Genomic DNA, 144179 nt, shown 5'->3' with positions numbered 1-144179 from the left:
GCGGGTTTAAAATCTGTATGAGGAGGTTGTGGCAGAATTCTTGGCTGTCTCCTATTACTGCTTTAGAAAGAAGGATGTTCAAGCAGTCCATTCTCAGGGCATCTCCTAATGGGCCTCCAATTCACAGGATCCTTCAATTAACACACCAGTGTTTATGTTAAAGCCATAACCAAGCCACTAAGGTCATTTTTAAAAACATTATGCCTATGAAAATTGTAATTAGCACCCCCAAACATGTTCAGTTCACATTCATACAATTTCATCTTTGTTCTCCAAATCTATTCCTGCCCCCTGTTATCATTTCTCTCTCACTATAGACTGAGATAAGAATATGATCCTATATATTCAGGATCCCCATAAAAGCAATAAAAATCAAGTTAAGAAGTTCAGGATATTAATTTCCTCATTAGACCTGTTGTCTAGTTTCTTTTAGACCTCAGGCACCTATGCTAACTTGAAAAGATGTTATAAGGAAAACCCATTTAAATCTGGTTGTGTGCTATTTTGCAAGCATGCATGTTGCATAATTCATATTAATAGTATGTATAGTACTAAAGGAGCGATAGAATGGTACAGTAGAAAGAGCTGTAGTCAGAGGATGTGAATTCAAATCCGACATCTGGTGTTTTCTATTGTGTGACCTTAGACTAATCATTTAGCCCCCCTTGACCTCAGTTTCCTCATCTATAAAATCAGGGGCTAGGATTAGAAGGAAATGGTCTGAGGCTCTTTCTAAATCTAATCCTATGCATGACCTGTATATGTTCTTACGAGAAGATCTTGTGGAATCAGTCAAGAAGATGTCAGTCCTATCTCTGATACCTACTAACCATATGATTATGGGCAAGGCTTCAACCTCTTTAGGTCCCAGGCAATGTCCTAAGTACCAAATGAGTTACTGACCTCTATCAGTAGAGAGGCAGTTTCCACACCAGAAGCTCCCTAAATGAATGAAGCCATAGGCTGAATCCAAAATAATAATAACAATAAATAACAATGAAAACAATGTCCCCATTTAAGTTTTGACGCGAATGTTGTGAAGGAAATACTGTTTTATGTGTATGGAAAGGGAAGTTTAAGGAACTAAGGTTTTGGAGCTAGAGTTTAAAGATCATCAAAGCCAACCCTCTCATTTTACTATGAAGAAACTGAGGCCCAGGGAGGGCAAGTAAAGCATAATAGTATAGTATAGTATAGTACAGTACAGTACAGTACAGTATAGTATAGTGTAGTGTAGAGTGGGGTGGGATGGGGTGGGATAGTATAGTACAGTACAGTATAGTACAGTAGGCCTGTACAAGTCAGAGTAATAGTAGCCATGGATAAAATGGACAGTTGTTCTAGTTGTCCTAATTATCAGAACCACTCCAGATAATGCAAGTAAAAAACAGACTTTATTTTTTTTAAGTCTGAACTATCTAATAGGCAAAGACAACCCCAAATTCTGTGAATAATGGGCAGACATGGCCTTTACTCTAAGGAGAGGAATCTACAACATGACTCTTAGAAATTCTCTTTTTTTAAAAGAACCAAACACATAATGGCAACAAACACATAAGATAAAGATAGAAAAGCAAACAAGCTATCTTCCTATTTCAGTATAAGGACAAGCTGGGGAAAGGTACCATGCACAGCTATCACCACCTACTGGAAACAAAGATAAATGATCCTCTGGGCAGCAAACACACTATAACTGCTCTGGTTCAAATGTTTCCGCACAAAGCAATGAATCGGCATTACCGGGAATACTCTGGTCTTTATTCAGTAAACAAAGGAGCTTACTATAATGAGGTTTAGCTCTAAGCTGCTAAAGATTTACTGGATATAGAAATACTTGGATTGTTTTAAAAATATAACACTAGCAAAACACAAAATACTGTATACCACCAGATTCAAATAATGTGAATCTATTGTAGGTTTGTATAGACACTTTATACATGTATTTGGAATCTTCTGCTTTTGACTAAAAAAAAAATTATTTGAGTTAATGAATGACGAAACATTCATTCAATACTTACTATTATGATAAACAAATTACAATTAAAAAAGCAGAACAGTTCCAGTGATCTCAAGGAACTCACATTCAAGTTGGGAAACACAACCCAGTACGGTGGGTTTCACTGTGGGTAGGAGGAAGGGCCCAGTGGTCCCAAGGTGGATCACATGGTAATACCTAAGGAGCCTAGAGGGTGTGGGGACAAATCTAATGATCAGGTCCTACGGTTTTTCATTTACAGGAAAGATTAGTTAGTGACTCTGTTTACCAAAGCAGTGTGAGCAATAATATTGGCCTGGCAAGGGGAGGTAAGGTGGAAATGGGGGAGACACCAAGTCCAACAACTGTTGGGAAATAGAGAGTGAGCTGAGGGATTGAAGTGGATCATATTCTGGGTTTCCTCTCTCAGGGTTGAGGATGGGAGGGTGGAGGTCAATATCCTTTCAAGAAAAGGGGAGTAAAAATTTGGGGAGAAGAGCTTTCAGAAAGTACAGCCTGCCCCTTGGATGAGATCTGGGCATTGTAAGTAGATGGGTCACCCAGTAACAAATGTATTAAAGGCCAATACTAGACTCAGTACTAATGGGAGATAGGAAGTTTAGATAAGAGAGAGTCCCTGCCCTCAAGGAACTTCCAGTCTAACACACCAACAGACAACTGTAATATTACATGGTAAGTGAAATAAAGAGATTCAAAACTAGGTGTTATATAAGGTAAAAGAGGTAAGGTCACTGTGAATGCGCGAAGACTTTATAGAAGAGGCAATATCTGAGTTAGGTTTAAAAAAAAGTAAAAACTCAACAGATGAAGATGGGCATTATCGGGAGAATAAAGGATAATAAAATATACTTTAAATTATTTAATGTATACTTTATACTTACTTGTTTGAGTGCATGTTGTATCTTTCCAGTAGAATGTAAGGTCCTTAAAGGGAGGGACTGTCTCATTTGACTTTGCATCCCCAGCACGTAACACAGTGCCACATAAATGGCAGGTGCTTTATAAACGTTTATCGAATTAAACAACCTGATAGAAAGTAAAGAGGTGTGTTTGGAGACAAGCGTTGTCTGTCATGCCTGAAGCACAGAGCACACAGAGAAGAGAAATATGAGAAAAGGTTGAAAAGAAAAGGTGATGCCAAGGAAAGGATTCTTTCAGCAGAGGTTCCTTGCCTCATGTCACTAAAATAATTGAGGCCATTCTCTAAGAGCTTTCTCTTCTTTCCTTCTCTTCATCTCACACACCTCTGACACCATCCCCCACCATCTCCTTCTCTTCTGTCCCTGATACCATAACTAACCATAACTTTGCCAAGGCCAAACCCCTTAAGCCCATTGTTATCATTCCTACCCTCTCTAGGCTTCAGTTTTTCACTATCTACCAGTTCCTTCCCTGCTGCCTACAAATGCGTCCAAGTCTCTCCAGAACTTAAAAAAAATCTTCACCAGATCCAACCACCCCTACCATCACAGCCAACCCACATGAAAAAGCTTTGTAGTTGGTACCTACATTGACTCCCCCCTCATCCCCCTTATCTCTTCTAAATCCTATGCAATCTGGCTTCTGATTCTCATCATTCAGCTGAAACTACTTCTTTCCAAAATAACCGGTGATCTCTTAACTGCCAAATCTAATAGCCTCTTCTCAATCCTCAACCTTCTTGACCTCCCTACAGTATTTGACATTGTTGATCATCTCCTAAATACTATCTCTCCCTATGTTTCTATGATTCTCCCTCTATTTATCTGACTGCACCTTCTCAGGCTCTTTTGCTGAGTCTTCATTTAGGTCACACCCACTAACATCTCCAAGGCTACTCTTCTCTCTCTACACAGGACCATGTAGAGAGTTTAAATATTATGTCTTTGCTGATGATTCTCAGATGTATATGTCCAGCCTCTCTCTTGAGCTTCAGTCTCATATCACCAATTGTCTATGCATGATGTTTCTACCTGAATGTCCCAGAGACAGTTGAAAACCAATATGTCCAAAACTGAACTCGTTATATTTCTCCCCAAATCCACCCCTTTCCAAACTTGCCTATTTCTGTCAAAGATGCGATAGGTGATTCTTCCAATCTCCCAAGTTCCTAACCTTGGCATTATTCTCAACTCCTTACTCTCCCTCACTCCATATATCCAAATCTTGTCATATCCTTTTGACAGATAACTACCATTTCTTCAGGCCCACAACACCTTTCACTTAAATTATAGTAAAATCTTCTCATTGAGGAAAGCAGAAAATGGGGGGAAATTTTTACAGTAAGTTTCTCTGATAAAGGCCTCATTTTTCATATATGGAGAGAACCAAGTCAAATTTATTATAATACAATACAATTGATAATGGTCAAAGGAAACAAACAGGCATAGAAGAAATCAAAGTTATTTATACTCACATGAAAAAAATGCTCTGAATCACCATTGATTAGAGAAATTTAAATTAAAACAACTCTGGGTTTTTGACTTCACATCGATCAGAAATGATAAATGCTGGAGGCGATAAGAGAAAATAAGCATGCTAATAAACTGTTGGTAGAGTTGTGAACTGGTCCAACCATTCTGGAGAACAGGAACTATGCCCAAAGGGCTATAAAAACTGTGCATACCCTTTGACACTAGTGGGTCTATATCCCAAAAAGGCTTTTTTCATAGGACCTATATATACAAAAATATTTATAGGAGCTTTTTTTGTAGTGGCAAAGAATTGGAAATTGAGGGGATGCCTTGATGAGGAATGGCTGGACAACTTGTGGTATATGATTATGATGGAATACTTTTTTGCTATAAGAAAAGATGAACAGAATACATTCAGATAGACTTACATGAATTGATAAAAAGTGAAGTAAGAAGAACCAGGAGAACATTACACTCAGTAACAACAATATTGTGCACTGATCAACTGTGATGACTTAGCTATTCCCAGCAATACAAAGATTCAAGACAATTCTGAAGGATCTGTGATGAAAAATGTTATCCACCTTCAGAGAAAGAACTGATGGAATCTGAATGAAGATAGAAGCATACTTTTTATTATTGAAGCATACTTCTTTATTCTTGGGTTTGGGTTTTTTTTTGGTGTTTCTTTCACAGCATGACTAATATGGAAATATGTTTTACATGACTGCAAATGTAAAACATTTTATCAAATTAATTTCTTGCCTTCTTAATGATGGGGGAGGGTTAGAGGAGATGGGAAAGAATTTTGAACTGAAAATCATAAAAATTGAAGGTTAAAAAGTGTTTTTATATATAATTGAGAAAAATATTGATATTTTTTAAAAAGAATCTCCTAATTGTCCTCCTGCCTCAAGTCTCTCACCACTATTGTCAATCTCCTACAAAACTACCAAAGTGATTTTCTATAAGTGCAATATGAACATACCACTCTCTGCCCCCAAACTAATTTTAATTCCAGTGGCATCCTATTGCCTCTAGAATCAAGTATGAACTCATTTCTTCAGCTTTTCAAGTCCATTATAACCTTTCCCCAACATCTTTGTAGCCTCATTGGAAGTTAGATCATTCCCACACTCTGTGAGCTACCCAAACGGGCATTCTCCTTGTTCCTCACACACGACATTCCATCTCGTGTCTCCCTGCCTTTGAACTTCCCCCCATATCTGGAATGGAATCCCTCTCCCCTTTACCTCATAGAACCTCTTCCATCTTATCTAGACATAGTTCAGTTACCACTTTCTACAAGGGTTGCTTAGACCATGCAGGTCTAGGATGAGTATAAAAAAATCTGTCCAATTGTCCCACAAAGAGCCTTTACTTTCTATTGCCTCAGTCAGAAAGACTTTAGCTTAAAGAGGCCACGGTCTTCCACTCCATCTCCAGTCATCCTGATCTACCAATGGGCCCAGAGGGCTCAGAAGGAGAAAGTGAGGCTGGTGACTTTGCACAACCCTCCCTCACTTAAATTCAACTCACAAGTCATGACATCATTTTCCTGATGTCATGGCCCTCTTTGAGAATTAAGGACAAACAAAAACATCAGTCTGCTATGATGGGTTGCCTCTTATTTATTCATCGTGTTTTATTTTTCAAGAAATGTAGAGGAAGGCCACCAGCACGTAGAGTGGATGCCCTATGCAGGATTTACTAGAGAACCTGGATAGGAGCTACAGGGATGGACAGCCAGTTTGTGCTCTGCATCTTTAGAGGGAGTGCAATTTCATCAAAGAAAGATCAAAGTATTATTTTTTTAAAAAACTAAGCCTAGCATATGTTCCAAAACAACACAAAAGGATGTTTTCCTCCCTTTAATCATATACTTCCTAAAAAAGAAAACATTGTCAAAGTGTCTGTTGTTCCCCTTTTGTTCTTGAAGATGACCAGTGATTTCACAGAGGGTGATGTGTTGACTTACAAGTGAACTGGATTAAAGTGAGGCAGAGCAACGCAAAGTCATCAGCCTCATTCTGTCCTCCAGAATCGTAGGAGTCTAGTGTCAAGGATAGGTCAGGACAACTGGCAATGACCCCAGGTGCAGTGGGAGACCTTGACCTTATAAGCTGAGGACTCAATTTGTCTGAGGGAACACCCATTTAGTAATTAAAGACTAGGTAAGAATTGAGGCAAAAGATGACCTAATTTGCCTTCACATAAGAATCAGTTTGGGAGGGGAAGACCCTCAGTTTCTGGCCAGGACTGAAACAATTGCTATTTACCTGACCAAAATTAATAGATGGCAAAAAGAAGGAAAGAATGAATATGGCTTGAGTTCCACTTTTTGCCAAAAAAATCTGGTGTGTGACAAGTGAAATTCAATATAGACCAACAAGGGCAAGTACTTAAAGAAAAAGATTCCGAACTGTATTTTCATGGGATGATAAGCTCTGGATTGATTCAATGTAGAAAAGAGATCTAAGACACCCTAAGGAGGCATTGATTTAAAGGAGTGCTTCAGGGCAACAGTCCTGGGCCTCATCAGGATAGTTAAGTAGAAACAAAAAAGAAAATGTTCTTTTACTCTCGTATAAACCATGATGCATCTACCCTGGAAATCATTCATAAAATTCTCTCCACCAGACCAAGATAGAAGGCACAAAAGGAAGCTCATACCTAAGATGAGCTCACACCAGCTCCTCAGCTTGGCATTGAAGACCTTGCAGTCTGGCTCCAGCCTTCCTTTTCAGACATTTCACACTAATTCCCTTCTATGTTTCAGTCAACATGGCCCACAAGACATTTGAATGAACTCAACATTTCCACTCCTGCCTCCCTATTCATACCTATGATGTGATCATTTAATTAATAAGCATCATTATGGGTCTATTGGATGTCAAGCACTATTAACTTTTGAGGCTACAAAGACAAAAACTATATTAGTATTCTATGGGAGAGCAACATGTACATGAATAATAATTATATGCAAAACATTTGGAGAGTCAAATATTATATTTGGATGAACTAACTAGTAGGCCAGCCCTCAGTCTGACACTTAACTTATTCTCAAATTTAATTTTATTAAGCTGAGTGCTAGAATGATCTAGAGATACATTTGGATATTTCCTTTCTAATTAATAAAATTGCAACTACTTTCTTGCTAGCAAATTAATTAGCTGATCCCTCAGTCCCAGGTCATCAAATATTGTTTACTGGATAGAGAAAACTCCTTTTCCAAAAGTAGTTACTTATATACAATTAACAAATGAAATCAAAATTAAAATGATAGTAACTATTTATAATATTTTGGCTATAAGAAAGTTCATATCTAGTCACCTAAAATCTTCAGTATAACAGTAGATGACCCCTCTTCACTGCCAGAAACTTTCTACTCTATTTGGTGATAATAATAACAATACCAGCTAACATTTATATAATACTTACTATGTGCCAAGAGCTCTGCTAAGCCCTTACAACTATCATTTCATTTGATCATCTTTCAATCCTTTGAGGTAGGTGCCATTATTATCCCCCTTTTACAGATGAGAAAAACAAGGCAAACTGAGACTAAATGACTTTCCCAGGGTTAGTACCTAAGGCTGAATTCGAATTTAGGTCTTTCTGACTACAGGCCCAGGGCTCTATCCACTACAATACGCAGCAAAGCACATACCCTTTGACCCACCTATATACTACTGCTAGACCTATACCCAAAAGAGATCAAAGAGATATGGAAAGGCCTTATAAATACAAAAAATAATGTATTTATGGCAACTCTTTTAGTGGGAGAAAAAAACTATAAATTAAAGGCATGCCCATATATTTAGGAATGGCTAAATAAGTTAAATAGTATTGTGCTGTAAGATATGAGAAAATAGATAATTTCATAGAGACAAGGAACAACTTACATGAACTGTCACAGAGTAAAGTAAGGCACCCTAGAATAATTTATGCTCCAAAATAATATTATAAAAGAGCCAAACAATTTTGAAGACTTTTTATAAAGTGATGAACAACGAAAGGATCAAAACCAGGAGAACAACACTGCCTGGACAAACAACTTTTAAGAGCTATGAGAACTCTGATCAATACAATGGCCAAGAATGACTCCAAAGGAACAATGATGAAACATCTCATCGCAGAGAGATGGCATAGTTAGGGTACAAAATAAGAGACATATGTTTCTGTATAGGGAACGAGGAAATTTGTTTTGTATGGCTATACAATTTGTTACAATGTATTTTTCTTTTCTCAGCAATTTAAAATAGATTGGGGGCTGTTACAGATGAAGGCTTTTCTATTTTTAGTTTTACTTAATTTCTTAATTATTTTATTTTGTTACAAGAGACCTCTCCTGGAGTTGGAGTGGGCCCCAAGGAACAGGAAAAGGGGCACCTGGGCCTTGCCTAACTTCTCAGCCACGTCTTAGAATAGTTTGCATCAAAACAGTTCTTAGAACAGTTGGAGATCCTATCACCCTAACCAATTCCTCAGAGCTTGCAGTCAAAGAACAGAGACAGCTTTCAATCAATCCCCAAGAAGTTTGGGGTTAAAGGATTTTCCTCAGTTTAGCACAAGTGCAGTAACAATACCATCTGCCCAATAGTTACTTATGTGATGACAGAGCCCTCATTACAATCTTATGAATATTATAGTGAAGGAACTCCCCAGAGTCCACAGTCAGGCCTTTGCCTTGTATCCCCAGGGAAAAGTCTCTCTGGGCATGCCTTAGCTGAAACCCCAGACACCTCCCTCGACCACTCCCTAAAGGCCTAGACTTACCCACCTACTTCCCTAATGACTATATAAGCCCTCTGTCCTCACATACCTGCAACCAACCCATCTCCTGATCTGCTTGGTTCCTCTTGATTTCTGTAACAATAAAGCTTCCTTCCAAAACTGAGTCTGGCCAAGTGTTTTATTTAAGACTTGAACCATAAGAGCGCTTCTACATCAAAGTCAGGGTCATCTCTAAATATAAAAACAAAACTTTTATTTTTATGCAAACACTAGCAGCTAGAAGTATGGAAAAAGTTCTTGTTAACATGGCATTCTAATGGAACCCCTACTCATATGCACCTCTCAGAATCCTAGAGCTGGAGTTCTTAACCTGCAGTCCATGAGCTTGCCTTTTAAAAATAATTTGATAACTATATTTCAATACACCTTCCAATGTCATCTTATGATTTTATTTTATGCATTTCAAAATATTTTTTTCTGAGAGACTGCCAAAGGGGTCCAGGACACACACACAAAAGTCAAGAACCTATCCCTAGAAATTAATGCTTTATCTTCAGATTATCTTCAGCTTATTTACTTATGTGACTATTATTTCTATTCAGTAAAATGCAAGTTCTTCTAGGGCACGGTCTATTTTTTATTTTATTTTTGTGTCTTTTGAAAATAGATAAAGAAATCTATTTGGGGACTGACTCCTAGATACAAAGAAATTTTATTGAGATCTAACCTGTTTGCTGTCAAATTTTTGTCTTAGCCCTTTATGCAATAAATGTGTTGTTTCTCTTGCATTGCAAACTCCCAGAGGACAAAGGCATTTTTCATATAATATGGAGAGAAAGGGCAACTTAATCAGTAGTATTTGGTGTCACTAACTTGTCATTATCATCAGGTTCTTTCACCTGGTACAAGGGAGGAGTGTTGGGCTAGTTGTGGTTGTTGGTCACCTGTGAGAGGAATAAGACTCAATTCTTCCTTTACCACCATGAAGTTTGTAAGTTTGTGAAGGAGGAGAAAAGTTACCTTAGGATAAGGGAAGGCCAGGGAAGCAATCACCTCTAAATTATCTGTCCTAATTACTCCCTTCCCCCCTTATAACTCTCATAATGGTTATGACAATACCTAAGCCACTTTATAGGAATCCATCTATTACTTATGAAGACCTGCAAGGTGACACAGAGGGATATGCCTAAGTCTAGACAGGTATATACAATTCAGAAATTGTGTCTTAACTCCATTCCTCTTAGTCCTAGTTGGTTGGTTGTTGTCCTTCATTCTCAAAGAGGACCAAAATGACATCACCATGATAAAGTGAAGTTTCAGTGTGCATGCCTGTGGCCAATCAGACCAATTCAAGCTTGGAATGCTCTACCACAGATTGGGCACAGATAGTCCATGTGAACATTTGGGATGGTTACTCCAAATTTGTACATCCTACATATCCTTTGTGCTGTCTCAATTCTGCTTTGCTCATAGCACACAGTAACTTTTCTGACGTGGGCACGCCATGCTGAGCGGTCCTGTGCCAGTGTCTCCCATGTCACACAATCAAATCCAAAGTTGTTGAGAGAGACCTTGAAAGTGGCCTTGTATCGCTTCTTTTTGCCACCATGTGATCACCTGTCCCATGCAAGTTCTCCATAAAATAGTCTTTTTGGCAAGCATACATTTTGCATTCGAACAATGTGATCAGTCCATTGGAGTTGTGCTCTCTGAAGCATAGTTTGAATGCTAGGAAGTTTAGTTCAAGCAAGGACCCCAGTGTCTAAGATTACCTTATCCTGCCAAGTGATCTTCAGAATCTTCCTAAAACAATTCAAATGGAAGAGAATCAGTTTCCTGGCATGGCACTGGTAGGCTGACCATGTTTCACAGGCATACAACAATGAGATCAGCACAACAGCTCTGTAGACCTTTACACTGAACACTCACATCATTATTTTTAATAATAATTATGTCCACTTCTCACCTGCTGCCCTTCACCTCTGGGGCCCAGACCACAACCAAGTCAGCCTCAGGTTTTTCTTCATTTGGCACCACCCCCTTCAGAGGGCTGTCAATAGTCTTGATGCAAGGGACCTCATCCCTAGGTTCTAGTTGTAGCAGATCCAGAGAATCACTGTACTTAGGAGAGAAAGTTCAGGATGCTTAAGTAGCATGTTGACACAAACTCTTCTGCACTGGCCATTTCAAAAACTTGGTTATGATTCAGACTCTGAAAGAATAGCTACAGGATCCCGACCTGTAAAACAATAAGGGTCAGATTTCTTTGAGGTAGTAACTGTTTTATTTCGTTTTTTAGTTCCAGCAGAAAAATCATCCCATTTTGGATCAAAGTTCCATTGCTGGATGGTGGAGTGAGGGAAGGGATGGATAGATAGTAAACAAGGGGTGCATAAAGAAAATTGTTGGCCAACTGAGAATAGGAGAAAGGGGATTGAAAAGGATTTAAGAGCTGGAAGGAAATTTAGAGGTAGCTAGTCTAATAACCCCACTTTATAGATGAAGAAACTGAGACCCAAACAGGGTAAATAACTTGGTCTCCCATCCAGTGAGGTCTAGACTGGAATCCAAATCAGGGCTTACTTTACTATATTAGAATCCCTTGACTTAAAAGTAATTGTCTTTACTATGGGAAGAACCCTTCTTAGTTGAGTCAACCAATTAGAACTGGGTATAAATGAAACTGGAACACCTCTTTTACACACAAAGCTATCGTAAGGGACTTTGACCCAATCTGAGAAATGTGTATAAAGGAGAGAAGCTCTCTCTGAAGGGAAATTCCAAGGGCCTGGAAGCAGAGGACATGCCCCAAACTGTGTATCCCAGCACACTTCTGAGAAGTAAAGGTAGGAGTGAGCTGTGGTACAGGAAGGACCAAGAAGAGTCGCAGCCATACAGGCCTGTGAAAATGGATGTCTTGCAAAAAGAGCAGACTGTCCCCAAATTCCTTCAGTATCCAAGTTCCCAGTAACCTGAATTTTGCTTCAACTGCAAAAATGCCAGATAAATGTAGTCAGGCGGGGATCTCAACCTCTACTTAAATATTAGGAGTCCTCCCAATTGGAGACTTGGAGAGTAACTGAACTTTTTATCCAAATATAGGGGTGTATTAGCAAGCATACCCAGGATGGCCTCGTAGCACAGGTTCTTTGATCTGCTTTATAAAAGAAAGACAGATTGAAAAGGGTTAACAATCCCCCTTTAACTGTAAGTCATTCACTAGTTCAGAGGAAAGGCTAACACCCTAAATGTGGAGAAAATACAACCAGAGAAACCAGCACAAAGTTTCGACAGCCAGGGCTCTTATTGTCTGAACAACACCTGATGGCTGATGGGAGAGCACAAATCTTTGATTAGTGGGGGGGAGGAGGGAGTTCCTTAACAAAGGTTACTCAGAGACCTGTCCAGGGAATCAAAAGGTCCTTCTCACAGCAAAATACAACCTCCCAGTATATATAACAAAGATTCCTGATTAGCTCAGACCCAGTAGAAACTGAAATTTATGTGACTCAGCACAGCTGTGAATTATCAGGGTTCAAGGGAGATCAATCCTTCAGATGTTTCCAATGAGCCTGAGAAACCGAACCCCAAAAAGAACAAAAATCCCCCTTTGCTTGCTCTTCCAAAGGGTCTTGGACCTCTTTTGTGTCATGGGACCCTTTTTGCAGCAGTCTGATGAAAAATAATAGTTATAATGATCATACAATAACTAGCATTTATGTAGCACTTTACAAATAACAGGAGTATTTACACAGCATTATGAAGCTTGAAAAGCACTTTACAAATATCCCTTTTTATCGGCACAACCACTCTAGAAAATGGGTGGTAACTGTCACCCCCATTTTACATATGCTGAGACTGACCCAAGCAGAGGTTAGGGGACTTGTGAGGTCACAGACTGTCTGACGCAGGATCTGGACTCATGAGTCCCCAAAGTCCCCCCCAGACTTAATAGGAGTTAATTGGGCGCCTGGGGCTGGACCTTAAAGTATTTGGGATAAGGTTCAAACGCAACTGCATACGCCAGCCCAGTCTAGAACTTGTCACTCTCTAGGAACTCTCTGGAAACTGGGAGGAAGCCCTGGAGAGAGCAGACTGGAAAAAAAAAAAGACCACGTGACTAGACGACTACGCTGCCCTTACCTAACATGGACGCGCCTGCTTCCCCAGGCGCCGCCTCCACCCCGCTCTGTGACGCCGGAGGGCGTCATCGCGCCAGCCTTCTCAGCGGCTGCGCCTGGCTCTTCCCCCCTTACACCCGCCCTTCCGCCGGCAGCAGCCTCCTCCTAATTGGCTCCTTCTGACCGTTCGCTCCGTACGAGGCTTCCGGCATCTGCGCAAGCGCCGGGGGCACGGAAGGCAGAAAGGAAGACGACGGAGGCGGCCGCGGCGGAGGAGGGCGGGGGGAGCGGAGGGTCCGGCATTGCGCCTTTGACCAGATCGGGAGGCCGCAAGCGCAGCTGAGCTGACCAGCAGGGGTGAGGTACCTCCGATGCCCCTACCCCACCTCCCCTCTCCCTTTCAGTCTGCCCTGTCCCAGGGGAGCTGTTGGGAACCGTTGGGGCTGCGGCTGCGTCACCGCCACTCCCCCTTAGTCTTCTCTCTCCTCCTTCGGTAAAGGGGGCCAGGAGGCCTCGCAGAGGCCTTAGAGGTCATCTAGTCCAACCCCGCTTTGCTTTTCCGCGGTTCTGGGGGGACGGGGGTAACGACACTTCACCCAAGTTTGACCCTAGGGCCTAGTAGTAGTGGTCGCTGATGCCGTTCTCGTCCCGTTACGGAGGGAGAAATTGAGGCCTAGGGAGGAGGTGAGGAACGCCTGCGGTCTAAGGTCAGACCCCCAGTACGGGCAGAACGTAGGGCCTTCTCGTGGTCCCAGAGTGTAAGCGGGGGTGGGCTGGGGAGGATGTGCAGAGTCACCCGCGCAGGCAGCCGCCCAAACCCCCGAAGGTCCTGGGGAAAAGGAAGGGTTAAGTAAACCCCGAGACGGCCATAGCACTCAGCAGGGGGCCTGGCGCGCGGTGCGGCTCGACCCCCACACCGTGGCGACTCCCCTCATTTTACAAACGAGAAGACGCTCAGGCCGGTAGAAGTAACACGACTTGCCCCAAAACAGATAAAACCCTAAAGGCAAGTCCTGGACTTGAGGGCTCTCTCCCTTTTACCAGGCTGCCCACCCGCATGGGAATAGAGGACTGACCAGGAGCAAAGGACAGGAATGGCCCCCCACCCGCATGGGCGTGTTACTGCTGGCCTCGGGCAGCGGTGCCATTCACCAGACTTCCTGGCCTTCCTCTGTCTGTGGAGGAGTTTACAGTACTGTAGGTGCCTGACCTTGACCTTCTAAGGATGAAATAAACACTTCTGATGTAACCGGGTGAAAACGTTCTGAGCACTTCACTTTCACTGGTGGTGTTCTTGTAATAAGCCCGATGTCATGGTGCTGTCCTAGAATGAAGGACAGACAACCCGGGAGTAGAAAAGGAGCTGGCCCCGTTGGGCCACACAGCCTTCTTCCCTTCCCTCTGTCCACATAGACTGTCATGCCCTTACTTGGGGGTTCTCTGCCCAAAAGGAATATAAATTTTGATCTCTGGAAACTTAAGGACCAACCTTAACCCAAATCACTGTGGCTCTCGTTGATTGGCCAACAATAATAAGTCCCAGGCCAGCCCCTGTTTGGTTTGGGCCCTGATTGGCTCAGAGTGAATGTAAATAGCAGCTGTTTATGTTTTGGCCAGAAACAGTGAGCGTCATCCTCACAGATTAATATTTTTTTTTATTTGACTAGATAAAGAAGCCATTCTTTGCCTTATTTATTGTTTAGCCTTAATCATCGAATGGGCTTTGCCTTAGTCAAACTGAGGCCTGCTAAAGATCTAAGCTTAAAAAGACCAAGGTCCTTCACTGCATCCTGAGCCATCTTCAATTCTGATCTCTATCTGGCCACTAGACCCAAGTGGCTCTGGAGGAGAAAGTGAGGCTGGTGGCTTTGCACAGCCCTCCCTCACTTAAATCCAGTTCACTTGGATGTTGCAGCATCACCTCCCCAATGTTATGTCTTTTTCGAGAAGGAAGAACAAACAACAGTAAGATCTTCCATGTCAGGGACTGTTCTTTTGCTTTGCTTTTTATCCCTTAATACTTTGGACAGTGTGCCTGGCACACAGTAGGAGCTTTATAAATACTTGCTGATTGATCGATTGACTGTGGGGGCAGTTGCTACTACTATTAATAGTTCATGGAAGAAATTGATAATAGAAAGTTGAGGCACCTGGCACCACTTGTCCAGCTGATTATCATCATAAGCCCTGTAGTTATCGAAGCCCTATTTTCCCTGACATCAGGTAATGTACTTCTGATTGGAAAGCACCCTAAGAATCTAACCCGAGCAAAACTGGTAATCTTTAGTGTAAGGGAAAGAAGTTGAAATTCTGAGTAGTTAGGTAAAAGTTCATGGGTTAGACATATGAAACATGTTAAGGATCATGCCTCATGTTGATATATTGTTTGTAAAAGGACATAATGGTTTGTGGGATATCTAAATGAGATTGTTACTGTTTGATACTTATTAATCCTTGCTCATTAAAAGAAAAACCCTGTGATCTTGAGCAAATTATTCAACTTAATTCCTTGAGAAGATGGATAATGCCATATGATGTTGGCATTCCCCCTAGAGGATTGTTAACCAGTTAATCAGAACTATGTCACAAAGGCTAGGTCAGTCTCTTAAGCTACAACCTTATTTTAAAGTAAAATCACCAATCCATGTTTTCATTTGGACCTGAAACCTCTGTTTTAAGGTACCATTTTTTTCTGTGCCTTCCAGTATAATGGTATGTGATTTTTAATGAAAGGCATTCATTATACTGAGTATGACTGTTCCTTGACCCATTTCAAAAAATTTTTGCCTACCATAGGCTAGATAGGTAAGTACTGTGGTTTTATACAAAGAAAGTATAAAATCCTTGTCCATAAACCACTAAAATCTCATTCAATATTAAGTACATAATTAAGCATTCAAACTTTTGCTATCTTTTAGTATTAAATACCACAATTCTGTATGTGGTCAGCATTAGAGAGATTGACATGGCTAGAAAGGTAAGATATGGGACTTGATAAAGGATGTGACTATAATAGCTGACTTCAGTTGTTTTACCATAGAAATTTTAAAACAGCAGCAGCTGTAACAGTTTCATTTCTTCCTCCCAGTGTCTCTATTTCTAATTCCTAGAAGGCAAAAAGGTTGTTTGGTATTTACTTCCCCTCTTTGTTGAGTACTTTCCCTTTTCCCCCTGCACATACGCATGCACGATATTTGCAAAGTGCTTAGCACATAGCAGGCACTTAAATAAATGCCTCCCCCATTCATGCTTAAAAAAACTACATAGTTTTCTTGATTCTCATAATATTATATTTAGCATATGAGGTTAATACCATCTGATATTACAGGGAGGGGAACTGAGGCCCAATAAAGGAGAGTGAGAAATACTTGCCAACTAAGGTCACACAACTACTAAGGAGCAGAAAGCCTGGAGCCTACCCACTTCCTACTCTAGAATTTTAAATGAAAATTTAGAAGTCTAACCTTTCTGAAGTTTTCCACCTTAAAACTTTATCTGCCTAATAGATCTCAATTTTTAAAAGTATTTCAGAAATAATCAGTGAACCTGTTGCAACACCATGCTGGCAGCAAGGTTTGTGTGTCTCCGGACCCTAACCCTACCTTCCAGGACTCTCCACCCACCACTCACAAAGACCTCTCCTGTTCTGAGGAATTCCATTCTGAAGACAAACCAATGGCTCTTGCAATCTAACAGGGTAAGTAAAATTTGCATTTATTTAACATTTTGTAGTACCTTCTTTGAAAATATTATGCACTAAACAAGGAGACAGTAAGAACTCCCAGACCCATGATATCTAGTGCAGAAGCACTTCTGAGACAATAAGAAAGGGTGACTTGCAGCATGCCTGGAGGCACAAGACTTAACCCAGGAACCCCAGAGGTTTATTGCTATGGCATAACAAAATGACTGCTATCTAATATGCAGGCTCTTTCATTCTTTGTTTATATGTGCTTCAAACTTTGTCCCCACAAATCATCCTTTTTCAGTGGTAACATGCTTTCTTTTCACCTGCTCCTCATCCATTTTATTCACTGTTAGATCTGGTGAGTTCTTTAGTTTGCAGTATCACATCTGATAGTCTTTTTCAATTTTATATTTGAAATAAGTGATAATGCCACTACAGTCCAAAAAAGATTTTTTAACCGTGTTTATAAAAACTTCATTAAAAATAAAATACAGTTATAGTTTGTTCTGGGGTCTTGTGAATTAGTAATATATGGGATATTGAAGTTATTGGGCATAGTAATTATTATTAGCTTTTCTTTGTCCTTTATTCAACAAACATTTAAGTGTCATGTTGTGTGCAAAGTGTGGTGCTAAGCAAGACATGATCCTTTTTCTTGTGTGCATACCTACAGTCTAGCTGTATGGATATGGGGGAGAAGGGAGAGTTCAGGGAGGAGGGGGATGGCGTGCAGAATAAGCATTTCTGTAGCACCTACCATGTGCTAGGCACTATGCCTAGTACTTTTCACATATTTCGTTTGATCCTCACAACAACCCTCTGAGGCAAGCAATGTTATTATCTCTCTTTTATAGTTGAGGAAGCCAAGGCAAACAGGTTTAAGTGATTTGTCCGAAATCACGCAGGAAGTGTCTGAGGTCTTCCTGACTTCAGGCCCAGCACTCTATTCATTGCCCCACCGAGTTGTAGATGTCATTTATAGAAGTGTACAAACATCTAGTAACTCAACAGTTGGAGAAGAACTAACAAACAGAAGGGGAGATTGTTTCCAAATGGGAGGATCAGAGGAAGCTTCATGAGTAGCCAACCTTAGAGCCAGAATCTGAAGTTTACATAGGATTTTCAAACAACATAAATGAAGGATGAGAAAGAATAGTGTGGTCAAAGGCACAGTGCTGGTAAAATGTAATATGATGCATAAAAGGTAACAAGAGGTCCATTTGCTAAGAAATGACCATTAGGTGGGGAAAATAAATGGTGGGAAATAAATCTAGAACAGTAAAAGAGGCATTCCCAGGCTTTAGAAGGCTGAGGAGTTTAAAATTTGAAAATTAGTCTAAAGCTATGAAAGATGTTTGAGTAGAGGAATGACATGATGAAATTAACCTGTATACAAGAAAGATCATAGAACTGGAGGTTTTGTCAGTGGGTAGTAGGATGAATGCTGTGGTGCCCTTTGACAGAAACAAAGAAACCAAAGGAGGAAGTTTGGAGGAAAAGCTAGATTCTCTTTTGGTCTTGTTGTTAAACTTCAAGTACTAGCAGCTCATTCAGAGTGCATCTCACGTAGGCAGTTGGAAATGCAGTTCTAAAGCTCAGGAAAGATAAATAGTTATAACTGTTGAATCTGTGACAATGAATAAAATGACTAAAGGAGAGAGTGTATGGAAAAAATTAAAATAGCACCTTGGAGTGTCTAGAACAGGAAGAGGACTGAGGAGTGGTGAAAGAAGCAGAAAAGTTAAAAGAATGGTTTTACACCTCCAGAAAAGTTGGGGGAAACAGCATTTGAAATGGGATGGTTGACATTGTCATTGTTTTGGAAGTTAAGGAGGATGGGGACTGAAAAAATACCTTCACATTTGGTAATAAGGAGGGCATTGATGTTTGAAGAGAAGTTTTAGAAGAATGAAGGTGTCAGAAAGATGAAGATTCAGAATTTGGGGGTATTAACCATACAGATGATTTTTGAATATAGATCTAGGCCAGATCTACTCTTCTACCCAGCTTGCCAGTCCCACATTTTCCTCTGCTTATATTGGATAGCACAGCCTGGATTTCCCAGTGGAAATAATTTAATAAATCCAAACTGAACTCTTGTTTTCTCACAAAACCTACTCTTCCTCTCCCTTATTTCTCTGTTTTACTGCAGCCCTACTTGTCTTTTAGACTCTCCATCCAGAATCTCTTTCCTATTCTCACTTATCCCACAACCCTCTGTCCCATTAGTTACCAAGTCCTCTTCTCTGTATATCTAATGATGCAGTCATATTGTTACCACTTGCCTACTATCCTGGCAGGGTCCTGCATGTTGTGGCTATACCTAGCCTTTCATCCTTCTCACTCTGCTCTCTTTCATGTGAAGTAAAACTGTAGTGCTCCCCATCCCTTGTTCTTACCCTCTTTTCACCTCTCTGCATACCTTTACACTTGTTTTTTCCCACCCCCTGCCAGTGCCCAGAATGGAGTGCCTTTTTCCTCTCCCACTTTCCCCCTCCCAAAATTAACCTCCATGAAGCCTTTTTTTCTCTTCTTCTGTCCCTCAACCTGGAAATAATCTTTTATACCTCAAATTCCACAATAGGGTATGAATCTCTTATTTCTGATTTGCATAAATGTTTTATCTTTCCCGCCAGACCTTAAGCTTCTTGGTGACCTGTGTCTTATTTCATCTTTGTATCCCCAGCTCTTGAACATATTTAAAGATAATCAAGTAGGTACTTGATAAATGTGTGGTGACTTGAATTTCAGATATTTTATGTCAGATATATTATCAAAGTAACTTAAAAGAAAATTCCATCCACACACATTTTACCAGTGTAAAAATACACTTCACAAGCTAGTCAGATTATTTGTAACTCAATTTTTTTTCTTTTTTAAAAATATATCAGGGCTATGCCACCAAATCAAGAATTGGAGTCCGACGTGGAAAAACTGGCCAAGAACTTAAGGAAGCAGCATTTGAACCATCAGCAGAAAGAATATTTAAAAGTAGGCAACAGTCTAAATCTAAGTTTTTTCAATTTTGAAAGTATCATTCATTTTGGTATTCAAGAAGTTAAAAATTCTAGAATTCTATTAACTATTGAATGCAGTAGCCAATTTGGAAGGGAAATGTGGTATACCAGATTTTACTATATGGTTTTAAAGACACTCTCCTAGGAAATAGTGTTTGCATGACTGTCTTCTGTAAGTAAATGATCTTAAAAGAAATCAGCTTGAATATAACTTTTGAACTGAAAACTAAATGTAATTTGCATTGTGGAATGATAGCATTTTGTTATTTCCTGACATTATTGGTATAGCATCAGGTTTTAATTTGCTGAAAGACAAAAGTAGCTTAAACTTTTTATTAAAGAACTTGAACCTTCCCCCTGCCCCTCAGTTATAAAAACTGATTATATAAATTAGCATTCACTTCAGGTAAAATTATATTTAAAACTTACTTGCTTTTTAAGTGAAAGATATAAAATATTATGATCAGACTACTACAAAGGAAATATTAATACTCTTTCCCCTAAGGTAAACTTTCTTCATTAGGATCTTTACTAATACTTGCTGATTCAGATGCTAAGAATCCTTTCTCCTGTCCTCTGCAGTTGATCAGATGGGAAGATGGTTTGTTGCTGGAGGAGCTGCTGTTGGACTTGGAGCACTCTGCTTCTATGGCTTGGGAATGTCAAATGAAATTGGGGCTATTGAAAAAGCAGTGTAAGTAAATCCCCCAATGTATTACTGGCCGTAACTAAGTTTTCTTGTTTTCTCAGTGCACATATCATCAGCCACTTGAGAAATATTTTGCTACCAATTCTATAGAAATAAACATATTAACAAAAGTGGAGCTGCTTCTAGTAGCAACTTTACTGAACTTAACTAACTAAAACTAAGTATGATAAGAACTCAAAATATTAAAATACATGAAGTTAAATCCCCAAAACAGTCTTAGCCATCTGTCATATTTGTTTCTTACAGAATTTGGCCACAGTATGTGAAGGATAGAATTCATGCCACCTATATGTATTTCGCGGGGAGTGTTGGTTTAACAGCATTGTCTGCTTTAGCAGTTAGCCGATCACCTGCTTTAATGACCTTTATGATGAAAGGCTCTTGGTTGGTAAGTTCATTTGCAATTTTATTTTTTAAATCTCTTAAAGGATTTGTTGGAGATAGGGAGAGTTATCAGTTAGAATAACGTAACAGTTTGGAGGAAAATCAATGAAAGGGCAGGTACATAGATGTATCAGGTACCTGAAAAGACATCAAAATCAATTTATAGCATTGAAATTAATTCCTTTCATAAGAATTACCTATGTCTTAAAATTATGTTCATTGTACTCTCAATTTTTTTAAATTCAAGGGTACATCTTAGAAAAATGTATATCCACATTGTAAGTTATTGGCACTTAGAAGATCAGGCTTCATTTATTTTGAGAATTCTCTTGCCTAGAAAAATGTTTTTCTCAAGATAAGTCGTGCCTGATAACTGAGGAATCACTACAATATGACAGTGTCCATTTATAGCATTGTATGAAGAATTGATTTCTAATTAATTTTTGTAGAAAATGACCATATTTCATACAATAGACTACAACAAAATATGTGTTTGGTCTAGCATGTTAATATACTGATATAATTTAATATAATTTAAGGGTATGGGATTCATTGGTGGTTTTCTGGAATAGAAACTCTCTAGCATGTAGATTGGTAACTCATTTGTACCCTGAAGTCTAAAAGAGTTTCCTGAGCCGCTAAGGGATTAAGTGACTTGCCTGACTGTCAGCAACTAATAGGAGCTGAATGGACTGCATGACAATCCCCACATATCCCAGACACTTAACTGTTCTTCCAACTTCTTGCAAAGAATTTCTAAGACTCATGTTGACAGCAGAGGGAGCCATTGCTAAACATATTTAAAGAAAGGTCAAAAATTGAAGAGATAAACCCCATATCTGGATTGAGGTTAGGAGATATAACATTGTCTTCCTTTTTTAAGCCTTAAAGATAAAAGGTAATATTTAGCACTTCTAGGTTTACAAAAACAAATCAAAGCAAAAGGATTTTTTTCCTATTAATACTCTGCATCTTATAGACAATTGGAGCGACTTTTGCAGCCATGATTGGAGCTGGAATGTTGGTTCGGTCAATATCATATGAACGGAGCCCAGGCCTAAAACATCTTGCTTGGATGTTCCATTCTGGTATGTCTTCCATGGTTCAAAAATATATACTTAATTATCTTTGAGTATTGTTCTCTATGGTGCCTTATTAGAGACAAACAACTTGTAGGGAATGTTGTCATCTTAATTTAGAAGCAGTTTGTGATAAGATTAATGTCACTTTACAGGTAAGTAGAGTGTTGATAGAAACAAAATTATCAGTCTTTAAGGTTGCATTTTAGAACTGGACAAAAGGTTAATGAAGACATTATATTTTTTAATCTTTGTGAAAAGGTAACATTTAAATCTGAAAGCCCTAGAGTAGGAAAAGTGTTTATCTTGTCGGACACAAGAACAGTTTCTGTTTTGATTTTAGAGTTAAATATGTTGAGGTACAGAAATGGATGGCTTCTTAAAGCAAAAAGTTTTGGAATTAAAATGCTGTAATCTTCAGGGGTTTTTTTTCCCCTTAAAAACCAAGAGATTGTTTATGTTGAGGTTCTTGAAATTGCTATTGGCTTGCCAGTCAATTAGTTTCTAAAGGTAAGACATCTTCAGCAAGCCTAGTTGTTTTTACTAGTTTTCATAGTAAAGTGTTTTTCAAAATATGTTGCTTCATGGGTTTATAATACTTCCTGACTCTCTTAAGTATAAGTGGACAAAAATCAATATTGAGTGCTTTGTCATGGCATAGAAAGTGACCGCAGATTATCTTAAGCCAACTCTGAGCATTAGCTCAAATTTCACAAGCTCAGAAGACTTGGAGCATGGGCTCACAGACTGTGTCTTCTAGCTGAAGACCAGACTGGCTGAAGTCATAGAAGTTCATCATGAAAAGATTGTCTATTGCAGGATACTTTTAGGGGCCATGACAACACAGAATTGTACTGTCCACATTATTTGAAGGGGTCAAAGGGTATTATGAGTCATGCCAGTTATACAACATAATAGTCCTCATTATGTTATCATTGTATGAATAGCAAGCCTGATTATGATTATAGAATGTTTTCATAATTTTTTATGCAAAATTACTGGGGGATCTAAGAATTTCTTAAATTATTTTTGAAAGTATTTAATATAACCATGCTTTTTCCTTAAGCCTAATATTTCTCATTTTAAAAATTCAAATACTCATTTTAATTTTACATTTTAGAATGGTATTGTAATGCAAAAGCATAATGTAAACTATTCTGGTCTATCAATTCACAGACATTAAATTCATACATTACCTACCTGCTAGGGACACAAAGACAAAAATGAAACATCCTCTGTTTTTATAAGTAAGGAGCTTGCTTTTTTTCACTGAAATATACTTGAACTTGTCAGTCAACCCCAGACTTCTGTGGGGAATTGCAACTATGACAAATCATGAATGACCTATGAGAGACTTACATTCATTGATAGTTTCCTATCTTTAGTGAGAAGAAACATTTTAAGTTAGTCACTATAGTAAACTACACTAAATACTTCTTTTATTTAGTAATGGAAAATGGTCCTAGGAAAATTTTACAAAATTGCTTATACAGGCAGTTTAGTATAGAGATAAATTGTTAGCTCCAGAAGACATCACAATTTGCTTTTGCTCTTTAAAATATCTTTGTCCTTAATTCTTATAATAAGCTTACTTACATATGTCTGACAAAAGAAAAATGTTTTTTTGAAGCTGAAAGTGTAGTCTTCAAATAACGAGTATTATTCTTCCCTAAGGGTCCTGTGATCTAAGTAAGATTATCATTACCTTTCCATTTATTCTATTTTGTCCTTTCAGCTATTGACTTAAGAAATCTGCTGTCATGTTTGACCCTGAACCACTCATTTAAGCTTGCTGTGTTTCAGCTTTGGTATACATTTGTACTGTCATAAGAAATTTGTCTTTGGGATAGCATCTGTTTAAAAGATTAAAGAGAATTTTATTCACCTAGATTGATATTCTCTGTCTTTTACTTTTTTGGTAATGTGTGATATGCATTCTTATAATTTAGGTAGGTCCAAGAATGGTTCTAACAAAAGTGATAATTCACCATGTAGTATAATTTTTTTGAGAATCCATAAGGTTTTGTGCCTATACAACTACTAGCTTTATTCCTAAGTAAAGAAAAATGTCTTGTGTAATTGTTTAAATATATATGTTGGTTTATATCATAAGTATTAGCTAATATTTAAATGCTTTTATTTCCCTAGGTGTCATGGGTACAGTGGTGGCCCCTCTGACTTTGTTGGGTGGCCCTCTGATCCTCAAAGCTTTCTGGTATACAGCAGGCATTGTGGGTGGACTCTCTACTGTAGCCATGTGTGCTCCAAGTGAAAAATTTCTAAACATGGGAGCACCACTGGGAGTGGGCCTGGGTGTTGTTTTTGTTTCTTCTTTGGGTAAGCATGATTACTTTTGATCTATTTATTCTGTACCATGTTTTATAACAAATAACTTGAATAATTTAATTAGGAGGTTGATTATTTTTAGGAGTTATGTAAATACATTTAAATATATTGCATATTAAATGTAATTTTTATTAGTTGACATCCTATGAAATGGGCTTTTAAATGGATATTATCACAGTTGGTCTAAATAAATATTACTACAGAACAAACCCTTTTATTAAGGGAATTTGTTCTGTGAAGTTTGGATTCAGTCAAAGGGCTGCACTCAAGGACCTAGAGGGCCACATGAGGCCTTGAGGCCACAGATTCCCCACCCCTGAAAAGAGGCCTAATAAAGCAGGTGAGGAATAGAGCTTTGTAGCATAATGGAAAGAGTGCTGAGCCCCAATTCTGGCACTGCTACTTGCTGCCTTGACCAAGTCACTTAACCTCACTGGGCCTTTTCAGCACTATCAGAGATCATTTTTCATCTCTAAAAATGAGAGAGTTAGATTAATTGATCTCTGAGGTTTCTTCCAGCTCCAACTTATAAGATTCTATGAATATGGGAATATTTCATGGTTATTACAAAGAGTGGGCAGGTAGGTGGCCCATTGGATAGAGTTCCAGGCCTGGAGTCTGGAAGAGTCCTCTTTCTAAGTTGAAATCTGGCCTGAGATACTTAACTAGCTGTGTGATCCTGGGCAAATTACTTAACCCTGTTAACCTCAGTCCATTATCCTTGTCAAGAAAACCTCAAATTGGGGTCATAGAGAGTCAGACACAACTGAAAAATGATAAACAGCAGCAAAATTACAAAAAGAGCAGCTATTCAATGGGCAAATTTTCCATTTTGATTGCCCTAATTTAATGTAGCAGTCACTTAATTATGTTGCTTAATTTGTAGAGTATTTATTTTCTGGTTTTAGAAATAAACAGAAATGAAAAGTATATGAAAGTTGTAAACTTATATATGCTAAAATTGCTTTTTCCCATTTTGATTTTAGGATCTATGTTTCTACCACCTACCACTGCACTTGGTGCTGGTCTTTATTCTGTGGCAATGTATGGTGGATTAGTTCTTTTTAGCATGTTCCTTCTATATGATACCCAAAAAGTCATCAAGCGTGCAGAAATAATGCCCATGTATGGCACAGAAAGATATGACCCCATTAACTCGTAAGTATTTTCCAGTGTTGGAAAACTGCAGTTTTGTTTTTTGTTTTTTTTTTAACAGTGTTGAATGAAATAATCTTTAAGCTTTTAAGCTTGAAAGAAATATTATATAGTTTGATCTGATTGGCTTCATTTTTAATGGGTTTGAATTACTTTGAAAAACTTGGATTACCACATTGCTACTGGAATTAAACAGTTACATCTATTTTAATTCTTTTCAGAAAACTTTTACTTTTATTTCCAGATTCTCTGCCCCATTCTTTCTCCTACCCATTAAGAGGGCAAGAAAAACAAAACCCAAATACAAATATGTAGTCATGCAGAACGAATGTTTGTGCTTGGCCATATTCAGGGGGAAAATGTAAAGAAAAGTCATTTGCTTCAATCTTCACCCTGAGTCCATCAGTAGTCTCTCTAGGGGTGTTTAACATTTTTCACCATCAGTCTTAGAATTGTGAATTAGGGGCAACTGGGTGGCACAGTGGATAGAGCCCCAGCCCTGGAGTCAGGAGGACTTGAGTTCAAATATGTCCTCAAACACTTAGTAGCTGTAAGTCACTTAACATGGTTGCTTCCAAAAAAAAAGAAAGAAAGAAATAGGGAATCAAGGTCACTAAGTCTTTCCTAGATGATTATCTTTACAATATTGCTGTTCCTATACAAATTGTTCTCCTTCTGCTCTTTTCACTTTGCATCAGTCTTCTCAAGTCTTACTAAAGCCATTCCCTGTGTCATTTCTTTCAACACAGTAGTATTTAGTCACATTCCTCTTCCATGATTTTTTCGTCAGTTGAGAGGCGTCCTCTTAATTTCCAATACTTTGCTACCACAAAAAACGACTATAAATATTTTTGTATGTTTTTTACATTTAGGTCCTTTTCCCTTTTTTTTTTTTTTTTTTTTTTAACCCTCTTTAAGATACAGACCTAGAAGTGGTATTGCTGGGTCAAAGGGTATGCAGTTTTATAGCCTTTTTGATATATTCCAAATTTTTTTCCAGAGTGGTTGAATTAGTCCTCTACCTTGCCAGCAGTTCATTAGTTTACATATTTTTTCCATATCTCTCTCCCCCTCCCCGCCCAGGATTTTTCATTTTCCTTTTCTGTTAAGTTAGCCAATCTGATGGGTGTGAGATAATAGATCAGAGTTGCTTTCCTTTGCATTTCAACTTTATATAATCAAAATTATTCATTTACCTCCTTTGAACCCCCCTCTCTCTCTCTCTGGTCATGAATTCTTCCCCTATTTATAGAACTGATAGGTACTAGATAGACACTCAATTTTATTCTCATTTTTACCTGTAGTAACATAGATGTAACTATATGGCATAATATCATGGTAAAGTCTTTCAGTTTAATAAATAAGTTGTAAGTATTTGCAAAGCATAGAAAGATTTTTAGTTGGCAATATGGTATTTAGGAATGCTAATAGTTGGTAGTAAAGATGCAGATAGCATATTTGAAAATTGTCCAAAGTATATGTAGCAGCTGAAGTTAAAAAGAAAAAAATGTTGGGATAAATTTTTCTTTCAAAAATTCTGAGGTCTGTCTTTTAAGTGGTAGGAATATTGTAATTTGAAGTTGTTCTTCATTAGGTTTTGATGAACTATCAGACATTCTTTTTGCTTCCTTTTAAAATGTGAAATATAGGTTACATTTACTTCTGACACTTCGGTTTTATGGAAACTCTGCAGCAGCAAATTTGATGTTTTTATTTTTCTTCTAAATATAACACTTCAATTAGTGATACGCTCATGGTGCTACTGAAAAAAGTTTCTAGGTGGGGGGCGGTTAAGGGATATCAGTTATATATACAAATGTCAGACTAATGTCTGATAAGTTTTTTGATTGACACAAACCTGATCAATTGATACCTCACAAATTTATTATTTTCAAGGTAGAAAGATATAGTAGAACATCAGACTCATTTGTCCTTTTTTAACACTACCACATTCCAAGCCAAATACAAGATGAAAAGGAAAAGAATTATTCACAGATGCCTACTCGTTTATTAAAGTCATTTTTAGAATTTCATTTTTCATTACAAGTAGTATTATATATGATTGTAATAGTTGCTTCTAGGTAATTTACCAAATGTTTGTCATTAGTACATTATTATCACCTTTTTCTCTTTTAGCATGATGGGAATCTACATGGATACACTAAATATCTTTATGCGAGTAGCCACCATGCTAGCAACTGGGAGCAACAGGAAGAAATGAACTGATTGCATTTTGAACCTTCCAGACTTCGTCAAATATTCTTGCTTGTGTTCTTGGTGTGTATACTTATTAAATCATTTCTTCTACGAGCATTTTGGTTGAAGTCAGAAGTTGAGAGCCACTTCAGCATGGTTAAGATATTCCAGTACAATGTGTTGCTTCAAGTTCTACCCTGAGAATAAATTCAGCACTGCTCTTGCAAATAAGCACATAAACTTTCCAGTTTTCATCTTTGAGTAATTGCTAACGGACAAGAGTCAAACTTTTCAGTTGTGTTACTTTATTTCAACATTCTGTTGGTTGTCCATATTTTTACTTGTTTCATAATGTTATCGAACAAAGACTCTTAATTGCCATCCAAAAAGGAGTCAAGTGTGTACAAGAGAGAGCCCCAGGACTGATGTAGAGGACCTGTCTCTAGTTTTAGATTTAGCTGTAAAAGTTGTGAAGTGATTGCCACTTGCTACCTGGCAATGGATAGGGTTTATCAGGTCTAGTTATTGATGTATAGCTGTCTTTAACCTAATTAGCACCCACCTGATATTTTCAGGTAAAGGATCTATCCTAAAAAGACAGCGAAGTGTCATTGTGACAATACCTTTGGAATATCAGTATAATAACCATATTTCAGGTGTAGGGAAGGTTCTTTGGCAGTCCATCCAATCTCAGAATGTTAACCTTCCCCAAGTATTCCTGTCATAGCTAATGAGTTCTGTTTTTGAATCATCTAGAACTATTTGGAGACATATTTTGCTTTAAACTTAAAGCTTCAAAAAGTATCGAATAGGTTGCCTTTTTCAACCTTGCTGTAGTAAGCATATTGACACATGTAGATGTTGCTTTTTCAACATAGGTCAAAGATTGTGGCTTATCTTTGTCTTTTTTTTTTTTTTTTAAAGATCCTGTTTGTCATTTAGGATATGGAATAATTTTCCTTTCCAGCACTATCAGAGATCAGTGTTACTGTATCCCTTCTTCACTAAATGCTGAGACCAAATTACTTCTGTTGTCATAAAATATCGTTTTTATTCATGTTAATTTTTCCTCCTCAATCCACTATTAATTTAGAAACAGCTTCCTTGTAAGTAAAGCTTGTTAATTTCTGATACGAACAAGTTATTTTTGAAAGTTTTTTAATGAATGAAATTTGAGTCTGTAAAATCATTGCAATGATAAAATTACTATTTCTGGGAAGATGTGTTTTATCACCAGCTATCCAGAAGTAGCTAATCTATCTATTGGAGAGAGATGATGTGCTCATTTCTAAAGTAATAAAGATCTAGCTTGATAGTTGATTGGTCTGTACTTTTTCCAGTAGAACTACACATACCCTAAAGAAAATGTTTTGGGGCTCTTCTTAAAGAAAAAAAAAAGCATAGACATGATGCTGTCAGTTTTATACCATGGAAATTTTAAGTAATTTTCGATTCACAAGAAAGGAAAACTTGAGAGTCCTTACTTTAGTCATGTCCTTACCTTTAAGGTAGTAGTAGTTACTGCCTTAATGCACAAGTAGTAATATAGGATATAATTTTTCATGTAGATGAGAAATAAACATATTTAAAAAGTGACATTTCTAGAAAAATGAAGCAGATTTTCCAATATAAATGTGCTTGGATCAGGGCAAAGTACAGTAGGGCTATTTCCTAGGTACTAAATGTTTCAGTACAGCTTATAGGCAGTATTAGCATCAGTTCTCTTGACTTCCTTATGCCAGTTCATTAGATTCTCAATCCACTTCTGAACAGACTTGTCAGGTTACATTACTTGTATCCCTATTAAATTTCAGGTTATTGGACTGAACCCAACATTCTAACATTGTCAAGACTGTTTTGGATCCTGACTCCAACCCAGTATTTTAGTTCTCTCTTCTAACTGGTAGAGATTAGTTCCTTTTTCTTTGTTTCAATTATGCAATGATCTTTGGTCTTTGTTATTCTTCTACCTTCCAGCCTCTTGACCAAGGTCAGGATTCCCTTTTGCCAGTTCATTTCTTTTTTAAACATGTCACAGTGTTGGGGAACCTGGGGGACAGCGGGTGTTATTAGGAATATTTCATTGTTCACTTTAAGGTGGAGAGATGAAGCATTTTGAAGCTGTTTTTCATCTCCTATGAGGGAACCCAACCTGAATACAAATCCTTGTATTCAGTGACACAAAATAAAAAACAAGCCACATATCCCAGACTCTTTGCAGTGTACTGCAAAATTTTTCCTATTCTGCATTCTTTCTGAGAGCAATATATTCTTAAAAGTATCCCTTGCCTCATTTGCCACCTCTGAGTTTCCAGTCTCTCCGGCCATTCCCGTGAAGGAGTTACTATTTCAAGACATGGAGTTTCACAATAAGAAAAAAATTGTACATACATATTATATACAGTGTAAATTGAAGGGAAAGGCACCAGTATGACCATAACCGCCTATCCCCAAATACCCTTGACAACACACCCAAGTGGTCATCCAACCTCTGATTAAAGACACCCAATGAAAAAATTACTATCTCCTGAGTTGGGCAGTTCATTCCACTTCAGTTGAACTCTTAATTGTTAGGAGGTTTTTCCTTACTCACACCCTCTGATCTTAATTCTACCCTCTAGGGCCATGCAGAACTAAGCAAATCCTTCTTCCATATCATAAGCCCTCTAGATACTTGAAGATGGTTACCATTTGCCTCAAGCCTACACAGATACCTGAAGTTTTCTCCCAGCTAGCTATTGCCAGTTCATTTAATTCAAAATTTCTTAACTCAGGGTCCACAGACCATTAAGGTCAATCTGAGAACAGATTTTGGTCTCCATGGGCTTTATTTTTTTTAATATGAACTTTGAGTATATTTCCTTTGTAATCCTATGCATTTAAAAGCATTGTCCTAAGAAAGGGTCCACCAGGCTACCTCTGCTTTAATTGATTCTCATATGGCAAGTTCTCAGGGCCTTTCAGCATCCTAGTTTCCCTTCTCAGAATACACTCTAGCTTATCAACGTACTTCCTAAAATGTGGCTCTAAGCATTGAACGTGATACTCCAGGTATAATCTGACCAGGGCAAAGAGCACTGCACTTTCTGAACACTGCTTCTAGGAATGAAGCCTAAGATTTAATTTACCTCCACTGGTACCATATCACATGGTAACCTTTGTGTTCATAGTTCACTAAATCCCCAGATAGTAGCATTTATATAGCACTGGTGTACAAAGTGCTTTAAAAATACCTTGTTTGATCTTCCCAATAACCCTATTATTCGCATTTTACAGTTGAGAAACAGACTCAAGAGGTTAGGTGACATGTCTAGAGTCAAATAGCCTGTAAGTGTCGGAAGTAGGATTAACTTGGGTCTTCCTGACTTTTAAGTCAACAGCTCTATCCATGGCTTGACCTATCTTTTCCAGATGAACTGCTTTCCAAATGTGCTTCTCCAGTTTATATTTGTACAACTGGTTTTTTTTTAATAGGTATAAGATTTTTTTCCTATTAAATTCCATTCTATCGTATTTAATTTGGCCCAAAGCTCTCACTTAACAATATCTTTTTCAATTTAACACTTTTCATCCGGCGTGCTTCATAATAACTCTTGCCCCCTTTTTGTTATCTGCTAGTTTCATATACAGGTCATCCTATGCCTTTATCCAAGTCAGTGGCTAAAAATAGAACAACTCAGAGCTTAGCAGAGATCCCTGAGGCACTCCAGTGGAGACTTCTTTCCCAAGTGACATCAAAGCAGCAGGGACTGTTCGTTGCATCTGGTGCCTACGTACTTTGTACAGAGTAGGCATTTAATCAATATATTTTAGATAAGTGAATGGTTTCCCCCCACTCTTGTAACTGAGACATATTACTGCCAGAGTGACACAGAGCAGCTGCCTTTCTAAGGGGGTAATTTTTTTTAACAAGTTTTGTCTTTTGTTTTTTATATCATCAGTTTCCCCCAGTATCTTTCCTTTCCTTTCCCTTCCCGAAGAACTTTCCCATATGACAAATAGTATTTTTTTAAAGAGAAAAATTAAAGAGAAAAAAAGCGCATTGAAAAAGGTCCAAAACCAAGTGCAATGTGCTACTGGTGGCCCTCCCACTTCCACAAAGCGATATGCCAAGTTATTCTTGATCTTTATAATTTTGATGCATTCACTTTATTTTTTTGGTGTGCGGCTGTTCTTTTCATTTACATTGGTGTAGTTACTGTATATATTTTTTTGGCTCTGCTTCACTCTGCATTAGTTCATGTATATCTCCCAGTGCTTCTCTGTATCACATCATTTCTTATAGCCCAGTAATATTTCATTATATTCATGTACCACATTTTGTTTAGCCATTCCCCAGTCAGTATCAACTTGTTTTCAATTCTTTGCTATCATGGGCAGCACTGCTATAAATATTTTAGTGTATATGGAAATTTTCTTCTTATCAGTGGTTTCCTTATGGTATAGGCCCAGTGAAGGACTCCAGATCCAAAGGTATGGAGATTTTAGTCACTTTAGTTAGATGATTCCAAATTACATTCCAACATAGTGATATCATTTTGCATGTAATTGGAGAAAAAAATATTTTCGAAAAAAACCCAAAAAAGTTATGTCATTTTACAGCTCCACTAAGAGTATATAATCACACCCCAGTCCCTACAACATTATTGCCATTTTTGTCATCTTTGCCAATTTGTAATAATAGTAGTAGCAGCTAACACTTATATAGTACTTACCATATCTCAGGCTCTGTGCTAAGTGTTTTACAGTTATTCTTTTAATCCTCACAACAAGCTGGGGAGGTAGGTGCTCTTATTATCATCCCCATTTTACAGATTGGAAAACTGAGGCAAACAGGATTAAGTGACTTGGCCAGGGTACCTCTGATTGTGAGGCTAGATTTGAATTCGTCTTCCTGACTCTAGGCTTAGCACTCTGTCCACTATGCCAACCCAACTGCCCCTTGTGTAGCATATGAGGTAAAACCTGTTGTTTCGATTAGCGTTTTTTTATTAGTGATTTGGAGCATTCTTTCATGTGATTGCAAATACTTTGCAGTTCTTTTGAGAACTGTTTGTTATCTTTTGACCACTTATTGGGAAATGCCTGTAGCTATACACATGCCCATATATATATGTCGGTGTGTGTATGTGTGTGTATGTATGTATATAAATACATATTGTTTATATATAGCAAAGAATTGAAAACCAGGTGGAAACTCATCAGTTGAGGGATAACAAATTGTGATACATGAATGTAAGAGAATATGACTGCTGTAAAAAAAATGGTGTGTGTGATGAATACAGAGAAGCATGGAAAGATCTGAATGAACTGATACAGAGCACGTTTTAAAGTAAGCTCAGCCAAAACATACCACAGTAACTACAGCAGTGGCAATGGAAGAACTGTTACACGCCAAAAAAACCAGAAGTGACTCAAAATTACAAAGATTCAGGAGGACTTGAGTGAAGAGAAGTGAGGACACCTCCAACCAACCCCTTTGTGGAGGTGGGAGGCCCATGGCTGTTATACATCACGTAGGTTTTTGGACTTTTTCTATGTATTGACCGGTTATGCTGATTTTTTTTCCTGTAAAAAATACTTTTTGTTATATGGGATGACTTTCTGGGAAGGGGAGAGGAAGGAAGAGGGATACTTTGGATCATTATGATGTAAGGAAGAGAAGTCATCAATAAAAGTTTATTTGGAAAAATTAGTTCAATATATCTTGGATGCCAAACTCTTATCAAAGAAATTTGATAAAAAAAAATTTTCCATTTGACCATTTCTCTTTTATTAATGCTTTAATGTTGTCTATGCAAAAGCTTTACAGTTTGTCTTTTGTAATTGGCACTGTCCTTTGTTTGGTTAAGAACCCACAGCTGTGAGAAGCACATGATCTGCTCTGAAGTATCTTGTATTTATTTTGAATTCATTATATATTTATTTCTGCATATGCATTTATTTGTTTACATGTTGTCTCCCTTGATAGGGTATAAATTCCTTCAGTGTAGGAATTGTTTGATTTTTTAGTATTCCCAGAATCCAACACAGTGCTTGGCTTAACAGGCTTTTTGATTGATTTATTTATACCTTTCTCCTAAACTTATAAATGAATTCTTTAAACTGGATAATGAGCATTTTATTCCATGCTGAGAGACTGAACATAAAATTCAAGCATTCCTAGCAGATAGCACATAGAGGTGCAAATTTATAATAAAGTGTAAATGACTGCTATCCCAACCTGTCTTGAGCACAGATTTAAATAAGTAAAATTCAGGAAAGACAAGAGGAGCACATGAAAAAGTGGGTGAGTGAAGAAAAGAAAAAGAAACTTGGGTTACATTGATTTTGCAATTTTGTCCAAATCTAGAATTCCTCTTTTTTTGGGGGGGGGGGGAGAAGTCACCTCCCTTTCTTGGACCTTTGTCACATATAAAATGACGCGTTATACAGAAAAATCTTCAAGACACAGCCCATCCCACCCCCAATCCTGTCACCTGTGTTGACACAGAAGCAGAGACAAATGAAAAAGAGGTTTCAGACAGTTTTGTGCCTTGTATAAGTGTGATAACAGGTCTGCCTGAACCAATGTGTTACCTCCCCTCTCCTTGGTGCTAGTGAAAAAAGGAAGGGGGAGTGATGCAAAAGGACTTTCTGAGGCCTCTTCAGCTCTAGTTCTACTTTGTTACCCTTCCCAAGGATATAGTGATCCTTGCTGATAATTCAAATAGGACTCACTATAGTCATAGAGAATTTTTAACATATCTTAGATGGAGTCTCCTTATACCCCCTTACTGGGTGAAGGAGGGGAAGTGAGCCCAAGACAGGTGAAGTGATTTGCTGAGGACAAAAAGTTAGAAAAGAACAGCCGAGCTAGGACTTTTAAAAAAAAGAAGCAGTTTGAATCCTTCATGCAATGGTCTTTACACCAAATCTAGTGCTTTAATTATTTTAATATCATTTATACTTTATTTGAATTTCTTAAAACCAATAATTTGGCTGCAGTTGGGCAGGACCTCACTTCCTACTGTTTGTCAAGTCAGCAAGCATTTATTAAACTCCTACTGTGTGCCACACGGGTAGCTAGGTGGTGCAATGGATAGAGTACCAGTGTCAAATCTCACCTCAGACACTTGACACTCATTAGATGTCTTAACCCCAATTGCCTCATCCTGGGTCATCTCCAGCCATCCTGATGAATATCTGGTCACGATTCAGATGGCTCTGGAGAAGTGAGGCTGGTGACCTGCACAGCCCTCCCTCACTCAAAACAAAGTCAAGTGCAAGTCATGTCATTATTTCTCTGATGGCATGGTCTTCTTTGGCAACGAAGGACGAACACACACACTGTGTGCCAGACACTGTGCAAAGCATTGGGAATACAAAAGAAAGGCAAAAATAGCCCTACCCTCAAGGAGCTCAGTCCATTGGGGGAGACTATGCAAGCTACCATGTACAAAGCAAACAGGATCAATTGGGTCACCACTTTTAGCCAAGTGGAGGGTGGACTGGAGCAGGGAGTGCTGAAGCAAAGAAGACCAACGCCCATTCTGTTGCTGGCATGAGGTGATAAGGGCCTGTGTCAAAAGAGAAGGAAACATGAGAGGTGTTGTGAGTCCTTGGCAATTGTTTGAATATGAATGATGGAGGAGTCACACCTTATTCTCCAGCCTGGGTCAGTCTGACCCAGACTCTAGGAGCTCGGGGATGACATTTGATGCCTCTGTGGAGAGAAAGATGAGTTAGGAGCAGGAATTAAGGGAAACATGCGGGCATTCTTTCCCTCTAATGGGCCACTGGCATTTGTGAAATCCACTTGACAATTAATAGTATGCTTTCTTACAACATTTTTCATATTATGCCCTGTGGTAAGAATAAATTTGTTGCCTTGACATAACTATTTTGTGACTGAATAGATGTTATGTCGTTTTTCTGTAACAAGATAAGAACTTGAGTGGTATAGTTTCATAGTGATGTACATGCCCTCCAAATTTGGAAAATAGCTATGACTCATGTGGTGGCCTCCAGATTTGGTAAACAACTACCAATGACATGTATGTATATCCCCCAAATTTGGCAAACAACAGTTGATGGTGTGTAACCCAAATATGGTGAATAAGCTAATGAGGTTAGCTTTGACTGATAGTTTCCTTCTTAATATCCAACACAATGTCCCTAATACCCGCTTTAACACCTAAGATACTGTCTTGAGTTCAAATTCAATAAATAATTCTGTAAGGGGACCGCAATTAAGGCAAGTTCAGAAAGACCAGATATCTCAATTAATCAAATGAATTTGGTGGTGAGGAATTTTCCTGTAATCTCATCGTGATGTGTATCCGATAAACCTACCAACTCTTTTAAGTGTTTCACTCATCCCATTTCTGTGCACTTCTGGGAGTCCCTGGCATTTCTGGGAAGTGGTTGAACAATCTTGTCTACTTATTTTATGTAAAGAAAACTTAATGTGCTGTAGGGTGTTGTATGTCCTTGTTAACTGATTCACTCTGAGTCATCAGATAGTTAGTTGCTACAGAGTTTTAAAAAATGAAACACATTTTCTCACATGAAACCATGTCCTTGTGAGAAAATGAATAGGAAAAAATCAGGTTATTCATAATCTAATTTACAAATTAATTATGACTCAGATATACCAACTTCTGTATTTTATGAGATTATAAAAAACAAACCTGTTTTCCCAAGTTACATCTCTTAACGATTTTTGTGTTTAGTGTCCACCTGGTTCCATGTATACCCTCATCTTTTACTCAAACGGAGCTAACTTAAATTCAGCCAACGTTTGTGAAGTGCCTACTTTGTGCATAGCACTGTGTTAGGCACTGAAAAGAGATATCAAGTTAAGATACGTTCACTGCTCTCCTGATGCTTACTCCCAGATAAAGGAATAAATAAATAAACATAAACCAGTTACTAAATTTACAGTTCAATGAATCTGAGTCATCTACCTCCATTAGTTCAGACCACAACTCATCCATGACTTCTCACCCTATAAAATTCTTGTCTATATTCTATCATAATTTCACCAAGATAAATGTGTTGATAAGTAACTCAATAGGGTACCCAACTAATTGTATATCAAAATCTGGACAATAGGAGTTTCCATATATTTGGTTTTTGCTTGCATGGAATGTTAGGATAATCTCTGAGTTGTCATGCATTTAATGGCTGGTTGTATAGTGTTTTTAAATAATTATAGCAAAAGCTAAATTTCAACATAATCCCATCCCTAAATGCATCTAAGGGTTTCCACTGAGTCTTTGAATATTTCCAAGGGAGTGTTCCGTGAAAACAACACATTATTTCATGTGAGTCTGTCTGTTTTCCCTTTTCCTTGTTCTCTGTCCAACCTATCTCTTTTTTCCAATCATATGTTTCCTGGTTGAGTTCTTTTATGCCATTTCTTCATTATTGGAAATATATATGTGTCCACCATACATCTCTCCTTTGCCTTTTAGGCAATTAATAATTTTGATTCTTTTAAGATTGTGATGTTCATAATTCGTAGCTATTTAATGTCACTATTATTAATGCTAAAAAGGTGGCTTTGTGTTAAGAAGAAACTTGGGACTATAAATGCCATATAATCTCCCCAGTATAATCCAACCTCCTCCTTCCTCCAGTTCAGTTCTGGGTCCAAATCATTGTCTATCTGAAATATATGTGGTGATGGATGGACTTAACTCAGCAGACTGTCCATCCAGCTTTATGGCAATAGGCACTTTTCATCCATTCAAACAACATTTGTGGATTGTTAAGCAAATCACTTTTGAATGGCCTAGGATCTCATTGACCCAGCCTTCTAGTAAAAGGCTTTGATGCATTCAACACCATGTTATCACACAAAAGCACCTAGAAGAATTTGCCATCTCTATCCTATTCAGATTCTGCACAGGACCTCCTCCATAACAATGGCAAACATCTCCAGTGGACATTTCTTGTTTTTCTTCCTTGCTTGACCTCTTCACCTGGATGGCTGTTAGGCTCCTCACATTCACAATGTCCAAAAGAGAATGCTTCATCCTTCCTAAACCCACTGGTCCTCTCAACTTCTCTATTTCTGTCAGAGGCACTACTATTTTCCTCATTACCCAAGTCCACGGCATAAGAGCCACCTCTGACTTCCTACTCCCAGTCCTCCCGCCCTTGCCCATATCCTTTAGTTGCCAAGGTTGTTTTATTCTTCACCTCTCCTACCCATCCTCTCGTTTCCTCTCAGACCACAACCACTCTATTTCAGGCCCTCATCATCTCCTGGCTGTTTATTGCAATTCCAATTCATCTCCCTGCATTTAGTCTCTCCGTTCTCCAATACATCAGCCACAAAACTGCCAAACATATCTCTAAAGCATGGTTATTCCCTTGTCATTCCCTTGCTCAAGAATTGTGAATGGCCCCTCTAAGACAAAGGATCTAGATGTTGCAAAAGCTGAATTTCAATTAAATGCTAGCTAAAATAAGTAATTTTTCAGATTCCAAGTTCACAGATCTCCTGAAATGTATCCACACACCTCATTGTGGGTCCATGGACCCCAGCTTAAGATCTCCTAAAATAAAAACTGTTATTTAAAGCAATTTATAATGTCTGGTATTTTCCAATTGTTTTGTATCTTCTTTTCTTGGAGACATCTTTAATGCTTTGCTTTCAAAACAGTGTTGCCTACGGCATGTATTTATTATACACAGAAGCCAGCTGAATATTACAAATAGGGTACAGGACTTGGAATTAAGAAGATGGATTCAAATTCTACCTCTTATGAGAGGTGAGCTGTGTGATCACTGGACAAATCACTTTACCTGCTCTAGGTATCTCAAGAATTCCCCAGGAGTTTACCTTCTTTAGTACAATTTTTCCTTCCTCTGAGTCTCAGAATCCAAATGTGGCTCCACTGTCATCAATGATGAAAATCAATATGTTTGCAAAGATGAAAAATGTATTATTTAGGCACAAAGGTGAAAAAAGGACATGGCTTCTGCATTCAAGGTGCTAACAGTTAGAAAGACAGGACAAATATAAATCAGGATGAAATAAGTACACAAGAGATCAGAGAACCATGAGAGATTCAGCAATGGGGAGAATACAACATGGAAGAGATAAGCTCTACCCTGAAAGAAAAGAGAGATTTTACTAGACTAGAGACATGAAGGGAGGCTGTTCCAGTACTGGAGAGCGGAATATGAAAGCAGGATGAGATCAGGCAATGGCTAGCTGGTTGAGAATGTATGAAGGTAATTAGTGTAAAATGAGGCAGGGGACTGATTAGAAGCTATTCCAATAGTCCAGAAGAAAGCTAGGGTTCTGGGAATAGCTGTAAGAAAAATAGGTCAGATGTGAAGATTACTGCACAGATCAAACTGACTAGATTTGGTAAGGAATTAGACATAGGGTGGGATAAAGGAAAGAGGCAAAAACACCTGAGAATTTCCAGCTAAGGTGTCACTGGAAATGGTAGTGCCATCAAGAAAATCAGACAAATTAAGAAGAGGCTGGGATTCTTTTCCCCCAGGGTGGAGAGGAAAGATGATAAAGACAGTCTTTGACAGGTTGTATTAAGGAATCTATCAAAGTAAAATCAACAAGCTTTGAATCACACCCTGCAGACCTGAACAGTAGACTTAAAGGTTCTTACAAAGCTTAAAAGTCTGAGGGCATGTTCCTACTTACCCTGTATCTAAGTTGTGAATAGGTGCCTACTACTTGTATTATTGTGCCAAATGCCTGTGATTGTTGAGTAAAAGGAAAACCAGTAAGTGTTGTCAGCAACCTCCATAAAATGCTCCAGAAGAACAGGAAATGTTTAATTTTCTACCAAACATACCAAATCTCCTTGGATTTTACCTGGATGCTTTACAGAAGTGAAGGGATGGAGAAGGTTGATGTGAAACTGGTCTCATTGTTACAAGTTTTATGTGAACACACCCTTAAGTGGAAAGCCCCCAGAGAACTAATAGCACTCCAAGTCATTCTGGGGCTGGCTGAGGGTGGCAACATTCTAACTCTTGTCAAGGCTTGTGAAATCCCAAAGAACCTTGGTTAATGTGCCTTCAAACCCCTGTTAGAAAACAGCTTTTGGTCACAGCCATGACCTGCTACATCTCAGAATCAAACAAACATCTCTTCTCACTTGGGAATCAAACAAACATCTCTTCTCTCTTAGTTCCCACTGGTAAGATGTTCCTCACTTGACTGTTCAAGAACTAGACACCTGGGGAGTTTGCCTCTGATCCCTGATTCTACATCTTCTCTGGGAGGAAAGGTCTCTAGCTTTACCTGGTCATCTCAAAGAAAGAATTCTGATTTGAGGCAGAGTGCAAAATTTGAGAGCAAAATGGCTTAGTGTATGATAATTGAGCATGGGACTTGTCAGGCAGACAAACGAATTCAGATACTGCTTAGATATTTACCAGTCCATGACCTTAAACAAGTGACCTGACTTCATTCAACTTCAGTTTTATCTGTAAAATGGGAATAATAATACTTACCTCTCAGGGTTGTTATGAACATTAAATTAAATAACACAGACCTTTGCAGACCTTACAGTACAACATAAATACAATTATTATCATTATTACAGAAACATAGTTTAAAATGCCTTGGTCTGGGGGTCAGAGGATCTAGGTTTAAATTTCAGTTTGGCTACTTATTACCTGTGCAACCTGGAGCAAGTCACTTAAATTTAGGGGAGGGGGAGAGTCTTGGTCTCCTATAAAATGTAGGAGTAGGACAGTCTCCAAGGTCCCTTCCAGATCTCAGTCTATTGGTTGGTTGTTGTCTTTCATTCTTCAAGAGGATCAAAATGACATCACTATGCTAGAGTCAGGTTTCATTGTGTCTGACTGTGGCTGATCAGACCAAAATGAGCTCAGAATACTCTACCACAGTTCGGGTGCAGAGAGTCCATGTGAACATTAGGGATGGATCCTCTAAATTTGTGCATCCTGCATTTCCTTCGTGCTGTTTAAATTCTGTTTTGCTCACAGAGCACAGTACCGTCTCTGATGGGGGCACGCCATGCTGAGCGGTCCTGTGCCAATGTTTCCCATGTCACACAATCAATTCCAAAGTTTTTAAGAGAGACCTTGAAGGTGTCCTTGTATCACTTTTTAGCATGATGTTTTCTCAGTTTATGATATGTTATTCAATCCAGTATTCCTCTGGGAATTTCTAAGCTGGTTTTGTTGACTTCTTGAAAACCCCATTCTTCCCCCAATAGCCAGCCAACCAGCGACCTGAGACTATTTCACATGATCCTTGGAAGTGCTGTCCTGGGTTCCTACCTATCCAGGACTACCCTCCAGGACTGCCTTTATAAAGAGGTCATCTATAATCATCTTCCATGATTCCCCTTAGGTCTCCTTCAGAAGCATCCCTTCCTACCCAAGCTAATTCCGCACATCCTCCAGGGCTGTATCCTCAAGCATTCCCCACACTAAAAACTCACTCTCTCTCCCTCCTAACCTTCCAAGTCCACCATAGTCACCAAAATGTGCCCTAACAGAGTGCTAATGATCACAGAGTACATCAATGAAATAGAAAAAACACCTATGGTGGCAGCTACACTAGTTAGGTCTTCAGACCCAAATAAGATGTTGAAATTCGAAACCAAAGGGGAAAAAAAGTAAATTTTGTGTACAAGAAGGTTGATTTATTTCCATTTAGTTTTTGTAAAGTTGCTATATTTTGTTTTTCTAAATAGCCAAAGTGATCACTTTCCATTCCAACTGTGCTGAAACTAACAGAAGTTACTGCTAACGCTTATCCATATTTTGATATGAAATATTTTTAATCTTCTACGAAAGCCAGAGGGTGTTTTTTTCCCCTGGGTAATTTAAGAAGTTGATAGCAGCCTTGGAAATGTTAAAAGCAAATAGAATTATAACACACTTTCTCAGCCTCATCTTTTACTCTTGTTACATAAATGGGATTGGGAAGGGTCTAATTCTCTCTGCTCTAGAAACAAATTTGTCATTTGCTAGTGAACTCCTCATGAGTTAGGCAGTATGGCATAGTCAATAGAATGCTAGACTTAGAGTTGAGACCTGGGTTCAAATTTTACCTCTCATCTGGATCAGCTGGGTACCTCTGGACAAGATTCTTTACCTCTGTGTCTCTGAGGAGATTCTTTAGGATGTATATACTAAATTGAGGGAGGGGATGGAGGAGAGGAGTTTCCTAGAAAAGGGACAGGGACTAAACCTGTGATTTCATTGGGATAGGGAACTCCCAGGTGAGGAAATTCCCTCTACCAATGCAGTGGGAACCTTCCCTATAATTTATAATCAGAGCTTAAGGGTTGTCTATAACCCTGAGACCTTACATGATATGTTGTAAACTACACAGCTAATATGTGTCAGATGACGGACTTGAACCCAAGTCTTCGGAACTTTGAGGCTAGCTCTCCACCTGCTCTGCCATGTTGCTTTTCAGAGGTCTCTATTCTGAGGAAATCACAGATGCTCATGTGTATAGAGGATGACATTCTTCTGGCTCCATGCTAAGAAGGGCCCATTTTGTGTTTCCAATACCCTTTTTACCTCCAGGGTCCAAACATAAAAGTCATAAAGGGAACCACAATTAGAAGAGGAGAGGGTGGGAGATTAGGCTGAAGCTGCCCAACTATCTGGAGATAGATGGAAATTCTGTAGTTTCCTGTAAAAGAAATACAAAGGTTTCCATTCTCAGTGATTATAGGAGTCCAACGGAGTCCATCATTCTGAAGAGTAGTCATTCAAGAAGATTTTTTTAGTAAAACAGTCATCTCCGTCTGACTCAAGCCTTACCCACTGCTCAGTTGTATTAGTCATAAGTAGTTATTGCTACTGTTTCAAGAATTCCAACTAAGTCAATAAGTATAATGAAAACCTATTCTATACAAAACTCTATGTGAAGCCCTGGGGCTAAAAAAATTTTTCAAAGAGTTTGAAATCTAGAAAAGGAAACAAGACTCATACAAGCTAATTCAATTCAACAAACACGCCTTGTGCCAGGTAAGCAGTCAGGCAAGCAGAGTGGAAAGAGAAAGGAAGGGAGCAAAAAGAAAAAGAGAGAAAGCAGAGAAAACAGGGTGCAAAACTCCTCGCTGCAGCTGAACGAAATTAAAATGTAATTGAGAGAGGTTTAACAAAATAACAAAAACACCACACAATATAGATGATGTTCATTTGTGATTTTCTAAATCAATATGCCACCCACAAGGATCCATTTCTATTTGAGTTTGACTTTACTGATGTAGTGAATAGAATGCTGGACCTTGAGTGAAGTGAATTCCTGATTATGTGACTTTAGCCAAGTTATTTGAATTCTCAGTGACCTGAGGATTCTACCCCAAATCCTGTAGCCATCATCCAAGGAAGCAACCTCTGTGGAGATGGTGAGGAGAAGGAGAGGAACCACTTCTTTAGAAAATGCAGCCCCTGCCTCTTCAATAGGAAAAGAAAACTCTCACCACGAGTTCTTAGCATTGTAAAATGGTTAAACATGGCCTTTGCCACTGCACCTCAAGGACCATGGGAACTTTCCTTCTGACTTGCAGCTGAAAACTCTTCTATGGACTATCTCCTCTTATTAGAATGTGAAGTCTTTGAGTCCTCTTCTGTTTGTGTCCTCAGCCCTTAGCACAGGACTTTGTACCTATTAAGTGCTTAATGAATGTTTTCTCATTCATTCTTTTAGGCCTTCCCTAGAATTTGTCTACCAAGTCAAAGTTAATTCAACAAGCATTTATGAAGGACCTACTGTGTTAAGGGCTGAGAATATAAAGAAAGGCAAGAGACTATAAACCCTCAAAGGGCTTATAGTCAAACAGGAGAAAAAGTGAAAAACAAATATATACAGACAAATGCATACAAAATAAATTGGAGATCATCTCAGAGAGAAGCAGTTGGTCCATCTGTGATGTGTCTTCTTTAAGAGAGTCTCCATGCTATTGACAAAATCATAAATCTTTTAGAGTATTTCTGTTTGCACTGATCACTGGGGATACAGGAAAAAAAAATTCCTGCTTTTACAATCTAATGGGGAGAGCTCATGCGATACATGTTATATAATGTGATTTGGGCAAAATATCCAGACCAAGAAATCTAGGGAGATTTTGAAGGAGAGATTGTTTCTGTGTAGGAGTACGACAAGAGAGGGGAGAAAGCCAAATCTGAGCTCCACGAAATAAACATAATATAGGAATTGCTAAAATAACAATAAAGACAAAAATACCAGAGACTCAATTCAACAAGCATTTGGTAAGCACTTATTACATGCTATGTGCCAGGTGATGGGTGTACAAAAACAAAAAAATATAACAATCCCTGACCTTAAGTATCACAGGGCTCTACTAGATATTACTAAGCACCACATAATCAATAACCAAGTGAGTGGGTGAGCACAGTGAATGCTATGAGCTAGTGGAAGGAGAACTCTAGAGAGCCTCTTCTGGCAGAACTGTGATGACATGAAAGGAAAGTGCCTTGGAGAGGCTGGAACATGAACACTCAGTGACTGCTTCTACTTGGCCAAACACATGGTGAGAGAAGGCACTTTGGTTTTAGGAGCATTCAAGAAGGTCTTTCAGCTTTAGCTACTTCCTCTTTTTCATTCTTTGCCTCACTGTTGACTGGGCGCTGATGGATGGTGTTCAGGTATCCATGAAGAGGCTATACTATAAACAGAAGAGCTATGAGACCTTCTTTCCTCACCAAAGTCGTCTTTACACACACACACACACACACACACACACACACACACACACACACACACACACACACACCACATGCACATGACATGGAACCTCCTTGACATTTCCATTTATTCTTTTTCATTGTCAGTTCAGGGAGTAGAGTCTCTGACTTAGTCAGGAGGGTGAGCTACATTAGGTTTGGTGTTGCCACTGGCCCAGCTCAGGGTGTTGCCCAGAGGAACAAGTTGTAATCTTTGAGACCAAACTTCAAGACTCCAACCTAGAAGTAGAACTCACTTGGTACATGAATTTGGTGAAGCCAATGCCATAGAGGAACTGAGCTAAATTGTGAGGTTAGTCCCCTGCAGAGGCCAAGATGACAGAGAGAGGATTGGGTTCCCAGGATGTTAGGAGAAATGTCTATGTTCTTGCTAGAGTTGAAGTAAACCATAGCTTCTCTGTTTGGAGAAGCCAATTGATGTGAAGGGTTGTGAGTCCTAGTCATTGACTTCTCAAAATGGTGGGAACATAGCCAGTGGGGGCTCAAACAGATGTCCCCCAAACTTCTCAGGGTACAGGGGGAGTCATTGCATGCCTGGCCTTGAGAGGACAAAAGCATATTCGTAATAGAGGGATGATGCAGAAAACTGGGGAAATATGGTAATTGTTGTTTTGCCTAAGAGACCACTAGGAGGAAGAAGCAGATAGAAGAGAAAATGGGATAAGGCAATTTTTGCCTTCCTTTTTATCTCTAGTACTTAGTAGTGCAGCCCCTGGCATATAGTCTTATGGTGGTACACTGGGTAGATAGCTAGACTTGAAGTCAAGAAGACTTGACTGCAAATCCTGCCTTAGACAAAGTGTGAACCTGACAAGTCTCTTAATCACAGCCTCAGTTTCCCTCTTCAAAGGCGGGGATAATAACAGCACCTATCTCCCAGGGCTGCTGTGAGGAGCCAGTGAGATAATATATATAAAGTACTTTGCAAACCTGAAAGCTTTATATAAATGCTGGTTATTGGTGTTTAGCAAATGTTTGTTGACTGATTCTGAAGTAAAAGAAACCTGTAAAAGGAGGAAAGGGATCTGGTGGACTTGATTAAAACAAAAGGTGGAGCTTCTAGGAAGGGATGAGGATTGGAAAGTGGCCAAGGGAAGGGATTATAACAGGAACCTAGATAAGGCAATCTAAGAATATATATATATTACATGTTATATAATATATATAATAATAATATAATATAAGAATATAACAGGAATCTAAGAAGAAATATGAAGTTGCACAGAGACCTCAAGGTGGGGTATGACTCTGGGAGAGCTGTCCTGAACCCTCAGGCTTCCTGACTGTTCCTCCAACTTTCACTTCCAATTTTAGACCTGGAGATGTGATGCTGTGAATAGTCCCACGGGGGACAGGGGGGAGGGAGGGAAGTGATAGAAGCTCTTCCCCTGACTCTTGCATTTTGACTCATGCACCCAGCAAAAGCTCAGGAGGAAGCAGCAGGAGGTGAGAGCAGCATTAGTGAATATGCCTCTACAGCTCCTGCTGATGCTCTAGCCATTAAAAGCCCTGCTGTCAAAATCAGCTCAGCCCCAGACTTTTCTCCCAGTAGAAGCTTTAACTATAATAGGCACTCTTTGTGAATGCCCTTTGGCATTCTCGTTAAGCCCATGGATCCCTTCATAGAAGAATGTCTTTAAATCATAAAATAAAACACAGAAGATTACAAAGATTACACTGAAGTACAGATGTAATGTTCTTTTCCCTGAACCTCTGGTTAAAAACCCCTGCATTAGAATAATGAAGAGATGATACCTAGTCTCCTAGGTACCCAATATTATGGGGCACACTTTTCCCAGGTGTGTCAGTAACCTCAGCAGCGCTTAGTAGGTAGAAAGGCCAACCCAGCTAACAAACCCTAACCAGTCTGTTTTGTGTGTTTGTCTAGAATTACTAATGCTTTTTTCTTCATAAGCCCGTAGAATCACAGCAGCTCACCAAACACAGTTCAAGAAATGCTGAAATGGATAATTAATGTCCTTTTCAAGTCTGAAATACAATAATTGTATTAAATTTAATTGTAGGATGAGAGATTTAAAGCTGGATGGGACCACAATGGTCATTCAATCCAATTCCCCAAAGAGGGAATTCAAAGAGGAGAGGACTGAGGCTCACAGAGGTTAATAAGTGACTTGTCTAGGATCACACAGGTGGTAAATGGAAGAATGAAGATCTTATGAGTCCAAATACAATACCTTTACTATGAAGTTCCTTAATGTATTATCAGGACCTCTTAACTTGGGATCTGTGAGTTTTTAAAAAACATTTTGATAAGTCTTATTTCAACTGTCTTTTACCAGGCTACCAAAGGGGTCCAGGACAAAGCAACAAAGATTAACAACCCTTTTACTAGATGATGCTGTCACATTTAGAATTTAAGACACCCAGGTCTCTCATTTTATATTCCATCATTTTCCCCTAATATTTCTTTATTTGCTTCCTATAAATAGCTTTTTTTAACACAATCATTTTTAGATAATTAGGAATTAATTAACTTTCCTTAGTTCAGTAGCTTAACTATCTTAAAATCAACACTTATTTCACACTCCATTTCATCTTTGACAGATTTGCTTTCTTACTCAGTTTTTTTTTTCTTTTTCTCCTAGGAGATTTGTAAGAACAACCCTCTTAACTTTATCATTTTGCATTTTCCATAGTCTTTCCTGCTTCCCATCAACTCTGCCTTTCAGTAATTCCAATTCAATCAACTCTGCTTTCCTCATCATTTTGAGTTGCATGAAAGCATCTTAATCCATGGATTTGTATTCATACCTGCCTTACCTCATCAGCCCTTCATTCCAAAGATTCATAACTGCCTCCCTGAAATATATTTAATGTGTCTTCAATTGATTTATTTATTGACGCTTAATGTGTCAATCCCTATGTGATTTGGGGCAAGTCACTTAACCACCTTGGGATTCAGTTTCCCCTTCTGTAAAATGAGAGGGCTGATTACAAGACTTCTGATTCCAGCTCTATATCTATGACCATAAATTTAGAAGAAGGGTAGATTTGAGAGAGAAGATAATAAGTTCTGTTTGGGCCTGTTGAGTTTGAGATTCTTATAGATCATCCAGGTTAAAATGTCCAATAGACTGTTGGTGATATTGAACCAGAACTCAGGAGAGAGATTAGGGTTAGATGTATAGATCTGAAAATTCCCAATACAGAAATGTTAATTAAACCTATTTAAGCTGATGAGATCACCCAAGAAGATAGATTATAAGTAGATATAGTATCACATATAGTATAGGCATACAACACAAACAGATAAAATTAGTTTATAATCTCCTTGAAGACACAGACTGCCTTTTGCCTATTTTGTATCTCCAGTGCTTAATATAATGCCTGGCACAAGTGCTTAATAAATGTTTACTGATTCATTGATTGATATGGCCTTTTCAGCTTCTCACCAACTCTGCCTTCCAATTTTTCATCAATAGAGTTGCATGAAAGCAAAATAGCTCCTAAATCACACAAAATCAGATAAGTATAGCTACCTTTAAAATATATATATGTATGTATGTATGTACATATATATATATACATATATATATATATATATATAGTTTTAGTTTTCAAGATTTTTATAAGATTTTGAATTCCAAATTTTTTTCCCTCCCTCTCCTCCCCCCTCCCTAAAGCAGTCTGAAATCTGATGTGGGCTATACATGTACAGTTATATTACACATATTTCCACATTAGTCATGTTGTGAAAGAAGAATCAACAAAAGGGAAAAACATGACAAAGAAAAAAAGAGGAGAGAAAATAGTATGCTTTGATCTGCCTTCACACTTTATTAGTTCTTTCTTTGGATGTGTATAACAGCAAGGATCCCAATATACACAGAAGGGCCTGCTGTGCAGGTTCTTAGATCTGCATTTCTAAAAGGGAAACAACTTTTGAGAAGTCAACAATCACTTTAATTAAGCACATGTATCATTCACTTAGTTCAGGGGGAAAAGTCAGCACCCTGAACTTCAGAGAAAACACAAACAGAGAAACAAAGATCAACCAACAGACAGGGCTTCCAACTGTCTGACGGCAAGGAATACATACATCACAGACCAACAAACAGATCCAATTGTCTGACCACACGTACATAGTTAACAGAAAGAGAAGCACCAACATCTGGGTTTTCAAAGCAGGGGTGGGAGTAGGGGCTGCTTAGTGGCTGCCTAAAGTCTCATCTGGCCAAATAAACAATTTCAGTGACTAAGCCCCAAAGTAAAACCTCACCTCCAGAGTATTTATACACTTTTCAGAACCAAAGGGCATCACAACCCTTGAGAACCAATGCCTCATTAGAAAATTAACAAAAGAGGTGGGCCTCCCCTAATTAAGCTTCCTTAATGGGCAGGCCCATTAATGGGTGGGGAAAATCTTTAACTCTCAGAATTACCACTACAGTGTGGATAGCATTTTCATCATGAGTCTTTTGGAATTTTCTTAGATCATTGCATTGCCAAGAAGAGCTAAGTCCATCAAAGTTGGTCATCACATAATGTTGCTGTTAATGTGCACAATGTACTTATTGATAGCTTTAATATATAAAAGTATATGTTAGAGTGTTACAAAACAAAGTGTTATGTGATATCTAAGAGAAAAGGTCATTACCAACCAGAGTATCAATGGAGGCTTCTTAGAAAAGGTAGCATTTGGGACTCTCAAAGATGAGTAAGAAGTTTCAGCAGACGAAAATAGGGAGGGCAAGTATTTCTAAAATAACCTGAGCAAAACAAAGGCAGGAAGTTGAAAATTATCCAGTTTTGCTGTCATATTGAATGAGTGGAAAGAAATAATCCAAGAATGAGTGGTACTGAGTTGTAGAGGACCTTGAAAGCCAGGGAGAAGAATCTAAACTTTACTAGGTATGTTATGTAACAAGGAGCCAATGAAGAATGATATGAGCTGATCCATGCATAAGAAAGATTATTCTGGTACGATCTGGAAGATGTAGAGAGTGAAGCAGGAAGACCTCTTCTCAAAAAAGCAATTGCAATTGTCCAAGCAGATGGTAATAAAGGCCTATTCCAGGGTGGGTAGAAAAACAGAGAGGAAGAAGCAGGTGTAAAAGGTATTGCAGAGGTGAAATTGAGAGGGCCTAATACATTATTGACTCTAAGAGTGGAGGGAGAAAAAAGATTAATCTGAGATTATAAACATGGGAGACAGTATATGTATGACCCGACTACAGTTAAAAGTAGTAAGTGAAGTTTTAGACAATTTTAACTGGAGGTGTAAGTGGAACATTCACTAGAAATGTTATGTAGCTAGTTGGAGAGGTAAGTTGGAAGCTGAGAAGAGAGGTCAGGTATGGTTATATAAATTTGAGATTCACCTACAAAGATGTGGTAGTTGAAGTGGAGGGATCAAATGAGATTGCCAAGGGAGAGAACATAGAAAAAGCCTTGGAGAATACCCATTTTAAGAGGTTAAGAAGAGAATAAGAGCCAGTCAAATCAAGAAGAGTAGCTAGAAAGGTTAGCTTTCTAACCAGGAAGTATGGTGTCTCTGAAGCTAAAGGAAGAGAAAGTATTCAGTAGGAAGGGAGAGTTAATCGAAAGCTATGGTTAGAAATTCTAGTATGGATCTCAGAAGTCAGGACTCCAGAAAAATTTTACAATTATCCACATACATGGTTGAAGCCATGGGAATGGATGAGCTCACCAAGGAAGATGGTATAGAGAAAAGAAAAGCAGTTCAGTTACAGAGCTTTGGGCAATGTTTGTATTAAGCAAATAAAAAACGGGTAACCAACAGACATAGAAAAGAGATAGAGATGATCAAAGAGATAAGAGGAAGAAGCAAGTGTGGTACTGCAGAAACCAAGGGAAGACACATAGGCTATAGACAGATAATTAGTAAAAAAAATAATCTGCCCCAGAGCAGGTCAATGTCCATCTGGCAGCTGAAGATTTATTCTCTCATTTTGCTGCGTCATTTCAGTGACTTTCAATTTTTCCTGACCCCATTTGGGGTTTTCTTAGCAAAGATACTGCAGTGTCTTAGTGGCTGCCTAAAGTCTCATCTTAGATGGACTGGAGAGGCAGAAGCAGGCAAAATCGCTAACCTGAAGTATGCGAAGGGCTATCACATGGAAGAAACATTAGACCTTCTCTTTGGCCTAAGGGCAGAACCAGCCTCAGTAGGTGGAAGTGGCAAAAAGGCTTATTATTGATGCCAGGAGAATCTTCCTATCAATAAGAACTGCACAGAAGTGAAATGAGTAACCTAGAGAGGTGGGGGGCGCCCCCTCCTTGGAAATCTCCAGGCAGAGGTTGAGCCCGCTGTATTCACATAGCTATTTACATATTAAATGTATGCTCCTTGAAAGCAAGGACTGGGTTTGTTGGGTTTTTTTTTTTGGGGGGGGGGGGGGGTTCTTTTTTACTTTCTTTTTTTCTTTCTCATTCTTTCTTTCCTTCCTTTTTCCTTTTTCCTTTCTATCCCTAGCAATTATCACAGTACCTGGAGAATAGAAAGTTCTTCATAAAGTCTTGTGGATTGACTGACTGACTTTGTCTCATATGTGTTATAGCAGGGATTCCTTTAGAAATGAGTTGAACTAGATTCTGACATCACTCAAGTCCCGTCCAACTCACAAATTCTGTGATTCTGTGAATTGTCCATTGGATCCCCCATAGGAAGCTCACTCTACTACGCTGTATACTCCAAGGCCATTTTACTTCAAGGACTCTATGAAGTGCTGGTCAAAAACAGGCCCAACTGTTAGTTAGAATCTAGTGTTTCATTTTTTTTTAAGACCTTGTTGTAAGAATTTATTATCCTTTCCATAACTCTTTGTATCTCTTTATCTAACCATCTAGGTCATAAGAAAGAGAAGCTACATTTGCTTAGCTAGAATTGATACTAAAGTTCAACCCAGAGACAGTAAATGTCACCAGGCAGAAATGACCACCTTTATACCTCAGGTTTGTCCTTGGCTGTGGCCTACTCCCAAGACAGGCATTTCCTGACATCCTGAGCCAGTTTACCCTGGAGGCCTCTGAAATATATGTGCATAAAATGGACCAGTCTTTCCCTTATTCAGCTGGCACTTTCTCTCTTGGGAGGAGTTAAATTTCTCCTTAGGGAAAATACAAAGGGCACCTCCACACCCATACTAAGATACACAAGGTCTGCTGGTATTTAAAGGCTGACAAATTTAGACTCCTGATCCAGACTGCTGCACAGACTGAGAGCACCTGATACCACCAGCATGAAATTCTTCACCCTCTCCAGCCTGCTGTATATCCTGTTTCTATGTTTGTTGATCTCTACAGTAGGTATGGCCTTACTTTGGGAAAGTGGGTGGCAAGGTTTGATTTCTTTTGCAGCTTGGCCTTTTTGGGCAAAGGCATAACTGGGGAAGGACAAATGGAGCTTTATCCCATGGCACCGAATTTACTTTGGCAGTAGAGGCTGCTGCCAAAGTTAAGGCACTAATAGCATTTGTAGCCTTCAAGAATAATTAGTTGAAATAGAAAGCTATCAGATGGTGGGTGGTGGTCTTTGAGAGCAGGGATTGTCATTTGTCTCTTTTTGTAACTCTAATGCTTAAGATTGTCACCGATACATAGTAGGTACATAATAAGTATTTATTAATTGATTAATTGAGATGAGCTCCTTTTTCATCTGACTCTGTACTTCCTCACCTTCTGCCAGCCCTACCACCATCTCTCCCTCTATACTAGCCTTCCTAGCAATGGATAGAATGCCGGTATGTCCCATCTTCTCCCCATTCTCTGGCCCCCTGATGGCAGTGTCCCTTAGACTGAACCAGTTCAACACTATACCACTTATCTGAAAGTAAATCTCATGCAATTTGAGTCTAGTGTGATTCATGGTCTTTAGTCTAAGTGCAAAAATTCCCTGTTATAGTTATAAGCTCAGGATCAGGGATGGGGAACCAGCTACTTCAAAGCCACATGTGGTCTTCTAGGTCCTTGGGTACAGCCTTTTGACTAAGTCCAGTTATTATAGAACAATCCTTTTATTAAGGGGACATGTTCTGTGAATTTGGATTTAGTCAAAGAGCCACTTGAGGACCTAGAGGGCCACCAAGGTCCCAGGTTTCCCATCCCTGAAAGAGATTTACAGAGGCAAGCACACAAGTAGGGTAGGCTTTGAGCCTGGTTGGGGTGCTTTAGGAGAGTCATAGCAATGTTAATGCAATCTTCTGAAACTTCTGAGTATCCACGAAGCACCACTTAAGCTTTTCCTAAGCAATATTACAAACTTCCACGGACAAAAAAGTTTGGGAAGACAGTAAGGGGACCATAAGAAATTGTCTGATTTGTCCAAGGTAAAGGCACTGCTTCTAGACTCTGGGGATCTTTTGAGAATGGAATATATTTGGAGCTCTGGCTATAGAGACTGAATTCTCATATCTTCCCTTGACTTAAAGAGGTAGATATCTGGATTGCAAGGTTTCTCACCAGTCTAATCTCCAGATTGAGCCTTTTTCAACCTGGGATGAATGATAAGTTGTCAAGAAGGTTTTGTTTGTTCATTTGTTTTTGATTTTGTCCAGGTTTGTGACATCATTGTTATAGGGGACTTCAGGTAAGGAAACTCCCTCTACCAATGAAGATTGGCAGTGGGTTATCTGAAAGACTTTTCTGAGGCACCAAGAGGTTAGATGACCTACCCAGAGTCATAAAGGCAGGTCATTCTGATCCTGAGATCAGCTCTTTTGCCATCATACCAATCTGCTATCTAGAAAATGTCGACTTTTATTCAAAGTCTGTGAAATTCAGTCTTATAAATATCAGAGTATATTGTATGTGCAGAAACTCCAAGCTTGTCTGTACACAGAATGAATGGGCTTCTTTTCCTCTCCATTCCTTGGAAAGGAAATGAAAACGAAAATATGTTTGATTCCTAGCTCATTGCCTTAGGTGAGAGGTAAGGTGTGTATGTTTGAGAGCTAACAATTTGTCATGAGGAGCCAAGGGAAGAGGACAACGTAGTAAACTCAGTGGAAAACTCAGATTTTGCTAAATTTATTCTTTAATGCTCAAGGAAGCAAGGAGGAATGGACGAGGGAAGAAGAGAAATTTAATTCCAGGTCCCTGAGAATTTTCATTGTCAACAAGTGAGAACTTCTCTAAACCTTCCAACAAGAGATGGCCGACAGCCTGCCTACATGACTACCCCAGCCCACTCTCCCTTCTCTGAGCTAGAAAGCATATACAAGCCCTACCTTTCATTGACTACTTAATTATATGCCATTATAGTTATTTAAATTTTAATGCTTCATCTCTCCAAATGGATGGCAAGCTCCTCACAATCTGGGACCTGATGTAATGGAGATAATGTATTGGACAGAATTCTGGACTTGAAGGCAGAATAATTTGGTTCAAATTTTGCCTTAGACGCTTATGAGCTATGTAACATTGGGAAAGTGATTTAATCTGTCTAAGCTGAGGTCTCAAACTCAATGCTTAGAATTTGCAATTTCACTATCTGCTTTCATTCAACATGAGCACATGTACTTGTGTGTGTACATAGGTGTAACAGTCATATTACAACACACTGGAAATGTTTCTGTTTTTGTTTCCACAGGGACAAAGAGACTTAGACACCAGAAAGGTCATACCTGCTGCCATAAAGGTTCAAACCATGTGCTCAAGAGTTTGAAAGGTAAACAATTCATCCTCTTCCTTTAGGGCTGCCAAAAGTCTAGTATAGGCATTTTCAGGACCTCTGAACTCATCATTTTGATTGAGAGGAAAAGGTGCAGAGGAATCTTTCACAGCTTCAAAGTCTCCCCTTTGGGTTTAGGAAGGTACAACTTCATTCCCTCCTTCAAACCCTATAGTCCTCAGAGGAGGAGGGAGGGGCTAGAATAAGGAGAGGTATAGTACTAAAATCATTAGATTTACTCATCAGAAGTCACTTAACATCTTGGTTTCAGTCTGAAGAGTCCATGAACTTGGTTGAGATAGAGATAAGACAGCTAGAAAAAGACATATTGATGTGGATAAATTTCAGTATCATTGGTTTTCTTTTAACCTTATGTATTTTGTTTTATGCATTTAAAAACATCACTCTGAGAAGGCTGTCAAAGGGATGTGTAACACAAAAAATGGTTAAGAACAGACTTGTAATCTTGTCCTTTTGCATCTCAGCTGTGGAGTAGCTGGAAGAAATAAAAAGTCCTTTCTAAAGAAGCTATTCAGAGTTTTCAGTTAGGAATTGTAGAGTCAAGATAGATTGATAAAATAAGGAATTTAGAGATTATAGGGAAACAGAAAATGAGATAAGATTATCCCAGCATCTTGGTGCTGGATTTTTTCACTTCCCACTTCTTTCTCACTCACTCCCAGTCCTTCCCCATTTCCAAGTTCACCAAAGTGCTGACTAGAAGTAAAGTCTAGTGGGAGCCTGGGGTAAAAATAACTGAGTCTTACGCTGGTCACTAAACTGAAGTGTGAGCCATCTGAGAAGGGTGGAGAGGAGGTGAATGACAAAGATGCAATTTCCATCCATACCTGCATTAACCTATGAATCTGTTCTTCTCCCAAGAGGAATTCAGAGGAGAATGGAGAGCAAAGTCTTTCACCTGTTAGCAGGTTTATTAAAGACCTAGAGAAGGAAGTGATTATGAGGTCCTTAGATGCTTAGAGATTCCTTCAATTGGATTCAGAAAAAAATATATATTTTATATATATATTTGTCTTGTGTCTAATATATACAATGGGACAGCTAGGTGACACAGTGAATAAAGTGCTGGACCTGGAGTCAAGAAGACTCATCTTCTTGAGTTCAAATCCTGTCTCAGACACTTACTAGCTGTGTGACCCTGAACAAGTCACTTAACCCTCTTCCCAACAGTTTCCTCATCTATAAGGTGGAGAAGGAAACGTTAAACCACTTTAGTGCCTTTGCCAAGAAAGCCCCAAATGGGGTCACAAAGAACTGGATATGATTGAAACAACTCAACAACTACAACTAGTTTATATAAAGATTACATGATGTTTGTATATATGTACAGACATACAATGCACAGTATACATATATTTTTTTTAAGTTTATAAAGTCAATGAAAGACAGCCATGTTTGTTATCATAGCGCAATAATTTTGTTGATGATAACGTGCCTTAAAGGAAGCTAGGGGGTTCCAAGAGGCAGAGATGAGAAGAGAGAGCATTCCGGACATGGGGGATAGTCAACTTGAAAGCACAGAGATAGGGGATATATAGAGAGAGAACAGCAAGTAAACCAGTTTGGCTGCAACATATATGTTAGTAAAGTAATATGGAAGCAGCTGGAAAAGAAAGATTGGAGATACAGTGTGATGGACTTTAAATACTAAACAGAGGAGTTGGTATTTGTCCTAGAAACAATGGGGAACCACCAAAGTTCTTTGAGCTAGGTCAGACCTGTGTTTTTCGTCTTGGCACGTAACGTATAAACCTGCAAACCTTTCAAAATGTGTTTTCTTAAGACATGAGATTTCCTACCACCTTCTGTTATCCACTAATAAAACAAAATTTTCACTTCACTGTAATGGGGCTGGGGATACTGTCACCCATGTGTTGGTAGTGTTTGATTTTGTAAACATATGTCTGACTTGGACTAATTTAATCAAAATCTCTCTCCCTCTTTCCTTCTCCCCACCTCTCCTCTTTTTTCTCCTTCTCCTCTTTTTCCTCTCTCTCTCTGTCTCTCTTTCTCTCTCTCACTCTCTCCCTTCTCTGATTTTCTTCCTCCTCTCTCTTTCCCTCTATTAACCTTCTCTCTCTCTGTACATCTTTTTCTCCCCTGTTTCTCTCTGCTTCTGTCATCACCTCTGTTCCTACCCTCACCTTTTCTTGATCCATCATTCTTCCCACACCCAATCCTTCCTCTCTTATTCTCAGGGAGAAGTTCAAAAATGGGACCACTCCCCAAATTTTGTAAAGGCAAAGTCAGTTCTCTTTGTAAGAGGATCCCTGGGGCACTTCCTCAGATATAAAACACAAGAACAGGAGACCACGGGAGAAAGCAAATACCAAGAGATCTTCTCTGACCTGCGAGTTAACAATGCTGGTCTTCAGTTTCAACCTGAAGCCCCCTTACTCTTCAAAGGAGATTCATCCCTCTCCAAGCTGCATTGTGCTGACAAAGATCATTCGTGGATGATCCCCTGCACCCAACTCACTAAAGGACAAACTGACACCTCATTCAGTCATTGAGTTTTTCAGACTTAATCACCCTTTGACCAGTTGTATTTGTTTATTCTGTCCAGGGAACACTTGAGACTGGAAGTTTCTATAGCTTTCTGTGCCAAGAATACACAGGTCATAGTATCTCTGCCCGTAGTATCTATAACATCACTTCTTAACTGATTATGTCCTTCTGTTCTTTAAACTGTAAGTTTGTCATAGTAAGGCTGTAACTAATGAACCAATAACAGGATTGACACTCTTGTGTGACTCTTGTGTGCTAAATCCCCAAAGAACAAGTACAAAGACTTCCATTACTGGGCATGTGCTATAGAACAGAATCAGAACTCACCTTATAACCAACCATGTTTGATTTTACTTCCCTTATACAGAGTTGTGCAATTTGAGGGCTGGCTGGTTCAGGTCCTGGGAAGGGGACTGTAATCTGAAGTTTGCAAAACAGTGGAATAAAGCTCTGTGTTTAGCACTCTGCCACTAACAAGATGTGTGACATTGGACTGGTCACGTGGGTTTCATCTATAAAATGAAGGATTTTGATTTGGTCTTTTGGGTCTCATTTAGTGTTAAAGATGATTGATTTCAAGTCTCAAAGACAGAATTACAAAATCCTGAGATTCCAAGGCACTTGAAAAGTCACTTTTATCCAAAGGAAGGACTCCTTGGGAAGAGAATTCCATAGCTTCTTTGTATAATATATTCCAACATCTAATAACTGTCAGCGTAAATTTCATCTTTATGTCCTACTGTATCTTTGAACAATAAAGATGTTTTCCAATTGATAAATTAATCAAAAGCATTTATTAAGAATTTGCTGTGTGTCAGGCACCATACAAACACTGAGGATACAGAGAAAAACAGTCCCTTCCCAAAAGGAATTTGTCATTTAATGGAAGAGGCAACATATAAATAAGAATACAAAGAGAGTAGATGGATGGTAGAGAGGAAACCACTAGAATCTAGAAGAACCAGGAAAGACCTTCTCCAGATTTCTATCCTCCAAAAATAAGAGAAAGTTAGGCAGAGAAGAAAGAAAGGGAAAAGAAAGAGAGAGGGGGAGAAGAGAAATAGAGAGAGAAGGAATACGGAGGAGAAGGAAATCAGTGCTGGGTCCTAGGGAGATAGTCTGACCAAAGAATAAGACTCCAACCTCAACTCTTATCTCCTCCAGCAACTCTTAAAGATTCAAAGTTACAGGACAGTGATCTCTGCAAGGGCGAGTGGAGTTTCCCCAACACCATGAAATCACACATCTGGATCAGTCCTCCCCTCTCCCCTACCCCCGAAAGAAAAATCCTCTCTCAAGAGGTGTAACTGGAAATCCCTAGGGCTTGTACGCTTCTAATGGCAGAAGATTCCCCTGCTCCACCCTCTCTATCCTCGCCCTGCCCTCCCTTCCTCTCCACCCTGCCCTGCCCAAATTTGCAAACCAAGTACTGGGAGGAAAAGCATTTCCTCATTAATTCCACAAAACAAACTAGATAAAGCTACACAATTGCTAGGCAGCCAACAGTAAGTATTTATGACATTCCAGTAAATATATACAAGATTGGCTGTGGAGTCGTATACTAAGAGATATCAGAAGTGGAAGAGAACATAAAAGAAGTAAAAGATTAGATGTGAGAAACCTTCCAGGAAGGAGAATTGTGAATGACCACTGTTATTTGGAGTTGGGGGTAGGGATGGGGATACTTTGAATCAAAAGCAGGGATGAGCTCCTCCTATTGTATCTGGAATGTCTAGTTGTCACTCTAACCTTTTGGAGTGGTTCGATGATACAAAAGGGTTGCCTTTCCTTTAAATCTCCTCAGAGGTCTTGGGGACAGATTCTTAGCCCAGCCTTAAGGACTTCTTTAAAGTGACCCAAACCAAAGGGAGGATTATGAAGCAATATGGGGTGAGGGAATGGGACAACAGGAGCTCTTGCTTTTTAAACCACTAAAGCTTCAAACTGTACTAAGACTTTTGGATCACTTTGTAGAGTTGCTCATTAGCATATGGACCACCACTGGTCTCACACAAAGAATACAGAAGGGCATGCACTTCCACCTAATGGGACACCAACCATTATTGGTTCAGTTTTGGGAAATGCAATGGCTCACATATCTACAGCTATAGCAATGGGGCCTGTCTTAACTATAACCCAGTTTAGAGCATATTAAGGTTGTTAAGGGCAGTACAGATTTTATAATGAGATTGACAGAGAGAGCTGGAGACTTTTAGGGCTTTTTTAAATTAACAAATGCTGTATAAGACAGGCATATCCCTATATAATCGGAGAGAAAAAGAAGATTGTAGATGAGGTTCTGAATCTATATTACATACTTCTTTTTACATACATGCTTTTCTTTTTAAGTATATGATAAATTCAGCATGTTACTTTTTGAAGCAGTCCAGCTACTCTGTTTCCTACTGACTCCTCTTGTTCTCTTCTGTATATTTTAAATGCCTCAGTGACCTCTTTATTACTTTTTTCTTTTTTTTATTTCCACAATGATAATCTTATCACCAACCTACCTTCAACACTCAATTGGAATAAAGACAAGCAAGAATTTAAAACTTTTTATATGTTCCAGGAAACTATCCAATGAACCTCAAATTATGAGAGTATGAGCATTTGGTGAGGCTACTTCCAAAAGTACCTGATGATGTAGAAGATGGGAAAGGGAGGGGAAGGTCTTCATTTCAGTGCATTTGAAGGCATTCCGAAATTGTTTCCTGTATGATTACTCAATTCTGGAGAAATACCTTTTGATTGACTACTGAGCCAGAACCAATTACGTCTACAAAAGAGACTGGCCAGATCAGTCTCTCATTCCTGGTGGTGCTCAAGACCAAGATTTCTGTAAGCCTCCAGGAGGGAAGAGATAGAGCTAGTGGCCAATTCTTCCCCACCCACACCAACACATAGCCATGAGCATGGTGTGGCTGTCTGTCACTGCTATGTCAATTCCTTCCTAATTTTAGGAGAACTGATGAGCTTTGGGATGTTAGAATAGTGAGTTACCAGAGGTTCAAGAATTGGAGTCCATATCAGTTTTCTTAAAGTCGAGCCAAAGGCTTGATCACTATGGTATGGACTGTCCTAAGACCTGACCTGGGGGATCCAGGTCAACAACGAATAGACCTGGGATCAAGAAAGCAGCTCTGCACAACAGACTCAGCTCTGGCATAGAAGATAACTGCAAGAGGAATTCCAAAACGTTTTTTGAACATTAATGGTCTTTTTGGAGTAAGTATTTGGTCTTCCAAGGTGATTACTTTGAAAAAGGCAACAATGAAAGTGGCATAGATGACAGACTCAGGAAAACCTGGGTTCAGATTCCCCCTTGGACACTTACTGGTTATGTGACTTAGGGCAAGTCACTTAACTTCTCTTGGTTTCATCATTTGTAAAATGAGGAAATTGGCCTGTATGATCAGATGAACTGCTTATAGGAAGCTAAGTGGTATGGTGGATAAAGCACCAGACCTGGGGTCAGGAAAACATGAATTCCAATCTGGCCTCAGACACTTACCAGCTGTGTAAGCCTGGGCTAACCTCTGTTTGCCCTCAGTTTCCCTAGCTGTAAACTGGGGGTAATAATAGCACTTATTTCCTAGAGTTGTTTTGAGGATCAAATAGAATTGCAATTGTAAAGCACTTAGTATAGTTTCTGTCACAGTGCTATATAAATGTTATCATCATTATTGATATTATTACATGTAAGTTCCAGAATATTTGTTAAAAAGACATTCTTGGTATTTAATACACTCCTTCTAAATGTGAAGTCATAAGGCTTTATCAAGTCAAAGAAATCAGATCTGAGATTGAGATCTTGTTGAATTCACAATGTCCTAACTTTTTCCCAGTCAGGCCTACTTTCAGACCACGTCATGTTTTCACCTCATCTGACACAAAATGAATTTTATAGGCTGTTGCACCCAACCAGAGTCTTGATCTTTTCAAATCAATTCAACCCTTTGCTCATCTCAAGTTGTCCAACTCAATCCAATCCAAGATAATCTGAAGAAAAAACATCCCCACCCTTTGTCTGATTCAACACATTATTGCTTGATTAACATTCTTGCAGGTTGCCATCAAATACAATTTTATTTGTCTCCTGTCCATATAGTAATTTCTCCCGGAACCCAAAATGTCATAAAACCACAAATGATGTGGGTGTAACTACCTCTTAATCTAGTTCTTCATAGTAATAGGGAAGAAGGGATTGATGTTTTACTGAGTTAGCTCCAATTATGTTCATCTGTCATTCAAAAATCTTTAGTGGTTCCTTATTGCCTACAGGATGAAGTAAAAACTTCTTCATTTATTTTTCCAGCTTTATCTCCCACTGTGTTGACTACTAGAATCTATGAAAAATGAAAAGAACTGGATGAAAATCTCCAATACATTGGATAGATCCTCTACAGAGGAATTATGGGAAGATGTTATCAGGAATTAGCTTAAAAACTTAAAGGAATAGTCAGTGCTCATGGCTAAACCATGCCCAAATCATAAAGTTTATAGTTTTAATGACTTACCAATAAAAAATAAAACTACCAATGAGATACTTTATAAAACTCAATAAAACAATAATATTCATTTGGAGAAACAAAAAAATCTAGACTAGTGAAAGAAATAATGAAGAAAAAAAGGGAAAAAGGAAGAACTTCTAGACTTCAAACTATATCATGAAACAACCATTAACAAAATTGTGTGATATTGGCTAACAAAAATAGAAAAGTAGAACATTGAAATACACTAGGCAGGGTAGAATTAAAAAAAAAATACAGTTTGACACCCTAGTATTCCCTAGACCTGAAAATATAAATTACTTAGAAAAGAAATCCCTGCTTGATAAAAAAAAATTGGAGGAAAGTGAAAAAATATCTACTCACCTCAAGAAAGAGGTGACAAACTCAGGTTATAAACTGAAACATAGATTTATTGGAAAGGGCCAACACTGGGAATTGGTTTTGTTGACTATGCATATTAGTTACAAAAGATTTGGGTTTTTTTTAGGGGTGGGACATGGAATGGGAAGGAGAAGTGAGAGGGAGAAAAATATATTTTTGCCAATTAAAAAAATGCATTTTATTTTTTAAAAATTGTTGAGCAAACTGAAAACCAGTCTGGCAGAAATTACACTTAGAACAACATCTTACATCATCTTCTGCAATAAACTCAAAATGGATGTTCAACCTGAATGTTAAAGTTTATGATATAAAACTTTAGAAGAGAAACAGATCATATACCTTTCACAGTGATGGGTGGAAGATGAATTCTTAGCCAAACAAGGGATAGAGAGTTACACAAAATAAAAGTGATAGTTTTAATTACATGAAATTTTAAAACTTCTGCACACACACACACAAAACAAAACCCGATGCCTCTGGAATAAGAAGGGAAATGGCCAAAAGTGAAAAAATATTTCTAGCAAATTTCTCAGGAAATGGGTTTGGTATCTAGGATATATAGATAGGACTAGTAGTCTCCCCCTGGATCTGCACTGGACCCAAAAGTTTGAGCCATAGAAACCTTGGATCAAGGATTGCAGGTGGGATGTTGCCACCACCTAGACTGGCCTGGAGAAATCAGGTTGTTCAAGACTTGAGCCCAAGGTAAGATTTTAGACTTGGAACTAAGACTATATAAGAACTGAGCTAAGCTGTTTAAATATGTGTCATTATACCTTTTGAAGTTGATATTCTTTTGAAAAAGTGGATCCAATTGTTAGTAGTTAAGTGGAACTGGATTGTAGGGAATTCATCCCCTGTACTTGGAGAATACCTTTGATGGGAGCTGGAACCATTTGCAGAGGGCCTGGATGCACCAACCCCCTTAAGGAAGACAGAGAACACTGGACGAGGGATGAAATGTAACAAACCTTGCCTATAGCAGTGAGGGCCATGGATGGTAGTCAGTGTTACACAGAAAAAGATGGGAAGACATCATGAATGAGTGCAGAGTGAAGTAAGCCAAACCACAAAAAAATGCGTAAAACGATTACAACATATAAATGGAAAGATCAACCACAAAACAATCAAAAGTGAGTGGTACAAAATCATAATGAACATTCCATCTCTCAGTTCCTAGCATTTTCACCGTCTGTCTCTCAAGCCCAGAACCCCTTCCTTCCTCATCTCTGCCTCATGGCTTCCTTCAAGCTTCAGCCAAAGCATCAGGGATTGTAAGAAGCTTTCCCAGTCCTCCTTAATCCTGACACCTCTATGATGGTCCTGCCTACCAATTTTTCCCATACAGAGCTTAATTTGTACATAACTGTGGACATCTTGTCTCCCACTGGACTGTGGACTCCTTGAGAATAAAAGCTATTTTTTTGCCTTTCTTTATACCCCTAGTGATTAACAAAGTTCCTGGAACATAGAGTAGCTTAATAAATATTAGTTGACTTTATTGATTGGTTTTTATCGTTTTTCTCTCCTTCCTTTTTTTCTGTTTTAAAAAAATATTCTTTGCTATCTAGTTTGGCTCTCTGGGAAGGGATCCTGGGAGTAAGTAGGCAATGTAAAAACACAAGATATCAATAAACATTTTTAAAGGAAAAAACAAAGTGAAATGATGAAGATAGGGGGATTGAATTACTTTGATTCAAATTGCCCCCTAGACCCATAGGTCAGCCAACCTGCCCCCTCTGCATTAGCTACTACATACCCTTCACCCCTTACAGGTAAAATTTCTGAATGACCAATGAAGAAGTAAGGATTGGCTTTGGAGCACACAACCACCATTTCGAGCAAACCCTCTCTGTCGGTATCTTGGCTCACACTTGAATATATGAGTAAAGTGACATCAAGTATTAATAGGGCCTTGTCTACTGCAGATCTATTTTAAAATCAACTGATAGTTGTGTGTGTATACCACCAATGCATATATATACTTAGATCTGAAGTGTTATCAGATTAAACTAGGAAGGATTCAGGAAGGTCTTGAAGTTTACACAGTAATTTTCATTTAGTGCACAGCCAGCGCAGCTGTCAGAAATTCATCAGACTAAAAACAGTTGCAATATGACCTGGAAATGAACTGAGATTGTATCTCCTGGATGGAGGGAGAAGGACCCCAAGGACAGAAAGTGGTGTTTGTCACACCTACCAGACTTCATCTCTTCCCATTGCAGGTGTGAGATATGGAGTACCGCCTAAGCAATTCACACTCTGAGGGTGCTAGATGTGCTGGCAAGAGCAAATGAGATTTCTCAAGTTGCAGACAGACCCTTTCTGCATCTAGCTCACTGATAAACTTAGCTTGAGCTCCAGTGACTGAGTGTTGTCATATTTAAAGTTTGATATAAATGACGCAGAACTGTAATCAGCAGCAATCTCCCTTGAGACTAAGGATAAATCCTCATAATATATGGAGGTTATACATTTTAGATAATAATAGAATTGTATTTTACATTAGAACTGTCTTATATACTATATTACAATGTTATATATTACAATAAAATTATATATTATAATATTTTATAATTAAAAATCTAGAGGCTTAGATTGTCTTCAATTGTATGATAGAAAGTAAGTTAAGGGAATTGAGCTCATTCATCTTCACCTGGTGAAGAGAAATCTTAGCATACAGATTAATTGATCTAGGAAATGAAGAGAGCTCCTGGCTCCAAATAAAGAGACCTGGGTCCAAATTCATCTTCTTATGAAAGAATGAGTGAATGAGCATTTATTAATCTCTCACTATGTTCCAGGCACGTTGCTAAATGATGGGAACACACATTCAAAATTAAAACAGTTCCTGCCTTGAGAGAATTTACATTCTGATGAGGGTGGCCAGGGAAGGGATTTGGGGTTTAGGGAGTCATAGGGATAGTCACTGCATTGCGATCATATTCCTATTTCATGGGCTTGTAACAAGGCTTCACATGAAATAATACAACATGATAGATTTAGAACTTGAAGGGACCTTAAGGATTATTGAGCCCAAATCCCATATTTTATAGATGAAGAAACTGAGGCCCCAACAGGTTAAAGTATTTGCCTGAGATCACACAGGACCTTGAATTCAAAGGCAGAATCTCTGACTAGAGCTACTCTAATGCACCACTCAGCCTCCCAGGAAAGCATCTTAGAAACTGAAAAACTCCATATAGATATAAGAAAATGCTTTTGTGTTCGTCAATATTCAGGACCAAACAAAATCCAGAGGAGGTAAACACAGAGTAAAGGATTTAGATAAGTTCTATGGAAGAATTTACAAAGATAAAGAAACTGACAAAATCAGTTGTGACTATTCTAGGAGCTGCAGTAAATAAATAGGTAGTCAGGAAATATTGTTGACTGGATAATTGGTTGACTAAGACTTTATTGAATACAGAGTGGATTACCAAGCAAAGACCAGAGCCTGGCTCCCCCTAATGGTTTCTTGTGGCCACCACCTTTCCTTTACACCGGGATCCTTTCCCCCTCCATTCTCCAAATCCACCTAACTCACACACCCTCCCCCCACCAGCTCCAGATATAGGGCAACGACTTGTTCCATCCCTTGCTTGCATCTCAGGTTGGGTTATTGTTGTTATTATTGCTGTGTATATTTTAAGGATTTAATTACTAATCCTTCCAGGGAAACACAGGATCACAGATTTATCCCTGAAAGGGGCCTTGGAGGTCATTAAGAACAGATCAATCAATCAATAAACATTTATTGAATGACTACTGTATTCCAGTCACTGTGCTGGATGCACAGATGATTGAGGTCCAGAGAGGGTAACTAATTTTCTCCAGATGATACAGGCTGAATTGGGATTTTAATCCAGTCCCATAAGATCATAAATCTAGCACTCTTGCCACTATGACACACCCACCTCCTTTTCAGGATTTAAAGTAGAAGCAAAGGCATATTGAAGCCCAGCTGATGGAGCTATAAATTAGTCCAGTAATTGAGAAAAGCAATTTCAAAATACATCCCCAAAGTCACTAAATTGTGCCCTGTGACCCAGTAATAGCATTATCAGGCCTATACCCCAAAGAGATGAAAGAAAGACAAAAAGTTCATCTGTATACAAAGATATTTAGAGCAGTCCTTTTTACAGGGACAAAAACCTGGAAAATAAGGAGATGCCTGTCTATGATCTGGGACATGAAGGAACAAATTATGGTATATGAACATCATAGAATACTAATGTGCTGTAAGAAATGAAGGAAAGATGGTTTCAGAGAGACCTGAGATTTCTATGAACTGATGAAGAGTGAAATGAGCAGAGCTGTGTTTGTCCTTCGTTGCCGAAGACCTTGCCATCAGAAAAATGATGATATGACTTGCACGTGACTTTGTTTTGAGTGAGGCAGGGCTGTGCAATTAGGAAAACAATATATACTATAACTTTGATATTGTTTTTAAAAATTCTGAAAAACATAAGACTTATAATCAACGTAGTGATCAGTTATGATTCTAGAGGACTGATGAAGAAGGCTGCCGATTTCATGATAGAGAAATTATGGAAAAATTCATAGAATAAGAAACACATTTTTGGATATGGGAATTAAGTTTGTTTGACTGTATTTATATGATACTGAGGTTATGTATTTCTTTTTCTTTTTTTCAGTGAGTGAAGATAAGTGAGAGGAAGAAAAATAAATGCTTAATAACTGAAAAAATTTTACTTTATTAATTTTTAAAGATTATTAAAATATCTTGTTTTTCCTCAGTTATACATAAAGACAATTTTAATGTTCATTTTTTTAAAAATTTGAGTTCCAAATTTCCTCTTTCCCTCCCTTGCCTCCCCCTCCCTGAGACATTAAGCAATTTGATATAGGTTATAAATGTTCAATCAAAACATTTATTTTTTAAAATGAAAGTACTTTATGAATGTTTGCTGAATTGAGCTGAATTGTATATACTGCTGGGAGTTGCTCTTGAGCCAAAGAAATGAATCAGTTTGGGGTTTCATATTTTAATTTATTCCTAATACAGTCAGAGATTCAAAACCATCAGAAAACATCCAGGTTTAGACATAAGCAAGGAAAAAGACATTCTTATAATAAAATAGGAGCAAAGAGTTTTGGCAGCTAATCCTGGTCTTCTAAATAAATGTGCTAGGATCTAGAATAGGAGTTCTCAATATTTTTTGTGTCATGAACCCCTTTGGCAGCAATGGACTCCTTTTCAGAATATATATATGTATACACACACATACATATATGTATACATATGTGCATGTGTGTGTGTAAAAATACATCAGATTACAAAAGAAATCAATTACACTAAAATGAAGATGTCATTTTTTCCCCTTTCAAGTTATGATCCCAGGTTAAGAACTCCTGATCTAAGATTTTATCTCCCTTGAATTCCCACCATTTTTTTCCTGATCTCATTTCTCAGAGTCATCAAACCTAGTCCTTTCTTGTCTGAATGTTAAGATCTCATTCTAGCATTTCTAGTTGAAATAGATTCTGTTTGACTAGGCTGATGGGTAGGTGTTTCATCTCTTCTAGGATCTACTTCCCCACCCTTAGCTCTCATTGTCAGCATAAAACAAAAAAAGAAAGAGTTCAGAAATAGCAGAAAAAGCAGTGGACTTTAGAATCAAAAGACCTGGGTTCCAGCTCTGGTTACACCACTTCCCTGCTACGGGGAGGGCATTTGCCATTTCTGAGCCTCAGATTCTTTATCTATGAAATGGCAAGTTGGACTAGATTAATGTTTCTCAAGCTTTTTTGTCTCAGGACCCCTTTATACTCTTAAAAAATTGTTGAGGACCCACAGAAATACAAAACAACTCCTCCCAAAAACAAAATGTTTTTTGTTTATGTGGGTTATATCTAGCAATATTTACTGTATTCAAAATTAAAATGCCTTTATATTGTTATGAAATTGTTTTGACTTTGAGGCCTCCCTGAAAGAGTGTCAAGATCCCTGAGGGTCTCTGGACCACATTTTGAGAACCACTGAAGAAGATGATCTGTAAGATCCCTCCCAGGCTATACTTCTGTAAAACTGATAATGCCAGCATTTCCACTGGAGCATTTGGAAATACCAGGTAGTAGGAAGAGAACGATTGTATGAGTGGATTGGTAGTAGGTAGAAATTGGCTTTGTCAATAAGAAAATATGGTGGCAAAAATATTTAAGGAGCCATTGGAGTGAGTGGTGGGGATAAGCTTGATAGAGGCAAAGAGGCATAGTAGAGTTCAACAGCTGTGACAATGGTTTCAGTAGAGATTCTCAACCTTTTTTTCACAGCAAATAATAAGTGGTGAGATGAGGACACATGTGACTCCTGAGACAGGAGTCTCAGGCAGACATAAACAATTGTAAGTGTAAGTTCTATAAAATCCATAGCAAACCTGGGCAAAACTCATTGCACACTCCAAGAAATAGTTATCTTGGGTCTCCTCTCCATTTGTCATCATTGTGGTATGTTCAGGTGTTTAGGGGTGTTTCTGTCAGTCTAGGACATACTGTGTGAATTGGTAGTGAGTACACATACAACATGTACAGGTATGTGGAGAAAGAGATAATGAAATTGAAATCAGATGTAAGTTCTGCCTAGCTGAATCATCACCCCAAAACTGGATCCAGATCCCCTTCCCTAGACCAGTAGCTGTGGGCAGTCACAACTCATGCTAGCTAGCATGTAGTACATAGGAGCCAGGCTTACAGCAGTCACTTTCTTCTTTGAGATCCTCCCTTAGTCTTTAGGTCATCCAACAAGGACTCAGAAGCTGCCTTTTTCACCTTAAAAATGGATGGCTCTGGGTTTATTTGAAGTTCTGCCCTCACTAGCTTTCTGAATGAAAAATAATATTACTCTTAAAATAGTCACCAGTATAAAACATCTTAAGGTTCACAAAAGTATTTTACATATAGTATATCATTTGATCCTAATAATAACCCTATGAGTTAGGTACTATTATTATTTTATAGACTTGGGGTTGAGAGATTAAGTGACAGCCCGGGATCACACAGCCAAATAAATATCTGAGGCAGGATTTGAACTCAACTCATCCTGACTCTAAGACCCATTCCCCAGTTTGGTCTCCAAAAATTCCTCCCCAAGACTTCAGGGCTCCTTTGCTGCTCTCTTCCAACTTCCTGGAGAATCCAGTGACTGATTCAAGGAACTTCTCCACCTCACTTTGACCTGTATTCTTTGTCCTGGTTAATTTTCCAGAAGCAAATTGATGTCAAATACAATTCTTGATCCTGTTCTTTAGGTGACATTTTGGCTTTTCCACCTACTGTCTATCCCCATTCCTCTCTAGGATTCATGTGACCCAGTTCCAAGAGGACTTTCATTTTTGTTTAGTTATATCTGATTCTTCATTGAGCCCATTTAGGGTTTTCTCGGTTAAGATGCTGGATGAGTTGTCATTTCCTTCTCTACCTCATTTTACAGATGAGGAAATTGAAGCAAATAGGGTTAAGGTCACATAGCTAGTAAGTGTCTGAGGCCAGATTTGAACTCAAGTTCTTCTGACTCCAGGCCTCAGTGCCCCAAGAGAGCGAAAAATCAAAGAGGGCTAAGACATCTTATTCTTTCCTGTGTCTGACCTCTCCATGCTCCTCACAACTGGGTCTTTCCAAACTAAAATTTCTCTACAGTTGAAAATTTTCCACCATTACCTGCCTCCATCTTAGTCTTCCATATCCTTCCTCCCCAATTAAGTTCCTATTTCTAGGATTCCTCTGACTTCCTGTTCACTGATTAGGCTGAGATAACAGATACATCCTGAGGCCAATAAACGTTTCATACCTTTTTATGGGCCTGCCAATCCTCCCACTTCCCCATTTTCTTAGATGTTTGCATCAACATGCCTCTTCTCCCTTCCCTGTGGAGTAGTTTACTTAAATTCTCTTTAAATACAGGTGTTCAAAAGAATGACACTTTACACAAGAAAACAGTAAAAAAAAAAAATCAGCCCAGAAATTAAAATGAGGTTATCACACTACCAAAGCCCTGGGGGATTTTGACCCTGAATTTGTTATTATTATGTATTCCATTCAAGCTAAGACCAGATGGAGTTAGGTTATGCCCTGGATTTGCTTGGGCTGCACTTTCTCAAAGGCAATAGATTAAAGATATCTTGTTTACCTCACATCCCCAGTTAAATTCACCTAAGACAAAAAAGGTCCTTGTAGTATATAATCAAAAAGTTGGAAGGGGTAATTCAGTCCAATTTCTCAATCAAACTGCTCTTCAGCATACTTGGTTACCTTCCTCTATTTAAACATTCACAGTACAGTAAAGAGTGTGAGACCAGGGTTTACTGTTCCTATGACCTTGGGTAAGTCATTTCATGATTCTGGGGCTTGTGGTCTCAGCTCTAAACTTTATGACCATGTAAATTTCCAATGACAGGGAACTCACTACTTTGATAAGTATACCATTCCATTTTGAGATGACTCTAATAGTTTCTTACGCTGAACTGAAATCTGCCTTACTCCCAACTCATCTCACTCTCTGGAGTTCTCCACCTCCTCACCAGTTGCCTTGTTCATGCCAACATTCTTCTACCCTGGGGCCTGCTCTACTGATTGGTGAATACCTGACCTGATTTGATATTTTGAAAAGGTCCCCAGACATGCTCACTTTCTTCCCAGCTTAGCTCACTCTCAGAACTGATCCACCTCTTCATGAATTCTTCTTCTTGGGTACACTCCTCTCACCCTTCCCTTGCCAGTTCACCTTAATGTTTTTCTTCCCTTGGAATATAAGTTCCTTGGGAGTAAGGGACAATCTTGTTTTTGTACTTGTATCCACAGCACTTAGTACAGTGCTTGGCACATAGAAAGCATTTCATAAAGTCTTTATCTCTACCTACCTATCTATTTATATATCATCTATCTTCTATCCATCCATGCATCCATCTCTCTACCTAACATACATCCATCTATCATCTATATATCTGTCTGTCTTTCTATCTCACTTTCTGCCATTTGACCCCAGAAGAAGTTAGTTTGCATCTGCTCTGAGTTAGGAGGAAAACATGAAGAGAATCATGTTGGGAATCTGGGTGTAGAAGAGAATACTATGCAAGGAACCTGAAAATACAGCCTTAAATCAGATTGTAAAGGGTGTTAAGTGTCAAGTGTCAAGATTTATATGTTATTCTAGAGGCACTAGGGTGCCACCAAAGATTGTTTAGAAGGGGGAGTGGCATGATCAGACTTGCATAATAGAAAGATTATTTTGGCTATTATTTGGATGACTGAGAAGAGGCAATGAACAAAGTTGCTTGATTAGGTCAGTTCCCTATCTTAATCCAAGTCAAAACTTTCTTTGGCTACCCACCTCCCAATCAATCTTGAGTGAGGCTGGGGGAGGGTAGATATATGGCACAATAGGCAGCTAAGTAGTGTAGTGGAATAGAGTGCAAAGCCTGAAGTTAGAAAGACTCATCTTCCTGAGTTCAAATCTTGACCTCAGACATGTACTAGCTGTGTGACCTTGGGCAAGTCACTTAACCCTGTTTGCCTCAGTTTCCTGATCTGTAAAATGAGCTGGAGAAGGAAATGGAAAACCACTCCAGTATTTTTGCCAAGCAAATGCCAAAAGAGGCCATGAAGAGTCAGACACAACTGAAAAAACTTAATTACAACAACAACAAAGTCAATCTTGACCATCAGTGTTGTTGGTTTTGCTCTTGTGTGACAACAGAACTTTTGGGGGTAGGTCAGGGAGCTCAATGGGAAATAGATAATTGAATTCTTATCTAGGATTCTTCTTTAACACAAAGCATGGCTCCCCTAACTTCTTACTCTGCTCCTTAGCAGGTGCTACATTTCATCATAGCTTGTTGAGTTGAATTAGGGTCTTCAGCACCCAGGAGAGCTCCACTCTGAAACCTCAAAGTCCACACTATAATCGATGGTTTTCTCATTTCAAATGGCTACTCTTCAAACTAGTAGTTCCAATGTTTCGGTTTCTTATTCAGCAAGCCCATCAGCAAATTCTTCCCTGCAGGAGTACAGGGAACTCCAGCCTCTGAAGCCACATGACAATAGCAAAGTGTTCTAAAGGCAGAGAAGAAGAGGGTGAGATTTTTAAAAGCAACATGGGGGGTGGGGAGGAAAGATATCTTCTCTTTTGTTACCTTGCCTTTCTGATTGTTGAGCTCAACTCAGTAGGTGTGAAGACTGGCAGATTCATTAGACGGGCTGAGCCTCCACAAACACACTTAGTCCCAGGAGAGTGGGGTGGATTCCTCCCAAGTTCTCTCCACTCAGAAACGAGTCCCTGGGCTCCTTGCACAGTAATTGGTCTTAATTAGGTTGTGGGAAGGAGCTTCTTTAAATTCCGCAGAAAATAAGACGTGTCATCCTCTTAACATCTTAACATCTGTTCCTCTCGCCCTCTGCTGCCTTCCCCCTCCTTCCCTCTCTCACAATTGGCCATGTTAGGGCACTGAAGGACACGCTTCCATCCCTTCCAGAGGCCCATCCTTGCCTAACCAGTGCTAAGGAGCCCAGACTCCAGAGCAATGAAACATGGCCAGCACTTCCCTTGTATCCTTGGTCCTGGGACTGGTGCAGGTTTGCTTGGGTGAGTACTGTCTATTTCCGAGGCTCTCAGAAGAACTCCTGTAAGGAGGAATCCTTCCTCATTGGGTACTGGGGGTGTCAGGAAATTTGGTAGTATCAACATGAATAGGGCATGTTTGCTTTATTTTCACAGACAACATATCTGGGTGATTTCATTTCAGATGGGTCTTTGACTATGCTTAACTTGATGACTAATGGCTGTCTTTTGCTTTGTTTTGTTTGACTTTTTTTTTTAATGATGTCTCACAGCAAGTAAGTGGTCATTTCCTTCTGGTTCCTTGCTCTTTTGGTAGATATAACTTCCAAACAGTTAACAGTAAAAGAGGTTCTTTTCCCTGGCTTTTTTGCCACATATATTCAGTGCATTCCTGTGCCTGTGTTTCTGTGGATATTCATGCCCTTAGAGTGTCTGTGTCTGTGTTATTGGTGAGAACGGGCCATAATAGCTGTGCTAGAAACAGAACTTTTGGTATTTTTGAAGTCTGTTTCAGTGTCAATGTGGGTTAGTGGAAAGGGTAGCTGGCCTGGGCATTGGGATACCTGGGTTCTAATCCCAGCACATACTTTAGGTTGTTGCGTGACTTTTGACATCATTGCACCTGGTTTTCTCATCGTATGATAAGTATGTTGACCTAGAACAGGGGGTCTTAATCTAGGGTGAATATGGATTTTTAAAAATAATTTGATAAACATACTTGGTATGTATTTATACCAAAGTATATTTGGTTTCCTTTGCAATCTGAGTATTTTATTTTATTGATTTAAAAATATTTTTCTGAGGAGTCCAGAGACTTTACCAGACTGCCTCAAAGGGATCCATGACACATAGAAAAGGTTAAGAACTCTCATAATGGAAGATCTCTAAGGTTCCTTTTAGTTCTAATATTCAGTAGTGATGGAGTCTCTGCATACCTAGTTACTGTGAAACTCCAGTGTTCTTATTGTCAGATCTAGCTGGGGACAAGGTGTAGGGGTGTGGTGTTAGAGATCCCTTTCTGAAAGGGTTACAAGTTCATTAGTGTCACTGAGTATATTATGAGCTAAAAGAATTCCCCCAGGAATTGGTCAGAGCACAGGGCTGGGTTAGAGAAAACCAATTCCATTGGGGCTGAGGTGCAAAGAACTCCTTTGTGTTTTGTTGTTTTCCAGCCCAGGCGAATTTTGCTCCTTATTTCTTCGACAATGGAGCCAGCAGCACGAATGGAAATATGGCCCTTTTCAGTCTTTCTGAGGACACCCCTGTGGGTCAGTATGATGACATGATGGTTACAGTGTAATAACTGTCATTTATGCTCTTCTCTTTTACACTCTTGGGATCCAAATGGCCTAATGGCTCATAATTAGCCTGAGGAGAATGTATTTAGAAAAGAGCTGCTACTGTGTGCATTGAGCCATTTTCTTCCTCAATACTCATTCTCACCAACCCTACCTTATACCAACCAGAAATCACATGTGTATTCAGGGAAGGGATAAAGACATATGATGTAAAAACTAGTGGTCCTTTGGCCTAGTTAGCTGTCTTGCATTTTAGCAATTGCCAAATGCCTCCAATGGCCTGAGGCACTGAGGGAATATGAAGAGTCTCAGAGGAAGATGGACTAGTGAATGGAATTCAATTCAACAAATGCTTATAAAGTGCCTACTATGTACCAGGTACTACGCTAGGCGGTGGGGATGCAAAGGTAAAAACAAACAAACAAAAAGAAACACCTGATCCTGCCCTCAAGGACCTGAAAGTCCACATGAGGGACGTGGCATGTACAGAGAAGTAAAAATCAAGTGGTTTGAGAAGGATTTGAGCATTAACAATTGAAAGGATCAGGCAGAGGTGTCACCTTAACTGAGCAGAGAGTGTGGCATTTTGGAAAGTGTACAGTCCTGCCAATCAGAAGACCTGAGATTTAATCCTACTTCAGTCACTTACTAGCTACATGACCACCCATAGACAAGTCACTTAAAGTTTTAGAGCCTCAGTTTCCTCATCTGTTAAATGGGGATAGTAACATTGCAATACCTACCTTATAAGATTGTTTCAAGGAAAGTGCTTTGTAAATCTTAAAGTACTAGAAAAATGTGTTATTATTAAAGGATGGTAAGAATGCAGAATTTGTTTGATAGGCAAAGGACTGAACACCCAGCTATGACAGAAAGAAGCTTACCACTTAACATCTTCCCTCCATCATGAATTGTTGGAGAAGGGAGCAGAAATAATAGGAACTGGGTCCTTCATGTTGGAGGATGACAGAAAGGAGTAGCAGGGGCCCTTGCCATCATAGCTGCCATGATAAAAACCAGTGAAATACTGGTTTATTCTGGTTCCCAGGATGTGTGCTAATGTTAAATATTCCTTTGGTAGTTTTCCTAGGAAGTAACATCTTACTTTGCGACCTTCAAGCAAACCTCTCTTTGCTCGTTGAGGGTCTCTGGAAAACTGTTATATGGGGTTAGTCTTCTTGTCATCTTGTTCTTCCCACTCTCAGTGTGGGGGCAGGTGCCAACTGTTTCACTCCACTGTCCCCACCCCTTCCCTCTCACCCCCCAGAACACCTTTGCCAGAACGAGTGTCTATTCTACATTTATTTATACGTGCTCCTATTGGCATCCTCCCCCAACTCCTTTAGAATAGAAGTTCCTTTAGGGCATGGACTATTTCAACTTTTTCTAATCTTACTGCCAGATTAGATGATGGGCAGGAAGCAGACAGGTAATGAATGTTTGCTGATTGATTTACTGAAAACCGCAGTCAACAAATATTTATTGAATAACTGTTATGTCTAAGCCTTGTAGGCCACTGTGGGTGGGGAAGAGTCTGACGATGTGGAAAGAGGCAGTAGCAATGATAATGAACATTTTTATATCTCTTTAAGGTTTATAAAACCCTCCTTACAGCATTAGAAGACAATGCCAGTTTCAGAGCTGAGATCACTTGAGCTCAAATTCTAGCTGTGTCTTCCTGGGTTGATGTTTGGCAAGTCTCTTAAATTATCTGAGTCTTGGTTTCATCTGCATAATGAAAGGATTGGACAAGATGGTTTATTCCAGTTCAATTCTATAAACCCAAAGATGTAGATGGCACAAGTATTATTATCCCTTTTTATAGAGAAGGAAATCGAGGGTCAAGGAAATGATATTACTTGCTCAAGATCACACAGTTATTAAATGGCAGTCAGGATGCCAACCTAACTCTCCCAACTCCAATGGTTTTTCCATTATGCCACAATTGCCAAATATAAGACAAAATGTTTGCCGCCTAGGAGCTTGGAATTTGGAGACTGGACTAAAATACATGGAAAGTTGATGAGAAGTATACGACAACATTACCACAAGGTGGTCTATCTATGTCAAATGCCAAATAAATGACTGTAGTCATTAAGTTCTACAGAGTTAAGAGGCAGGGAACCAAAGGAGTCAGAGAATGCTTGATGCCTCCATCAAGGTGGGACTCAAACTGAGCCTTGAAGGATGGAGGGGACTTGGATACACAGAAGAGTAGGGAAAGTGTGTTTGAGGAACGGTGAAGGAATAGGTATTTATTTATTTATTTACATTCTGTTGTATTCTCTCCCTCAATAAAATGTTAATTTCTGGAGGGTAGATACTATATAATTTTTGCCTTTGTATCTCTACCTGAGTAGGTACTCAATAAATGTTGGTTGAATTGGATAAAATTCAATGAAAAGGAATGAATATTTAATGATGGGATTCCAAATAGTCTAGCTCCCAGAGAGGAGAAATAATTTCAAGCAGAAGTCTCTCCTGGTCCATTAAGTCATAACACGTAGATGGCTGCCTTCCCTACTTATATGTAAGGTCAACTCAGGTCCAGCCTCTCTTTCCTAAGAAGAAACTTTCTCCTCAGATGCCTATAATTTTAAAGTTAGTCTGTTAAAAATTCTCTTTAAATGTCAGTATAAAGTAATTAGTGTAGAAAAGCATGGTGTCAAAGTAAAGGAGACAGCCTTGAGGCTGAGATACTGGGTTCAAGTCTTGGCTCTGCCACATTGACTTCCTGTAAGTGTTGTACAGGGCAAGTTACTTAACCTTCCACTTCTCCAGGCATCTCTAGGACTTTAAGCTGAAAAGAAACTTCCAACCTGAGTTATGAGAGGGAGCTTCCTCTCTAGGGAGTTTCTTATGAAATGAAATCGCAAGTTAACCCCTGTTCTTCTTCCTATAAGAAAGTTCTAAACTTATTCCCAAGATGAATGGAATGACTTAGCAATTAATCAGATCATTGCTTTCCTGTTAGTGTAGACATATAAGACTTCTCTTGCATGTTCACAGAGCCTGACTAATAATACTGATCTTGAAGTAATTTTAGTTAGCAAGTAACAAATAGATAGGATTACTGTAGGTATGCCAGAACCATTGCTAATGAGAAGCCTGAGAAATGCCTGCCTCTCTTTTATGGAGGGATAATTTCAGCATCTCTTCATAAACCTGTTACCGGGATGGAAAGACAGATTTGGATTCTACTTCCAACTGGAGTGAGGAGTGAGGGACAGGTTAGAATAGAGTTCATGGAGGATATTACCCTTGATTGGGGGCTTGAAGAAAAAGGAGTATTCCAACAGGTGAAAATGAGAAAGGAGTATATTCCAAGCCAAGAATATCATCTGAAAAAAGGAGATTAGGCAGGAAAGTGCCAGGTGAAATGAGAATAGTCAATGGTCCATTTTGACAAGAACATAGAGTGTGGGAAAGGCAGTAGAATGAGATAAGTCTAGGCTGGTAGGATGGAGGTGAGTGGTGAAAGGCCCTGAAGATCAAACTGAGAAGTTTGTATTTTTTTCTATGGGCAATAGAGTATATGAAATATTATAAGCAGAAAGATGATATGAGCCAACGGAAGTGGATAGAACACTGGACCTGGAGTCAGGAAGACCTGTATTCAAATTCTGATTCGGACATTAACTAACTGTGTGACCTTGGGCCACAGTCCCCATTTATGAAATAAAGGAGTTAGGCTAGATGACTTTTAAGGTTCCTTCCAGCTCCAAATCTATGATCCTGACATATGGGCTTCCTCCCTCTCAACCCAGCCTATGGCTTCCTGAGAAAGGACCATATCTGGGAGTTGGAGAGTTAACTTCTGAGGATATTGGCTCTTTGCCGATGACTGCAATGGCAAGGACAATGCTATGCCTCAAAATCCCTGAGACTTTGAGGAAGGAATGTTCCTAATTCTTCTCAGCAGTGAGAGAAGGAAGCCCTTGTGAGTTTGCGAGGAGACACAGATATATTTGTTTCCTTTAATTACTGAAAGAAGAGTTTTAATTGACCTTTCTCTCCATATTGGAAAATGTTAGGAAACGTGTTGCTGATATATGTACTAAGGGAGATAAATTCACAAACTGTCCTTGTAAATCCGGTAAAAATAGCTCCTGTTTGGTACAGGGAAAAAAATCACAGGTCCCCAAGGTTCCCTGAGAGTGTGGGTTCATGGCAGGGTTGTGCTGGTAAATGTTTAACAACCAGCTTTGGGCAGGGAAAGGTATACCCAAAATACAATTTTCAATTTAGTCTGCATTATTAACATTTTCTAAATCACTTTCTTAAGTCTAGGTGATCAGCAAAATGCTAAGTCAAGTACTGATCTATAGCATTTACCAATGTCCAAGATACAAGTGTTCACACTGAAGATTTAACAATTGGTTCTCTTGAGCCCTGACAAGTTGGCTCAGAACACCAATAGTTTATTGAGAGAAACCAGGGTTGGAAATCAGAGAGATCTCTCTGACCTAGGGCAAGTTCTTCAACCTCTCACTTTGATCAGCTTTAAAATGAGTTTATAGTCAATGCTGACTGTACAGTTACCCCATCACTGTTTAAAGATGAGAGAAACAAAGTCTAGTAATGGTTCTTAAAGATAGAAAAAAAGAGTTGGATCTGAGGGGATGGAAAAGTGTTAATTGGACATTCTGAGATTTTAACTATACTGCTGTTAGAAAGGGAATGAAGTGAAAGCACTCAAGGACATGGAAGTCAGGAAGTCCTTGGTTCACAGCCTGCCTTGGATTCATATTAAGTATACAAACAGTTGCCTGTCTCCAAAACACACTAATTATGGAACTCTGAGTAAGTCAAATAATCTCTGGGGGTCCCTCGAAGACTCTATATTGCAGAACAGGTGCTACTCTACATTGGAAGAGAGAATTTCTTCTCGAAGAATTCCCTGTACCAATGAAATCATGCGTCTATTAAAAAATTTAAATAATATTAATTATTTTAAATTAACATTTAAGGGCTCACAAATTAAGTACTTTAATAAGCTCGACAGCAAGATTTTGTCTGTATCAAGTGAATTATTTGTGAAATGAATCAAGATTATTTGAAAATATATGTGTAATATGTACATTTGGTTATGTTATTGGTAGAAATCATTATTATTTAGTTAGTAGAAAGAATTCTTATGGAAGAAAATCCTTCTACCAATACAGATCATCCATATTTTGCAATTTGTAGTCTTGGGGATTTTCCTGTGGGCAGTGAGAGAAAAAAACAAGTGACTTGCTCAGAGTCACGTAGCCAGCACACATCAGAGGTCAGACTCAAACCCTAGGTCTTCCTGACTCCTGAGGCCAGATCTCTATCTATTAGACCTCACTGGGACAGAGTAGGTCCTTAATAAATTATTGTTGACTGGACTTGACTTGAAAAGCATCTAATCCTGATGTTGGAAAGAACCTTGGAGGTTATTTAGCCTATGTCCCTCCCTATTTTCTGCTATATAAGTAAGCTACACTTCTGGACATAGGTAAGTCTATTCTCTTGAGAAATAAGTGATTCATTCCAGCCCTATTAGACTATAAATTACAAATTATGCACACATGTATGTACATATATTCATTTATATATTCATGTATAAAATACATACCTGAATATTTTGTGTATATGTATGTATATGTGTATGTACATGTGTATACATATATAATATATTTATATGAATGTTTTATACACACACTAAAAGGACATTGGCATTTCTGGGTTGGCTGACTGGACCACAACAAAATAGGGTCAAGACAATGCAGCATAGTGGAAGGAGAAGCTGGAATCAGTTGCTCTTTCTTCAACCCCAGTTCAGTCATTTACTAAATGGGTGATCTTGGGTTAAATCACCTTCTCTCCTCTTTGCCTCAGTCTCCTCATCTATAGGATGAGCACACTGGGCATAATGATCTCTCAGGTCCCTTTTCACTCTAAGTGACTGTGAATCTAGGGCACAGAGAGGCTGGTCACCAAAAACCATCTAGCACCCTCAACCCCCTTGTTCAATATTTCACTTTTTATGTGAATTCGCACAATCTCTTATTCTAGACAGTAAAAGGCAAGCATATGCCTGCTGTCTATTCAAGTAGCAATTTCTTCTTCTTTTTTCCTTTTACAGGGAAATTTGATTTTTTTTAGAAGAGATTGAGCCAAGCAGCCTCAGAAACATTGTAAAGTGGAAATTTCTTCTGTGCTTTCTCCACTTCCTGCACCTCAGCTCACCCTTTGCCTTCTAACTCTTCTTTCGGTGCTTTTGTGCTCCCTCATCAACTCATCTAGCAAATCTTGCTTTCAGAATACCTAATATTAGTCATTCATACCATAATAAGAATGTTACTCTCCCTAGGAATTTGCAATTGAAAGAGTAGGATGAAACTGTTCATATTTATATAGCAATTGCGGTTCCCTCACCACCATCCCTATGAGCTACATGGTGAAAGTATTATAATTCCTAGTTTACAGAGAAGAAAACTGAGGTTCAGAAGTGAAATGTTATGCTCATGGACTTAGATCCATGTCAAGGAGCCAGATTCACTTATTTCCCAGAAAGATTCGTTTACCCTTGTCCAAAAGTCTAGTTTGTTTAGGGGTGTAGTTGGGATTTGAACCAAAATTTTCTGACCCATGTCAAGCATTCATTCCACAAGTCCTTTTGGAAGGAATTTCAAGCATCAGATATTTTAGGTGAGGGATAAGGGAGGGAGCTTTAAAGAAATTCAGAAGGTTCTTTCTGCTATCTCCAGCATATCCAACATTTCCCCCATTCAATTCCTGCCCTCAGTGTTTCCTCTGCCTGACATAACCCTTCCCATATCTATAGCTCCATCCATCAAAGTCCTATCCATCTATCAAGATTTAGCTGCCTCCTTCATGCTTCTCTTCCGTGATCCTCCCTCCTGGAAGTTATTCCTTCTTCCTCCAGACTACTAGATATTATATACCTTATTAGTCTTTTAGACTTTCACATTGTACAGTAGTTAATTCCCTATTAGATTGCAAATATCTTAAGGGAAGGGACTTTGTCTTATTCTTTTTATCTTCCATGCCCACCAATGTCCTCAAATTATTTTTTTAACAAATCCCTGAACCACATCCCATAGGCAGCCATACAATATTCCTACAGCTAGTGCTATGGTTGGGGATAATCTTCTTGTTTCTTGCTTTTCTCTGTTTGGGTTCTGCTTCCCTTCCCTCTCCCACCCCATATATCCCTATTGAGTTGAATGTGTCTCAGATGAGAACCCAGGAGTAGAACCACAGTGCAAAAAGGAACTCATTGACCTACCTCATTAATCTTTTTGTGGCAACCAAGGGAGAAATCAAAAGTAACTTAGCTCCTGGACAGTTTCCCATTCTCTGGTCACCTGGGGTCAGGTTCCATTGGCTCCAGGTATTTGTATATTTAGGGGAAAAGGAATGCAGTCCATGCAAAACCTCCCTACTAGGAAATGGAATAAAGTACTCAGTGATTCTATCACTACCAACTCCTTTAAAAACCCGTGCAAGAGGAAATATTAGTATGAAATATTTGTAGGGTGTTCAGATAGTCCAAACTTAGTAGCTTTGGTCTGATGAAGTTCACTAGGTGACTCTAAGATTTATCTTTTTTCAACATTCAGAACCTCTTATATTTACTTCTGCATTCCAGGGAGCTGGAACAATCACTTATTTCCCAAGAGGATGGATTTACTTAGCTCCAAAACAATAGCATGCACCTATATGGCAGGAGATAGCAATGACCTCCAAGGTCTTTCCCAACCTCAATGCTAGATGCTTTTCAAGTCAAGTCTAGTCAGTGATAACTTATTAACTTCTTATTGCCAGTCAGGCATAATAGATAGAGATCTGGTCTCAGGACTCAGGAAGACCTAGGGTTTAAGTCTGGCCTCTGACACATGCTGCTACATGACTCGGAACTAGTCATTTTTTTCTCTCTGTGCTCACAGGAAAATCCCCAAGACTATAATTTAAAAGTAGAGGATGATCTGTATTGATAGAGGGGTTTTCTTCACGAAGAATTCCTTCCACCGTTTAACCTAATGAGTCTGAACCAAATATCATATGTGTGTGTATATATATATATATATATGTATTCTCAAATAATCTTGATTTATTTCACAATTAATTTAATATGGACAAAATCTTCCTATCTACCTTGTTAAAGTACCTAATTTGTAAACCCAGAAATGTTACCTTAAATCATTAATATTATTATTAATCATCAATATTGTTTCAAAAATATCTTAATAAGGCCCACAATTTCATTGATGCAGAGAACTTCTGGAGAAAAAATTCCCTCTTCCAATGTAGAGTAGCGCCTGTCCTGCACATATAGTCTGCTAGGATTTCCTAGGGGTCCTCAGAGATTACTGGACTTGCCAGGGTCCCACAAACAGTATGAGTCAGAGGCAGGATCTGAATGCAAATTTTCCCAACTCCAAGGCTGCAGTTCTATTATGCCATCCTGCATCTCTTATAGTAACAATAATAATCACTATCATCATCTTCATAGTTATCATTATTAATTAAATAATTACAAAATCAGTCAAGCAAAAAGTATGAGAATGAATTACAAGCCTATTCTTTTCAACTTTTCAGGCTCTCATGTATACACACTGAATGGAACTGACCCAGAAGGAGACTTTGTCACCTATGGCATTAGCTTTGAGTCCAGTTCAAGAAATTTCTTTTCCATTGATCCAAACTTTGGAAATATCACACTGATTGAAGAGTTGGACAGAGAGGTATGGTCAAGCCCATGGTATCCATCTGTATTAAGAACACATAAAAGATCTGTTTCCTAATTGAAACATGAGTTTGATGGAATACTAAAGCCTGTGCAGATAGGTCCCACCTTAAGCAAACCATTGTATAAAAACTGTGATTTGCCACACCAGAGATATGCCATGATCAGGGTTCCATAAGGATGCTTGCTTACATTCTTTCCCTTTTGCCCTCTCTCTCTCTGCTTCCTATGTTTCAGGAAGCCAATGCTACAGAAATTTAGGACTGTGACCTACAACCTGGCCTGATTGTTCTAGGACCTTTCTGACAGTGTTGCTGGGTCATCTGTGTTCTATGACTTACAAAGAAATCTTTACAACAAAACCAACTGCAATTTGGGGGTCCTTCCTTCTCCCTGCCTAACTTTTAAAAAGTCTCTGTAAAGTGTGAAATCTTTCCCCATATCTGAATTAAGGGATGATGCACTGATAAGGATGAATGGTGTGTATCTCTGTAGTAAAAAAAAGAGCTCTTTACTTTGCAGAAGTAGTTCTTTAAGTCTTCCTAAGAAGAGGCAGTTCTTTAGTTCATTTAAAATTAGGTTTGTTACAAAACTTTATGCTTGATTTTTTAGGAACACTTCTATTGCATAAAGTGAGATGAGGAGGGTCACAGCTGGAAAAAAACTTTTGAAGTGTTGATCTCTGCCTAATAAAAACAATACTACAGATAAGATCCCAACTGTACTATCAGTAGAAAGAGAATTGTTTTTAAAGTCAGAGGAGCTGAGTCAAACTCTGCCTCTGATGAGTGATGTTATCATGGTATGTGAGATGCGATGTGGTATAGTGGAAAGGGCCCTGGACATGTAGTCAAGAAGACCTGGGTTCAAATTCCTTCTTTAGATACTTAATAACTGTCTAATCCTAGGAAAGTCACTTAACCTCTGTCTGCCTTAGTTTCCTGATCTGTAGAATGAGAGTTGGACTCCATGACCTCCAAGATCCCTTCCATCTGGAATTCTATTATACTATGATAAGTCTTTTAATTACTCTAGGGCTCAGTTTCCTCAACTGTGAAATTAGGGAGTAGAACTGAAGAGTCCCTGAGGTCCTTTTCAGCTTAAGGTCTTTACTTCTGCAAATATTCTAAGCCTCCAAGACATACCTCACATGGTTTCCCTGGTAGAGAGTGAATTTATTGTTCAACAGCTAGAATGTCAGGTAGGGGAAAGATCTACACTCTTTACAGAGATCTTTTCCGGTTAGGCAGGGGAGAAGAGGGATCCCAAGAGCAGGCAGTTTTATTGTAAAGATTTCTCTGGATATCACAGAACACAGATGACCCAGCAACACTGTCAGAAAGCCCCTATCACAGTCAGGCTGGCTTATAAATCACAGGCCTAAATTTCTGTAGCACTGTTTTCCAGAAACATAGGGAAGGGAAAAGGAGGGGGAAAGTGAAACAATGTAAGCCAGAATCATAAGGAACCTTGATCATGACATATCTCTTACTGTAGCCCTATAGGTACATTGAATAGCTCTGAAGCTACCCAAAAAAGATATTCCCTTACTCAAGACAGCACCTTCAGAAGAGGAGCCTGGGTTTCCCTAAGAAGAGCTTACCACTCTACCCTTCAAGCCTGACCTGTTTAAGGTCCCACACATTCGAAATCCCTTTAGTGTCATCAAGTGTCAAGTGGAGGTTTTGGCTTCAAAAGTCCTAGGCTTCAGGAATGATTGTGATACCTCTCAGCCTCTTTTCTTTTTTCTGATTTCTTCTCTTCTTTCTTTCTTTCTTTCTTTCTTTCTTTCTTTCTTTCTTTCTTTCTTTCTTTCTTTCTTTCTTTCTTTTTTGCAGAGAGAAGATGAGATTGAAGCCATCATCAGCATCTCTGATGGCCTGAATAAAGTGAGTACTGAGGGTCTGAAGAGTCAAGCAATCAAAAACAAGCCTGTCTGACACTCTGTAGGCTGCCCATAATTCACACCCAGCTGAGACAGAGCTGCAGACATTTCAATTGGCCTCAGGAGGACTTTTGGTCCATTTGGAGAAAGTTGCCAGAGTCACGAAATTCCCTCCACTGGAAAAAATCTATGAAATCCAAATGGAATTTTGACGTAGGCAGATTAGTCACTTCTCATAGAAAAGCAGACTCTGTGGCAATTGTGCCAAGCAGCCTGGCATGGGTTACACTCTTACAGTCTTTTCCATATCAAGATGAATTCCTGATCACCAGAAATACCTTCTGTCCAGGATTTTAATGTGAACAATACCTCAATTACTGAAACATAACATAACTAAGATCATAGGACAATCATCTGTACTATTAATGTGACCGCCATGAAAGCTGATTCTTAACAGAAAATAATTCATGTAGACAGTTTGCATTGTCCAGGTGGTTCCTTTGGTCATTGCCCCCTCCATATCTGATTCAAGACATGAACCCATCTATGGTTAACCCTATGACATTAAAGATGTAGATTGGAGAGTTATTTAATTTTTTTTTTAGTTTTTGTTGATTTTTTTATTTTTATCTCATCTTCAAGTCCTAGTTAAAATTCCAACTTCTATAGGAGGTCCTTCCATTCTCCATTAGTTGTGGTGCCTTCCCTCTGTTAATTATCTCCAATTTATTTGTCTATGATATGTATGCACACACATAGCTATATATGTGGTCTCTCTCTCATTAGACTGTGAACTCTTTGGGAGCAAACACCATCTTTCCACTTTCTTTGTATCTTCAATGCTTAACTCAGAGGTTCCCAAACTTATTTGGCCTACCACATCCTTTTCTAAAAAAAAATACTCAGTGCCCTCCTGGAAATCCATTTTCTTTAATTCTTTACCAGTTTTTTTTTTCATTGCATCATTTTAAAATACATATTTTAATGATACATGTTAAATTTAATCATTTACTATAAATTTGTGGGGTTTTTCCTACATTGAAATTTTAATGATGCACTATTGTATCATGTAACCATCATATTGTAAATACATCATTATACACACATATTCCTGCCAATGCATGCTGGACTTCCCAACAATGCACAATATGCTCACCTGATACATTTGCTTGTGAAGATCTATCTACTGACTTGACTACTGATAGGTTATAAACTTGCATTTTCTGTGGTTATTTGGAAAATAATATAATTACCAAGACTTTAACTCTGTTACACAACAGATGAAACATGTGTGAATGGTTCTATTTAATTCACTTTGCATCCATTCATTTGTCTCCCCAGGCTTTTCTGAATTCTTCATATTCCTCTTTCTTTTGGTGTAATAATGGACCACTATGTTAATGTACCCTGATTTGTTTAGTCATTTTCCAACCAACAGTCATCTACTTTATGGAGATCTTTGTTTAACATTCAGAGTGTAGGTGGTCCAATAACACACAAGCTCTAGAGAGCCTGACAGATTGGGAGAGCAGTTTTCAGCAGTATTCTTCCACGTTTGCAGATAAGCACAGTCATAAGTGCTGAGCAAATGACTCCTGCATGGTATTAATGGCATCAAAATTAAGGGTATAGGCAGGACTTTAGAAATTAGTTTCATATGGATCAGGTAATTAGTTAAAACTGTTAACAAGATTTCATCTTCAACAGAATGGACATGGTTTGGGGCATCAGAAAACAGGCAAAGCATAAGTGCCTTCAATAAGACAGAACTTTATTGCTGTGAAAAGATTCCAGAAAGCATTGCAGTATACATATCATACACAAAACATTAGGGATCTAAAAAGGGATAAAATCACCACATTGCACCCCAGCGCCTCCAGCATGTATGCATTACACCCCACTCTAGAATCTCTGACTATGTAGCTTTCCCCATGTAAATACCACTTATACAGTAAGTAAGCCCCATGCCCCCAGTTTTGCTCTGGGCCTAAATGAAAACCCAAACCATCCATTAGTGGTTATTTCTGTGTCAGTCTGACAATGTATGGATCCTCATTCCATGTTCTCTCTGCCATTCCAGGTGGCAGAGAAAGTCCTGATTCTGGTGACTGATGCCAATGATGAAGCCCCCCAGTTTATCAACACCCCCTACATCATCCTTGTCCCTGAGGTGAGTAACATTTCACCCAAAGAGAAAATCAAGCAGTTGAGTAAAGGGACATGCATATACTACCCTTGGGCTTTGGCTTTAAAGGGGCCTTGGGGTTTAAATGGGTTGGGGAATGACTTTGGAGCAAGCAAAGTATGAAGGTTGAAAGATTCCCTCATTCTTTTCCCTTGACAGCTTCTTCCTATCCTTTGCTCATTTCATTCTCATTCTAAGTTCCTCACTCATTCCCTTGTGGGCATTTCTCTTGTCACTTTCCATCTCCTTTCTTCCTTCTTTTTCTTTCTTCTCATTCCTCTGCAGTGTAGTCATCTATTATAGACGAATGCTTCCATACACACTGGGCCTCCTTATCTGCCTAAGACCTCTCACTTCAGACTCCCTGCTCTTTCACTCCCTCTTTAGTCCTCTCTTTTCTCTGTGTCTAGGGGAGGGGGGGGGGAGGGGGAAAGCATCTATGCTATGGTACTAAGGCTCCAGTGAGATTCTGTGACCCCTCCCACAGGACACACCTGCAGGGAGGAGCATCTTTAAGGTTCAAGCTGTGGACAAAGATACTGGATCTGGAGGAAGCATCACCTATTTTCTACAGGTAGGATCCTGGGGCTGGGTCAGAGCATTGGGCTTGGTCCATTTCTTTGCCTCCAACTCTAATTCTCTCCAGGTAGAGGGTTCTTATTTCCAATATTAACAAAAATTCCAAAACCATCCTTAGATGTACAAGAGAAAATTATGTGCCCCTGTAGGCAAGGATGGAAGTCCACATTACAAGTCATTCAAGGGGAAGGGAAAGGAACACACATTTATTAAGCACCTAGTACTATGTGCCAGGAACTGTGCTAAGCTGCTTTACAAATAGTATCTTACTTGATCTTCACAGCTCTGTGAGGTAAATATTATTGTTATCCATATTTTACAGGTAACTGAGTCAGACAGAAGTAAACAGAGGAAACTGAGTCAAATATAGTCAAAGCAACTTGCCCAGGATCATACAGCTAACTGAGTTGGAATTCAGGTCTTCTTGACTCCAATTCCAGTAGTCTATCTACTGTAACCCTAATCACTTCTTAAGGTAACCCAAGAACTACTGAACTAGTCATCAAGAAGACCTGGATTTTGGTCCTATCTCTGGCACAGACCAGGAAGTTACAACTTCGCTGGGCTTTGATTTAAAAGGATGTCATGATGTGAAAGGCTATGAGTATAGGAGTCTAACAACCAAAATACTTTAGACTTGACCTTGTATTTAGAGACTGTGTGGTAGGGTGGCTTGAAAACCATCTTAGATGCTCTTTACTTGAGCTGGTCTCAAGTCCTGCATCTGACACATACTGGCTGAGTCACCCTGGGCAAGTCACTTAACTTCTCAATGCTCTAGGTAACTCAGAGCCCAGAGAAGGTTCCAACCTCTATTGGTAGAAGAAGTTTTCTCATCTATGAATTTCCTCTGTTAGTGAAATCACCACTCTATTCCCCATCCCTATAGCTACTAAATGCCCAATCCCACACTGTGATTTCACCCAAACAATTCATCTGTAACTTAAAATCTTAGAGATTTGCCTGCCTGGGGATGGGCTGTCAGAGATTTAAAAAAAAAAAAAAAGAGGCATCCTTGTAGTAAGGAGTACTCAGCAAAGGTTTTTGGGATGGGTGGAACTTTACCTAGACTGAAAATTAGATGGGAGTCAAATAGCCTAGGGAGATGAGCAAGGAGATTTAGGGCACTGGAAATGATGTGAGCCAAGGAATGGAGGTGAGGGTGTGCCCCTAGCATGTTCCAGGAAATTAGACAAGAAGTTAGCTTGTTCGAGAATTCCCCTTACCCAAGTTAGATCTGTTCCAAGTAGTTCCCATATTCCCCTAAAGCCCTAACCTCACCTCTTTTTCTATATTCTTAATCCCCCTGGAAGAGTCATTATGAAACTTTTTCTCAAAGCCAAATCTGGAGGAACAAATCATCCTGTATCCAGAAGTAATTCTGTGAAAGGAAAGGAGGAGTTGAAGAATCTGGGCCCAAGCTGGTCTGGACATACTTCTAATGCATCCAGAACTACACCTTCCTTCCTTGTTAAAGATAGAGCACTTTCTTGCTTTTCTCTCTATCTCATACCCATAGTCCATGAGCTTAATTAGGACAAAACAAAACATTGTGTGAACACCTTCATGGCTGCTACCCTTGCAGAAATCACCAACCCGTTCACACTGCATGAAGTTATGGAGCGTTTTTTACTTTAATCTCTTACAGCATCAATGACTCTCCTCTACCCCTTCTTCCAAAGAGCATTCCACTCCCATTCTGATTCTAAGCCTTGGTGCCATCCAGGATTAAGTTTATACCTAGCCATAGGAGGTTAATACTTACATGAAATCATTTGAGGTGCACTGAAAACCCTCCCATTCCCAATTCTGCCCCCAAATTATCTGTCTCATTGACTTACCACAGAGCCTGAAATTCCCACTATTAATTTCATTCCTTTGGATTTGCCCAGCCCTCAACGGTATGAAAATAGCTTACTTGGTAGGGTTAGTATACTAACTCATCAGCAACCATTAACAGATTAGCAAAGAGCTGGAGGAAGCCCTAAAGCAGAGTGACTCAGGATGGGTAAGTATAAGGGAAAGTCCCAACTGGGTCTGTGCTGCTGTCAGGTCAAGAGAAGGTTGTGATCAGCTAACAGGGCAGGACTATGGTCATCTGCTTAGCTTTGTAGTACTCCACAACTATTCCCTCCAACACCCTAAAAAAAATTCTCTTCAAAATAGACCACTCTCTTCTCTGATCCCAGACACAGCATGATGATTCCTGTCTGTGTGCCAAATTATCCTCCTTTTTGTCAAATTCTAGGTCAACTTTCAAGGTCCAGCTTAAGTACTCCTTTCTTGATAAAATTTTCTGTGACTTCAAACTATGTTGATGATAATATCATAGAGTGTTAAAGCTGCAGGTACCACCAACTCCTTCATTTCTGAGATGAGGACACGGAAGCCCAGAAAGAGGGACTTTAAGGGATCTTTAGCTTTCAGGATCTGAACTAGACCCCTGGTCAACTGATTCCCAACCTAGGGCTCTTTCTAATGCATATAGAATCTTCGAATCCTATAATCAGGACCTCCGAGGTCTTCTCAAACCTCAGCCAAAGCAGGACTCTCATCCATGACCTCTATGACAAATGGTCACCCAATCTCTCCTCAAGAAATTCAGTGATGGAGCAATTTTCATCTCCCAAAGAAATTGATTCCACTGTTAGGCAGCTATAATTATTCAAAAGCTTCCTCCCACCCCCCTTTCATTGAATAGACATCTGTTTGTTTGTAACTTTGAATTTTTGGCTCCCAACAGAACAAGCCCAAATCCTTTTCAGCATAGCAAAACTTCATAAATTTGAGGACAGTTATGGAAACCCCTTTCCTGAACTCCTATTGAATTAAAGTAACACTTCACTCATAAAAGTGCATTTCAGTCTCAAAGTTGTCTCTTCTGATCCTGACAACAGCCTTGAGAGGTAGACAGAGATGAAAGAATGGAAATGATCAAGTCCAACCCCTTGATTTTAATTAAAATTATTAGATGATGAGACTTAAACTATTAAACATATTTCAAGTGATTTTCCCAAGGTCACACAAAGTTAGAGGCACTATCAGTACTCAAATGCAAGTCGCCTAACTCCAGATCGGGACTTTTCCCACTATAGTGGGATGGCATACCTCTTCAGGGCCACACAGATTATCATTGATCAAATGAGATAATATTTGCAAAGCTTTTATACAATCTAGTATGTAATAGGTGCTTAATAAATGTGTGTTCCTTGAACATAGACCCTTAATTTAGAATTCGAAGAGAACCTAGCAAAGATCTGTTCCAGCCCCTTAATTTTATAGATGAGGAAATAGAGGTCCAAAGAGAATGGAAGAAAGGAAGGAAGGAAGGAAGGAAGGAAGGAAGGAAGGAAGGAAGGAAGGAAGGAAGGAAGGAAGGAAGGAAAAAAGGAGGGAAACAGGGATGGAAGGAGGGAGAGAAACAGAGATGGAAAGAAGGAAAGAAAGAAGGAAGGAAGGAGGGAGGGAGGGAAGGAAGGGAGAAACGAAAGAAGGAGGGAAGGAAGGAAAGGAGGGAGGGAGGAAGAAAAAAAGTACCTATTGTGTACCAAACATTGTGCTAAGCACTTCATAAATATTATCTCATTTAATCTTCGCAACAACCCTGGGCATTAGGTGCTATTATTATTGCCATTTTATAGATGAGGAAACTGAGCCAGACAGAGGTTAAGTGATTTGTACAGAACCACACAGCTAGTAAGTTTCAGAATCTGGATTTGAACTCAGGTCTTAGTTTCAAGTTTGCTTTTCTATATGCACTGCACCACTTAGCTGTCTCTAGGATGCCAACATTCTATGCTTCTTCTTCTATTAATTATTCCTTTTTCACTCCTTTTGAATTAACCATGACTCCTTAAGGTAAACTATGAACAACCTGAGGGCAGATCATTACATTTAGCATAATGCTGAGCACATAGTATGTGCTAATAAATAATTGTAGATTAACCGGCACGTTGAATCTTACCTTAAATTCATACTGCACAAGCCTACCCAGAGCCATAACTAGCCATGGGTGAATAAGGTTTTGTCCCAGGGCCATGACATGATTTCAGTCTCCATTCACCATTACCCACTTGACAAATAACCTAACCACCTGCAGGCCACAACCCCAAGTCCTGTAGCCTTGGTATCCTCCTTGCTAATGCTTCCTCCCCAACTGGCTCCTCTCCCTAGAAGAATGCAAACACTGTCCAGTCATGCCTTGTGTTCCCACTGCTTGCCTGCTGCCCACCCTCCTGCCTTGACTGTTTTGGGTTTCGGGTGAAAATCTATCCAGTTCTGCCTCTAAGACCTTTCTTTGCCTTAGCCTTTTGAGATGGGTTTGGGTAGGCTTTTCTCTGTCAGTCATCAAGAGAAAACACTAAAAAGGGAATTATTTGGAATGCTGTATCTGAGAGAATTGGGGGAAAATGAAAAAAGAAAGGAAGATGAAACCACCTCTTCCCAATTGCTTGTGGAAAACTCTAATCTGCCCAGCTCTGTTACACTCAGTAATCCCTGCTCAGCAGTCAGAGCCATTTGGCAATCAGGGGCCTGGAGAGAGGGATGAGGGCAGGGACAGAAGTGGGTCAGAGCCCTGTAGTTCAGTGCAGATTAAAGGTAATCCCTTAGATGAGCGGAAAGCCAGGACAGAGGCTTTGCACACCAAGGAAAAGCAATTTAAAGGTACAGGCCAATGTGAGCCTCTGCTGTATTTTAGTCTCAGCCTCTACTGTATTTTAGACATTGTAGGGGAACCATAACAAAGAATCTGGAAATAAAAAGCAACCACAACAACATCGAAGACTCTAAGCAGCCAAAACAAACATCACAAAGTTTTTACAAGAAAGTTTGACTCAGGAAAACCCATCCATCCCTCATTCAGAACCTTTTTCCTTTTATACAATTTGAACACCTATTAATCTGGCTTCCCAACCCATGTAGCAAATAAAAAGGATGCCTGCAGGCATCTAACAGCAGGAAGAAGAAAAAGTTAAAAGGTCAGGGGTTGGGTGGGAGTATAGCATAAAAGGATGTCACATCTCCAGTTTGCTGCTCTGTAAAATAAGGAGATTGGACTGAGTCAGTCATTCCCAACCTTTCCAGTATAAGGATGGGTTTTCACTTTCAAGAAATGTTATGGATTCTGCAGATGATAGTATTATTTGTATCTGTTGATTGGGTACAAAGAGAAGCACTTTCAAATGAACACTTTTTGATTAATTTGTACATTATTCATCATTGTAGCATCCACAAATATTTGAAAAATAGTGGATAGAGCCCTGGGCCTAGAGTTGGGAAGACCTGAGTTCAGAACTGGCTTCAGACCTTTAGCTGTGTAACCCTGTGCAAGTCATTTAACCCTGTTTGCCTCAGTTTCCTCGTCTGAGGTGCAGAAGGACATGGCAAACCATTCCAGTATCTCTGCCAAGAAAATTCCCAAAGGGGTCACAAAGAGTCAGACATGACTGAACAACAACAAAGCATGTATAGTGAAAGGGCTATACTCCTAACTGGCAGACCCAAGTCTCAGATCTTGAGGTATGAGGTATGAGGAAACTGAAGGTAGGCGTGTCTGCCAAGACAAAGAAAAAAGAGCATGACAGGAGAAGAGCCAAGGGGCCAAGGGATGAAGGTGACCCATGATTAGACCCGGAAATTTGGTGATAAGGAACACAGATAGTAGAAGGAAGGAGCATGGAGTAATAGCACTAGGCTAGGGGCCCAGGCATTTCTCCTTCTTGATCACTGGGATAGTCCTGAGCACCCTCAGCTGGACACATGCTGGAGTTCTCAACTAGATCCTTGTGGAAACCCAGGTCTTGCATGGGACTTTTCCTCACTCACTGCTCTAACCTTGGCAAGTGCAGGGGGTGTAGGTCCCCTCTGCTCTTCTCTGTACCAGTGAATACAAGCAGAGGGGTCTCCATAGCAGGTGACTAACCCTGGTCACTTAGGTGGTACAGTGGATAGAGTGCTAGGCTAAGAGTCAAGGAGATCTGAGTTCCAATCCTGCCTCAGACACTTTAACAGGCTGTGTTCCAGTCTATGCTAGCCTGGTAGCCTGGTAGACAAGAAAAGACTCCAGTTTCTTAGGGGCTTGCAAAGACATTGTGGTAGAGATTTAAACTTGGGAGTCAAGAAGACCTGAGTTCAAATCTTTACAGCAACACTTACTGTTCTAGCTATATATCTTAAATTCTATCCTGATTTGACTCAGTTCCTTCATCTGTGTAGTGAAAGGGTTGGACAGGCTAGAATACTTGAACTTCAGTGTTAGGAAGACCTGGGTTTGACTCCCATCTAAGACGTTTACTGACTAACCCTTTGAGAGCCTTATTTGACCTCTCTGAGCCTCAGTTTCCTCAAAATGAGGAGGTTGAAATTGGTGTCCCATAAGGTCCTTTTTAGTTTCAGATCCCAAGATCATGTGCCCTGGTGAATCTAGCCCAGGGGCATTCTATGTCCTCTTTCTCTGTCCTTCCATTATAGTGCCAACACTATTTCTTCCCCTCCCTGCCCCCACCCCCTTAAGCCATTAACTTCTCTATTCTTCCTATATTATTTTGGCAGCTGAAGTTTGGTAGGGATACCCTCCCCTCCCTCTTCAACTTTCTCTGAAATTTTGTGGGTGGCCCCTGACCCCAGAAAATGGTCCAATAGCTTGTTATCTGAGAGCTTGGCTATAACCCCTGCCCCAAATATTTGCATGAGATATTTAGTTGGGAAAAAAGGCATATTTATCTACATATAGATTCAAATATATGCCTATCTATTTTATGTATAAATTACACATATGTGGTGTCCCAGAAGTCTTAGCGATATTTTAAGAACCGTTCAATGGACATTGCACCTGAGTCAAGACGCCTTGTGTTTAAACCCAGTCTGAGACATTTACTAGCTGTGTGACCCTGGTCAAATCGATTGACCTCTTATTGCTTTGGTTTCCTTATCTGTAAAATGGAGAAAATAATAGCACCTACCTTCCACTGTTGTTGTGAGGACTAAATAAGATAAAGTTTGTAAAGAATTTTGCAAACCTTAAAAAATCATATAAATGCTAGCTATTAATATTATCATTACTTATCTATTCATAGACTTTTTAGTGAGGTCCATAGATGGGAAGTTATTCAACTAGATGACCTCTGAGCTACCTTCTAGTTCTCAGATTGTGAGGAGAGGGGAACAAAAATTATATTTAAAAAAAAACAGACATGAGAATTCATATTTCCCCACAGTCTGGGACCATTTCATGTAGGAACAAATAGATCTACATACCTCAGTGGACTATGCGTCCATATCTGTATTTAAGATAGTATATTAATGGCCTGACTCATCAAGAAAACAGTAAATCTTGTCATGTTCTCTGTTTCACCTGGCAAGGGAGTATGTGTGATACATTTTAGAAAAATAGTTACAGTATTTCAAAAGGGCCATGATTTTATCAGCATAATATGGATCACATATTCTCTGTGCCCTATTTTGGTTAGAGTATAAATAAAATTACTTAAAATGTTTCAAAGATGTGGCCTTTAAATGAGGGGAAGCTTTTAGCTGCCTAAAAAATATAGATCACCAGAATGACAGAAGGGATAAGAAAAGAGTGCCAGATTTGAATTCAGAAGACCTGGGTTCAAATCTCATCACAGCTACTTGCCACCTCTGGGGACGTCAGTTTCCTTACCTGTAAAATGAGAGGACTGGTATAAATCAGAGGTGTCAAACTCACAACCTGAGAGTTCAGTGGAAAAACTTCTGAGTGTGGCCAGAACCAAATTAAAATGCAATTGGAAAATATTTAACAAAATAAAATAAAAATACAGTGCAACATAGATAATGTTAATTTGTGTTTTTCTACGTCAATATGTAGTCCATTTTCTATTTGAATTTGATACTATTGGTCTAGATCATTTCTAAGGGTTCTTTTATCTGAAAACCTACAACCTATGAGGTTATTAGATACATGAGATCTTACTGTGCTTACCTGGTTCCTACTTTCCAAGAGTTTACTGTCTACTTAGAGAGATAGGACTAGGGTGACAAGCATATCATGGCTGGATTTGGAATGAGAGGAACCAGATTCAAATCTACTCTGTCAGATACTACCTGGTTGACTTTGAGCAGTGGTTTGACCTTGGGTGTTTACTTGGCCTCAGTTTCCACAACTATAAAATGAGAAGGTAACAATAGATGGCCTTGAGGGTCACTTCCAGCTCTAAATCTGTGAGCCAAAGAGTAGAAGACTATGGGATCTCTATTCTGTAAGAGATCAGAAAGGGAAGATCACCAAAGCCTAGGAAAGATTTATTCGTGGGAAGAACAGTCAGGTTGCATCACCAGCCCACTGATTTTAGCATCTGTCTTTCTTCAACAAGACTTTGCTGAAGGGGAAATGCTTGCCTGGCACCAAGAGAAAAAAAAAGAAATTTTGGTCTCTCATTTAGTCATCACTGCTGACAGGGTACAATGGGTGTTGTTTGCTGAATTGTGAAAACCAACAGAAATAGCTGGTGGAATGGACACTATTTATGGCTCTTTATCAAGCTTCAACTGTTCCTCTCTGCTCTGGTTAGGACCTAGGAAAAGAAGTCCATCCAGAAGTGGAGTATCATAGCCCTAGGTGGCTACAGTTCTACAGATTAGTCCCAGTTAAACTAGTAGCTACCTGTGTGACCTTGCGCAAGTTACTCAACTTCTCTTGACCCAAATTTTCTCATCTGTAAAACAGAACTAGATAGATTATAGTTATAGATTAAGAACTGGAACCAATCTTCTAGATCAGAGGTGTCAGACACTGCCTAAACTGCATAAGCTCTACATTACCTGAGTAACCAGAAAACAGATTAAAATAGAATTGGAAGATATCTAATAAAATAAATAAAAATACAATAAAATATAGATGTTAATATGTGGTTTTCTTATTCAATATGGGAGCTTTGTATTGATTTAATGACCCCTGTTTCTATTTGGTCTCTACCCTCAGACAGCTAAAAATCAAGCTGGGGAGTTAAAGTCAATGTATAAGAAAAGTTAATAAGCAAAAATAGACAGTTGATGATAAGTACCATAGGAGTTCAGAAACAGAAAAGAACTTTGGGCTGGAGTGATCAGGGAATTCTGCATGTAGGAGATGGAACTATAACAGTTAATGGTTCCTGCCTACCCTAGGAGGAAATGGGCTCTGGGGAATGTGATGTCATCTATTGTACTTTAGAGCATACTGTCTAGATAAAAGGGCCCTTTTAGTTCTAACATACTCTTATTTTATAAAGAAGGTATCTGAAGTTATAAATTAGGATCAATCAATAAGCATTTATTAAGCTCCCATTATATACCAGGATCATAGGATCATAGGCTTAAGCTAGAAGGAATTTTAGAGGCTGCTGAGTCTACTCCATCCCTTCATTTTTGAAGTGAGAAAACAGAGGCCTTGAAAAGTGAAATGACTTGCCCAAGGTCATACAGGTATTAACTAGCAGAAATAGTATTTGATCTGGGTCATCTTTTTCTAAATCCAACACCCTTTCTGCTGGTTCCCAAGCATATTTCTTCTTGAACAATCCACACTGAGGTCAACATGTACATGTCTTCCCAAGAGGAAACATGATGGGGACTTCGCAGGTTTGAGTGTCCTTTCTTTTAGCTCTATCTGGTCCTCCTGGAAGGGAGGTGAGAGACCCTAAGATGTTGACTTAGGAACTAGGAACATGGTTTAAGCTTCAGACTATAGTCTTCCCCTCTGCCCATTCCTTCTTACAGAACCTCCATGCCAACAAGTTTGCAATAGACCGGCACAGTGGAGTGCTACGCATTAGAGCTGGAGCCAAACTGGACTACGAGAAATCAAGGACTCATTTTATCACTGTCGTGGCCAAGGTAATACTGGGACTTTCTTTGGAAATCTGGGGTGACAGATCTGGGGACCTAGAGGGCAGAGCAATCTCTGTCAATGGTAAGCACACCTGCGTCTTAAAGGGGGCAGGTTCTTCCTGGGATGGGAAGAGAGGAAAAAGATCAAGATTTTAAAGGACGGACATTATGGATTGAGGGAGCTACTATAGCTCTTCTCTTAGCTAAATATTTTTTCCTCATTCAGAATAAAGGAAATTCATTGAGAGATATAGTGGAATGCATATTGGCTCTGGAGTCTGACTCTAATTACATTCATGACCTTGTCCAAGTCACTTATCTATCCTCTTTGGGGACCAGTTTTCTGGTGTGTAAAAGGAGGACAATGAACAAAATGACCTCTGAGATGCCTTCCAGCTCCAGATATTCTGATCTTTCCTGTTCCCTTTGCTGAAACCAAAGATGGGGAGATCTAAGACAAGCATAATATAGAGATAAGTGCTAAAATTGAGAGTCAGTGAACCTGAGCCAAATCCTATCTCTGTATATCTGTATATCACCTGTATAACCATTAGCAAGTCATAAACTCTTCAGCCCAGTTAATTTACAAGCAAAGTCATTTAACAAAATAATATAGGAAATTAGCAATAAAATGTTTCCCCCATAAACTTGGGGCACACTCTCACAAATATACAGGCCATCAGTAGAAAGAGTGGGCACATCTGCACAGGTCAATAGAAAGGACAATGGATTTAGAAATAGAGGACACTGATCAAAGACCATTTTTGCCAGTTAATACCTGTATTATTCCAGACTCACTGGCTTGGTTCAGTCTCTTCCAAGCAGGTTACAGCTCCCTGATGGTTTCATGGCTTTGTTGCTAGACAATGCCCCACTGGCCCCATAGCTCACTGCTAGGTGTGGCTCTACTGGCCACAATGTCATGGGGTTTCTCTCCCAGTTTCTAGCTTCAACTGCTGAGGGGTTACTCCTTCCTCTAAGATAGTGTTATCAAACTCAAATAGAAATAGAGGCTACTAAATCATGCATAAGGATCCCTGCAGGCTATAAAGTGACTTAGAATACTACATGTTAACATTATCTATGTTCTATTCTATTTTTATTTATTTCATTAAATATTTCCTAGTTATATTTTAATCTCCTTCTGGCCATTCTGAAATACTGTAAAATAGCAAGTTTAACACCTCTATTCTAATAGAAAGAGTAGGTTCAGTTATCCCTCTTTTAACTTAAAGCTACATTTCTTCCAGAAAGATAAGCCTCCAACATACCCAGTTATCATACTCAGGAAAAACCCTTACACAGAATGAAGGAAGTTCAGGAGATACAAGCTGGACGATTCTGAAACTATCATATTTGTTTTATTATGTACATTTTTAAAAAACTAAACAATCATAGTTTTATGTATAACACTTTTTTCCATTTTTCTTTGTATATGGAAATGATAGTGGTTGTTAATATTTACCGATGTAATAATATTGAAAATAATGTTTAAAAGACTATTAGCTGCTTTTTCTCCCATATAAAGAGAGCCTGTCAGTCACTGGTCCTGGAATCACAGAGCAGGAGGAGATCTTGAAGGCCTTTGGAATGAGCCTTTTGTTTTACAAAACAGTAACTGGACAGAGACTCAGAGAAGTTAAGTGGACTTGCCTGAACTCACATAAGTAATGAGCATCAGAGGCAGAATTTAAACTCAGGTCCTCTGACTCCAGACTCCATACCAGACTGTATCTCTTACGCTCTGGAAGGGTCTGCTTTCAGACTGCAAGTTCTTGAAGTTTCTGCCAAGTTGGGACCTGAGGAGGTATTGTATGCCTGTCATTCGTTGTACAACCAGTATAGCTAAGACAGAGTGGTTCATCACCAGGTTGGCTAAATGGGATGAAAGCTTCAGCCACAATTATCCTTGAAGACTGTCTGCTAAGTCATAGAAGAGTTGTGATCTGCGTTGGTGGAGGGAGGACTCTGCAATGTATTTATACATCTTTGTAGTAAGGCTCCAGTTGGGTCATTGATTTGGAGCCTCCAAGGAACTTTAGAGTTGTTGTCTTGTCCAATTCCCTCTTTTTACAGGTGTGAAAACAAGTCCAGGAAAGTCGAGTGACTTTCTTAAGGTTACATAAATTGTAAGCACCAGGGGTGAGATTTGAACCCAGGTCCTTTGACTCCAAACCCAGTACTTTTTCTATGGTATCACATTGTGTCTCTTGCCCTTTCCTCTTTCTTACCCATCACATACTCCACATATTCCTCCTTGACGCTACCTGTTTAATGTCAATATTCTCTTGGGGATTAAGTTTGGTTGTGAATGAGGTAACACCATAATCTCCAAAGAATCCAAATCATAGAGGACCCAAATAACTAAGACACAGGTATTAGTGTACATAGGGAGGGTGCAACATGCTACCACCTCTGCCTTATTCTTAAGAAGTGACGTAAGGGATATCTTCCAAGAAATGTACTGACTAAAAAACAGATGTCAGTCAGTTATGGAGCAGAAGCAAAGGATAAAAGGGGCAGCCCATCCAAGGGCTAAAATGATACACTTAGAATCAGAAGGGAAAAAACTATTCTAGAAGATGTCTAGTATGACAGGTATATATGAGATAATGTTGCTGACAGAGGGTTACACACATTGAAGATTACTGATCACTGAATTACTGGATTCTAACTTATCCATATGCTTTCACTAATGCATATTTTCTTTCCACACCCTCCTCAACTAAACAAAGCCCTGCCGTTCCTCAAGACCCAACTTATACCACCTCCATGAAGTCTCCTCTGGCTGCTCCAGCTCTTGCTAATATCTGCCCCACTCTCCCGATTTCTCAGCATTTATAGGCTATATCACACAATTAAATGCTTAACTATGTACCATGATGCTTTTTCTTTCATTCTTTCTTTCTTTCTTTCTTTGCTAATTGTCTCATGGTGGAAATCAGCTGCCTAACAAAAATATTAAGTCTGCTTGAGTCTGGAACAATTTCAATTCTTGTCTCTTCCTTCAGGATGGTGGAGGGAAGCTCCGAGGAGATTATGTAATGTTCTCAGCCACTACTACTATCACCATCAATGTGGATGATGCCCAGGACACAGGCCCCATCTTTGTTGGCACACCATATTATGGCTATGTCTATGAGGATTCCCGTCCGGTGAGTAAGACTATCTTTAGAAGGGATACCTGACAGGTAAAATGGGTAACAAATCCAGGTTTGTCTTTATTTCTCTTTTAAGCCTCTTTGGCCACTCATATAGGCAGTTAAGACACTCATCATATCTTTTGAATAACTATACCCTCTACTGTATTGTGGCCAAACTGCATCCTATTCTTATAATCTTCCTGGATGTTGGTTTGATTCTGTGAATAGGGCACAGGATTGGGTGTCTGAAGACGTGAGTACTAGTCTTGGTTTGCTATTACTCAGTTATGTGGGTAATAACAATTAACCCTAGTTAAGTCACTTTCTCTGAGCTTAGCATCTTATTTCATGAAATGAGGGTGCTGAGTTAGATTCGCTATATAGTACTTTCTAATTCTATAATTCTATGATTATTCCAACAAACTCTATTTTATTCCTCATCCTCCCAAGATCCTGTTTAGTGCAAAAAACAATGAATGGTAAATAGTTCTTAAAGAGAAAAAAAATGAATAGGAGGAAGGAATGGAAGGAAAAGAAAAAGGGAAGGGAAAGAAAGAAAAGGAAAGGAAAAGAAAAAGGAAAAGAAAGGAGAGGAGAGGGGAGGGGAGGGGAGGGGAGGGGAGGGGAGGGGAGGGGAGGGGAGGGGAGGGGAGGGGAGGGGAGGGGAGGGGAGGAGAGGAGAGGAGAGGAGAGGAGAGGAGAGGAGAGGAGAGGAGAGGAGAGGAGAGGAGAGGAGAGGAAAGGAAAGGAAAGGAAAGGAAAGGAAAGGAAAGGAAAGGAAAGGAAAGGAAAGGAAAGGAAAGGAAAGGAAAGGAAAGGAAAGGAAAGGAAAGGAAAGGAAAGGAAAGGAAAGGAAAGGAAAGGAAAGGAAAGGAAAGGAAAGGAAAGGAAAGGAAAGGAAAGGAAAGGAAATGGATCGGAGAAAAGAAAGAGAAAGAAATTGAATATATTTAGCCTAGAGAAAAACCTAGGAATAATTGAAGGGTTTCCATGCAGAACCTTTCATGCAGAAGGGCTAGATGATTTTTGGATGATTAGACTGATCGGACTCAGAATGCAGAAGCAGGTCAAAGAGTGAAAGTTACAAAGAAGCTGATTTTGGTTCAATATAAAGAAATCTCTGTAACAATTAGAGTTGCCTCAAACTGTAATGTTCTACTTCAGAAATGTCCTGGTCCAGGAGCTATTCAATAAGAGGATGGACTTTTTAGGAATTTTGTAAAGAAATCCATGCTTCAGGTTAAGGTCAGAAGGGAACATGAGTTCCTATCAAACTGAGATTCTACAATTCTATGACAATGAATGAGTAAGAGGAGTCAAAGATTATTCCATTGTTGCAATGACAGAAAAGAATTTTATGGTAAGTGGTGAGCAAGATAAAAGTCAATATTCCATGCATATTGACTATGACCAAGAACAAGTGATCAGGCTTTTTCTTCTCTTAAATAGGAATGCTCTGGAAATGCCTGTTCAGGGCTAATGTGTATTGTGGAATTCAGGAATCTCTCCTGTCTTTTCATCATGTAGCTGCTGTCTATTTTCTTCCAGGGTTCAGAGATCCTGACAGTGGTTGCCGTAGATGGGGATCGGGGTAACCCTAACATGGTCCTCTACAGCCTTGTGAATGGTGAGCTCTGGTGGATGTTTGAAGAAAGGATCCCTGGCTAACTGGTCTTCCTACCTTTGATTCATAAACTCTTTGGGTCCCACTTTTCCATTTATAGAACTGATATACAAGATGATAAGGACAAAGACCACACTATTCTATGAAGCATAAAACTACTCAAAATATTTATTTCCAAATATTTTTATTCTCAATCCTATATAAAAATAACAAAAGGCTACTTCATAATCAACAAGCATTTATTGAGTGCTTATTATATGACAGGCTCTGTACTAAGGGCTGGGGATACAAAGGCAAAAATTGGTCCCTGCCTTTGAATAGCTTACATTCTAGTCTATGTTCACAAGTAGGCACATATACCCATATACACACCCAAAGATTCCTCTTATACTGACATTGTAACACTCATACTTTCATACATAGCACATGAACCTTACACACACACACACAAAACTTGTGTCCCCAAATTCTTCTCCCTATACTCACACAAACACATAAATTATATTCCCTCTTCCCCACCCCCAATCACATACCATCCACTTCTCATCTAGGCCTTTATCCAGGATCAGGCCAAGAGTCAGGAACATAAAAACTACCAGTGATAAGCAATAGCTCAAGAAGGAAGTCAGTCACCCAGACTATAAACACCAGTCGGACAGTTAGAATCAAACTACTGAGCACCGACCCCAAGGGTTAAAAAAAATCGGTTGATAGATTCTAACTTTGAATTCCCAAAGTTCTCCTGCTGCAAGGTGTTCCACAGAAATGGAACCTGTTCATGGGTTCCACAGAAAGTTTGGTCTATTTGGAGGCCATTCCTCATAAATAGCAAAAATGATGTGGAGAGTTACTCCAAGGCAGCCAGCTGACTGCAGAGTATCACAATCAACACTCCCATACATACATACAACACACACACACACACACACATATACACAATCACATATGCTCTTTTCATACACACACATTTTCCTCACAAGGAAGAAGATGATGATAATATAGATACCCTGAACACCATGATTTCTACCTTCACCCTTATGTCTGGGGGCTTTTATCTAGGTTTGTTTGGTTGGTTTTGGGGTTGGGGTTTTTTTAATCTACAAGCAGCCTCATAAAGCAAAAGATGCTAAAGATCTATAGTAAGTATTATAAATCTGAGCCATGCACACAAGTATAGGCATTGTCATGTTATAAAACCTTAAGCCTACAGGAGATGAGCCTGTAGGTATGGGACCATGGAGTCCCATCCTGATGAGAGTACTTGAGTTTATTGTTCTAGCATCTGCTTCCCCTTGTGGCCCTATAGGAACTGTAGTTCATCTTGTTTTGAAACAGGGAGTGATGAAGCCTTCAGGATCAATGAAACCACAGGAAGCATCTCTGTCACAGTGTCCCCCAGCCAGCTCAAGAAAGAGGTGTATGAGCTGAGAGTACAGGTAAGAACTGAAAGAGGCTCTCTACACACCTATTGCTCACTTAATTTGAATTTCTGTTTATGGGCCAGAGTACAGGTTCTGATGACCATAAGGAACTTGAAGAAGGGTTGACTTTGTAGAAAGGTGGAATGATTCATTATTTGTCTACCTTGGGGAGCATAGAACATTCCTCCAACCTATCGCAAATACATGAAATTCTACCGCTAGAGATTCTTTCCTTTGGGTGCTGTTGATTTGGGGGATAATATTAAGTATCTAATTCTCCAAAGCAAATATGTTTAATAATGGCTCCTATTTATATAGTCTTTGCTAAAGAGGTCATAACAAAACTGTGAAGAGGCAGAATTTATACTCCTTGTACAGATAAGAAAATTGAGACTGAGAGAGAAGGAAGTCATTTTTCTACTGTTTACACGGCTATTCAACCTTGTCTCCATTTACATGTTAACCTCTACCCCAGCTAGAAACCAGCAGAGAAAAGGCTCTTTCCATTAGACCACTAACAGTTGACTTTCCCCTTAATCAGGAGGGACTGGGAAAACCGAAGGGAACTGGACCCTTGGGGGGAAACCAGAAAGGAAGAGAGGGCACAAGGAAGGGTCTCTTGGGGGCACTGAAGGCAAGTTTAACTAGGGTCATAATTCTGCCAAGCACCAACCTTTGTTCAGGGATCTGGGAGGGACACACCTTTTACAGGAATGGGTGGGGAACAGCCGCAGGGAGTCCCGTCCTTATGTGTTGCCTACCTAGTATAATATTACAGGGTTCCCATGACTACCAGAATGTCTGGCCCCCTCTCAATAGCCTGGCTTTGGGGGCAGCAATCCAACATACATGGACTTACCTCTGTGCCTTCATATCCCTGTTTCCCAGAAGCTCCCTAAAATCTTTCCCCTTAAATCCCCCCAACCTTTGATATTAATATCTGCTATCAAGAAAGAATCTTGTTCCCTGAGATGTAAATGACTGATGAAACCCAAACTATTACCCTTCCAGAGGAGATCTGTGTTTTACCATGGGAATGGAAAGAACTAAAAGAGAGATATTTAAATTCCTATTATAGCCTAGAATTTCTGATATTAGTTAGTTATGTGGGCAAGAATTTTTGTTGGGGTTTTTTGAGGGGGAGATGGGTTTTCTGGGTTTTATTAAAAATCATATATATACCAGTGTCTACTCTGCCTGTATATAAAACCAATCAGAGAACTCTGCATGTATGTTTGTGTATTTGGGGATAGGAGGAGGGTTATTGGGAGAGAAGCATTTGTGTGGCTGATAATATCATAGATATAAGTGATTTTCCCAAGGTCAAACAGCTAGGCAGAGTCAGAACTCACACTCAAGTCTTCTGACTACAAATTTAGAACTGTCTCCACTACCACAAACTCTATCCCGGTGTTTGTGGGTGACTGCATATCCAGAGATCTGGAGTAATTCATTCCAAACATATGAATAATATATATTAAGTTCTTACTGTGTGTTAGATACTTTGCTAAGCCCTAAGGATACAATTAAGAGGAGTGACAGTATTTGTCCTCAAGGAAACTGTGGTTTAATAGAAGAAGCCAACATATATAGGAAAGTGGTGACTAGGAAAGGGAGTTTGGGTCTACTAAGTCACAGGGATGATGAGTTGGTATTTAGGGCAGTCAAATACCACATCCTTTCCAGAAGTAATGCTACTATACTATTGATTTAATTAGAGCAAGGTAGGAGAGGAAGTCATAAGAGCTGGGAAACAGATGGCTAGACAGCTGGATGGCATGTGAGATGAAGCACAATCTGATGTCTGGGGTCACCTAGCTCCAGTGGGGCCAGTGCACTAGCCATAGTGGGCTAATTGGGCTAGTTTATATAACCCTTAGTTACCCATCAACTAGGCTTGGTCAAACAGAGAAAGTTCTGAGCGATTTAACTTCTTCAGGTACTGAGACAATAGATTCTGGAGATCCAAAATGCAGAAGTTTGGGTCCAGAGGCCCCGGCCTGGCATGGAGGGAGAGAAAAGCAGCAGAAGGTGGAAAGCTAGATGACTGGATGGAATGTGAAGATGAAGCATATGTATTTTTATTTGTTTATGCGTGTGAGTGTGTATGTGTGTATGCAAGTTGAAGGTCTGTAGTGAACTAGACCTAGCTCTGTAGCCCTGAACCCCCAATATTCCCTCATATAGGTGTCAGAGGTCAGTTCCAGAGGGACCTTGGCAGCTCAGGCTTCAACTACTGTGACCATCAGGGTAGTTGACCTCAACAATCATCCTCCAACGTTCTATGGGGAGAATGGACTCCAAAATATGTTTGAGCTGACAATGTACGAGCATCCATCTGAGGGAGAGATTCTTCGGGGCCTCAAGATCACAGTCAATGACTCTGATCAGGTAGGTCAGAGCACTCTGTCCTCTGGGAGAAATGTGTGGCTGTGGGGGAATCCTAGGTGGCCACTACCTATGTGAGGGGAGGAGAGGTTTGAGGTGGTATACAGAGGGGGGAAGCTGGGCCATCCAATTTCTTTCTATGTTAACTAAGTATTCCTACTAAACACTAAGCCTCAGTTTCCACATCCTTAAAATGATGTGGTTCATCTATATTGCCACTAAGGTCCCCTCCAGAGCTGATATTCAAAGAAATGTATGAAATGTAGTCTTTAAAAACAAGTTGAGGAGCCAATAAGTTCATAGTTTTTGTTGTATTCATCCCCTCTCCCCAACTTTCACTCCTACCCTCTGTCCTCTTGCTCATACTACCTTTCCTTTTCTATCTTTCTTTTCCAGGGAGCAAATGCCAAGTTCAACCTGAGGCTTGTAGGGGCTGGAGGCATCTTTCGGGTAGTTCCCCAGACCGTCTTGAATGAAGCACAGGTCACTATCATCGTGGAAAACTCAGCTGCCATTGACTTTGAGAAGTTCAAGTTGTTAACCTTCAAGGTACCATGAAAGTTTCCAGGTCCTGGCCATTGGAGCTAGAGGGAACTTGGTCAATCAAGAAGGAAAGAGTCAGGCTGAGGGACAGCCCTTCCTTTCTTTTCTCAGTACAACATAGCAGGTCTCATTCACTGAGTCCTGATGCCCCATTCCTGCCTGATTTGTCCAGAGCTAGACAAGTGCCCCGTGATCCACATCTCTCCTGAGTCTCCTCATCTATCCTTTTTATGCGCTCAAGGGCTGGCAACATGTCACAGCTGAAATGTCATTTCTTCATTTCCTTCCAAGGGGATGACATGTAGCAACTCCCTTCAGAAAAAGGGAAACAGAGTCATGGTAACTACTGCTAAAATTCTTCCTCTGTTACCCAGTAAGTATTGCTCTGTTTCAGAAATCTTCCTGCTGTGTGAAGGAATCAGAGAACCTGAGTTCAAATCCAGACTCCACTGCTTACTAACTGTGAAAACAACAAGAAAATCACTTCACTATGTTTGGCCTTTGTTTCCAGATTTGTGAAACAAGGGAGTTGAACTAGAAGGGTCCCTTCTGGCCCTAAACCCCGTAACTCCGAGATAGAATGCTCCCTCGGACTTTAGGTTACCCGGGAAGCAAAATGATAGGAGGGGAAAAGCAGCAGGATGGGGGCAAGGTGACCTTTGGGTGTTATCAGCTAATGCTTCAATGTCAGCCCCATAGCAGCAATTAAATAGCCAGTTTGTCCAGCAAAGACTGCTAGAACGCAATATTAAAGAATCACCTAGGAAGGGTCAGGACCCCTAGGGAAAGAAATGGATGCTATTAACAGAGGTAGAAAGGCAAAATAGATAAGCCTCTCCAACTTCCTGATTTGCCTAGAGCTGGTCTGACTGTTACTTAGAGTCATCTACCATGCCATCTTATGTTTACATGCCTTAGGTTATCGACCCTTATACAAAGTGTATCCAGGGGCTCTCTGCCTCGGCAGCATCAAGGCCAAGTTGGTTCTATGCCTGCCTCAAGCTTCCTTCCCAGGAGGTGTTTGTCATTTGGTAGCATTGCCTGAATGCCCCCCAACTTCCCTCCTCTTCCCTTGCCAGCTTCTGGCTGTGGAAGTGAACACTCCCGAGAAATTCAGCTCTACAGCCGACATCGTGATCCACCTCCTGGACACCAATGACAATGTCCCTAAGTTTTCCTCTGACTACTACATCGCTCGGATCCCAGAGAATTCTCCAGGAGGGTCTAATGTGGTGGCTGTCACAGTGAGTTGGGTTGATAAACCTGAGGAAACTAGAGCATGAAGGGAGCAGAAAGTTGAGATTCTTGTAGTAAATTGATGGCAGAGATGAAGAATTTGTCTTCAAGAGTGGGGAGGCGATAAAGTGGGAAGGGTCTGGGATTCAGTGTTTCTCAGGAGCTTGGCTTCTCCATCCAAGACTGCATCTAAGAAACTGCGTTGGGGCTTTAGAAGATATTGTGCTGAGGTATAACTACTGGAGGCTTTCTCATAGCTATTTCCTGCTAAGACTTGCAGGTGTCACAAAAGGAAAGCAAAGGATGCTTGAGTTAGGAAATGTGAAGAGGAAATATCTTCACAGCCACCATCAGCCCCTATGTGGAGAGCCATGTGTTTCCTCCTTTTCCTGGCTTCCTAGTTGTAGCCTTGTATATTTGTCAGCATCTTTTCTTCCCTCAGCTAGTCCAGGCACTGTCCTTTAGCTTAAAGAAAAACGAAGTCTTGAGGGATCTGCCTCAAAACTCTAGAAGGGCTCTGACTAACAGGTGATAGATAACTCAAGATAGAGAGTCGAGAGAAACTCTGAAGGTTTTCTGCCCAGATTTTTCCCCTTATTCTTCCTATCAGTGAAGTTTGCCTTTCTAAATGTCATGGTGGGAAAAATGGGGATGGGGGTAAGGGAGCATTATAAAATTATCCTTCTTGTGGGATCAAGAGATCCTGGAATTGAATCCAAAGCCACAGACAGGTCCCCAATGGAGGAGATCATATCTTCCTTTCTCCCAGCCTGCTTTTTATTCTGCTCAGATCCTAAGTCTACTGGTCTCACTGATATCTGAGATCTTTGGGGAGGAAAACCACTGGTGTCAGGTCAATTTCACCATATGAAGAGATTCCAAAATCTTCTTGCAAGGCAGTGGAGAGGATGTCCAAGTAGCAAGTGTGAAAAAGCTAAGACGTTAACATTTCTATGGAGAGGTTTACTATGGGTGTGACACAAAAACAAAGGAAGGAAGGAAGAAAGAAAGAAAGAAAGAAAGAAAGAAAGAAAGAAAGAAAGAAAGAAAGAAAGAAAGAAAGAAAGAAGGAAGGAAGGAAGGAAGGAAGGAAGGAAGGAAGGAAGGAAGGAAGGAAGGAAGGAAGGAAGGAAGGGAGGAAGGAAGGAAGGAAGGAAGAAAGGAAGGAAAGAAAGAAAGAAAGAAAGAAAGAAAGAAAGAAAGAGAAAGAAAGAAAGAAAGAAAGAAAGAAAGAAAGAAAGAAAGAAAGAAGGAAAGAAAGAAAGAAGGAAAGAAGGAAAGAGAAAGGAAGGAAGGGAGAGAAAGTGAAAGAAAGAAAGAAATAGAAAGGAAGGAAGGAAGAAAGAAAAAGAAAAGATCTTGGTGTCTACTGACATCCAATGGCCACTTATCAGGACTGGTATAATGGGAATGAATGAAAGAATTCTGGGCAAAGCTTGAGCTAGATGACTCTTCTTTATCTCAAATCTGGCATTTCTATGAGTCTGAACTCTCTCTAACTCACTTTTCTAGGCAATGGATCCAGACTCGGGACTATGGGGTGAAGTCAAATACTCAATTTATGGGACAGGAGCAGAGCTGTAAGTATCACTGCAGACCTGGACACACAATCCAGAAGATTTATCTCAGTGTCTTGTGGCATCACCGTGATGGAAGCAAGTGGGGGAGCTGGTATAGGAAGGGTTAGTGACCTGGCATAAGCTGTGAGGAGTTGGAAAGGAAAGGAACACAGGGTGGGAGAGAGTAGAGAGGTATGTAGAAGAAAAGAAGGATGATCAATTATATTTACATTACAATTCAGGGTTTATAATTTAGGACATGTTCTCCTCGCAATCCTGTGAGATGAATAGTACAAATAATATTATTCCCATTTTATAGATTTAAAAACTGAGACCCAGAAAGAAGTTCTCTACCCATGACTAGTAAAATAGTGAGTGTAATGAGACCTGAATCCATAGCCTCTGACCCCCAGATCTAAACCTTTTTTCCAAAACTAGAAGAACTCTCTAGAGACCAGTCTTGATAAGACTTCCAGATATATGGGAAAGCAGAAACTGTCTTCCTTGTGCTTCAAAAACCTTTCTGTGAAGACAGACCAGGAGTTGCTTCCTCCTCTCACACAGCAATTAAAAGCAGGGAGAGCAGTCAGACAGAAACCAAAAGCTTAACAAACCATATAATTAAACATCTGCTGCCTAAACAATTTATTCTGGCTTCTACCCTTCTAAAAGTGCTTCATTTCTAAATATAAATAAATTCTTGGGCTTCCAAGAGAAGTCTGGCAGTGCCTGATTAGAATTTCCTATATTCTCGAGCTTGGGACAAGAAGGAAGCAAGCATTTTAAATAAGCATTACGGGAGCTATGCTAAGAACTTCACAAATATTATCTCATTTGATCCTTCCAACAATCCTGGGAAGTAAGTGCTATTATTATCTCCTATTTACACTTAGGGAAACTGAGGCAGACAGGGGTTAAATGACTTGCCTTAGGTCACATAGCTAATAAGTGTCTGAGGTTGAGTTTAAAGTCAGTTTTTCCTGACTCCAGGCCCAGTGCTCTATCCACTTTGCAAACAGAATGAAGGAAAGACTATCTCAGACATTTGGTTGCCCCTGTCCAGCAGTCAATGGCTAAGCCCACAGTACCATTTAAAAAGATGGGACCCTTTGCCTGGATTATGAATCCACCCTCCTCATTCACACCATATCCTGCTGTTGCTTTGCTACTATTTAGTGCATTTATTTTATATGGGTGGCTGCTCTCATATGAGGAAAACAGAGATAAAGACTCCTCCCATTCAGCCCTGTGCCATGAGTCCTTCTCAAAGGAAAATCCTGAATAGTCACCAAGGGCTATGGTATGAGAAATGAGGAGCATTTGAGGCAGCTAGGTGGCACAGGGGATAGAGTGCTGAACTTGGAGTCAAGAAGATCCAAGTTTAAATCCAGCCTCAGACACTTACTGACTGTGTGACCCTAGGCAAGTCATTTAACTTTGCTCAGTCTCAGTTTCCCCATCTGTAAAATGGGGATAATAGTTGTACTGTATAACTGTACAACTATTACCATTACAGAGTTGGCCACTGGTATATTTACTAGCTGTGTGACCTCAGGCAAGCCACTCCAGTATCTTTGCCAAGAAAACCCCCATGGGGTCATGAAGAGTAGGACACAGCTGAAACAACTGAACAACAACAAAAGAACAGGAGAAAAGAAGCTGACGTGGTGGTAGTACCTGAGGTTTAGGTTAGCAGAAGGAGCACCTTCCTGGAAAGGCAAAGGAATATTCTCCTCCAGGGAATCATAAAAACAGGAGCAAGATATATCTTTCTCTCAGAGGGATGACGTAGATGGCTCTTCTCAGATAGGTGGCACAGTGGACTGAGTGCCAGTCCTGGGGTCAGGAAGACTTGAATTAAATCCAGCCTCAGACACTTACTAGCTGTGAAACTTTGGGCAAGTTGTTTAATGCCTACCTCAGTTTCCTCAACAGTAAAATGGGAGTAATAACAGCACCTACCTACCAGGATTGTTAGGAAGACCAAATGAGACAATATTAAAAGGTGCTCAACACAGTATTTGGCACACAGTAGGCCCTTAATAAATACTTATTTCCTTCTTTATCCTTGAGGTCAGACGCCAGACTTTGCTTATTTTTGTATCTTGCCCAGTGTCTAGCAATCTGTACAAACTAGGCACTTAAATAATCTTTGCTGAAAGAATGAATGAAAGACCTCTGAAGTCAAGATGTCACATCCCAAACAAGCCTGGGATGTAGAGGAAAGGGGGAACAGTGGGGATGCAGTTCTCAGAGGGCCTTTTGACTCCTATTGAGAGTTTTTATCTGATTCATTACCCAGACAAAGGGGAAAGGCACGGAGCAGAGGACTTGATGGGCTAGTCAACCAGACCTCTTACCATAGGCTAATGGTACTTAGATCCAGAAAGGACATTAAAGATTATCTAATCTAATCCTTTCATTTTATAGATGAGAAAATAATATTCTGAAAGGAGAAAGCTCACACAGCTAATAAGTGACTAATAAGTAACTTCCCAAGAACCATGGAATCTATAAGGAAGAGAATTAGGATACAAGATTCCCTAAATTGAAAAAAAAAGTCCAGAAACAGAGAAGGCAAGAAGCAGGTCAAGGTCAGGACCAGGGTTAAATACAAATCCAATAGGTCAGATGCTGCCATGATGGAGGCACTGACAGGTCCTTCCCAGCTCTCTCCAGAAGAATTAAGCCTAATTCACTGACTGTCTTAGTTGTCTAGAAGACCCTTGAGCACCTGTGAGGTAGCAATTGATCTTCTGTCTGTATACAGGGACTCAGAGCCTGATACCCCTCCAGAGGACAGGGACCGTATAGCCTAGATTTGAAGTTAGAAAACCTAGGTTTGAATTACAGCTCTGTCCTTACTAGCTATGTGACCTTGGGCAAATAAGACAATCACCCTCTCAGGGTCTCAGTTTCTTCCTATGTAAAATGAAAAGCATAAATTATATGCTCTCTAAAATGACTTCCAGTTCTAAATCCTATGATCTAGCAGGGTCATTGATTCAGCATCTTTTTACAGCACAGCCATAGAATTTTAAAGCTGAAAGAGGCTTTAACTACTGTCTCCCTGATTTGACAGGGAAAGAAAACCAGAGAGCTTGTAACCTAAAACCACACAGCTGTAATCATACCACCTTGTCTTGAACACTTTCAGAGCCAGAGAACACAACACTTTGTAAGAAAACCTCTACCACTGCTCTGAATTTATTAGTACTCACTCATCCTGAGGCAAAATCTACCTCCCTGTAACTTCCTTCCATTGTCCTAATTCTCCTCTCTGGAGCAGATACCTTTTGCACAAGACTGGGTTGTTTGTTTGTTTTTAGATACTTGAAGTCATCACATCCCTGTAAGTCTTCTCCTTGCCAGGCTAAATATCCCCAGTGCCCTTGCCCATTTGTCATGTCATGGTTTTCCCTCCATCAATTCTGATCACCTTCTTTTGGGTATACTCATTTACCAATGATGCTCCATCAAAAATTTGAATCCCAGGACTGATTGTAGTATTATAGATATGGCCTGGGCTAGGTGGAGTCCAGTGAATCTATTGTACTTCTCTTAATGGAAGGTTGTTGGTTTTTTTTCCTCCAACCTGGAATTTCATGGATCTGGGAGACTTCCAATGAGAAAATCCCTTCTGCCCATACAGATGGGCACCTGCTCTGTAACACTCAATAAGGCAGTCAATGAGTACTTATTGGGCACTTAACTGAAGCAGGAACTGCAGTATAAAATCTTAGGGACTTGCCTGAGACACTGACAGGTCAAATGATTTACCTAGGGTCACACAGCCTGGAATCAGAAGCAAAACATGAACATGCGTTTTGTGATTCTGAAACTGTTCTCTTTCTACTGTCCCAAGATGCCTCATAAGGTTCTATTACACAAACACACACACACACACTTTTTTAAGTGACACAAGCGCATTAAGAAAATGAGTGTGATATTGTTTAAGGTCTATTACAGCCTGTACCTTCCTGATAATTTTTCAAACTAACCTCCTCTCCATTAAAGGAGAACTAGAGACCCAAATTACATTGTATATATCGTATATATGCGTAGTTATTTGCATATCATTTTGCCCATTAGAATAGGAGCTCATTTAAGCAAAGACCTTGTTTTGCTTTCCTTTGTATCCCTGGCATTTTAGCACAGTACCTGGAACACAGTCAAGTATTAAAACCACTTATTGATTAACCAATGGATTGACAGGCTCCATTAGTTTTCCCATGGGTAAGAAGTTGTTTGTGAAGCTTACCTGGCTGATGATCTAGAGAATTCAAGTCTGGGGGGCGTTAAACAACTTGCTAACACAGAGAATCATATTCCAACAGAAAGGGAAATATTAATGTTTCTTTTTTAATTAATTTTTAGTTTAAAACATTCACTTCCATAAGATTTGGAGGTTTAAATTTTTGCCCCCTACCTCCCCTACGCCAAGAAAGATGTACAATCTAAAACAAAACAAATGAAAAAAGAGCGAAAAGTATGCTTCAATCTGCATTCAGATGCCATAGTTCTTTCTCTGGATAAGAATAACATTTTCCATCATGAGTCTTTTGGTGTTGTCTTAGTTCCTTGTATTTCAAGAAACATTAATGTTTCAACCGCTCTGTCCCCCTGGAGAAGCTTGAGAAGAATGTGCGTTGACTATCTGAGAAGATTGGACTGATCTATATGTCAATTTCTTGCCTTGTTGGTTCCTGATCTATATGAATCTATATGTGTCATCTGACCTTTCCAGATTCCTGATCCACCCATCTACAGGAATCATCTATACTCAGCCTTGGGCTGCCCTGGATGCTGAAGTCACCTCCAAGTACAACTTCTATGTGAAGGCAGAAGACACAGAGGGCAAATACAGCATTGCTGAAGTGTTCGTCACAGTACTTGATGTCAATGACCACTCGCCAGAGTTTGATGAAAACATTCAGGAGAAGACAATGGTCCTAGGAACCCCAGTAAAAATTGAGGTGGGTTGCTAAGTTGGCCTTTTAGGGGACACTATCATTCCCTAAATGCTCTGAACAGACTATGCCATGCAAACCATTTTCAACAGGGGAAATAAGAAAATCATAAAATCAGATTATTAAAAATTAAAGGGCACCTAGAAGACCAGCTATTCCAATCTTTACATATCTTCTTTATTGGCTTCTGAAATATATATACATATATATATGTATATATATAAGCATTTATTGTCTTTCTTCTTCATTGTACCTCCCTTCAACTGAACAATTTTTTTTAAAGTAAACTATCACAATAAATATGCATCGTCCAGCAAAAAAAATTCCCACTTTGGTCACATCCAGAAATGTATGTCTCATCCTGCATTTAAGTCCATCACTTCTCTGGCAGGAAGTGGGTGGCATGATTCAGCTTTAATACTCTGCACTCATGATTCATGATTGCATCGATCAGTTCTATAGTCTTTCAAAGTTGTTTTTCTCTTTAATGTTGTTATTGTGTAAATTATTCTCCTACTTCTTGTCACTTCACACTACATCACTGGTTCATAGAAGAATTCCCATTTCCTATAAAACTGTACATTTTGTCATATCTTATGACAGAAATAATAATCCATTATACTCCCATATCATAATTTTAGCCATTCCTAAATCAGTAGGCACCTACTTAGTTTACAATTCAGGACTACTATAAAAAGAGCTGCTATAAATATTTGTGGTCATATGGAGCCTTATCCTCCTTCTTTGCTCTCTCTGGTATATAGACTTAGGAGTGCTATAGATGGGTCAAGGTTATGCACAGTTCAGTTGGGGGCACAAATGACAAATTGCTTTCCATAATCTAATGCTTGTGTCTTACACCTGAGAAAACTAAAACATGACTTGCTCAAGGTCATATAGCAAGTTAATGGTAGAGGTAAACTAGAACCTGAGCTGCTGGACACTCAGTCCAATGCTATTTCTACTATGCCACATTGTCTCAAATCCAGTCCTCTACATTTGCTTGGCTTCTCTACGTCCAAAAGCTTTCGTGAAATTCCCCTGGGGTCTCAGCTGATTCTATAGAATAAGAGTTGACAGACTAACAACTAGGACATGTCATCTATTGGGGAAAAACAAACTCAGACTGTCAGATCCATCATACTTTGAGGGACTTCTTAAGCTCTTCAATTGCATTCAAAGACGTCTATAACGAAAAGGAAATTTTGTCATTTCTAACATGCCAACTTTGGAACTAAAAAGCTTACTTCTCTGTCAACACCCCTATTTTGTCATTTATAAATAATCACAGCCTTATAGGTAATTACTTTGTATTTTAGTAGAATGATCCAAGACATGAGGTTCTCTCTAGATCCTCCAAAAAAAAACAATTTTAATTCATTTTGATTACAAAAATAAATAAAGAGCACTTGAGTAGAGAGTGATTACTGTCATGAAAGCAAAAACCGTTGCTAGATTCCACACATACACACACACACAAACACACATGTACTCATGCAAATACACACATATACACTGTCATCTAAGACATGAAATCACTCAAAGGCTATGTCCTCCATAGGAATTATAACACAAACTGCCTTCCCCACATAAGTAAAAAACTACTTTTTAAACACCAGGACCTGCCCTTGGAAGAAATGAGAAATAGGTGAAATGAAGAAGTCTTTGAACCTCTCTCCCATTTTCCTTTCTGTTCCCTTGCTTTTTTTTCTGCTTCCTAGCTCTCTCATTCCCATTACCAGGTATTCAATGCCTACACACTGTCCAAAGCCCTTCACTGTAGTCACTCATCCAAGCCTCCCCTCTCTCTAAAGCACTCCATGATGCAAAATATTTTCAGTTCCGCAGTGCAGCTGTTCTCACCCAGCTATTAGGGAGAAATCAATCTGACTATACTCATTTATACTAAATCATAATTACCCTTTATCCTTCCAGGGTTAACTTCATGTTGACTCTAAGGAATCTCTAATTGATGGAATTACATGCCACTTTTTTTAATGAAAAAAATTAATAAACAGCAAGTCTTTATTCATGGAGAGATGATCTCCCTAGAATCTCTTAAATTGCAAAACGTAAACCATTAACATGTAAATCCAGCCCTGTTGAGTGCTTACTCTGTGCTCCTCTACCTTCCACAGACCAAAGAAGTCCATCATTTGTGTTTCATCTGGCCCCCTTACAGGAGCATTGCTTAGAGAATATTTGAGTTCCCAAAATCTGATTCCATCTTTCCTCATGTGCAGGCTACAGATCACGATGCAGAGGAGCCAAACAACATCGTAGACTATTCCATCATGCAGGCAGAACCTGCCAATGTGTTTGACATCAATGAAAGCACGGGGGAGATCAGGTTGAAAGCCTTTGTTCACTCACTGGACATCATCCACAACATCACCAAAAACAGAGACTGCGTCTGGTCTGTGCTGGTGCAGGCCAAGGACCGGGGCTCCCCATCCTTCAGCACCACAGCTGTGCTAAAGATTGACATCCTGGATGAGGTAAGATGGGCAGGCCAAAAGGAGCAAGAAAGATGACTGGGGAGTAGAAGGGAAACTCAAAACCATCTCACTCATAGATGTGTGGTGAAGTACAGGCCTCCAATTCTGATATCCAGTGGGTATAAGCCTGCCTCCATCCTCATTCCCAAATCTAAACAATTGCCCAGACCTCCCTTTTTATGGCCCTCCTCCCTGTGGGCAGTTGAGCAAGCCACGTATTCTTTTGTCATTAGCATACTATATACAAGTGATGTTTATAGTTTGCTCCTTGTGGAAATCAAACTCATATTCCACCCCCCAAGCCAGTGCCCTTCTCTCTAGAGTCTGGTTTTATCTACAAAAGGGAAAACAAGGGAATTTCAGTGCTACATCCCATCCCATTTCCTGTAGCCCATCTTGAACCCAAAAACCAGTCTTTAGAATCCTAAATCAGATCTTACATTACAGAAGTTACAAGACTCCTGCCTGAACCCCAAGTGGATGGAGGCAGTGTAATACAAGGGAGAAGAACTCCAGGTTTAGAGAAAAAAGGGCTGTACTCTAGACCTGATTCTACCCCTTACTAGCTTTTTGACTATGACTAAGTTATTGGTGTTCTATGAATTTCAGTTCCTTTGCCTATAAAATATGGATATTAGTATTTGTACTACCTTCTCCATAAGGTTGTTGTGATACTCAAATGTGTCATGTCATATGACATTTGATTTCTGAGGACCTGAGTTTGAATCTCACCATCTCTACTGCTACTCACTAACCTGGGCAAGACTCCTGGCCTCAGTTTCTTCACCTATAAAATAGAGAATTGTAATAGATTCTAAAAGGGCAACTAAATGGCTCTGTGGTTAAATTACCAGGCCTGGTGTCAGGAAATCTGTCCTCAGACACTAACTAGCTATGTGACCTTGGGCAAGTCACTTAAACTTGTTTGCCCCACTTTCCTCATCTATAAAATGAGCTAGAGAAGGAAATGGCAAACCTCCAGTATCTTTCCAAGAAAATCCTAAATGGGGTTATAAAGAGTTGATACAACTGAAAAATGACTAGACAAGGACTAGATTCTAAAATCCCTGCCAGCTCTAAATCCTATGATCTTCAAAACACATGGTGAATATTAACCAGGTTTTGAGATTAGAAAGATAGAAGAACAAAAGAGCAAGTTGGTCAAGGGTAAAGAAAACATCACCAAAATGGCTGACCAAGGGTCAGAACTGGGTAGGGATGGAAAGGAAACCAAAACAGAGGTGATGAAATAGGAGGAAATGGAAGCATCCAAAGAGTAGAATTCATGATGAAGTACAATTAAAGGATGGAAACTGAATCTTTGAGTTCAATGATATAAGGAACTCCCAGGCAAGGAAAATCCTTGTGCCAGTTCATGCTGGCTATTTTCTCTGCCATCTCTAGTCTTGGTGAGTTGCCCAGAGAGTAAGACATTCAATGACTTGCTCAGACTCACAGTGTCAGAAGCAGACCTTAAACTCCAGTTTTCTTGGCTGTGAGACTGGGTTCCATCCACTACACTATGCTGTGTATTATACAAACACATACACATATATATGTGTGCATATATGTATACACATATACACATCCTACATGTGCACATATGTGTATATATGTATATGTGTGTGGTATAGAGATACATAGAGATAACTTGCTTTAGGCTGTAAAGCTCCATTTAAATGTCAGCAATTATTAGCTTCCCTTAAAGAAAGATTGGTTTCTAGTACTCTGTCTATCCAGCTACAACTGGATTGTTTCTTCATGTATTTCCAAGTTAATTCAAAACTAAGCCAAAGCTCTTTCTTTTCTCTTAATGAAAAGAAATTAAGAATTTCTTTTCATGAATGGGAAAGTTCATTTCATTAAGGGCAGAGTTCGTTATTAATGTGTCTAACCATGCCTTCAGCCTAAGGCAAAGCTTAACATACAATCCTAAATCATGTTCTGATTTCTTTGCTGTGGTCTGAACAGGGTGCTGGAGTTAGTGAAATTTTTTTATTTCAGCACAAGCTAACTGAATGGCTCCAGCAAAGATCAAAGTGCTTGCTTCTCAACAGTCATCATTTATTGAGCTTTTACTGTGCATGAGCACAGTGTTAGGCACTGGGAAAGCAACTGTGCTCAAGAGATAGTCTCTGCCTTCTAGGATCAAATAGCATAAGAGGAGAAATAGAACACATATGTACAAAGGTAAATAACAATATACTCACATAAAGAAAGAGGGGAAATGAGATTTAGAGGATAGAGAGCCAGCATCAAAGCCTGAATAACTTGGATTCAAGTCCCATTTCTAATCCATACTGGTGTGTGACCCTGAACAAGTCACCTGACCTCTCAATTCTCTAACTGTCTCTCTAAGACTGCCTTGAGATAGGAGTTTCACACTTGTCACTTCCTTCTAGCAGACAAATCACAGGTCCTGTTCATATCCCTATAAGCAGATAAGCAGTAGAGTTTTATGGAAAGAAATCTTTGATTTGGAACCAGGAAGCCTGGGCTCAGTTCCTGGCTATGTAATGGTAATGAAATCATTTTACATCTCTAAGTTTCAGCTTCTTTATTTCTAAAGTGGAAATAATATTTGAACTATCCATAGCATGTATATAAATGTGTGTATATCCATCCCGTCTGACTCTCTCTGCCATTGTCAAGAATCTAGGCAAGTGAAACTGCTACAGCTTCCTTAGGTGGAGGTAACCTTCTGTATACTGTGCTCTATTTATACTCCTTGACAGACCCTGAATAGAGGGCCCATGGCTGCGTTTCTGATGCAAACTAAAGACAACCCCATGAAAGCCATAGGTGTTCTGGCTGGAGTCATCGCCATCATGGTGATCATGACCGTCTTCATCTCCTCTGCCATGTTCTGGCGCAACAAGAAATCCAACAAGATTTTACCAGTCCGACGGGTGATCCGAAAGAGGCCAAGCCCACCATCCCGCTCTGTCAGGGCAGAGTGGCTCAAATTCAAGAGATCTCATGCAGGAGACAAGTTTGCCGTCAAAGATGAACTACCCAATAAGAACCACAACAACAACCTGATGCTTACTCCACCTCCCACTGCACCAGCCCTTCCTCCTCCACCCATCGCTATCCCCAAGATCAGTACCACAGAGTGGACAGTGCCCACAGTCTCAGGCTCACTGACTCCCAAGCATACTAGTAAGCTGATGAAGCAAAAGGCCTTGGACAGACCTGTCCAGTCAGCCCTCGTTTCTGAGCTCAAGAAGAAGTTTGAAAAGAAGGCTGCAGATAACAAGCCTTATGTCTGAGAAATATACTGTGACCACTCTCAGGCCTGTCACCCCACTATCCTTGTCCCTGACAACTTAGAATCAGTTGAAAGCAATTCAGATGGTACAGTCACTCACTTTTTTGTACAAGTATTTACTGCTCATTTGCATGGATTCTCTGCCAATCTCCTTTTCCGTTTTGCAGTGGGAATCATTTCTTCAGTGACCTAGAATATAGGTGCTAATCACTAGATCTTAGTCTGACCATATGCACTTACTTCTCTCCCCTAAAACTTTACCAAATGTCCCACTGCAAACAAAGTGTTCATTTGCTGACTGGTGTTCAAGTTGCCATCAAATGGGGCTTCCTAGGTCTCCTTGTTCTTACTCCCATCCCTGGAAAAAACATAAGTTCATTTGGACATTAATTCTGAGCAGCCTGACCCAAAAGATGCCCAGTTTATGAACAGGATTCCTGCCAGATGTGGGGAGACATCTATAATGTGATGCCAGCTAAGACTGTTATCACCAAATTAGCCTCCAAATAGATAAGAGGAGGTGGAGAAGATAGTAATGGTGTTCATTCTTGACCCAAGTAAAGCAACTTCAAACAAAATCTTTTGAAAGTTGTTAGGAAAATAGACACAAAGGGAGGTCAAAAGTGAGCTGAAAATGTTCAGTAAACCATACAGTTAAAGGAGAAGGGGGAAGTATGTTGTCTGGGTCTTTAAGGTGATAGATTGAGAGATTATGCTTTCATTCTCTGTACCTTCAGGGTTTGGAACAGAGAAAACATCAACTGAATTTTCCCGTTGGTGGAAGCAGATACTTAAATGTCCAAGCCTACTAGGGGAATGGCATGTTAATCCCTGGGGATGGTCCAGGAACTACAAATGTTGCCCAAGTTCAAATTCATCCCACAAGTATTCCAAGCATTTCCTCTCTCCATGGAACTGTCCTGGGGTGGTAGCTTGTAAAGAGGTAGCAAGGTGTAGTAGAAACAACATTGGACTAAGCCTTTAGGTGACCTGGGTTCTAGTCCTGATTCTGCTAAAATTCTGATGAATGTTCTTGATTCTGCCATGTGACCCTGGGCAAATCACTTAACAGCTTGTGTTTCAATGAACTTAGTAAAAGAGGTCAGTAATTTCTGCCCAGCCTAACTCACAGAATTGTGAGGATCGAGTGAGTTACAAATGAATGGGAACGTGCTTTGAAAGCCACAAGGCGTTCTGCAAATATAAGGTGACAAAACTAGTGGTCTGAGATTTAAAAGGCCTGTCTTTGAACCCTGGGTCTGTTACTAGCTATGTTACCCTAAGCAAGGTAGTTTTCCTCTGAACCTCAGTTTTCTCATCTGTAAAATAGGAATACACCTTGCATTACCTATTTCATAGGGTTGTTGTGAGGAAAGTGCTTTGTAAACCTGAAAGTATCATAGAAATGAGAACAATCATTACTAATAAGACATAAGTTGTCCCACAAAGTATTAGGTGTCTCTTGCCTCTCATGAGAGCTGCAGTCACAATGTTTATGTGAAGTCAATTTTTTTTTCTCAATAAGTTCACTTTTATACAACAACCCTGCTGCTCAGCCTGTCACTTATGTCAGTGTTATACAAGGGAACAGCCAGGGAAGCAGCAGAAATTTTAGAAATAAGAAATCAAGCGACAAAATAGTCCTATTAGACATTCTTCCTCCGTTGCTTTCAGATGGCTGTATTCATAGAATCAAAGAATATTGGAGGCCGAATGGACCTTACAAGTCATCTAGCTCAATAGCTTTATTCTATTTGTGAGGAAATTGAGGCCTAGAGATATGAAATGACTATTCTGAGTCACATAAGATTAGTTAATGGCAGATCCAACATAAAAATTCAGATCTCTTGCATCTTGACTTTTTCCACAACATTATATATAAAACTCCACTTGGGCATATATTTTAAGGGTTTGACAATCCTTCCCTAAGAGATCAGGAAGGAGGGTAAGTATATCCTATATAGATGGGACCTGTTTTCAGCAAGTCCACTCTAAAGAAAGCCAGGAATACATAAAAAGAGAAATGGAGGACAATTGCTCGCTTACTTTGAGTAAGCACCTACTCCATTTCAGATGATTTGAAATTTTTAAAATTTGACTTACACATAACTTTTCTTTGGGCAAATGTGTTCATACAATGTGTTCCATAAACAACCTGAAGCCCAGATATGTCACATGATCCCTAGGCTCCATATTGGGTTTTTCTTCAAATGCATGGCTCTGCCATTATTTAAGGTCAAGAATTATAGCTAACAATTTGGGAACAGAGGAAAGGTCAACAAATCAAATGAAGCCAACCAGAAGGATAGGGTGAAAGTCCAACAAATATTAGGATGGGGTAGTTTTGTTCTATACCATGAATGCTTGGGGACTTATTTATATTGAACATTATCATTCCTACCAGTTGTATTGTATTTCATTTTTTGTAATTATGAATAAAGCCCTTTAAACTAAAGCCATGTTTTTACCATATGTAGCATCTAACCTCTACCATCATTCTTTCACTCATCCTCTGTCTCAGAAGACAATGAGGCAATAAAAGAAAATGCCTGAAGTTTAATAAGCAAAGAGAAACAAAAGAAGGAGGTGAAAAATTGTTGAAAATTGTATGTCTTCCTAGGCAGCCTGGCAGTATAGTGGGTAGATTATTGACTTAGAGTCAGAAGGAACTAACATTTATTAGCTCTATGACCCTGGGCAAATCTTTCAACCCCGGTTTCTTCATCTTTAAGGGGATAATAATGAAGTCTACTCTACAAGGTTGTTATGAGGATGAAATGAAAAAATATATTTAAAGTGCTTTGTAAGCCTTATAGCACTACAGAAATTCAATGTATCATTACTACGATTTATGAACTTGTCACAGATAATATCTGAGAATAACTTTTGTTAACATTTTGCTTCCTACCCCCACCCCAAAATCTGATTCTTATTAATTCAAGAAGTTAAGCAAGTTGAAAGGAAAGAAATGTTTCTATAATGCTTACTATGCATCAGGCACTGCGCTAAGTATTTTACAAATATTATCTCCCTTAATCCTCGTAACAACCCTGGGAGGCAGTTTTTCAGTTGAGAAAACTAAGGCAGAGATAAAGTGACTTGCCCAGGGTCACACAACTATTAAGCATCTAAGGCTGGATTTTGACTCAGGTCTTCCTGATTCTAGGCATAGTGCTCTATCCACTGCATCATCTCCAAAAAGAAGGGGGAAGAGAATATGCATTTATATAGCATTATGTACCAGATCCTCAAAACAACCCTAGCTGCTATAATTATCCCCATTTTAGAGTCGAAGAAACTGAAGTTAAATGGAATGCCCATGGTCAAACAGCTAGTAAGTGTCTGAGGTCATACTTCAACTCAGGTCTCCAAGACTGGGATCAGTATTCTATGCACTGCTCCCCCTAGTGGCCAAAAAGTGTAGGAAACCCAAGCCCAGATTCACTCCTGAGTCTCAGTGACTCTACAGGTTGTCTAGGTAGCCAGTTATGGGAGCTACTTACAAAAGCCGTGAACAAGAATGAGGATCTTTCTTCTCACAAGTATGGTGGTGAAGGGGAATTTTGAAGTGATTAGTAGAGAGGAGGTTTTGCTGCATTTCTGCCAGTGTCAAGTAACAACAATGTTTATACAAAGTATAGGTTGGTTCCCCCACTAGAGGAGAAGGTAAAAAAGCTAGAGGAATGTTGTGATGTGGTCCCTGTTCTTAGAAAATATCATGTTTCTTGAAGGGACATGGAATGCAAGGAATACTCTTGGGCGGCGGAACAGGGGAAGAAGAAAATAGGAAAAATACCAAGGTGAGAGAGAAGGAAGGAAAAAGGAGGGATGGATGGAAGGAAGGGAAGAAGGGAGGAGGGAGGAAGGGAGGGAAAGAGAAAGGGAGGAAGGAAGGAAGGAAGGAAGGAAGGAAGGAAGGAAGGAAGGAAGGAAGGAAGGAAGGAAGGAAGGAAGGAAGGAAGGAAGGAAGGAAAGAAGGAAGGAAGGAAAGGGAGATGGAGGGAAGAAAAGAAAGAGGGAGAGAGAGAGGAAAAGAAGGAAGGAAGGATTTTTTAAGTGCCTTCTATATGCCAAGACTTGTGCTAAGTACTGCACAAAGATTATCTTATTTGATCACCACAACGACCCTAAGAGGGAGGTGTTATTAGAGGTGATGCAGAGAAGAAGGGGAGAACCATCATCACACATCTGGAGCAATGTTATAGGTATGAGGTTTTCTGAGAGGTGGTCAGACTGTCCTCTCTGAAGAAACAACTTCTTGTGTTCCAAGGAATTATGCTGTAGATCCACAAGTAACATCACAAAAGAGGTTATCCAGTGACGGGCAGAGGGAAAAAAGAGCCTATTAGTGGTGGTTGGTTGTTCTCTACCTTTGTGTATTCACAGACAAAAATGTTACAGACCGTTCAGACAGAAGGACTTAGAATTTGAGTTTAGGAAACTAATGGTAATCTTGGCATCAAAGTAGGCTATCATAGCGATGAGGGACTTGAACTGTCCGAGCATTTGCCATCACCCTCTCTTTCTGACAACAGCAGAGCAGCTAATAATTTCTTAGACTGCCTTAATAATAATTATAGTCTTCAAAAAGTTTTTTAAAAGAGAAAGTCAGTCAACAAAAATTCATTAAGCATTTACTACATGCCAGGTATAGGACTAAGTGATCAACATACAAAGAAAGGCAAAAAAACAATCCCTTCACTCAAGAAACAACCTTTAAATAACTGGATACATAATACGCACATATGTATATGTATACATGAAAAATAGAAGGAAAGTCACTAACAGTTGGGGAAGACTGAGGAGGAAGAACATTCCAGGCATGGACAGCCACCTCAAAGACAAAGAGATAGGAAATAAAGAGTTCTATTAAAGAGGCTGAGTATGGCGACATAGCTGGATTATAGAGTACATAGAAAGAAGTAAGGTGTAAAAGAATGGAAAAACAGAAAGGGGAAGGGTTGAAGAGCTTTAAAGGCCAAATGGGGGACTTTTGACTTGCTCCTGGAGGGAATAGGAAGCCCCTAGCATTTACTGGAATTTTCATGGTCAGACCCCCACTTTAGAAAAATCACTTTAGCAGCTGAGTGAAGCAGGAATTATAATAGGAAATGACGAGGTAGGAAGAACAATTAAAAGACTATTACAATGGCCCAGTCAAGATGTGATGAGAGACTGAATTAGGATGGGGGCTGTGTGAGCAGAAAGAAGGGAACATATATGAGAGATGTCATAGAGGCAGAAATGATATGTTTGGTGAATGAGAGCGAAGAGAAAAGGATGACGTCAAGCTTGCAAGTCTGGATAAGTGGGTGACTGAGTGGAGGTGCCCTCATCAGTAATCGGGAATTGCAAGAGGATGTGGAGAAAACATTAAGGAGTTCTGTTTTGTATATCTCAAAATCTCCCTTAATTCTCGTGCCTTCACTCTAGATTATCTCCAGCTTAGCCTGCATGTGTCTTATACGTACATAGCTGTTTGCACGTTTTCTCCTCCATTAGAATAGGAGCTCCCTAAGAGCAGAAACTGTCTTTTGCCTTTCTTTGTATCCCTAGTATTTAGTACATTTGGTACATAGTAGGTATTTAGCAAATGTTTCTTGACTGGCTGACTGATAGCTGAGGTGCCTATACCACATCCAATTCAAGATGTTCAACAGGTAGTTGGTGACACAAGAGGTGTGGCTAGATGCTAGTTCATCTCAAAAAAATCTTAAAGTTCTATTGAACCATAGACTCAATAAGAGTCAACAAAAATGAGATGGCATCCAAAAAAGCTACTCAGACTCAAATTAGAGGCATAGTGCCAAAAAAGGAAGTGATGGTCATTGCACATCTAGAACAAATGAGCTCTAAAGTCCCTTAAGCCCTAAATCTATGACTCAGAGGTCCTATTCTGTTCGGTCTGGCTACTACATTTTACCAAGGATATTAAATTGGAACAGAATTGTGAGAGGACTGGAAAACTTGTGATTAAAGGACTGGTTGGACAAGTTAGGGATATTTCATAACCTATTCTACTTAGATGTCAGCAAAGTGTTTAACAATGTCCTTCATGTTTCACGCTATAAGCCAACTAGGTAGCACAATGAATAGAGAGCCAGACTTGGATACCTGAGTTCAAATCATTTACTAGCTATGTGATCCTGGGCAAGTCACTTAACTTTGTTTACCTCAGTTTCCATGTCGGCAAAATGAGCTAGAGAAAGAAATGTCAAACCATTCCAGTACCTTTGCCAAGAAAACCCCAAATGGAGTCATGGAGAGTCTGACATGGTTGAACAATTCATGCTATACTTCTAGGCAAGGTAGCAAGATAATAACATAAATGATAGCACAGTTAGGAGAATCTGAACTGATTGAAAGATTGGGAACAAAGAATATGGGCAACATACGTGAACAAACATATGGGCAATGTCAACTTGAAGTGAGATCTTCAGTGCTCCAGTGATCTGTCCTTGACTTTGTACAACTCAACATTTTTACAGATACCTTAGATGACATTGCCCCACATAAGTGAGGAAAACCTGTCAAATTTGCAGATGACGCAGAGCTTAGAGGAATAACTGTGTTGGATGACAAAGTCTAGATCCAAAAAGAATATAGAATGATGGACTGAACTGAAGTTAAATGTGTAACAAAGGTTAGATTGCTCTATGGAGCAAGAATGGGGATGGATTTGCAGGGAAAATCACCCCCCACCCAGACCACATCTAGGGCCATATATGTTCAATGCTGAAGAACTTGGCACTTTGGCATAATGCTGCATTCTGTTATTATCCTGATGGCAGCAAGGGGAGGATAGGTCAAAAGAAGATAAGTTACTAAGTCTTGAAGACCTGTCTGTTCAATAGGTTTTTAACCAAAGAGACAACTTCCATACTCACTTTCTTCTCCTGTATGTGTGACTTGAATCTCTAACAGCTCTCCTTTGAGCTTCCTATGAGAGGAAGGGATGGGGTTTGTTGTTCCCCCTTTACCCCTACCCCCATTAGTAAAGGTAGCTGTTCACATATAGCAGCTAGATCACATGGATGGCCTAGATAAGTCTGAGACTCTCCCTCAAGTCTATGACTGCCTCTTCTGGTTTGTATTCCTTCTCCTAAGCACAAGTGAATAGTGATCTGAGATGGATATTTCCACCCTGGGAGATAACCTGGTCAATTTAAGAGGTTGGGAAGTCCTGCATCACTCAATAGAAGCTGATTAGAAACAAGTTTTCTGTAACTGTGCCCTTCCCAAAGGAGATCATCAACAGAACCAAGTTCTCAGTGTTCGTCTCATGGACATGACGTGGTCCATCAGCCATATTGTCAGGGAGTTTGAATCCCAGAACTTTTACTCACTAATCTCTGTGACTTTAGTCAACATTACATTACAGAGGAGATAAGAAAGATCCCCAGAGAAGTTTGTAATATCACTTCACTATTTCTTTACCAATTGTTCTAATACTGCTAAATATTTCATTTGAAAAAATTTAAGTTATTTGTCCTGACTATCATTGAATTTAGATGATCCTAGAGGTTGCCAAATATCTGAGACAGAAGCTTGAGCAGATTGAGGTACACTAATCAACCAAATTACTCTCTCCATGGAACCCAGGAATCCATGGTAATTCCAGAGTAAGTGAAAAATGAGGTACAGCTTTGAGTGCAAACCAGGAATTTCTGATTTTTCTTGTAATGAAATATCCTATCTTATTTTAAGTATCATTACTCAATGTGGGATTTTAGATCTGGGAATTTTTCTCATTGAGTCATTGCTTTCCAGATTCAGGTATCTTGAAAATGAAGTTAAAATATTAGTATGGCAAATTTCTTTGGACTCATGCCTGTAACACTTGATTTCCAAAAACTTCATAAATAACAGGTGGGTGTGGCATGTGATGACAATCTGGGGGTTTTAGTCACTACTAGCTCAATGAATCAACTAAGTAATAGGCAGCCAAAAAAGCTAGCGCTTTCCTAGGTTTCATTAAGAGGGGCATAGTGGCTGTAATGATAGTTTTGCTATGTTCTGCCCAGATCAGACCACACCTAAAGTACATTATTCAGTTCAGGGCATCCTATTTTTAAAGTAATTTTTGATACATTTTGTTTTAGTATAATACCTATGTCTCTTAAGGTATCACTCCCTCCCCTCCTCCCAGATATAATAAAGAACAAAAAGGGGAAAGGAGGGGAAGTTCAGCAGAACCAACCAACATATAAAAAAGTCTGATGGCATATGGAGTGTTTCACATATTTATTACCCATCTCTTCAAAGAAGTAGGAGGAGAGACCTCATATTACTTCTTTGGTGTCAAGCTTGGTCACTGTAATTTTTCAGGATTCAGCTTTATTTGATTATTTTTCTATTTACGCTATGTATAATTTTTCTCATTCTACTTTACTTTGTATCAATTCATGTAAGTCTTCCTATGCTTCTCTGTATTCATCATATTCATCATTTCTTATAGACTAACAATGTTCTATGATGGTCATATACCCAAGTTTATTTAGCTGCTCTCTACTTGATGGTTATCAATTCTGTTTCTAGTTCTTTACTATTACCAAAAGTACTATTATAAGCTTTTTCATATTGCTGGGATATTTCTTTTTGTTATATGCTTCCATACAGAAGCTGAGTAACTACTTCTTGATTGGTTAAAGGCATTAGGGAGGGTTAGAAGTGGGGGATCATGTTCAAGTGTGGGTTAAACTGGTTGATCTCTAAGGTCTTGCCAACTCTGAGATTCCTTATTTGCCCCTGTAAACATCTGGTTCTTAGAACACAGCCAAGTCTATCACAGATCTCTTTAGGTGAGGCATCATCCATAGCCTGGGCCCTCTGGGACTTCAACAAATTTCTGTCCAAAAGAATGCAAATATTATCCCTTCTTATCACAACACGCAACCATGATTATCATACTGAACCCTGCAAACATAGAACTACAGATAAAATAACAAGCACAGCCAGAGACACGAGAGTACAAAACAAGAGATTTCCATAATTAGACAAATCCACTTTGCAAACCTAACCTTGGGAATACAATCTCTTAATCTCGGAAAGCGAACACTAGCCAATTAAATATTTATATTTAAGTATCCATGGTGTGATTTGCATTGGAAAACAAACGTAGTGAGAGAGCCAAGCCCAGAGGCTCACACGCTCTCTCTGACAACCGAGATCTGAAGAGATAATAATACTTGGGAACTGGCTCTTGTAGTGAAGTCAGGAGGTAACAGTGGAAATTCTATTTTAGTTCATTTCTCTCACACAAAATCATCATGTCTAACCCCAACACAAGGAGGATGAACAAAAAGAACTCCCAGTCTACCAGGGGTCAAACACCACATAACCGTCAACAACCAAGGAAGGTGAGGTGATTCAAAGTGCATGGTAAAAACAATCAGAGAGTCTTGTACTCTGGTAGGAAATAATTCATAGATTTTTGGCTTATGTTACTGGCTCTTTGGTTGCTATTTCTTCCTTGATATTTTACCTGCAATTCAGGAAGCTGCTGTGACATATGGCTATGTGAGGAAAACAGCTAGATTTGCCACAGCTGTGGTTAACTGAGTAAAATACAATAATGTATTTACAGTACAGTAATGCTTCTAAAAAACATATTGAAAATGAAGCATTGTGTTAAGGAGAGGGTATCCATTGGAAAGTGGCAGATATTAAAAATAGTATCTGTAAAACATTAAAAATAGGTTAACAGGGCACGACCATGAAATGTATCCTCTGACTCCCTGAGGATGGATGTAGCCTCTGCCCCTTTGCTAAAGGGCATGTGCTATCCAATGGCTCATGGTTGGTAGGTCAGAATTGGCTCCTGTGGTAGGGCAATGCTATGTCGAAAATAAGTGATAACTGAATTGTCCAGGGCTTCCAGGGAGAAGGGGAGAGAGATGGGGGAGGAGAGAGATCCTCTTCCACCCTCACTGAAAGTCCAAGACAGAACTTGCTTTGGTTGAGTTCCCACAAACAGATCTCTGAAAAAGAAAAAGGGGCTATTCTCTTTGCTCCTTTATCAAGCCCACTGAAGAGGTAAGGCATCATGACTCAGCAGCTAATCATCTTTGACAGTAGCTCCTTCTGACAGTAGCCAAGTGACCAAACAGGTAGGAACCTGTGATTGTGCATGTTTCTACCAAGGGGGCAGAGCCTGTGACTGTGCTTGTAGCAGAATACATGCTCCTGGACTTGTCACTGTTACAAAAAAACAACACATTGAAATAAAAGACAACAAGAATGCTAATCTTAGATATCAATTTCTATCCCTCCCCCACCTCACACACACACACACACACACACACACACACACACACACACACACACACACACACACACACACTAGTTCCTCATTCAGCATTATACAAATAAGTTTACAAAAGCCCAGAGAGCACAAATGAATAGCCCAAGACTGCAAAAGCTAATATGGAGCTGTGACTTAAACCCAGGTCCCCCAACTCTCAGGCCAGCATTATCTTCACTATGTAACTTGCATCAAAGATTCTCACAGGATACAAAAGGCTCAGGTAGACTTTAAGGGATTTATCACTTTTCTGCCTTATTTCCCCATCCCAGACAATCTGGGAACTGCATTATCTGACACCAGCTAGAGCAGAGTCACCCACTCCTTGCAAGCACTTGGCTTACAGGGTTTAAGAATGAATGTTAGTTTATAGATCAAAACAAATATGATTTGTGGAGGTCATGGAAAATAACAATCGTAAAGGTTCTAGAATGATTAAATAAATTATGGTCTCTGACTATCGTGGAATATTATTGTGCTATAAGTATAAGTCACAAATACAAAGGATTTCAAAGAAATACGGGAAGACACATTTGGTGGTGCTGGGTAAAGAAAGCAAAGTCAAAAGGACAACATATAGTTTTAAATACAGCTTAATTAATTAAGTTGATAAAGGAAATCAATTAAGGAAATGATAAATCTATGTTAATCACACAGAAAGATGTTCAAAAAAGGTTATAGAAATCAGCAGTGGTTTAGCTACTGCTATGTTAAAGATATCCTGCAGATCTTTCATTTTCATCCTGGTTTCACCAATTTTTTTTAGGCGTATATGAGGTGTTCAGGAGGACTAATACCACTGGTGTGAGGACCTACCAAGCCATTTTAAGAACTGCTTATTTTCCATCTTTGGTGCCCACCTCACCCAATTCTCACCTGTAGCTGCAAGAAGATGGGTAGCTGTGGCTACACTCTCTTAGCCAAAAGGTTAAACCAAGTTGAGAGTAACCCACAGACCTCAAACCCACTTGTGAATTAGGGGGATGTCTACCCTAAGCATGTGAAGACATCCCCCAATGTAAAGGGGGGAGAAGAACAATTTATTCTAATGGCCATGAAGGCAGATGCAGCAGGCATTGTAGAATTGTTTAGAGCTTGGCCAGACATTGAAGACACCAAAGTCATGTGGGTCAGAAAATTCCAATCTGTAACAAAAGTTAGTGGGAAGTCCAAGAATGATCCATCAATTTATTAGGGAGTCTGAGGGCCCCTAATTAATTGGGTCCAAGAATTTCCAGATAATCAGGGTCTCCTCCCTTTGGGTGCTAGCTATTTTCATATACTTGAAAGAGCACTAAAAATAGAAGGAGGCATTACAATTCACTGATTGGTCAATTCCAGAAGTGGGGAAGTCTTATGGCTAGCTAAGAGAAATGTCCATCAATCATAACCACTTTGTCACCAGATCTTTCTTCCACAAGTCATCAACTCCAGATTATCTCAGCAGGGACTTTCCAAAGCTCATTTCAATATTTCAGGGCCTGCCACAGTCATAAGACTCCAGTGTTTGACCAACAATATCCTAGGGTCCAAGGAAGTTGTGGTTTTGAAGCAAATGACCCAAGGGGAGTGGACAGTAGTGATTCGTAGGGGTGAGGAGGTATTATAACAGCAAATGAACCTTATTATAGCATGTTATGGGGCAGGGGAAGGAAGGGGGAGGTTAGCACAGAAATCATATTTCTAACTAACAATACAAAACTAGCTGATAAATTTAGTAATATAATCATCAATACATGGTGGAGTACTCATTCATAACTCTTATTCTAACTGCATTAACATATATAACTAACTTAAACTTTATCCTATTCTGCCTAATTCACTAATACAATCACTGATACCCATCAAATCATAATGAACTGAATAAATGCTGATTAATTTGAGTAGGGGGTATCAAAATTGTCGTCATGGATATCTAATACATCATGAGCCACCATCAGTCATCTTGACTTTTGTCATGCCGCTGGACTTGCATGACTTTGTACAACTCTGCCTGACTTAAATTCAATTCATGCACAAATCAAGACATCACCCTGTGATGTCATTTGCTCTAATCCTAAATCTTTACCTAACAATAGTCTGCAAACACATATGCCATCATTTCCATTCTTTTTTTTCTTTATCTGGTTTGTTTTCCTTCCTTTTTTCTACTGCTCTTGTGTCTCTATTAGAGACTTTTTAAAGTTGTCAACTGAAATTAAAATTTACAAAAAGAAAAAAATAAGGATCTAGTTGTCTGTGAACAATCCTTCCCCAAGGTCTGTATAGTCTTAGGCAATTATTGTCTTGGCAGACTCTGGAGTAAGTATTGCCCCTAGTGTGAATCCCCAGAAAATGTCTCCTATTGAGACTTTCTCTGTTTACTGTTCTCTGTAGCTTCTGGAATGGGGTGGGATTTTTACTTCCCGTCATCACTTCCTGTTTCAAATTCACCACTGTGGATATAAGAAAAGCCTCATGGAGAAGGTCTTATTTGAGAAGAGCTTTGGCCAGAGAAGGACTTCTCTATGGGAGGAACCTCTGAACCATACCATGTGTTAAGGGGAATAATCAATTCAATAAACATTTGTTAAGCATTTACTATGAGCCAAACACTATGCTAAATGTTTGGGACACAAATAAGCAAAACAAAGATAGATCCTGCCCTCAAGGAGCTTATAATTAATGGAAAAAGAAAATATACAAATAGAAATTGGAAAGGGGATACCTGCTCTGGGGCATGTGTTCCATGAAGTTGAAACCAAGCAGAGGTACAGATGGAAAGTGAGGTGAGCTAAAAATCCCAATCCTGCTTTCTGTAAAGGAAAGTTTTGGACTGGTTTGATGTTCTACCCTCCAGCCCTCCATTCAGAGGGGAGAAGAGGCTGAAGGTGGTGAGAATGTGTCATTTCCAAGACTGATCAGAATATCCTGGGAGAAGGAGCATCTTGTTCTGTGGAAAGGCATGTTGGACCCAGGTTGTAAAGGGCATTAAATACCAGAGCAATCTGTGTTTGATCCTAGAGGAAATAGAGAACTACCAGAATTTATTGAACAGGAAAATGACATGGTCAGATCTGTGCTTTAGAAATAGCACTTTGGCAGGTGCATGGGGAAGTAATAGAGAAGAGAGAGAGAGACTTGAGGCAGGGACTTACCTTACAAGATGTCACAGAAGCCTAGATTGAAAACTGAGAGGAACTTCAGAGGTTATCTATTGCAGGCCTCTCATGTTATCAGTGAGAAACTGAGATAAAGGTTAAACTATATTGCCCAAGGATACATAGGTAGAAAGAAGAGTATGGATCTGAATCCAGGTCCTCTGTACCATGCTTACTGTAAGGATCCAGTGAGATAAAACATGAAAAATGCTTTGTAAACCTTAAAGCTATAACTTACATAACTTAATAGTGATGTCAGTTTCAACTTTTTTTATAATACATGTTCTATATTTGAATTTGTCACATGGTAAGTGTAGATCCACCACACACATCTCTTCAGTTGCCTCTGCCCCTCTGATTAGACTCTCCAACTGGAGGGCAGGGCCAAGGGCTTCAGGATCTATATTTAAAGATAGGGCTCGGCACAGTTGCCACCCATTTCCCAGCAACTACACTGCTTTTGGACTTTGGGACACTCCATTCTCTTCCCCTATTAGATTGTAAGCTCCTTGATGTTAGAATCTGTCTTTATTCTTATTTGGTTTTTTATCCCCAGAGTTTCGCACACAGGGCCTTGCACATAGTAGGGGCTTAACAAATGTTTGTTGACCGATTGAGTTGCCAATAGAATTTATATTTGTGGAAATGTTTTATTTCAAGGTAGGGATCAGGCCTGTGGTACTTCCTATCTGTGTGTGTTTGTATGCATACAGATACATGTATAAATTATATATATTTATATGTATGTACATGCTTACTTATTGTATATGTATGCATGTAAATATACATATACACATATAGATATATTAGCCTCCAAAGGCTCTCTTAGAAAGTGTGCTGGACACCCCAAACACTGATCACCAGGACCCTGAAGTCTGACATCCAGCAAAACCTGACGCACCCTCCCTGCCAGTCAACAAGCATTTATTAAGGCTTAGATGAGTGTCAAGGGCACTACTAAGCCCTAGGAATACAAATAAAAACTGAAAGACAGTCTTTGCCCTCTAGGAGCTTACATTCTCAGGCGAGAAAAACAAAAAAGACAAGGGGGGAGAGAGAGACTGAATGCTTCCCAACAAGGAAATATAGCATGGTAAAGAAAGTCCTGTGAAGACGAGTCAGTAGTGCAACCTGCAGAGGAAGGTTGACCTGGACCTTCTGCATGTGGCTGCCTTCCTTCTTTCCATCTCTTTGTGAAGAGAGGAGAGGCAGCATGAAAACTGCCCAGTAGCCATGGCAGCTACAAATAGTATTGAGAGGGAGGAAAGGATGAAGAAAAGGTAGGAGGGAGGGAGGGGTAGGGGAGAAGGAGGAGGAGAAGAAGAAGAAAAGGAGGAGGAGAAAAGGAGAGAAAGGGAAGGGAAGGGAAGGGAAAGGAAGGGAAGGGGGAAGGAAAGAAGGAAGGGAAAGGGGAAGGAAGGAAGGAAGAGAAGAAAAGAGAAGAGGCATATATATTTAAACATGTTTACAGACACATATGACTGAGTATGTACCCATGTGACTACGTGCATTGTGCAGCAGCTTGGTATGTCAGAACAAGCAATGTACTTGGAGTCAAAAGTTCTGGATTGAAATCCTGGCTCTGTCATTCACCACACTATAACCATGGGTAAGCCCCTTTACCTCTCTGAGCCTCAATTTCCACAACTATAAAATGAGATGGTTAGACCATATGATCTCCATGGTACCTTCCAGCTGTAAATCCTACACATATAAAAATAAGTTTTTGAGCATCCATGAATAATGAAGACATTTTCACTATCAAATATTCTCCTTAAAAGGCAAAAATGTAATAAATATACAAATGCAAACCATTGATTGTATACAGTCTTTATTGAATCCTTAATAAGGAAATATATTCTTGAAAAAGTAAGCACAAATGTAGATATGCAAGTCTCTAAGTCTAGGTAAATATACATTTACATGGACATCATCAATGGGTGTCTTATCTGTAATTATGTTCAGCTCACTAATTCACATGTGACTAGTACATGACTATATTTTTATGTACATTTTATGTAAGAAAATAGTATCTTATGTGTATTTCATACTTATTCTGTGTATGTATACAGAAATATATATGTTCATATCCACATAAATATAGATTAACTTTAAGATTTTGAAGATTAATTTTTAAGACTAACTTTAGACCAATTTCATATATGAAAAACAAGAACTGAGAAATTGAATAGAAACATGAAATGTTCAGAGGCCACATGATCCTTCCATATCTGAACAAGAATCCTTTCCACAGCATTCCCAATAAGTAGTCATCCAGCCTTTGCTCAAACACTTCCACGGAAGGAGGAACCTCCTACTTCCCAAGACAGCCCACCCTCTATGAGATGGCTCTAGCTAGAAGAAAGTATCTCCTTATATCAAAGTCGAAACCTGCCTCTCAGCACCTCCCAGCCTTGCTCCTAGTTCTGCTCTCTGTGATCAAACAAAACAAATGTATCCTTCCGCATGACAGCCCTTGAAATACTTGAAGAAAGCCAACATGTCACTACTAAGTCTTCTCTTTCACAAGCTAAGCCTCCCCATTTCTTTCAAACAATATTAGCATGATCTAAAAGCCTTTTGTCATCCTGGATGTTGTTTTCTGAATGTTCTTCAATTTATCAATATCCTTTCTCAAACACAGCTCTTAGGACTGAATATGATAGTCCAGATGTGGTCTGATGAGAGTACAGCAAAATCATCACCTTCTAAATTCTGTTCTTGATGCAAGGTAAGATTGAATGAGCTTTTGGGGCTGCCACGTGACACTGCTGACTCTGATTTTGTGGGCTACTATTCATAAATTAGAGTTATGCTTATAATTTTATCACCAAATAGAAATATCTATAGATGTGTTTAAATTAAGATTTTTTAAAGATCACATCTCTATCTCACCAAGACTGGAAGTACAGAGGCCATCACTTGACCTAATCCATCACCAGAGCTTTGATCTTTCATTTCCAACCTGGGCTGGTCTACATCTCCTTAGGCAACATGGTGGCCTACCACTCTCAGGGGCTCATCATATTAATATTAAACTTGTTATGTTTTTCCAATCAGCTTAACCCTCTGCAGCTCAAAACTATGACCTTAACAGATCCACCAATCTCCCTCCCTAATGACAGGGATTACAGCCATATACCATCACATGTGGCAAATATAAGTCATCATTACCTGTCATGGATAGGTGTGCCTGAATTCCATAATTATTGCCACCACCTTCTGATTCCTTCAGTCACCATTTTTATTTTTAATACTAAAATTGATAAGCATCAACAAAAACATTTGGATAAACAAGATAAAAAGTGATCATATTTTAAAAAAATGTAAGCTCCAAAATATTCACAACCTTAACATGCATACATTTGCTTTAACAAAATAAGGTCTTTACTTGTGTTTCCCCTTCTGAACTTTTTATTCTGTGATTTTTTTCTTGGGCTTTTGGTACTCTTTCTACTATGGCTTTTGCATCGTTTCAGTGTGTATGTGATCGTTCAGATTGTGCTTTCTTCATCCTATATCACTTAATATGGGTGTCTTCATATTTCTTGTTCTTCACACTGTCACTCATAATGGTCAGTGAACAAACATGGCATAACAAAATTCCATCATGCTCATGTACCTCACTTTGTCCAGCAACTTGCTAACATTATACCTATGGCCTTTTTTCTTTTTTAAAACATATATATATACATATATATCTTAAATAATGCTATTATTAATATTTTGGTACAAATAAGTCTTATTGTGAGTGATATTCTAACTCATTAGGGAATGGCACTCAGGTAGCTTATATCACAGACAGGTCTGCTGCCTTCTGGACTAATAAAGAGGATACTGTTACCTACTTTATTGTAAAAGACAGACAATGAGTGGACCCCAATGGAGAATTTATGAGGAAGAATAGATGAGTCACTTAGGATGAGTTTGTGGTGGTGGGAGTGCTCCCATCAATGATATCTCAGAGGCATTGTTGTATCAACAATATTCCTGAAAATGCTTAGATTATAGTTAGAAGATGGACCATGCTCACCTTCTGGGGATTCAGCAATAGCCCCAGGCCAAAAGGGGACCATAGGGTAGACAGGAATATGACTTTCACTTCCCCAGTCCTGGTAGTTTGACTAATAAGATTCAAGTCAACCTACCATGGAGTTGTTCTAGCTATAAAAGATGAACACTATTTTGACTCTCTGTTTGGGATCTGTTGGATGCTCCCTCCTTCCCATTGTTCCACCTCTGATCCTCTCTGATCTCCCCAAGACAGAGGCTTTCTTCAATGCCAGTTGCCAGGTTGCTGAACATGATATCCCTGCCCTCGATGACAGTGCTGGGGCATTTTGATCCATTCCTTCTCTGAGGACAGTGGCCCAAACAGTGGCTCAGACAACTAAGATGAGCCTCTGAGGCACAGACATACATGCCTACAGGCACTGCCAAGACCAGAGCACATACCACAACAATGATGTGGATGATCTTCTCCCGCCTCTCTAGCTCACTGATGTCATTGCCCGTTACAAAGACAATGCATTGATCCTTGCGGGGTGGCTGACTCTCTAGACTGATGCATGCCTCATATTTTGTGGCTGGAAGCAGGTCATTCACCCAATAGGTGTTAATCCCAGGGCCAATAGAGACAATTTCTTTCTTGATAGCTTCATATATTCCAAAGTAGAGTGTGAACCAGGTCTCTGAAGGGTTATCTGTTACTGCATACCACTCCAGCACAATCCCATAAATAGTTTGCTTGGTAATCCTCATGTAAATGTAGGAATGCTCCACCAAAGAGGAAGAGGACACAACCTGAGGAGGCTGAACATGAAGGGAGATGGGAATAGAGCTGCTGCCCATGGAGTTGGTGGCCACACAGGTGTAGTTGCCACTGTCTGTCAGATGGGCTGAAGGTATCACCAACTCAGACTGAATAGAGTCTTCCCCAATAGGAAAGGTAGATACTGGGGATAAAAAAAAAACCATTATTCTTTAAGTCAAAACTTTGAACACAAACTTCATTGCTAGGGTACAGTGATGCCCCAAACTCAACCCATCCTAATGATTATAGGAAATTGCAGTAGGTTATGATATATGGTGCTATTTTTTAAATGCTATATCACCCAGTTGGATGTCACTTTTTGAGATGCTAGGAAAAGTATAGGGACTACCTTTACTAACCAAAGAACTGGGCCTGATTCCTATAAATATTTCAAAAGCCTGAAGATCTGAACATATTTAACCAGATTTTTCCAAAGAACACTCCATGGTGAAGCAAGAATTCCTGTATTGTAGAATTCTTTATCAGAATTCTTAAAATATTTATTTTTCTTCCAAATTCAGCTCAGATGCCACCTTCTACCTCACAAAGTCTTTCTAGATCCATTCAACTGGCTACCAGTTCCTTTCCCACTCCAAAATTACCTTTTATTCATGTTGTATATATTTTATCAATACTTATATGAATACATGTTGTCTCTCCTTGTAACTTCTTGAGAGCAGGAACTGTAGAAGTATGCTGGAACCAGGTCTAACCAGCTTTTCCAGAGCTCCATTGTTAAATTTTCAGTGTGAGCATTTACAGCTCCAAAATCATATACAAATCAAGGCTTCATATACTTTTTTTTTCATTGTCTAGACTTTAGAAAATAATAATGATGCAGATAATTTTTTTAATATATGCGTACTTTTTTTCCCTAGAGAGTCTCGGGTGTTAAACATTTACCAGCACACCCTGTACTGCTCTATCAATATTACTTGAGCTCAGCAAGAGTACAATATAAGGATCAAGTAATGAAGTCATCACCAGATTGAAGGCCTTGTAAATGCAGGCTAATAATAACAACAACTGGTATTTATTTTGTATTTAAGGTTTGCAAAGTGCTTTACATCCATCATCTCATGTGAACCTCAAAATGTCTATAAGGGACCCTTTTTTTCTATGGACAATGAATAAATGCTTGTTAGTTGATTGATACACAAGCCTGAGATAAGGCTCTACCTGCTAAAATGAGAATGTAAAGTGAGAAAAATCAAGTATCAATATGTTTCCAACCATCCAGATATCTGGCATTATATAAACCCAACAAAGAGTACTGATTGAATTTTGCAGATTTCACTCAGATGTTCTAGATGCTATACAGGAACAGACTAAGGATATACTGTTTCTTGATCTATTGAGTATGTAGGGATGAAAAATTACGTGCACAAATTTGTCAAATCAATAACAGAGGTCACAATATTCTGGACAGGAGCCCATGAAGACTAGGAAATAGCTCTGGCTTTGCATGAAACCTGTCGTTTTCTGTGTGTAACGATATGTATATGGTATATCAAATGAAATCTTGTGTGTGTTTGTACATGTGTGGGGGGAATATATCATATATTTACATATATGCCCTAATAGATATTTTTGTGCATCCATTCAATATTATCAATGCCAATGAAACATATTCTGAAGTTTTGAAAACATTATATGAGAAGAAATAAGGGACAAGGAAGAAGGAAAGAGGAAAAGAATCAGAGGAGGACAAAGAGGAAAAGAAAAAAAGCAGAAAGGGAAGGAAAAGATACAAATTTATATATAAGCTCCAAAGATGTTGCAAAATGCAGTACTTTATATTGGTCGTAGGGCATGGGAGGCATTGGCAAAGGACTGCCCAGCATGGCATACTTGCATCAAGGAAGGTGCTATGCTCAATGAGCAAAGCAGAATTGAAGTAGTTCAAACAAAACATGAGATGCACAGATTTAGAGAATTCATCCCAAATGTTCACAAGGACTATTTGTGTCCTACCTGTGGCAGACATTCCAAGCTCATATTCATCTGACTGTTCACAGTCAGACACATTGTAACCTGGCTCTAACACAGTAATGTCATTTTGGTCCTGTTCAAGAATGAAGGACAACAACCAACCAACCATGTACTGCATGTAATCTTTACATTTTGGTCTTCTGCTTTAGTTTTTGTTTCTCCTGGCTCTTCCACCAAAGATGTAAAGTCATGTAACACTTAGCCTGAGCTGCTTTCCTGCAGATGCTCTAAACAAAGCTAAGAAAGGAGTTTTTCATTTTCAAGAGTAATGAAGCCCCAAGGCTAGCATTTCAGGTTCAACTATATTCTTCCAGTCTGTGGCTACTAGTCACAGAAGGCAGGGGGAGGGAGGAAGGAACAAATTGTGTCATTACTTTAACTATCCTTTATTTTATAACTTTAATTATCCTCCTGAGAAGACTGCCTGCCCCAACCCCATGGTGAAAAGTACTCACTGCTAATGAGACTTCTGGTTGACACTACCTTTAATAAACTTTGCTCCATTCCATAACTGTAAATAACTCAAATAACCATTTTCTACACCTAAATTCAAGCCTAAGCCTAATTATCTTTCCCATCAGGCAGTTACCACACTTGCTATTACTTTAAACATTCATAGAGCTAGGCAACTAGAGAAAAGGAATTAAGCAGTACCATAGCTTACCATCAAATTCCCTCAACTTCTTCAGTGGATAAGTCCACACAATACTTGGCAAAGGGCTGGCCTGTGCCAGACAGCTTAGAGTGATATTTAGCCCCACTTGGTTAGTAACGTTAGAATTATGGGTTGAAATCTTTGGCTTCATGCAGCTATTGAGCTCTACTTCATAGAAAAATTGCCCTGCCTTTGACAGAGGACCCCGGCACATTAGGTAGGAGTTCATTAGTATGACAGGGGGTCTGATGACTTTGAAAAACTGGACAAACCCCTTTAGATGGCAGTCACACATCCATGGATTATTGTGCAAAGCCAGCACCACATTGGAAATGCCTTCGGCCCTACTGGTGAGCTGCTGGGTTTTCTGGTACATGGGCCACTGGATGAAGACATCCTCAGACACCACCATAAGTTCATTAAAGGACAAATCTAAGTAGGTAAGGTTAATCAAATACTGAAGTGCTTGCTTGGGTAGAACATCAAGCCTGTTGTGTTTGAGATCAAGGATGTTTAGAGCTGGAGTGGCTTGGAATGCTGTCCATGGTACTGTACACAACCTATTCCCCTGTAGTCTCAGTTCTTTCAAGTCTCTCAGATGCTTCAGGGCTCCCGGCTGAATCACTGTGATGTTATTAAAGTTGAGCCAAAGGAATTCCAAGGCACTGTTGTTGGAAAAGGACCCATGAGGCAGTTCAGTTAAGTGAGAGTTTTCTATTCTAAGTTTCTTGATATCTTTGGGGATGTTTCCCAGGATCTTTCTCAAAGAAGTATCCATGCACAACAGAGACCTGCAGAAAAATAAGCAAGTCATTAAAGTGACATAGAATTCCTACCTGAAAATAACATTAGAGAGTATCTAGTCCAGATCCCTCTCATTTTACAGATGAGGAAACTGAGACCAGAGAGTAATTTACCTGAAGCCACATAATTAGTAGGTAGCAGAGACATGATTAAAACCCTAATCCAGCACTCTTTGCATTTACACCATCTTGCTCTCCATGATAACTGGCCTATTACTGGATCTTAGCTGACAGAACACCATGACTGACTGACCCACCTATATACCAAGAAGTTCCTATATACCCAACAACTGACTTATTCACTGTGTTTAGGGTTAGTATTAAGGTTAGCAAACCTGCAGTTTAGCAAACTACATCTAATTCAGGTATGTAAAGTTAGCAATTGTTACTAATTACAATATCTTTTCAGTTAATTTGGGCAGGGGAGGGCTTATAGTGCAGATCATCCACAGATTGACTGCTCTTAAATTTCCCCTCCCACTCAGCCCTGTTGAACTGCCCAGTAATAAAAATCTGATCTAAGGGCAGAAAGCTAAATGATCTGTACTCTCAGTTGTGGTACACAGCTCACTGTATGCCTGAGCCACTGATATGTGCCTATGGGACTGAAGGGCAGGGAATCATACACATTTCCATGCCTATGAGTAATAAACTGTCTGACTCATAATCCTTTGAGTTCTAATGTTCTTTCTCAGTACCTTCTCACCCACAATCTCCTCACAATCCCCCAACTAGGTATTAGAATATTCATAGGTAAAAACTTAAAACATTGAAGAAGAATGTTCCATTTCCTGCAAAAATTCCAGTCAATGTTAATTACACTTGGATAAAAACACATAATTCAAAAAAAAGAAATTTGTAATGTTAACTGAAATCAATGTCCATAAGTTATTAGATATCTCTTTTAAAATACCCCCAAACTCCTATACAATAGAATTCCCAAAGTAAATCAATCTTCTAAGATCTTTTGGAGACCCTGCCAACATTTCCATACCTGCCAAAGCTGTCATCTGAACATATACACTCTGGGTTGCATTCAGGGTAAGCTGAGTTTGCCTCCAGAAAGACCAAGACTGAAAAGAAAAAGTGACAAACTGGGCCCATATTTCTCTGTAAGAAGAAGACATTCTATGGGTCTGGGAAGAGACATGGTCTTAGCATCTAAGTAGAAAATCCTATTAACAGTAATCCTCTGTGATGTGGATGCCAGAGTAACATGTAAACAGGTCTCACAGAGATGTTAGGTCTCAAGAAGAAACCCTAGGTCACTAGCCCAGAGAAGACTTTTGAAATAATTTAAATTTTTTTATCAAATTAAAAATGTTATCTTTTTCAGCTCTCATTTTACCTGATTTTCCTGTAGTTTTAGATATAATTGATATGTTTCCTTCCTTGCTTCTGTGACACTCCTTTCTCCTGGTAATTAGATATTGCCAATCTGACTGCTCCTTCTCAGTCTCCTCAGTCTCCATCCATTATCATCAGTTCATCATCAGTTTCTATCCCTAAACATGTAAATCTCCTCCAAGGCGTTTTTTCTCTCTCGACACTTGCTGATCTCATATGTTCCCATGAGTTCAATGATCACCTCCATGATGATATTTTTAATTCCATATGTCTAATCTGAATATATATCCCAAACTCCAATCCTTCATCTCCAGCTGTCTGCAATACATCTTCCCCTGAATATACCATCAGCACCTCAAACTCAATAGGCCGAAAACTTAACTCATCCTCTTCCCTCCAAAACCCATTCCCCTCCTCCAAACTCTTCTTTTCTGTCATGGGTACTATGACTATAGTCAACCAGATTTGAAACATCAGAGTCATTTCTGAATCTATATTCTCTTTGTCCCCTATATCCAGCCAATCACTACATCCTAAACTATAAAATCATCTAAACCTAAGCTATGTAAGTGTCTCCTGATTGGTCTCTCTCCAGTCACTTTTTTCACCTTGCTGCAATCTATCCTTCAGCTGCTAAAATATACAGCCTAGTATAGATCTGAGTCTTTATTCCTCTGCTTTAAAGTTTTTCAGCGGTTCCCCATTGCCTTTAGAATGAAAAAAAAAACCAAACTCCTTAGCCACCAACAATGTGGCTCCAATCTAGTTTTCTAGTCTTATTTCATATTACTCCCCTTTCTTTAGGGCTCATCTCAGATTCCATTTTCTCCATGAAGATTTCCCTGATGTCCTCTCTTGCTGTTAACACTCTCATCACCTCCTCAAATAAGTTGCTGTCCTCAGGGAGCTTATATTCTACTTTGGAGAATGTGATTATGTACACAGAAGAGCCATACAAGGAAGAAGTAGTAGAGTCAAAAGAGAAAATAAATGCTCTAAAAATATTTGAGGAGTGACAGAGAGCATTAACAGCAGGAGAGGGCATCAGGGAAGTCTTCATGGGCTAGATGAGAAAATACCTGGCTCCATCTAAGACCTTCCTTATTCATGGCTAAGTCAAGGCTAAGTCACATGGCTGTGTGACTTCAAACTAAACCCATGTTTCTTAAATAGTTAATGGTGGGTGATTAGAAAACTACATTTCTTATTTTTTGTCATGTCTCTGTCTCAAATTTGGACTGAGAACTCTAATCTTTTGTCAGATTCTAGACTTTGCCATCACTTTGAGCAGCTCCCAAACTCCCTGGACAATGAAACAATTGTAATTTTAGTTTCTGGCCCTTTACAGCAGAAGCTTCTCTTTACTGATAGAAGCTAAGCCCACCTCTCTGTTTACAGAGTGCCAGATGACTATTGTACATTCTGCTGGGGCCCTCTAGTGCTCATAATCCATCTGACACCGCAGCACAGACCACAGAGATGAACAGCAGGTTCCAACCAGTGAGATCCTAACTAGGTTGTGAACTAAGCTACTTACCTGCCCATCTTAACCAAAAGGCATAAGCTGTTCCAGAGTTCCAGGGCCAGACTACATCAACAAAAGCTATTTAGTGAACAGATGCACCCTAGTTTGATAAATGATGCCACTGCTACAGCATTCTTAATTAGCAAGATCATAGAACCATAGAGTTGAAAAGTTAAGTCATATAGCTATTGAGCAGAAGAGCTAAGAGCAG

The 144179-nt window shown here is 39.4% G+C and overlaps 4 protein-coding genes across 6 annotated transcripts; 2 read left to right on the top strand and 2 right to left on the bottom strand.

Annotated features, from left to right (window-relative positions):
• The first annotated feature begins 13076 nt into the window (after window positions 1–13076).
• Window positions 13077–29139, top strand: GHITM (growth hormone inducible transmembrane protein). 3 transcript variants are annotated; one of them, XM_072627965.1, is made up of 9 exons: window positions 13077–13604; window positions 16771–16944; window positions 19827–19926; window positions 20535–20646; window positions 20908–21049; window positions 22025–22133; window positions 24273–24461; window positions 25457–25628; window positions 27762–29139. In XM_072627965.1, exons 2-9 carry the CDS (start codon window positions 16807–16809, stop codon window positions 27844–27846), a joined length of 1047 nt encoding a protein of 348 aa, XP_072484066.1. In that variant the 5' UTR covers window positions 13077–13604; window positions 16771–16806; the 3' UTR covers window positions 27847–29139. The 3 variants fall into 3 exon arrangements, with proteins under 3 accessions (XP_072484066.1, XP_072484065.1, XP_072484067.1); XM_072627964.1 differs by having other exon boundaries at window positions 13077–13609; XM_072627966.1 differs by having other exon boundaries at window positions 13528–13931.
• A 43024-nt stretch (window positions 29140–72163) lies between these two features.
• Window positions 72164–121845, top strand: CDHR1 (cadherin related family member 1). Its single transcript, XM_072627963.1, is given in 18 exon segments — window positions 72164–72184; window positions 72186–72225; window positions 73374–73469; window positions 82092–82237; window positions 84078–84128; window positions 86205–86294; window positions 86797–86883; window positions 96627–96743; window positions 99749–99892; window positions 101429–101507; window positions 102840–102940; window positions 105113–105316; window positions 105710–105862; window positions 106936–107100; window positions 108605–108672; window positions 113399–113627; window positions 115865–116119; window positions 118855–121845. Coding segments are annotated over 18 exon segments (2583 nt in total). The 3' UTR covers window positions 119392–121845.
• Window positions 121846–134668: 12823 nt separating this feature from the next.
• Window positions 134669–140142, bottom strand: LOC140512741 (leucine-rich repeat, immunoglobulin-like domain and transmembrane domain-containing protein 2). Its single transcript, XM_072622118.1, has 3 exons — window positions 140122–140142; window positions 139621–139711; window positions 134669–137788 (listed from the first exon to the last, which is right to left on the bottom strand). The coding sequence occupies exons 1-3, from the start codon at window positions 140140–140142 to the stop codon at window positions 136998–137000; spliced, it is 903 nt and encodes a 300-aa protein (XP_072478219.1). The 3' UTR covers window positions 134669–136997.
• Window positions 140143–140267: 125 nt separating this feature from the next.
• LRIT2 (leucine rich repeat, Ig-like and transmembrane domains 2) lies at window positions 140268–141080 on the bottom strand. Its single transcript, XM_072622007.1, has one exon. It carries the CDS (start codon window positions 141069–141071, stop codon window positions 140268–140270), a length of 804 nt encoding a protein of 267 aa, XP_072478108.1. The 5' UTR covers window positions 141072–141080.
• Between the last annotated feature and the right edge of the window lie 3099 nt (window positions 141081–144179).

This window comes from Notamacropus eugenii, chromosome 1, assembly GCF_028372415.1.
Source record: "Notamacropus eugenii isolate mMacEug1 chromosome 1, mMacEug1.pri_v2, whole genome shotgun sequence".
Lineage (NCBI taxonomy): Eukaryota > Metazoa > Chordata > Mammalia > Diprotodontia > Macropodidae > Notamacropus > Notamacropus eugenii.
Note: the sequence above shows the minus strand (reverse complement) of the source record. Positions and strands in the feature narration are given on the sequence as shown.

Coding starts and splice junctions, on each gene's coding strand:
- GHITM (XM_072627965.1), top strand. CDS start 16,807: ATGCTGGCAGCAAGGTTTGTGTGTCTCCGGACCCTAACCCTACCTTCC. Junction 19,927..20,534: donor AGCAGAAAGAATATTTAAAA/GTAGGCAACAGT, acceptor TGTCCTCTGCAG/TTGATCAGATGGGAAGATGG. Junction 21,050..22,024: donor TGATGAAAGGCTCTTGGTTG/GTAAGTTCATTT, acceptor TGCATCTTATAG/ACAATTGGAGCGACTTTTGC.
- LOC140512741 (XM_072622118.1), bottom strand. CDS start 140,142: ATGGAGCAAAGTTTATTAAAG. Junction 139,712..140,121: donor TGGAGCAAAGTTTATTAAAG/GTAGTGTCAACC, acceptor ATTCTTGAACAG/GACCAAAATGACATTACTGT. Junction 137,789..139,620: donor GCTTGGAATGTCTGCCACAG/GTAGGACACAAA, acceptor TTTTATCCCCAG/TATCTACCTTTCCTATTGGG.
- LRIT2 (XM_072622007.1), bottom strand. CDS start 141,071: ATGGATACTTCTTTGAGAAAGATCCTGGGAAACATCCCCAAAGATATC.